Source organism: Serinus canaria, chromosome 1A (genome assembly GCF_022539315.1).
Source record: "Serinus canaria isolate serCan28SL12 chromosome 1A, serCan2020, whole genome shotgun sequence".
NCBI lineage: Eukaryota > Metazoa > Chordata > Aves > Passeriformes > Fringillidae > Serinus > Serinus canaria.
This window is the reverse complement of record NC_066314.1, coordinates 62,322,529-62,466,707: the sequence shown is the minus strand read 5'-3', so window position 1 is coordinate 62,466,707 and position 144,179 is coordinate 62,322,529. Positions and strand designations below refer to the sequence as shown.

At 43.4% G+C, this 144,179-nt stretch overlaps 3 protein-coding genes across 3 annotated transcripts; 2 read left to right on the top strand and 1 right to left on the bottom strand.

Annotated features, from left to right (window-relative positions):
• Nucleotides 1-51,638: 51,638 nt before the first annotated feature.
• Nucleotides 51,639-52,519, bottom strand: ASCL1 (achaete-scute family bHLH transcription factor 1). The gene has a single exon (XM_050987220.1). It carries the CDS (start codon nt 52,338-52,340, stop codon nt 51,684-51,686), a length of 657 nt encoding a protein of 218 aa, XP_050843177.1. The 5' UTR covers nt 52,341-52,519; the 3' UTR covers nt 51,639-51,683.
• An 8,682-nt stretch (nt 52,520-61,201) lies between these two features.
• On the top strand, nt 61,202-96,459 carry PAH (phenylalanine hydroxylase). Its single transcript, XM_009094197.4, has 13 exons — nt 61,202-61,367; nt 65,286-65,393; nt 75,941-76,124; nt 81,481-81,569; nt 83,731-83,798; nt 86,133-86,329; nt 87,239-87,374; nt 88,334-88,403; nt 89,908-89,964; nt 90,969-91,064; nt 91,385-91,518; nt 93,650-93,765; nt 94,349-96,459. The coding sequence occupies exons 1-13, from the start codon at nt 61,326-61,328 to the stop codon at nt 94,390-94,392; spliced, it is 1,341 nt and encodes a 446-aa protein (XP_009092445.1). The 5' UTR covers nt 61,202-61,325; the 3' UTR covers nt 94,393-96,459.
• A 2,393-nt stretch (nt 96,460-98,852) lies between these two features.
• On the top strand, nt 98,853-127,703 carry LOC103819711 (tyrosine 3-monooxygenase-like). The gene is made up of 12 exons (XM_009094253.3): nt 98,853-99,020; nt 99,890-100,064; nt 101,983-102,071; nt 104,193-104,260; nt 105,425-105,475; nt 109,038-109,183; nt 114,147-114,282; nt 114,928-114,997; nt 116,680-116,736; nt 119,713-119,808; nt 125,303-125,436; nt 127,140-127,703. The coding sequence occupies exons 1-12, from the start codon at nt 98,853-98,855 to the stop codon at nt 127,297-127,299; spliced, it is 1,350 nt and encodes a 449-aa protein (XP_009092501.2). The 3' UTR covers nt 127,300-127,703.
• Nucleotides 127,704-144,179: the final 16,476 nt, after the last annotated feature.

Here is a 144,179-nt window from a genome sequence, read left to right as displayed (position 1 = left end):
TTTCAGCAGAGGGGAAAATCCAGGAGTGGTAAGCCAACAAATGTTGCCCATTTCCTCTCTTAGATGTGCTCTGACACCTCTACAGATGAGGAATGGGCTTTCCTTACAAGCTCCTGTAGTTTGGGAATACTTGTCCCATTGGAAGTCAGTGGAAAAGTTTAATTCCAGCCTGCAAAGACTGCAAAGAGTAGTTACAGCACATATCACTCAGCAAGATGTGTGCTCAGCCACAGTGTGCATTGGATCCTCATCCAGGGCTAGGCCACAGCCCCAAACACTGGCAAATGGTGTAGGGATTTTGTCCCTATTTGTAGGGACAAAATTCTCTTTGAAGGGCTTGATTACCCCTTTTCCACTGCCCCTACCTGTATGCAGGTGCACACATACAGACAAACCCCTCTTCCCTGAGCACATCTCCAACCCTGGGTAAGTGCTGTAATACAGGGAGGCCCAAGAGACCTTCCCCTGCACCTTTGGGACACAGAAAACCACCCCTCTCCATGCCAAATCTCTGGCTCTGGGCAAGTGCTGAGTTTCCCAAGGATGGTGTATAGAGGGAAGGATGCACACAGAGGTCTGCCAGAGGCTCAACCTCAGAAAGAGGTAACAATCTACCTAAATTATATGAGCTCTAGTAATGTCATTTAGCAGCAATAAGTCTCTGTTTTAATTAGAGTGACACTGTCCCAAATGGCCATTCTAACAAGGTTTAGAGATTCTGGACACAGAGCTTTCCTGCTTTTTCAGGCCATAATAACTAGTTAGTTGTGCACAAGGTCAAACAACATCTGGTCAGCAAAGTCTTCATTTTACAAAACAACTTAGAATGGGATGAGCAAATGATATAATTGTAAAACTGGCTTCTCCATCTCTGCCTATTTTTTATCCAAGAGGCACAGCTAAGAAATAACTCTCCTAAAAGGAGCATTAGCATCCAGTTCTGGGGAAGAAGAAACCTTGGTAAATATTCCAGCTGTTTGGAGGTGCCAAGCAGTGACATGATCCCCACTGCTGCAAGCACAGGGAAACCTGCATCTAGCAAGAGCAGTGGTCCCTCATGCTCGTGGCTGAGGTCCCTCCTTCAGCAGCAGGGACAAGGATGGCTGGGATTTGGGGGCCCAGAATCCAGGAGGTCAGGAACTCTGCACCCACCATGGGGCAGATGCTGAGCTCTCCCCTGGTGAGGTCTCTTAGATGCAAAGTTGAGAGTAGTGGTACTTAGTCCTTCTGGAAGGCATCAGCTGGGAGCTGTAAGAGGTTTGAGAGGAAAAGCCATAAAATCCAACAGAGATAAGCTAAAGAGTGAAACCTGCAGTGTTACTGCCCTTAATGGGTCCATTCTGCATCTCAGGTGAAATATTTGGCATCTTTGAATCATAACCAGAAATAGATGACTTCTGTCTCCAATTTTTCTATGCAAGTAGTTTTCATGCAATTTTGTACTTTTTTTTCTTGGGTTTTTTTTCTTGCTTTAATTCCTCCAAAAATCTTTCCATATAATGTTCAGGTAACTGTGCCTTGAACTTCCATAATTTGGGGAACTTTTCTTATTGCTAATACTTGGCAGCTCACTGAAAAACACAGTAAGATAGAATTCTCCTGCTGAAATCAGATCAGACATCCCAGAATTTCTCTGACAGTACCCATGCTATTCTGCTTTATTTTTGCTGGGCTGATCATGTAACAGCAATAATAATAATAATTTTTTTAATTTTTTTGCATTATTTATTGTTGACTTTGTCTTGTTTAGACAAGCAAACTTCTGAACTTTAGTCAAGCAAACAGATAGAGATAGCTGGCATCTAGAATCAATAAAAGACAAGTGGAGTGCAATTCACGGCTTCTTTGTGAGTCAAATGTTCCAGCCCCAAAATAAACATCTGCAAAAAAAAAAGGTCATTTTCATTGGGCATCACATGTGAAAAATACCTGAGGGCAAATAAATGTGGGGATCACGTTCTTATCAACTCTTTCTGTTAATAATAGCCTGGTCACTGGGGACAGTCTGTTAGTGTTGGCCCACTGGGTCAGATAAACAATCCTGAGTCTCTCCCTCTCTTCCCCTGCTGTGACCTGGCCCATCTGCTTCTCTCTGGCCATATGGTACAGAACTATGTGGGACTGGAGGCATTATAGTTTTATGCATCTCAATGCTCTTGCTTTCATTGAAGTTTTGCTGACATGACATTCCTTTGAATATTCCTTGACAAAAGTGGGGTTTGTTTTGGTGTTGGTTTTCATCTCTGAGTATAAATGAACACAGAGATTTAAATCAACAGATGACATTTGTAACAGACACATCAGGTGGGTAGGAAGGCTGGCTACATATTTCCTCCTGTTTACCTTTAATGAAATGATATTTTTCCTGATCTTAACAACTAAAACAGAGTCCAGCATATGCAAAAGAGCACAGTTTGCTTGTTTTTGTCATAAATAAGCTCAGTCTGACAGACTGCCTGAGTGACATGGAGGAAGTACAGTCTGACCTGAAAGCTGTAAGACTGCTTTAAGAAAAGTGAAGAAATTAAACCCACTGGGACAAACTGTGCCTAGATCAAACATCTCTCTCCTTCTCCAGATGAGGCAAGAGGGTTTCTGGGATGCTGCAGTTCTCTGCCTTGCTGTTGCTGAGGTCTCAACCCCAACCACTGCTCATAGGGCCTGTCAGCCATGCTCTGGCAGTGCTGCCCCTCAGAGATCATCTGGCCAGCAGAACAAGGCTCAGAGCCTCCCTGAAGGAGCCATCCCATTTTCCAGTCAGTCCTTGTGTATGGAGAACACACAGGTAAATCCTCCACTGAGGGCACTTTGCAAATGTCCAATTAGGCCTAATGAGAGCTCAGCCCAGGCATCAAAGGAGGGAGAGACAATAGCAAATGCACAATCCTCCTCAATGATCCCTTTACCAAGAGGAGGATGTAACTATTGTGTGGGTTTTAACATAATAAAGCCTATGTGTTCATCCTGCATCCAGCATCCTGGGGCCCCTCTCTGCTGGGACCTCTGGACATTGCAGCCACCACATGCATGACACAGGCCTGAATTAGAAAAGTAAAATGGGGATTGTTGAACAAACATTACTACAACAAGCTGGTTTACAAATTCTCTATGGCAAATACTCAATAACACAGTTGTCTCTCAGTTTCTGTAAAACTCTAAATAGAAATAAACCCCTAAACACTTAAGTGCATATCCATGTCACTCCCTCCCCTTCTATTTCTCACAGTGTCCCCTCATCTTTTCACCTGCTTTGTGTATAGTCCCACAGAATATGTCATGCTAAACTCCAGAGAATTATAGAATCAGTGAGTGTCTTCAGAAGAATACAAGGTTTTAGGCTCTGTTTTCACTTTGCCAATCAATCTTGTTATTTCACAGTTCTAGGGAGGTGCCTAAAATTCATTCATTAAAAAATAAAAACATCATGACAGGCTCTGCAAATCAAGAGATTTACTGTCTGAGGCTGTGTTTAATGCCTAGAAGTCAGAAATTAAAGAACAGATTTTTGTGGAACATCTGAAAACTCAGATGTGGTTGAGAGTCTCAGTGCTGGAATTTGATGTAGATAGGCTGCCTTTCCTGCCAGACAAAGAGCTCGACCACCTGCTGCCTCTGTCAAATAGACCCCCAACCTCATGATGTCAGAGTGAGTTTTGCCATGTCCTGGCCCAGCATTTAATGGATCAAAATGTGTAAGTCCATCACCCTCTGCTGCTGAGGCTGTATGTGCTATAAGGATGCCAGCAGCACTGTGGAGGGAGAAAGGGGAAATAAAGAGGGAGGAAGACAGGCAGCCTCATCCTCCTCTCCATTTGCCCTGTTGATCAGTGAAGCAAGACTCCCACTACCTGAAAAGCAGTGCTATTCTCTTCATTAATATCTTTCTGATTCCTCTTTAGCTGGAAAAATTTTACACTTAGAAATCAGGGTTTAGAACCTTCGAAGCAGAATGTCATTTCACAAGTTGTTTTGCGCCTCACTAGTTATTGAAGAGCAATGCTTGTTGCCCTGCTGCTAAAAGGAAAACCTATTCCTTCCACAATCCCAGGCTTGACTGTCACTTACCCCTTTTCCCTTTGGAGAAACTAATATTTTGGACCTAGATTGCATGTTCTAGGGAAGGCTTTCGGAGCCTGATTTGCAAAGGAACAGAACAACAAAACCCCTTCCTGAAAATCTCCCATGACAAAAATTAAAAGCAGATAAGAATATGACACCTCTCTTGGGTGATGTCATTTACCATGACATTGTTATTTCTTTTAAACAGGCTATTCCTTTCAGCAGAGGTGAGGAGGGAAGAGATGAAAGAAATAAATTGTTTACTTGGCAGCTGCATCCAGTACTGCCTCAGAAATCCTCTGAACCAGGGACTTATTGTATTAGGAGCTATGTGGAGGTGTTCTAAGATTCATAGAATGTACTCATGGTATATTTTATGCATCCTATCACAGAATTCCATAAGAAATATGAATAATTGCATAAGTGAGTTGCTCAACAATCTGCAAAAATTTTGTCATAGCCATGATCTACCTCTCTCTACAGCACCTTTGTTAGAATGTGCAATAGAGTGATAAAAAGTTTCAGAATAATGTGCCATTAAGAGTTTATGTAATCTTATGTTTCAATCAAGAAACTTCTTAGTTTGCACTATGTCATGTGTACAGGTGGTCCTACATAACCTATTGGGGAACTAAAGTGGCTATTGCAACACACTTTTCACAATTTAAGAAAACATTCTAACAAAACCCATAATGACAAATGAAAGTACAAATGCCAAATACTGATCTTCACTATTCTAATCCCAAATGCACATTGCTTGTCTCACCACTTCACTCCCTGGTGGGAGAACTTTCACAAGTGCCCTAGGCCTGTAAGCCTTTAGGAGCCACACTGTGTATTTTTGAACCAGTTAATATTTTACTGTATTCTGTACTGTATATAGCCTATAATAACCTTCAGTGAACAGGGTTTCTTGTGGGAAATCAGACTTGTGCTAATCCAGTATCCTGATGCAAGGAGGGACCATATATGTTGTTCCACTGAATGATGCAGGCAGCCCAGGAGCTGCTGACTGGGATATAATGTGCTCTTGGGGAAAGGCTCTTCCCAAATCCATGGAAGGGGATGATGCCCTCAAGGCAGAGCTCATGTCTCATTGTGAATTTTTGCTTCTAATGCTCGATAGTTTAATTCTGTGTTCTCATCCCAAATTAGTATTGAGTGACCAACCAAACAAACCAGGGGTTTGAGCAAGATTGGAGTTGGAATAATAGATAGTGTTAAGTACAGTGGAGAGAGGCTGATGAAGGAGCATAGAAAGTGGGTGAGTGATGGCTTCCTTCCAGATTCATTTACAAACATCTTAATAGAAGAGTGATTCTTTTAATTGTTCTCTTTTTCATTTTCTAATGTGCACTTCTCTACACAAAATCTATTCTTAACACTGGTTTATTTTCATCCTTACATATAAAAATCTCTATTACTGCCTCAACACACAGTCAGAATTTCTTATGGTTGGTGAATATAGGAATGAAACCAAAATCGATTTGACACCCATCATGTACAGTACAAAGACCAAGATGGGGTCCGAGCTTGAACTTGTGCAAAGCTGAGTAATACAAGACTGTTATCTTGTCATTAAGAATTGCTTTGAGTCCCTATCTGTCCAGCAACTCTAATTAATGATCATTTAACTGTACTGTCAGCCCCGTTTAAATCTGAGTGTTGCCAGTTGCTTCCTTCATGCGAGCAGCCAATAGGTGCTGGGGGAGTCGTTCATGCATGGCATTGTCCCAGTGGCCTGGGCCTATAGCATCCCAGTTTAATAGGGCATTCAGGGCTCATTAGAGAGGAAACACATCAGGAGTGACCGCTCCACTGCCACACGTTGCAGCTAATAGCCTCGCCGAACAGAATCGTTTCTGTTTCTGCTCACTTGTTTTTGAATCCTTTCAATGTCAACAAGTGGTCATGTCGGCAGGAGCCTGCCATTCTCCCCAACAGTTTTATCCGTTGCTCTCCTGAGCCAGACTTGTGTCCTCCTCCATTGTTCAAGCCACAATGGAGCCTGAGCAATCACAAAGGCTTCACAGCCATTCATCATCAGCTCACGAATTCTGGGGTTGAGATTACCCGCCAAACTTTTGGGCCATCGTTTTGGCACAATGTGTGAATGCCCATGAAATACAAATAGTTTCTGAAGTTTACACTTTTGTTGCAAATGCATAGGATGGCGGGGGGGGGGGCTGTGGTGAGGGGACTAGATGGAGGGAAAGAAGAGGAAATAAAATCCAGCGTTGCTCTGGCTAAAAATAGACAAGATCCTGTAGAGGGAAGATAAGAGACAATGAGATTTCTGCTGGAACGAGAGGTGTAGAAAGGAGCAACCAGGGAAATGGAGGTGTGTCCAAAAAAAGTCTGATCACACTTTTGGCTCACAGATTTGGAAACAATCCCTTGGCTTTGGCAAGGAGGCCTGGGCAGCTCTTGCGTTGCTTGGGATCCAAGAAGTATGGGGAGAGGGTGCCCCTGGGTGAGCTCCCCTCCTTCCATTCATGAGAATAACCAGCATTTTTCCTGGTTGCTGGAAACACAACTGGCAAAATGCTCCCTGGAAGCACACACCTGATGCTTATTATTTGAATTAGGTTAGCATTTAGACCTTGTTGTGCTAAATGGAGAATGAATGGATGTTTCATACCTGGAAACATGAGATTTGAAAATGTAGTGGCTTTACCAGCATCATAATGTTAAAGTCAGAGATGAGAATCAAACCTAAAACGTACGTGTGTGTGTGTGTGTTTGTCAGTTTATGTATTACTTCCATGGTGTCATGTTCTTCCCTACATCAGCAGTGGCTGGGCTGATTCCCACCTGCTTGACTGCTCGGCAAATCAGACATTCATTTATTGTGTACTGACTGCTGCCCAGACATACTGCATACACCCCAAGCATCCTCCAGAGGATCCACTTGGGATGATGCGGAAAGAGTGCACTGTGTCCATGGTGTTTTACAGTGCCATTGGATGTTGGCTGGGCACATGGCACAGAGCTTGCTGCACCCTTCCAGCTCTTCCTTACCACACTCTCAAGCAGTTCATATTGTGTTGATTTTTCCTGAGTCAGGGCTAATGGCTACATTCCAGTCAAAAGAATTTGATTTGAAATTTTTGGAATCATTTGGAAATCCTTGTGAGTGTCCTACAGTCTATTCCTCATTTTAACATGCCAGGAATTTACAAGTTGAAAAGAGTTCATAAGAAAATTGAAGGTGATTTTTTGTCTGGGTGATGTTTTTCAGTGCAAGCACTAAGAAATAGTCTCCTATTTTTTACTGTATATCAACTAGAGGATTCTCTCTTTAGCTGTTGCTATAAACAGAATGGGAAAAAAAATTGACTGCCTTTGCCCTTTTTTCCTAACAGGTCAGTATCCACTTTATGGCCCAGATAATTATAAAAGTACCAAGAAGCATTGCATGTGTATCAAGCACATTTCCTGACAAAAGTTTGGGGTGTAAAGCTGAAGTGGTCTCCAACATCAAAGGTAATGGAAAGCACTGTGAGCATTTTTAGGCCATGTTTTATGTGATCACTGCCATTCAAAAACAGTCACAAACCACCACTTGTGTAAGTATTGTGTTTCCTGTTCTCACATTAAGATCTGCAATCACAAAGGACTGGCTTTGGAAAGTGGGCTGTATATGAGATTCATAGTCATCTATTGGAGAGTTACACCCAACCAATACTGCAGCAGAGCAGGGGATTCTTTTTGCCTTGCTGCATTTTGCATGCTGCTGGTGGGCACAGGGATCACTGATTGTCATGTCTTTCAGACAAGATGAGCAGGAGAACATCACAACAAGGAATCTCAGCAGGTCCAGGTGTGGTCTAAGTGCATTCCAGACATCAGGACTTTAATGGGCATACTCATGTCAGCACAACATCTTTAGGGATCCTCAGAAATACTAGAACAGGGACCCCACCTGTCCATGGGGTTAGGCAGCAGCTTTGCAGAATTTATGCATGGATGTTTGTAGTGGAGCAATGGAGTAAAACCCTGACTGTGGTAAATCAGAGGGGGTTTTGGCCTCAGTGTGTTTTCAGGTACTTGTCCCAGTCAATCCTACCAGACTCATAATGGTATGCATCTATTCAAGCTTTTCAAAGACAGAATTTTTCTTTTTTCCTTTCTTTCTTTCCTTTTTTTTTTTTTTATTTTCCCTCACTAAAGCTGCTTAGGAAAGAGGTAACTGCTCCTTTTCACAGTCAAAGCAGGATATTCTGAACAGAATGTTAACTAGACTTGGGGCCAGACTGAAGAAATGTTTAAACAGTTTTCAGATCTGGGTTTTTGGCTTCAGGATCATAAGTAATAATATAGAAGGGAAAATGTATCTGGAATATTTATAGATATCATACTTTGAAGTTTCTTTAGTTATCCTAAGAGTTGGAAGTTTTCTCTGAGAAAGGAAATCGAGCTGTGTAAAATAATTACTTCTTTTTTTCTTGTTGCTGTTGAATTTTGCAGCAATTTTAAGAGATTGTTGATTATTTGAATGAACTTGAATGCTTTAGAATGGAAAATGTTTCAGGCTGGGTAGGTAAAGCATGCTGGTGCTCTTCACAAAGCTCCTCTCTGAGATGCACATAGCCCTCTACTGCTAGATAGCAGACTCTCAAGTCCTAGTCCTGCAAACACTTAATTGAATGAATCTGCCTAAACATAAACTAGTCCTTTGCTTAAAAACCTTTGTTTTGATGAGGTTTTGTTATTCTGAAAGAGAAATTCAGTGAAATTTATGTGAATGCCTAAATTTGTGGATTTGGAGAATGCATGTGGACAGAGCAGTAAACTGAAATATATGCCTGCCTCAAAATATTGAGGTTTCTCATTTAAAAAATGCCTTTATTCAGAGCTTCTAAAATCACATCTAAACACATAATGTTTCACCACATAAAGAGATGATTATTGGAAGTTGGTTTTTTTTAAGTATAATTTCAAATGAAAATAGCTTGGAGGGAAATATTCTGAACTATACTGAGCAACTGACTAGGAGCAAGCTTTGTTCCTGATACCAACCACATCAGTGAATGATATTGATTTCTTGTAGCAGATACCACGCTGGTATTTCAAAATGCCACATCTGAACTGTGGCTTCTTATCATCAGCATTTCTTATCATCACTATTTCTTATCACATTTTTCAGTGGTGAGTAAGAGAATTGAGCACCTGATATATGACATAGGTAAGTAAGAACCCAAGTCCAGTGTTGCTCAGTCTTACTTTGCATTCTGCATTTGCCTCCATGTGTTATTTTTAGGCCAAAAAGTTATATCTAGTTTGAGTCAAATCTCCCTTAGCTCTGTAATGATGTAGAAGTTCCTAATATGTTCTTTTGTTTCTTTGCTTCATGTCTGAAACTCCTGGGTTTAAATAGTAACATTTATGCAGTGGGGTAACCTTACCTATAACAATAGTTCAAGATAGCTTAAGAGAGAGGGAAAGTTGTGAGAGGGAAAGCTTAGGGTTCAGTAACAGCCCCAGGGAACTGATGAAAGGGTTAATATCATGATCAAGCATTAGGCAATCCACTTTTCACTGCTGCATGCTCCCTGAACATGGGGGATTGTCATTGGTGAAGAGTTCTATGGCTTCAAAAGTGAAAATCCTTTCCCACTTCCTAGGCATGTGATTTTGTGACTTGAGAATAGTTCTGATTATCTGGTGAAAAACCAAGTGAGCAAAACCAAACCCGAAGTTCTAGTGCAAACTTTGTGCTTTACTTGTTAGTTTCTCTTTTTTCTTTCTTTTTTCTTAGGGCAAGTAACTTAAAGAATAGCCTTTCCTTGTTGATTGCTCTACCATTCATCGGACAGCATATGGTTTTTGTCTTGGGAATCATCCAACATGTCACAAAGGCAGTGATACTGGACAGTTACTAGGCAGCTTTTGTGTACTTTGGGGATAGGGGAAGATGGTATTTTAATAGATTTCCTTGGGGATCTCTTAGAAGGGTAATTTAATTGTTGAAATCAAATTTTGGGCTCCTGTCACAAATCATTACCTTATCTTTCATCCATCTATTCCCTTGTTGTTCAAACTAATAAAACATGCACACTGCTCTCCATTCATGTGACCCCCTTCATTCGTTTTTAACTGGTAACCCCAGCTAATAATGGGTAGGTGGTCTGTTTCTGGGGGAGGATTTTTTTGAAGGAATGGATAGTTTCTCTAGCTACCACATCAACAAGGGTGGCAACACTCATTCACTTAAGATTAAAAGGTACAGAACCGTGTGAGTGTTGGTGAAATTCAAGCATAAAATGCCTCAAAGAGCAGGATGCAATCTGGGGCACCACCTCAAATACTTGCATTCTGGACTCTGGCAGGCACATTCTGGTCAACTGAGTCATTGATGAAGTGATCCTGAGGCCCTTCTTGGTGAAACATTTGTCACCATTGCTATGGCAGCATTTAATCAGTTCCAGCTTTCACTCAGTAATGCTCTCAGAACCCAGATTGGTGAATTTTCTTGCAGCTGTTTGATTGAAGCCTCTAAGATGAGGTGCATTAAGATGGTGGGAAACAGCCTGTGGTCCCACTGCTCCTCACCTGATCCAAGCAATGTGCCACCTGCAGAAACATATTCAGGCAACACCTGCATCTATCCTGTCCCAGTCTCTCCATTCTCCATAGTATCTCTCATTCCTTCCAGAACTTGCAGCTCCCTGCTATCACTTCGAGTGCTGCAGCTCTCCTGAGCTTGCAAAAGTGAGGATCTTCCTACCAGCAGTTCAGACAGCAAAGAGTCAGGGATGGGGAATGAGGAGCTCTGAGCTGGCAGAGGCCAGTTAAGTTAAGAAAAAGCAGAGTTGGGGCAAAAAATGGTATGAGGTTAGTGGTGTAGTCTCAGGGCATCCTTATCCCTTTGCTAAAGCTCAGCTGACCTTCAAACTTCTTAAATTTGATGCTGCAGCCTTCTGGTCATCCCTTGCACTTAGGAGTGGAGAATGGAAATGGAAATCACTCACTCTGATTGTGTGAGTGATTGGGTTAAGTGATTGTGATTATTTATAGACAGGATTTCTGAGTTTGGCCCAGCTCTACTTGCATGGAGATAACTGGGGTTTTAAAGAAAGGAATCACTGCATAATTCCAAAGTCCTCTTTAAGGCCCAGTGTTCCCTTTGCAGGCAGTAAACAAGCAGCATCCATCCCTACTGTTAAGTATTTACCATCCAAAAGAGCAGAAAACAGAATATTGAGGAGCATCAGATCCAAAAATAAAAATGTGTGTATGTTCAGACCAAGGAGGTAATAGGCAGCAGCTGCATGCTGTTTGCTTACTCATTTATTTGCTACAATTCTATGGTTACTTCTTGCTTTTCACAACAACATCCTTCTAATTCTGTTCCTTTTCTTCTTAAAAATATTCTTTTTGGCTTTGTGAACTCAGAAAAATTGTATTTAGAGACATGATGAATCACTTAAATAACATTTTGATACAACCCTTATCATCCTAGAATGGGAATCCTTGCAAGTTTATATGTGGGCTTCTAAAATAAAAGGTTTTTTTCCTAGTTACTTCTGTGAAAACAGGGGTGAATCTAGTGTTTTATGCACTCAGGAGCTGTTGGTGCTAAGTGTAGTTCTTACACATTTCTTTATTCCCAGTGCTAAAACCCTAGCTTTTTTTTTTCCATGCTTCATCAAAAATGTTTTTCTGGAACAAACCAAAACAAACAAAACCCAACCAGTCTTTTGTTGGTTGCTCCACTTCCCTAAAGGGTCCAGGGCACTCAGTGACACAGCATCTGTCTTAGATGCTATTGAAGGCATTCAGCCTCTAAATGCTCTTCCACTGACGTTCTTTTATGCTGTGGTATTTGAAAAACTCATACAACAGGGCTGGAGGAAAGGAAAAAGACATCTTTTGAATAGGGTGGAAAATATTTAATTTTCTCTCTACATGATTTATCTCCTAAATTCTCAGAAATTTGTCTGGAAAAGCCAAGTGTACATATATATTTATTAAAATTAATGTTGTTTTTGCTATTAACAACAGGTTATCGGAATAATCCCTATAAGATTTTAAATTTAAAACTGGATGAGGTCTGCAAGCCCCAGTGTCCTTTTACTAAATGTGTTCAGGATTAGACCCTAGGTTTGTGCTGCTTATTTCTAATTCTATGTTCACTACTTTTAAAGGAGAAAATGAATTAATGCAATATCTTCCTTAGGAAAGCCTGTGCACTAATGCTGGTCTTTTCAGCACTGTCCCTTTAAACCATGCAAGGTGTTTATTTTGTGCATGAAGAAAGACTTTACTGCTCTGAGTAACATAATCCTGGCTGTGTGCAGAAATGGGCTGGGTGTGTGCATGTGTGGAAAGAGGAAGGCCAATTGTTCATTTTGTTTATAAAAACCAGTGTTCCTTTTTATAAAGAGATTTTACTGTAGCCCTCTGTGTTCTTCCTCATCATAGAGAAATCCAGTGAAATTGTATCTATTTCCTCAGACTGCTGTCCTAGATACCTTAACACCACATGGATAGTAGATGTGCTAAATTAGAGGGGATTTTTTGGTGTTTTTATCACCTCTGTGGAAGTGTTTGTTCTCGTATCTTTTATTTTACTTCATAAAAAGGGAAAGAAAAAACCATAAAGAAAAAAAGAAAAAGAAAAACTTCACAGAACAGTAAACCTGAGACACAGATTCGAATGCCAGACAGTTGAATGAACAGGATAATCGGGGTATTTTTTTTGACAGGTGCGACAGCCTGCCTATGACTGGCATTATAATCATTACCATTTTAATAAGGCTCTAATAGGGGGGCCGATAATTCAATGGGGTGTGAGGATCCTAATTCAACTCCCAATCCCACATGAATGTGCTAGAATTTGTGGGCTTTGTTTTCCTCTTTTGTACCCCTGAATGCAAATAATTACTGGCTATAGATTCAAAAATTCTTAGAACTGGAAGCTAAATTAGCTCTCCTAATACTGCACAAGAATGTCAATACTCAGGGGGGAAAAAAAGGAAGTAAGTGGTTTTTGGTTGTTTTTTTGTATTACACTTGTGGTACTGCAAAGGTTCTTTAGCTTAAGTGGTTTGGTTGGCAGTGTGAATAATACCAGCACTGTTTGTAAAGGACGTGCAGCTCTCTTTTCCCCTGCTCTCCCCAAAAGGAAAAGTAAATGTATTTGTCTGAAAATCAGTTCTGGAAAATCATATTCTGCTTTCTACCTGCCTTTTTTGGTGATGTTGCCTCGCTCTGCTCCAGATGTGTCCGTCCTCTCTGTATTTTTTCAGCGGTGGCAAGTGGCATGTTCGGGATCTGTGGCTGTGCTTTCACAGCAGCCTTGTGGGCACTGAAACACTCAGTTTATCCCTTTCAGATGATCCTACAAAACAATTTCAAATCCCAAGGCAGCACCCCACACTGTGGGTTGAGGCTGAGTGTTAAAGGTACACTGTAGGTGCAGGAGCTGCTCAACACCTGAGTATTTCCAAATGTAAGAGAATGTACCCATCTCTGCTTTGGACACCACTTGCATTTGTGTTTAATAGAATTTGAGTCGTTTTTTTAAAACCAGGAGGTTAAGGGGTCAGCAGCCCTCCTTCCTTGCTCCTACCAACTCCTACCATGTGTCTGACTGGGGACACAGGACCAGGTAAGGAGGAATGGACTCCTCTCTCTGTTAACAGAACAAAAAACCTTTTTGGTTTTTTTTTTTTTTTTGTCCCTGCTGACCTACACAATGAATTTCTCTATTCATTTGTGATCAATAAGATAAATATTATTATTTCTATCTAATGACCAACAGTGCTACATGGGACAAGCCTTTGAAAAATTGACAGGGATATTTCCATATAACCCCTTGCAGCTGGAATCAGCTTTTCCACCCACTTTTCTGATCCTAAATTAGCTGTGGAGTCTTGCCATGCTTTCAGTCCTCTTCTCTTTCTGCACATGCATTGCCTGATGTGTAAGTAATATGACCAGCACTTGGTGTATAAGGGAGTAAAAGATAAACAAAGGCACTTTATATCATGTAAGAGTGGGAAATAACTGAGGTGGACAAGCCGATCTGTGAAAACCAGCCTGAACCTTTGCCCCAAACTGAAATGCAGAGTTTTGGAGCTTGGCCAAAATCTGGTTAATCTTTCTCCCTCTCTGTCTTTTAATGGTATTTATGGTTTTGCAGCACTTCCTGGTTTTATCTGGGTCCAAAAGCAGGAGACTGAAATATCATTGAAGAGGCTATTCACAGTGTTTCCAGCTGGCTAGGACCATGGAATGAAAGATCTCTCACAATCAGGTCTGTTCTAGAAGGGATTCTGCCCAGTTTCAATCCTGATGAGGTCCTGTTGAACAGCCAAACTGTTAGAAAATTATCCTAATTAAATTGAAACTTTAAAAACATGCCCATCCACAAAATAACTGGCATCCTTCACATGGTGAGCCTGTGTACAGAAAATTACCTCACTAGCTTTCTTTTTTGCCTTTTTGTGCAGAAGATGTTATTTTTTCTTGGCATTGGAAGGCTCCTCATGGACTTGATATGTACACAGGCTATTTGTGCTCTTTTTGGGATAATGTTCTTTAGGGATTTCAAGTTTTCATGGACACTAAGATGCAAACCCAGATAGTTTCTTGAAACAACTTCTCCATCCCGTGGTTTCTTTGAGCGGAAAATGACAGGATTTGGAAATAATCACTGCCTTTATGCAGGTGCTAAAAAGAATATATGGAGGTCTGTACCCCATTGCATATGGTTTGATTTAGGCTGGATGTTGTTACAGAGCAAATGCTGGGACAGGCTGTGAGGAGCAAAACCTGTAGATGGAGAGGATACTCCTTCTCTCTGGTTTAGCTTACTTTTTGCTGCCATTGTGGCTAATTATTGTTCCTGTGTGAAAATTTTCCTAGTTGTGCTGAAAAGGTTGTTGAGAAATTTGTGAAGAAGCAACTGAAGATGTCTCTCTTATCCTTAGGCCATATTCAGTTTTCTGGGGGCAAGGTAAAATCCAGTAGTTTGGAGACAACCTTGAGAGTACCCAAAGCTCTCCCTGCTGACTTGGACCACATAACATGGTTGACTTTCTTTAGGCACTGATCAATAACTTTATTCTTCTCTCTTAGACATCACGGAGGTGGTGCTAGACTGGCTTCTGTCTGGCAAGCACTGTCCTTGGGGAATCTCTCTGGCTGTGCAAGGTTCCAGAAAAAAAAAAAATCACAAATATTTTAAAGATTCATGGTGGATGTGTGCTTACCTGCCAGTCCTTTTATCTGTCAAATTTGCTACTGTTATCATCACTGTATCATCACCATACCCAGAGGAAGGCTCAGAGCTGAGCATGGCTCTGGAGCAACTGTCCTGGCCCAAAGAGCTCAGCAGTGTGTAAAAAATACAGCATGCCTGAGGAGCATAAGGGAACAACATTTTTCTATTCTGTGGTGGAGAGAAACTGTTTCTAAACTTAGATTATTTGTTTAGGCTACCAAAAAGAGAGTACAGGGTAATTTATCTTGTTTTATAGTTCCCCACGTGCTCCCTGTTGCCCATCTGTTTGAGTGAGGTTTCTTCATGGGTCGTGTTTCAGCCTTTGCACCTACAAAGACATTCAGGAAAATGCTGCTGTGGGTTTAACAGGAGTGGCTATCAGTTTGATATCCATGTGGAGAGACCTGAGCCACCAGGACTTTTCCCACTTGATTCCAGCCCAAATTAGTCCAAACCTGCCAAGAAACATAGAAAAAAGAAAAGCTTTGCCTTCCCTGTTGAGGGACAAAGCATGAGGGAAAAAGGCAGGTGAAGATGCTGAATTCCCTTTCCCTAACAGGAACTAGGGAAGTAGGCAAGATTTAATTGTGTTGTTGAACTTTCCTTTGGGTAGCAAACTTTCTTGCAGGTGGAAGATAAGGTAGTTAAAGTTGTCCCAAAAAACCAAAAGAAAGCAAACACCATCCAGCTGATAACTTTTAGTGATGTTACTCAAAAGGGTTATGATGCAGCAGCCAAAGGAATTGTTTCTGCCTATGTCACTGGTCTGCTGCCTGGTTCCAGCACTTCACTTCCCTCTGCAGTAGCTTGCCCTTGTCAAATCAAAATCTAATACTGAACTGTCCCTCAGCAGGTCTGTTCGGGGTTGATTAAGTGTTTTGGAGAAGGGGCTGCTGCTAAAAAAGCTGCTGCAAAAGGTTTGACCACTAGCATTCACTTTGATGTATCATAAGTAACCATTTTTCCCTGAAGTGCTGGAAGTTCATTGTGCAGAGAATTTAGATTAACATTAAATACAGAAGGTTTTAGAAATCATTCACCTTGAAGACTGGCAAAACTGGCATATTCACAGCAGAGGTGAAAGACATGTTTTATCTGTGTTGTCCTTTGTAATTGTGCTGCTGAATAACAGGAGTATTATCACACCAGGGTTAGTGCCAGAGGATTACCCAAAGTTTTTCAAATGGGATGGTAAAGTGGTGCAAACAGGTGCATAGACAAAGAGCAAAAAGAGGGGAGGAAAGTGAGAGAAAGAAAGCTGAAGCCTCCTAGTTTCAGCCACATAGCAAAATTAATGGTTTCTCTATGTGAATAGCATAGCTAGATTACTATTGAGCCTGTAAAATTAGAGGAATGGGTCAGATTCTTCATTTCACTTCTGTTTTAATTTAAACAAAGGAGCTTAATTGTGCTTTACCTGAGGAAAAAAAAAATCTTTTCATTGCAATAATTTTGCAGTGGATAAAGTGACTCATAAGAAGAATATGGACTCTGAAATTTGCTTCCCAAGAACTCCCTTTGCAAACTGGGTGCTGCAAACTGGGATTTTTTTTTGAACATTCCACATGTGTGTATCCACAAAGAGAGAGGAAAAACTTTCTAAATGAAGTTAAAATATCTTTACAAGCAAAACAGTCAACATAAGCACATGGTCCTTATATTTTGGTGTCACTCTTTTGGTAAATATTTGTGTGTTGGTTTTTTTGTGTACATTAGAGCAAAATGGATATTTCTTAACTTCTTCAGAAAATAATGAAGTACTTTTGCACAGTTCCTTTGCAAGACAACTTGGAGAAAGTTTTTGGTGCCAATTTTGAGTATGAAATGTATCAAGAGATGCATTTCAGTATTTACTGTTAATTACCACAAACAAAGCTGGAAAGGTTTTGAATAAGGATGTCTAAAATAACCTGGGGAAGGAGAGGGCAGAAAATTGGGGTATTTTGCCCTCTTTCTTGAATGGTAGCTTTGGGAACATTTTGTGGTGGAAGGAAGCAATACTTCAGGAATTTAGGTCACTGGGGAAAGTAGCCCATCTCAGATTTCTGTGTTACCTCTGCTGGCTGTCACTGAGAACAGGGGAATATTTTAGCTTACTGATTGCCCTGCTTTTGAGGTAAACCTCCAGGTAACTCTAGGCTGGTAACTACCCCTTTGGTCCCCACAAAGATCTTCAAGAGTAATAGGGGGGTAGGATGGATCTGAGATGACACATTTATGTTCCCCCTGACTAATGCCTACAGTGAGATCTCTATGATTCTGAGCAAGACATTGAAGGCATCTATGGCTTTGTTTTGTAATTAGAATGTGGCAGTCTCTGAAAGGAGCTCTCCTTGGAATATTTTCTATAAAGAATTATCAGTATAAATATCTGTAATTGCTGCTCCCTGAATCACGTGGTGGGGGCAAATCATGAGCTTCACAGCTATGCAAATACACAGCAGCCTCACGATGCCCTGTCCCCTCTGTTTTCCTGTCGGCTGTGTTCTTGTGCATCACTAAAGGGCATTGAAATTGCACAAGTCAGCCCTCTCAGCAGGCTTGGTGCCCCGCTGGCTCACAAGAAAAGGGCCAGCAGGGAGTTTAGGGGCAACAGAGTACACATGTATGTGCTCACTCCACATGCACGCCCTGCCTGTCAGCCCAGCAAGACCTGTCACCCTCGTGATTGTCGTTTTGATCCCGCTCCTTCAGCTGACATGCTCCGAGTCCTCCAGCCAGAGCTGTGCAGGACTGACACTTTCCTGTCCCAGAAAGAGCCCTGAGATAACAGTAGACTTTGTGGTCTTTAAGATTCAGTTTCTATCTGAATTTAAAATGGTGATGTTGTCTTGGGGACAGTAACTAAACATCCTTATCTTACTTTGTGTCATAACATAGCCAAGAGGGGACATCTGAGATCATGCCTAGGTTTACAGGAATTCACAAATCAGAAATTCATTCCCTTTGAGTTACTCTTTCATTTCTCTGTATACATGTGAAAAAATAGCACTTTTTTATGTTTTGGAACAACCTTACTGAAACTAAATATTTTGGCATTACCAAAATGATTTGTTTCCCTGTTCTTAGTAAAACCAACAAAAAAAATCAGTAAACTCAGTTTTTTTGATAGGGTCTGTATTGCCTAATAAGAAAGTATTTAATTTGAAAATGCAAGGTAAGTCTAGTTACTGTCCTGTTCTCAGGACAGTTTCTAGTGGATGAATATTTAATGATCCTGAAGGTCAAGCTCTGCCTGAAAATTTGTGCCTCCTGTGTGATAATGCAGTAGCTGGGATCAGCAGAAGTGTACAAGACAAGACATTCTTGCAATAGATATGGCTGATGGCAAAGCTTGCCAAGCAAAGTATTTCTGCCTTGATGGTTTGCCTGAAGTTTCATCCATGGATATGGAGATGGTGAGGTTCTTTTGTATTCCTCCTTTTTAGCCCTTCTTCCTAGAAAGCAATGCATGATTAACCTGGCTCTAGGTCTCAATTCTTTGAACCTGTCTGCTTGACTAGAAGAGAAACAGTCAGATGAATCTTTCTTACTGGAATAAAGTCTGAAACCTAATCTCAACTATACTATTACCTGCAGAGGATCTAAAGAGTGAGGAAAATGCAGATGCAAGTCTTCTGCTGGCCTGCTGAGACAGCACCAGGTTCTTTTGACCTCTTGTGGGGCATCATGTCTTTCAAGAATGTTCCACTAAGAAGGATGAGAGAAAAATGGAGTTTGTTGCAGCCTGAGAAATTCACACTTAGTGTTTTCTGCAATAGCTTCAAAAGTCACTATTTCATCTCATTTCATACAAGTCAGACTGCTAGGGGACACTAATCAGTGGTTCTCCATGGATGGATTTCAGTTTTCTGTTAGCAATGGAGTCTGGCCACAGAACTTGCCTAGATTTTGGATTAGTGTGTTCATAGGACTCATCAAACAAAACTGGGAGAGTAAAGACTCTGTAGAGAAGATTTCCAGAGGCAACCCCCTTGCAGCTGTTAAACATTTAAGTTGCAATTGAAGTTCAGACACACTGACTACAAAATGACCCATTTAGAGCATGGAGATTTTTTCTTAAATAAATAAAGATGACTTAGTCAAGTGGGCTGGGATGTAGCCCTTATATAGCTAGTAAAAAAATTCAGGTCAATTCTACTTTATAAAAGAGATGCATGAGAGGAGTAAGTAAGGGGCACAGAGCACTGCACTTGTCACAACAGTGAGCAAAATTATGTCCAGAAGTAATGTGAGAGCCCAGAGAAATATGGCTAATGGAGAAATGGATCCCTGCAAAAGAGAAACAGTGGCTTATTTTCCAGTTGCAAGAGAATAATCAGAATGAGAAAAGTGCTGGCTGTCAGGCTGACTTGTGTGGCACAAGAAGTCAGATGTTTCAGCCCCTGGAAGTGATGGAGGTGTTGTTGTGTAACATTGCTGGGACAGGGTATCAGCCTTGCTGACAGACCAAACCCTGGCTATCATTTCTGTGATCTGCTCAGAACCACAGCCTGCTCTTTGGTCACTGTGTACAGGGAATAAGCTGCAAACCCACAGAGATCTGGTTTTCAAGCAAAACTTTCCTCCTTCCATAGCAAGGGAGGAAGGTTACAAAGGAGGCAGGCTGACTTTAGCTTTGTTTTGTTGGATTCTTTTGTTTGTTGATTTGGTTTTGGTTTTTTTTTAATATGTTCTCCTCACTGGGAAGTTTTCTGATTCTTTTTCCTGGAGCCATTTTAAAGAATTCTAACATTTCTTGCCAATTTGTTTTTTTTGGGTTTTTTTGGTTTTTTTTGGTTTTTTTTTTGAAAGGGACAAAATCTAGAAAAAGTAATATTCTCACCTTTACCTCTCACAGCTGTCTGGAGCAGAGTTCAACACATCTGTGGGGACACTCAAAAGAGAGGACATTTGTACAAGATTATGGAGATTTCCAAAAGAGCTTAATAGGCACCATTTTTCTTTGTCTGGATATTTTATTTACATGAATTTATTGAAATGTCCTAAGCTCTGGGGAAAATAAAGTATTTTCTGCCATTATCAGATATATATTCAAACAAACAAACAAAATGCTATTGTACAGGAGGATGATAATGCCAGGAACTGACATCTTCTTCTACTCCATTTATCTCAGCAATGCACTCTTAGTCTGGAAACTGTGATATTGAATATTGTCAGGTTGGGTTTCCACTAATTAATGAAAAACAGGCTGCAAGCACAAAGGATTAATTTGGCCTATTCAATCTGATCACAAACAGTTTGAGAATCTGTTTAGCTTTTTTGAATGGTGTGAGGTAAACCAAGAGAAGAAGCATCTTTTTTTAGCTAGTCAGCCAGAAAAAAAAAAATCCACATGGATTTACCTAATGGGGTCAAAGCTGAGAAAAGCAGAACATTTTTCCTGGGAGCCAGACAAGGCAGTTATCTTATGGAGAGGAATGGTTCTGAGGCTTTAAAAACTTTAGAAGTCCAACTACCTCTGTGAATTTAAGCAGGCAGCTTTGCTCTGCCTTCAGAGGGAGTTGGCACTCCTGGTATCAGGTGGACTAACAGCTCCTGTGCTTTCTGGGAGCCATGGGCCCATTTACAGGGATTTTGCAATGAGTGTAGCATGTGAGTCAGGTTCTCATCTGGTGAAATCAATGCACTTGGTCAATGAAGAGCCTGGCAGTCTATATTCAGGTCCTGCCTGCACGGTGTGCAATGTCTTTGATTAAACTGTAATCAGAAACCAGCAAAGAGATAACTGGCATGTGTATTACTGCAAAACATGCATAAACCAATTCTGCTAGGCTTAGGCTGTAAATATGTACCCAGGCTGATGTGCTAGCAGTGAGCTGCTCTCTTGCTCCTAGGACTTAATTGCATGTTACACCAATCGATGAAAGGTTAAAACAGTTGAATCAATATTTTATTGCTCTGCTGTAAACTGTGGTTATAGCATATTAGACTATGAGTGGCTGGCAAGTTTAAAAGCATGTAACTGAATCAAAGTCTGAGTAACTGTTGTGTGTGCAATTTAGAAACAGTTAATACATTCCAATTGAGAGGATTTGTTTCTAATTAATATAAAAGCTGTTTATTTAAATCCTAGGCAGGCAGTATTTAAATACACAACAAGTCACCTGGGAATCCCATCTAAACCACTTTGTGGAAAGCTGTTATGTTGTGCTGAAATAAATCTAGCACAAAGTAACTGTACTTCATTCAGAGTTCTCTGCATGCTGTTTTCTATTTTCTTCTTCTTCCTGAATACCCTAAAATATTCTTGGCCTTGTTCCACATTAAGGAGTGATGGAAGTTGCAGTGTTGCTGCAGTTTCCTGTCCTCTCATTGCCTATATATCCTCAGTCAGCCATTGGCAGTGTTTGTTTTGAGAACAAAATGAAAGACAAGCCCTGACAAGAGGAACACACAAAGTCAATAAGCTGAAGACACACAGAAGGATGAACAACAACATTTAGAGAGTTTACAAATTATAGTCTCTAGAGTTCCTAGAATACATGAGACCATGACTCTGTTTTCTTGATGGGGCTTCTCAAGTGGGCTTGTTAAGTTGCTGATTTTTTTGGCTTTAATTTTAAAATTTATTTTACTTTTTTCCCTTGATTGGAAGAATGGAATAAGTAATGCTTTTATTTAAGGAAAAACACCCAAAATATTTCAAAGTTAAGAATATTTCTGCATAATCTGGAGTGAAAGAGCTTTTAAAATCTTCATAATTTTGTGATAGTCCATCTTTCACCAGCAGTACATACCTGTCATTTTCTCCAGGTATCTTCATTTTTTCCCCTCCATTTTTTCCCCATTTCATCCAAACTCTCCATTTCCTATCTGTGTGCACTGTGGTGACATTGACACCTGCAGCTCATCCCAGACCATATCAAAGAAGAAGCCAACAGCACTGCGAAAGGTGTTACTGGTAACTCCCAGCTTCATCTGCAGTTCAGAGAGCAGGCTGTGAATTTTAGCAGTTTGCTAAAGTGGGGGAGTGTGTGAGGGAAAATTGGATGCTTTGGGCTAGTATTTTACTGTGGGTTTGTTGATCTGGCTCCATGAGAGGAGTCAGCAATGACCAGTTCCTTTATTGTCTCATTTTTATCATGCTCGTCACATGATGGATGAGTTTGTCCCTTGCAAACTTAGAGAAGCCAATGCCTTTATTTAATTTTCCCCTGGCATAGTTGTAAAATCAGCCTCAAATAACTTTCTCTGCTCCCTAATTATGCGCTAATGAGGTTTTTAGTGAGCATTTATTCCTTCACACATCTTCCTCCAATCCTCTCAGGAGCTCAGACTCCAGCAAGGCTTAGCCATTACTACCTCCACATAGCCCAGGGATGTCTGCCCTGCAGGAAAGCAGGAGTGATGTAAATTTTTAGCTGACAGGCCTTCCAATGGCATAAAGTGTATTTCTTTGAAAGGAATAAACAAATCAGCTGGTTAAGCTCTATTTCTGCAGGGCTTCCCTGCTGATGATGGTTTCTTAGGTGTGTTTTGAGGCACCTCCAAAATGTGCAGCTTTAAAATCTCTCAGGAGAGTAAAACTTCATAGTTCAATCAGTGGGAAGGAACGTCGTTGTATCAGGACTGGGGAGCAAGGAATGCTTGCCATGCAGACAGTTGTAATTTACAGGCTATAAATGAATCTATTTAGATAACAGAAAAATGAAGCCAAGCCTCATCTGTCTTTTCTTTCTTTTTTTTTACCCTACATAAGAGAAGTTGCATTACCCATGAACAGACTTGCTTCTGCACACCTCTGCTTTTTCCTGTCTGCTGCACCTCTTAGCAGCCACCTCACAGTGTTTTAGGATGGATGTGCCACTAAGCAGGGGAAAGTAATTTCCCACAACAATGATAAATCCAAATGTAAACGTAGGGTCAATCCCTGCATGCAAAGCTTATGGATTGTAACCACTGACTGAAAGACAAGCACAGCATTCAGTAGCTTTGAGGGTACCTTGGCTCTAATAACAAGCTGGGTGACTGGTGGCATGAGGGTTATCAGGAAGTTAGATGCCATCTTCAGCAAGGCTTTGAACAGGCTCTCCATAAAGCACAGGTGCATGATGTTGGGTTAAGCCATTTCAGATGGGGCTGCATGCCTCGGGGTGAATCCGGAAGAAATCACTGTCAGTGATCAAATATTGATATACTGTCCTAGCCACTGATGTTAACGTAATTTCAGACTTTTATGGGTCTTTACTTGGCGAAGGCTTTGAGGTGCACTGACTTAGAGCGGGGTTATCTCTGGGCCTGGAGAGCAGGTGGCCAGGCAGTGCTCAGGTGGGGATTATTGCTGCCGACGGCGCTCGAACACTTGCCTTGCACCTGCCTCCTCCTCATAACAAGCACGCTAAAGATAAAAAGAGTCCGATTCCCTGGCACTGGCAACTCCTCCAATCTTTCAAAAACAAATACTCAACCTTGACTGTAAAATTAAATAGAAAATAAGAGTTGCCACTACCTTCTATTGCATGTTGATTGACCTGAGCACTCTCCAATGGCAAACATAAAAGATTAGATATCACTTTCCATCCAGGTGTATGCAAACCATTTTTCGTCTAACTGGGAGAACAAATTGTTCAAAGTTCTGGAAAATGTCCGTGTGCACTTTTACAAGTGTACTCAGCAAAAGGAAGGCATTGACTTATGCCTTCAAAGGTGGTGATTTACAATGTCCTGTCTGGTGTTTCCAAAATCAAGAATTTTGTTTAAGCTTAGCAGAGTGTTCTGAAAAGAGGTTTCTGATGCAGTGTGTGTGTTTGCAGTGCAAATACAGGCACAGGCTTTTTAGAGATTAATTACTCAAAGTGATCTCACACAGGAAAGAGCCAGCACTACAGAGGATGGGGGAGAAAGGATCTTCTCCTTCTCAGAGACAAGAGAAACTTCAAAAAGGGAAGGATTCATGTGGTAAAGTCAGTCCTGAGAGGGATGAGGGCAACAAAGTGAAGACACAATTTCTGTTTAGAGGAGATTGACAGCCTCCTTGACTGTCACAATTGTTTTGAATTCAAAATTCACTGATTATCTTTACTTAAAAATCTATGGATTTTTTTGGATTTTAAAAAAAGGAGAGACAGAGAGAAAAGGAGTCTACATTTCTGAGAAAAGAAAATAGCATACCTTGGTAACAGTGCTGAAAACAGCTAATGAAAATTTTAAGATAAATTTTCAGCAAGCACTGGTTATTTATTTCACTAAAGACTGTTCTAGATGCTTCATAAACTAAATTGGAACAATGATTTCCTACTTGTTTCTTGAATGGTTCCCTATTCTCCAAAAAATGTGAGTCCTCAATTTCTCTTTCAGTGCTAGTGAAATGAGTATTTTTCAAGAATTAGAGATGGAATTTTTGCCCCCCACAAGAAAGGGCCTACCTTTGCAGCAGTTACCTCAGCAGAGAGAAAGTCTGTCCCTCTTCTCCCTTCAAGGATTAGCTATTTCAGAGGCTAATTGTCCTAGTCTGAAAGGATTTATTGATACAACAGCTGAAAGTCAAAAAACAAGTTGACATTTCTGCCTGGGCAAAGACATCTTTTTTCCTAGTTGAGAGAGACTGTTAGCTGGCTGCTGCTGCTGTGATCTATATCCTTGTGGCTATTTAAAATCAAGGACAAGATTTTCCTTTTCTTTACTGGTGTGTTCATGACACAGAGCAGCCACTGAAGGGATGCTGTGCTTTGGTTGCTGGGGTGTTTCAGGGCATGGCCCAGCAATGGTCAGAATCATTGGGAAGCTCTGGAATGTGCTGTGGTGGACACAAGGTTAGGTCCACGCTGCTTCCTGAAGGTTTCCACATGAACACTCTCCAGGTCTGACAGACCACATATCTGGGCAGATGTGTGGCAGGTCTTGGCCAGGGGAAGGTTCATCCTGGCACTCTCACATTTGCCTGGCTCTGTGCAGGCACCATGAATCCCTGTGTGAATAAGGCAAGTGGGATCACACACCACCATCACAGCTAAGAGTGGAGAACACCTTCTCATAGAATACAAACAAGCAATTTTACCTTTTCCTCTTGTCAAAATAATTTCAGGCAGCTCTACCTAAAATTACATTTCCTCTCTTTTATGCAGTCACTTTGTGTATTACTTTGGAGAATATTCCTAATACATTACTGGACATTTGCCTTTTTTCTAAAATTCTTTTGAAAATGCTTTTCCATGCTTATTCCTTTTGTGGAAAGTCTCTTGACTAATGCTTTGGGCTGGGAGATGTTAATTTCTCTTTTAAGGCCTTCAAACTTCTTCATCTCACCATTCCTTTCAACGGGCTCTACAAATCACAACTGCCCACCCTTACTTAAGAGGGTTTTTTATTATGTTTTAATTGCTAGAGGATTATCTAGGTAGTAATAGATTGAGTCACATCATTGAAGGCTTTTTCCACTCTTCAGGCTGTAATATTAATTCTATTCATTCTGGGGCATGTCAGAGTCTGCATCACAAAGCAGCAACTCCCCAGAGTAAAGTGATGCTTACCTCCAGCTAGGCTCAAAAATCTGGTCCTCTGCCTTTGGAAGATGTGTGTTCAATTCTCCTCTCTGAGAATGCAGATCAGAGATCTTCCTCTTCATTTTCTTAGGATTCTGCTGAACATCCTAACTTGCACAAAGTGTCTCTGCAGCAGCAGGCAGGGGCAGGAGTGCTTTCTGCACCACTGCCCCCTGTGCTGCAGCAGGGAGCAGATAAGCTGTTTAAGGGATTGGGCTACTGCAAACTTCTGAGCAAAGGCCAGCTTGGGCTTTTCAAGCACATGCTCCATTTCTTGCTGCCCAGATCTGTATTGCCTGCATATCAGCCTCTCTGGTTGATGCCATGAATTAGACCCAAATGCTGTTTGACAGCCACAAGGCTGAAAATAAAAGTGCAGTAATAAAGCCAAGCACTATACACAGAATCTGGTACTGTGTTTGTCATTAGGATGATTGCAAAGAAATCTAAGAAGTTAGGATTGGTAATAAATGACAGGAGTGCCTTCCCCTGTCCCACATCATGCCTCACAAAGCAGCCAGAAAGCACAAAGGGGAGTGACAGTGGAGGGTCTTTTACTCTGCATGCTTGGCTGAGCCTCAGACAGGGTGAGAGAGATCATGGCTGCACTGTCAGGGAGTTCAGTGAGAACACACACACCCTGTTGGCTCTGAATTTGCTAGTTCAAGGCCATGCATGTGTTGACAGAGTGCTGAGCTGAGCACAAGTGTATACTCCTGGCTGAGAGGGAAAGCCCGTGTGTGTGTCAGGCTGATAAAGCTGCTCATCCTGCTGCAAGTGTGCCTGCATGGCAGCATGCTCTCCCACAGAGGGACAGTCCCCCAAGCACTGGGCTCTGCTGGGCTCTGCTCCCACTCCAAACTGATTTGGGAAATGGACAATTTGCTTCCTGTAAAAGAGTGGCTGCAAAGCTTTCTTTGCCACACCTGGTGCCCATTTGAGCTGTCAGATCTATTACAGCTGTGAAGGGGTTGTATCTAGCACATCTGCACCCTTATTTCACACAAGTATTGCTAATTCGTGAGATTCTGGAGGTGTTTATGGGTGGCTGAACACCACAGAGCACTCTGAAGGGTCTCATGGTCATTGGACAAAATCCTTGCTCTGCCCAGCATATTCACCCTTTTTATTAGATGTGTTTTGAAAATCCTGGAGGAAGGACCCCACATGGTATCTGGGAATCACAGTTTAACTGTTCCTTTAGTCCCACATCCCCAATTCCATAAAGGTGAAGGCTTGGCTGGGTGAATACTGCTGTGTAGCACCCAAAATCTGTTTCTTCTGGTATCAGGAAAGGGGGTGTTCCTACAGCACAGAGTGTATGTATAGTTGATCAAAAAAGGCATTGAGTGAGTACTTGATGCTGAAGATGTTAGATTACATCTGGCATTGTCTGAGCTCTGTGAACCTTGCAGTACATCTAGACCAATGCAGTATGAGCAGAGCCTACAGCCACTTCTCCAAGGGTGCTGATGTCTCTCAGACCTGCCTGCCAGTCATTAGCTTCTACACGTACACTTATGTCATCCATCTGTGAACCTGCTTTTCTAACCACCACCAGCAGGCTCAGCCCTTTCAATCTTGCTGCTGAAGCAGCCTTTTTAGTGCCTAAGTGGTGAGCACTAAGCCTGGTGAACTCCAGCTGTTGTGTCCCAGTAACACCCAGAGTGCTTTAACCATTGCATGTTCAGCAAGAACCACAACAACATTCACCTCAAAGAACCACAACCACATTCACCTGGCTGAGATGAGTGTCTGAAGTCTTCACTGGCTAAAGGAGAAGCTGTTTTGTGGGTTCATGATGGAGCATGGGGATGTGCAGTGTTGTTATGGCTTGTATCACCATGCTGCATACAAAGTATTAGAAACATACCTGAGAACACATAGTGATCTCAGGCAAAATGTCTGTGCCTTTGCTGTCCTGAGATGCAGCATGGAAATAAAGCTTTTCTTGACGTGCTCAGCCATAGGAATATTTTCCAAGTAGGCATGATTCCCTAGTGTTTAAACCAGGTGATTTTAAAACTATTCCCTTTGAAGCCAAAGGGACTTTGGCTCCTGCGTTCTGCAGAAACTGGAAGCGTTTCCAGCATTCTTTAGCCTGTCTCTCTTAGAGGAATTTCCACGCTTTCCAAGCCCGGCTGCCAGCCCACCAGCCAGCGGGCCGGGCCGGGCCGGGCGCGGGCCGGGCGCTGTCCGTGGTGCTGCCCGGCGGGGCGCGGGGGTGCCCGTGCGGGTCTGTGCCCGCAGGTGTGAGCGTGAGTGAGGGTACAGGTGTGTGCAGACGTGTCCTGAGGGGTGGGGGGGTTATGTGTTAGGTGCATCGTGGAATCACAGAATGGGTTGGGCTGGAAGGGACATGAAAGGTCACTTAGTTCCCTCTTCCCTCCTATGGGCAGGTATCCGTCCTGGCTTTGGACACTGCCAGGGATGGAGCATCCCCAACTTCTTTAGGAAACTTGGTCCTGTGCCTCACCAGTCTCTTTCTATGATAAAATTTTAAAATTGTATCATTTTGATATAATTGCACATAGTCAGGATCTCAGTGCAACTCCCACAAGCTCCTTAGAGGCCTGTAATTTTCAAACCTTTCCAAGGTACATAAATCAGTATGGACTAGGGAAAACTGTATGAATTAGTATTGTCTTCATATCCCTTTACTTCCCCTGTTAAAAATACCAAACAGAAACTCTTTAAAAAGAGATTGAAATATTTCAGAAACCTTTGAGTGATTCTGATGCTTATTTTTTTCTCTGCTTGGTTCTGGTAGATAGCAGGACATGTCCTGTTTGTTATTGTAGTATTTCTGTCATATAATAGTAATGCTGCTGGTTATTTTAAATCTTGCTGAAGAAAACCACCCTTTTTGCTACAGTGTACCAAGCTTGATTCATTCATGTGATTATGGGCACAGACACCTCTGCCAGTTGCAGCCCAGGTATGGGAATTGATATTTAATATTTCTGGGGTACCAGAGAAATCAGTAAAATTGCTGGGCAAGAGCTGTCTTGCAGATGATGAGATGTGTCCCACTGTTTCATTTCTGAGCAGCATTTCTTTTGCTGTTCATCAGCTAGAAAACTGTTCTGGATCTACTCAGGAGGCATGACCTGCTCACTCTGTCATGTTCTGCTGGTGGCAAGTACCCCTTGATACTCATGCTCTCTTACAAATAGGTAACCTGTGAAGAATAACATGTAGTCCAGCAGGCTTTTCACTGGAAGCAGAATAATGCTCCCCACTGTTTGAATATACAAATGTAGGTCTGAAATTCCATCCATCCATGGGGTGGTGGGATAGTTCTTTGTGGAGACCTCATGATTCACAATGTTCCTTTGCAACTCACCCCAGGTAGCACAGTTACCCAAATGCAATCACAGTTAAACCTCAGTGGAGAAGCCCAAAGCTTTTCCTGTGTGTCTCTCCATGTGTTTTGATGGTGTCCTAAGGGGTACCAAATCCTTTCCCAGGATCTTAGCACAGGGGATGTGACAGAGCCACTGGGAGCTATTTTGGCTCACAGGATACCCACAGCAGTTGCTCCAGCTCTGGAGCTTCTCAGAAACAGCTGCTTTGCACTCACTGAGGATCTGGGGATGTTGTTTCCATTGCCTCGTGCTCTTGGTTTGAACCTTTCAGTGTCTGTATGCTGACCTTTGTGTACTTACCCTCCTCTTACTGGAGTGAAAGGGACGAGTAGTTCTTGCCCCTTTGTTTCAGAGAGCAGTTCATTGTCCACTCTGTTTTCTAACACAAAATAAATAAGGAAATAATTTCATCATGACTTGTTAGTTTGGCTGTTTTTTAATAGGGATGTAGGGCAGCTGCATGGAGCTTTGAGAGTTTCCTTAGAAAACCCCAGGCCTTAAATACAAGAAGTGAACTGTTGGAGAGGGTACAGAATGACAATGTACTTTGCTCTCTCTGTTTGGCAGGACTGGCAAATGGATATATAATATGTTGCCTAATCACAAGGAAATCTGCCATGTGATCAATTATTCTTTAATTTCATCACTTCAATAATATGTCATCTCGGATTTGTGACACTGTTGGACAACACAAATGACCAGTGAGGGGGATTTGGCCTGTGTCAGGGAACAGCATCTGCTCAGCCCCATGCCTGCAGAAATGCCTGAGGGAAGGTGGGAGTTCAACTTTTCTCCCTTCCTCAGCAGATTCATGTGTCTAGGCTGAAAACAAATATAGGATGTAAGGAAAATCATACACAACCAAAAAATCCATTCTGATTTACAATTTAATTCAGTTGGGTTTTGTTTCTGTTAGAAACCAGGAAAAAAAGAAAAGAACGATAAAAAATAATCCCAGCTCTTCTAGGATCCCTGAATACAGGAAAGGTATTAATTTAGCTACTTATCTAGCCCATTTCCTAGAAACCTCACACTCCAGTGTTTTCTTCTCCACCACCACTAGAACACGAAACGGGTGATTATCCTCACTTTACTGGTGGAATCTGAGATACAAGGAAGCAAACTGTAGGGTCAAATTTGTAGGCCAAGCCCCCATCTACTTGGCTTTTGCAGTTTGCCTTTCACTATAACACACCTCAGTTTATGCCATCAGAAGTCTCTTATCTTCCCCCTTTTCCCCTTCCATCTGCAACTTCTGTCAAAGGTTAGTAATCAGGGTATGAAAGGTAAATAACGCTTTCCACCAAAGATCTCTGTCGAGATAAATGCCTCTCCATGAATCAGACTGACATCAGGAAAACAGCTGAAGACACATTCTGAAGCCTCAGCCCCACAGGATCGTTAGGAATATTACTGTCCCGACCTAATGAGCTACCACTGATCCTAAACAATGTCTAGGACAAAAGACTAGAGGGGGATTGGCTCCCCTCACCCTGCTGCCTGCAGACTTCTGACAACCCATTAAGGTTATAGCTATTCAGTTCTGTTCAGACAGCCCTTTTTTCCTTCCTTTTTTTTCCCCCTAACAACTCCCAGCTAATGAGCAGACAGCGTTAGTTTTATTTTGTGCGGGGAATGTATGGCTAAATAGGTGTCTGTGCATGGTTCTGGAAATTGGAATGAGGGAAGCAGAGGAAGGGAGGCTGGAGGTCTTTTAGAAATGCCCCCATTGCCTTCATCTGCCAGGCAGAGAGCCTTGGCTGAGGAATCCTCCTCGCAGGGATGGGTGAGGATTTGAGGCTGAGCCTGTGACACATCGGGCTAGCAGGGAGACAGCAGCCCAGTCCTGCTGATCCCTGGTTTTGAAGAAATGAGCAGGGGAGGCAAAGCCAAAAGGCATCTTGGCATGTGCCGTCGGCTCTAGACACTCCTTGGACGCTGCCCTTGCCGTGTGCCTCCATCTACTTTTACTATAAAAATTCCCGAAGGCGCCAGTCCCTCTCTCTCCCTGTGCCTGCCCCCCCTTTCCCTCGTGCTTTACTAAGTGATTGGAGTTGCCCTCTTCCTTTTGCGCCTTCCCACCTCCTTCAAGCTCCCTCTTCAGCGACAAGCAGCATCACTAATTGCTTTTTAGGGTCTCTTTTCTGCTCTCTGTTCAAAATTCATGGGGCATTCCCTGGCCCCATTATGTTCCTTTCTGAACCTTTTCAGCTTCTTTTACAAACTTAGCACTTTCTGTGCTTCTCTTAGCCTTCGCAAAAAAAAAAAAAAAAAGTTTGGAATTTTTTTGGCAAGCAGGCCCCCTCCCTCTGCGGCCCCCCCTCCCTGCCAGAAAAGCACACGCACGGGCCCACCTCCCATTGAATGGCGGGCTTTGTGCAGGGAATTTCCGGAACACAGCCCAGGGCTGGAGGCGCAGTGTGAGTGGAGGGGCTTTGGGCAAGGAGCCTCCCTTAAGCCCACCCCATTACCACGGTCACTGTTTGCCCTGGGCTCTCTAAAAGGACTATTGTTGCCTGTTGCCAGGTATTCCCTAGCAACACTTAAGCCAAGCTGCCTCCTCTATTTATGGCAGAAACTTTTCAATGGTCTCCAAAACACGTGCTTGTCAACTTCAGAGAATACCTTCAAACAGACACAGAGGGGGAAAAAGTAATCCCAAGCACTTGCTTTAGTTGAAATATGTGTGTTGGGGGTGTTTTTCGATTTCTTGTCATTTACCTTGGATCAGAAACCCAAACAATCACAATTTGAAAAAAAAAAAAAAAAAGATCCCTCCCCATCACCTTCTCACAGCCTCTGTCCCCTGCACTGCTGAGCCTTTCCACTGGCAGGTGGGTGGGGGTCATTTATTAGATGGATGAGCTTTTGCTACACTTTGAATCTTTTTGCACAAAAGATTGCTTCATTATTTTAAGACAGATTTTGATTTCTTTGTGTGTGTCAGAGCCCTTACAAGAACCACCATACTTCTTGTGTTGTCCACCAGCCAATGACCAATTACCAAGGGGGATGGAGGGTGGGAAGGAGGTCACTAAAATAACTGTACAGCGTAGACATGGCATCAGCAAGTCACATCATGGAATGGTCAAGGTAATCCCGTGTGCTGGATGCACACACCTGTGGATTTATTTCAGGAATTACATATTCCTATGCTTGCATTTCTGCAGTCATTTTGTCAACTGCAGACTGTCAGTGGTTCAGTCAAGTTCAAAGAGGAACCAAGCTGTTGCATCCCCAAAAAATTGCATACATATTTTGGTAATCAAATGTAATGATGTGAGAGAAAGCTTTTTACAGCAAGTCTCACTTGATAGAAATAGTCTTTGTTCTTTGTGTGATGTCATACAAAGAGTTCCAGCATAAATTGATGTCTTTGCTTCTATCATATTACTTGCAGATTTTTACTGTTAAAAAGCACTGAAGTCATTGTCACTTTTGGGGAAATTTTATCAGATAACCAGATAAGACCAAGTAAGTAAGCAAGTACTTAAGTAAATAAGTAAGTAAGTAAGACCAAGTAGGTAAGACCAAGATTTACAAAGACAGGTGTAGCAATGTGGCACCCAACCCATCATGAATTTCAGTGGACTGTGAGCACCTCTGAGCTGCCCACCCACATATCCATGATAGCAGTGGGTGTATTCCCAGTGCCCTGGAGGACATCACACTGGTACAGTGTCAGCACCATGTCTGGAGAAATAATCTGAATTTTTCCCATCTGCAAATTCCCACTGTGTTTCCTGGCATGTCCTTTAAAGCTTCAGTACATTAATGTGACATCCTGCAGTGGGACTTTTTTCTCAGCTGTACCCTCCTAGCTGCTGTGGTGGTCCCAAGAGCTGGGCTCCTCAGTGCCATGCAGGAGGCCAGTCTGAGGCAACTGCCTGTGGTGGGAGCACCATGGAGGCCTTCAGAACTGAGGCAAAGCCCCAGGAGTAAAACAGGACTGACTGACTGACTGACTGACTGACTGACTGACTGACTGACTGACTGACTGACTGAAAGGGAAATGCTGTGCTGCTGTTTGTTGCTCTCTCTCTCCCCAGCAGATAGCTAAGATCAAAGTTGCCTTTCTTGTTCTGAGCAAGAATCTGAAAATATTGCATAGATGCAACTCATTCTGTAAATGATTTTGGGTTGTGACTTTCTGATGAGCTGTGTCAGGCTTTTAGAAAGATTAGAGCATATAACTATGTGTTAGTTCTCCTTTATGACCTATAACTACAGAAGCAACTCAGTCAATGACAATGTGTTCTTATCCCAAAATTACATGCAGGTTTTATGATTATACATCTTTTCCCAGACGTGTGTGCCAGTACTTCCACTGAGAAGTGAAATAAGTATGGTATACTCATCTATCTGTCCTGGTGCTTCTGCATTCCCATCTGCCATGGAATAGTTCTTCCTCTCAGCTCAACCTTCAAAACTCTGTTTTGTTTCTGTTTTATAGAAGTACTGTAATTAGAAGATGCTAGATTTCCTCTGTTAACATATTCCCCTGCAGAGCTTGACATTACAGTGAATGCAAATGGTTTCATGAAGTGCAAGATTAGGGCTGTTTAAATAATTGTTGTAATTGGAAATATGTGTATTATTATCTCTCAAGATGTTTTAGAATAAATTTATGAAGTTCACATCTGGAAGAGCAGATATTAACCCTTTATGTGTTTCTGATCCTTTATCAAGGTAATCTGAAGCTCAGATTTCTGGTCCAGCCCCTATAACAAAACTGTTCTTAGCTTTGAAAAATACTGTGTTGTAGCCCTTGGTATTTATTCTATTGATCTCTGGATTACACTTCTTGTCTTAGAAAAAATACATCAAAACCTACCAGCTTGGTCTGTGGAAAGTCTGTCCCATGGTTCCTACTAAAACCAGTGGAGTACACAAGACATAATAGAGATTTCTGCCTTGCCCTGCATTTAGTCAGCAACTATATAGCAAAATTTTTCAGAAGGCCAAGATTTTTATTTCTGGAACATTCACTTCTGTCCTTCTGCATGACCAGAGACAGTGTAGGAAAGAGGCATTCATCTTCCTTTTCCAAGTCTCTCCAAAGTTCTTAGCTATTTTAGCCCTATGACCCCATTTAACCCATCTTTAGCACATAAAGGTGCTCAAATAACTTTAAAAAAAGGCATGGAGAAAGGGATTCTCTATGGAGGGACTGATCACTCAATACTTTCTGTTTAGTTAAAAGGGTTAACTTCTAGCTCCTGCCTTTGCAACTGGCTGACATGCATCCTAAATGTGATTCTGTAAGCTGGGCAAAAATGATGGTTCCTGAGTGAACAGAGGGATACAGCGACTCTGGGCAAGCTGTTCTTCTGTGGACAGGCTTACCTAGGAATAGCTGGGGTCATCCCTGTTTGCCTGTTTCAAATTACACAATTTTCACTTTATAAACAACCCATAAAAATGGTGTTTGCCATTTTCAGCCACTGTTTGCCAGTGGCCAGCACAATTGTCTGTTACACCCATTTTGAATAAATGATCTACTAGCTGAGATAGTCACTGTGTATTAGTTTGGCAACTACTCATTGGTATATATGCCAGTGCTTGAATTGATTCTGGGTGAATCTGGGGCAGATTTTTCAGCTTCTGATGAAATTCAGTTTTCTTGTTTCATTGCCATGTGTAAAATTATACACTTGCCCACATTCTTAAGGGTATAAAATTTACTTTCATCAAAGTATGCCTTAAGTCATTCTCAGATACTAAAACACACTAGTTTGCAGATACCTGTAAAAGTCTCTAACTTCCTTAAGAGTTGAATCCCAGTGCTTGAACTCTGGCCCTCCAGGAATACTGAGCCATCACTGAAGACCACCCTCTTTTCTCCTGAAACACCTGGACTACAAAAATGTGCCATGAGCAAAGCTGTAGTGATTCTTTTTCTCCTGTGTCCATATACAAGTCATTCTTGGAATATAAAGTGTGTCTCTTGCATACCCAGACACCATGGTCTCCAGCCACCCAAGATCTCTGGAAATCTCCATCCAGTTCACCTTTAAGCAGCAGTTCAAGCTAAGATAACTAAAGAAACAGAGAAGGTGAGAGATGTGAAATAAGGTTGAGCTCATCACACTGCCCAGCAGGCAGTTGACTGTCTCACAGGAAGCACATCCCACATCTGTAACAGCTGGTTCCAGTAGAACAGCCAAGGACATGGCTGTAGTGGAGACTCTGTGTCCCTCTCAGTGCCATCTTCTACAGAAGATGGGGGAGGTCTGATGCCACTGGGGACCCTTGCCTTTTTCCCAACCAAGTTATTATCCATATGGATGCAAACGTGCCAAGGAACTTTCACACACGGGAAGCAACTCAAGATGCTTTTAAATTAACATTAATTTTTTCTTGACTTTTCCATCTTTCTCAGACTCGCCTGTGGGCTCCCAGACAAAATATTTCCTCTGTATAGGCCTGCTCTGATCCTATCTTTGCTGTGTGTAAAGTGCATACTTTGTTGCTTCTTGACTTCACTTAAGTTAAAGGAGTCCCAAACAGACTTGGAGACTCCACCTGCCTGCAAGAACAGTCACTGATTTTCAGAGGCACAGGCAAGGTTGGGAGCCAGAGGCCATGGCATGCTGAGAGTGAAAGGTCTCTCTGCTGCTGCCTTTGCTTCCTTCTCTCTGCTGCTGCCTTTGCATCCCCTGAGTCAGGAGAGTGGTTGTCTCACACAGACCAATGATCCCACTGCAGCAGCAGGTTTTTGCCTCTCTGAGGCACTGTCTTCCAGCTACCAATGGTCTCTGTCTGTCCTGCCTAACCACAGGCTAGAAGAGCACTGAAAGGTTGTTGACCCTCATCTGTCCCAATCCTTTGCCCTGAAGGCAGTGTCAGCTACACAACCATTCAGAGATTAATAGACTTATATGCACAGCAACACTATCATGGCTGTACAGCAGTCTGCTCACAGCTGATTTTATTTATTTATGTACATATTTGAGGCAAAGATTAGTTTAAATTTATAAAACAGTAGGATATCCACACTGCATAGCTGTGGGTTGACTCTTAGCATAAGGATGAAAGCCTGGATAAAGAGAGGGCAAATGCTGCTTTGCTTGCTTGTGTTCATAGCTGGGTGTTTCTTACTCCTTCCCCCTACCAGTAGGAAAGGAGTAGGAAACTCGAAGTGTTCTGAGTCTTCAAGCTGCATATTGTATTTTTCCTGTTTGTGCTATAGTGTTAAAAATGTTTCTTTAAACAGGTGTTCTCTAACACATTGATCTCTGAGGCTTGTTGTTGCCTACAGTGGAATCAGAAAGGCTTCTTCCCAAAGGCTTGGAGATATCTCTGTCTTCACTTTGGACATTAACCAAACTGTGATTTACTTGCTTAAGCCTGGATGCAGAGAATCACTTACACTTGTACTTAAATCTGGAACCATGAATCCTCTCTGCAGCCAGGGTCTCAGGGCATTATGAACCAGACTGGGAGACAGCATTCTTCATGGAACTCAATGTTGTTATGAGGCTTCAATATTAGCACAGTGTTTAAAGCTCCCAGGCATTTAATAATAATAATAAAAATGACAACAACAATGGCAATAAAAGGAACACAGATGGACATGGGTGCATGGATATGCTATATTATCCCTCTAGTTCACAATCCCTCTTGCCTACAAAAAAGACAGAAGCTAAAACTAGATGAATTATTAAACTGAATGTGACTGTTAGCCAGCCAGTACGAGAAATCTTTTCAGTTGTGGTGGAATAATTTGGGCATAATGTAATAATTACCAATGGAAACAGGAACATTTGTCTTATCCTAAAATTATTTTTTGGAAGATAATTTATGTCTGAAAGACAGACTCCATCAGTAGCTATCTTCACTTTTCCTTTTTACACTTACTTTTATTTAAAACAACTTTATAAACAGAAACTGGATTTTCCACAATCACTCTTACCAAGGCCTATGCTTTAAAAAAAAATGTTTGTAAAGCAGTTTTTAAATGGATACAGATCCAGTTGAAATCTATAAATAAATCCCATAGCCTATTTCTGTATAGAAACTGAAATGAAGACAAAGCTTTCACTTCAAAATCTGCTTGGATTTTCAGATTTCATTTATAGCATGGGTTTCCAAAGATTAACTTTTTTCTTTCAAACTGCATTAATAGCATTCGGCATCAATTAATCAGATTCAAAATTTGGAAACAAAGAAAGTATTTTGTCTGTATAATCACTGAGAGGCCATATACCAGGATCTTTTCTTACCAGCATTTTTAATGATTATTTCAGTCCAGATTTTTTTTTTTAAAGGAACTGCTAAAATCTAGGCTTTGAATTTTGTAAATGAGCCTGCTGCCCAATGCACTTCTCAGCAAGATAAGGGCAGAATGGCATTTGCAGAAATGTTTAGCTATCTCTCTAACAATCCTGCTTGGTTGTGGGCCCCTTGGTAACAGCTTGGCAAATCTGCAAAAGGAATGCGACTATATAGTTTGTGTGTGGATTGTTGAGTCATTATAGCCTCCAAATTGCACAGCAGATCATTAATCATAGGCCAAGATAGGCAATCACTGCAGAAACCTGATGAAAAGGCTCCAGAATAATGCCTGCTAAATCATGTTTAACATGCAGACCTTGCCTGTGCAGATATGGAAAGGGGGAGGTAAGGAAAAAAAATTATTCCCCTTTTAGGAAAGAAAACTTCTACTTATCTTTGATTTGCATTCAGCCCTCCCTCAATAGTCCTTAAGCCTGTTATTTAATTCATTTTGGTGCCAGGTCCCATCACAAAGCGAAAACCCTAACCAGGACCTATGCAGTCTATGACCTCCAAACCCCCTGTCTTTTCTTGTCAGTTCTATGTCATTTGTGCAGTTGAACTCCACCAATTTGAAATGCTGACCTCTTCCATAGACAACCTTATTCTCCTTGAGTGAAAGAAAGGGCCAAGGCCTACAAACCACTCAAGCGAGAGATGGCAAGAAAAGAGAAAAGTGGTTGACTCGTAAATCAATTTCCACAGCCCACCCAAAACCCACATGAACAATAACAATGGTATTTTTTAAAAGTTGTGCTGTTGTGGTTTTCTTAATTGAGCTTATTCTTTTTAGAAAAAAGTTTTGAGCAAAGCAAAATTGTTTGTTCAGGAAGGAAAATTAGGCCAGGTCTTGCTTCTGATCCACTTCAGACCAGGGTATATTTATATCAAACCTTCATTCCCACCTGTCATCTGCACAGAAAAGGAGCAGAGCCCCACAACAGGTCTTTGTCTGCACTGGAAGAGGTGGCAATATCTAAAGAAAGGGAAACGTTTGGGGCATAAATACATCTGTGCAGTACCAGTGTGCAAGCAGAGTAATGGTACCTGCCTTTGTGCAGCACAGCCTGCCCACATGCAGGTACATGTGCAGCTCTGCCTTTGGGCCCTGCCAGCCCCACGTGTGACTGTCCCAAGCCCCTGGTGTCCTGTGAGCAGAGGAAGAACACGCACACGTAAGGGCTGCATCAAACCAAACGCACACGCACCGCGCAGTACAGACGTGCGGGTGGGCGTGCAGGCAGAGAAGGCAGAGAGAAACCTGCCACCACACAGTGAGACAAATTTTTAAAGACCTATATTACACTCCCTGGGGGTTTGATTCTGCCTGTGTTGCTCTCTCAGGAAGGTTTCCTACTCCTCAGGTGGTCTCATTGAATTCAATGGCTGTGTCTTTGAAGAGCAGATGCAGAAATTGCCTGGAGCACACCATGCCCCAGGCCCCCATTCCCATTAGCATCTTTACACTTTTCAGAGCTTGAATCTGGCTGTGCCATTTCTTACTGCATAGTCACATCTCTGGGTTTAAGTCTGGGACATCCTTAAAGAGCATTACCCATCTTCTCATTGGGAAATAGCCCCTCTTCCCTGCCAGACCTGCATTTCTCAGTCCTGCTCTTCCAAGACCATAATCTTCTGGAGCATGGGATGACTTTTTAGTCTCTCAGCAGTGGCAGGTCCAGCCCTTAGGTTGAACATAACAAATGAATCTTTTAAGTTTTCTCATTGGCTGAGTTTAGTTTTATATACACACAAAGGTTAGAGTCACTTACAACATATTTATGGCATGGCAGAAAAAATCCCAGGGAGAAATTAAATACAATATCACTGCCTTGGTTCGTCACATCCTTGAACTGTACAGCACTGAAGGTAGTACCCCCATGTGCTCCCCTTTTTTTCATTTTTTTCCTTCTATCTCTGGAATTAGCCCTTTCTAGGCTATTCAAACTTTCCCTCCAGCCTTGCTTTCTTGAAACAGAATGATGGTACTTTATGATCTGAAAATTCTTGATACCTTGCAAAAAATACAGTGTGATGTCTTGTTATGAAGGTAGGAAAGTTACTCTATCAGAAAAGAAATACCTACAATGGCAGACAAACTCCACCAAGGAACCTGGCCTATTGCATTGGATTTTCTCAAAATTTCTGTGAAAATGCTGGTGGGATATGGTCAATGAGAGGGATTTCTCATCTGGGAGAACAGATGCTCCAAAGGAATCTGCCTGTGGAGCCTGCTCAGCCAACATGCCCCCATCAGGTCTGTGCCTGCTTGCCCTGGGCCTTACCAGCTCTGAGCCCTTGGGCAGAAGGGAGATTTGGAGCTGTTTATCCCACTTGACCCTCCATACAGATGACCTTCCATCATCTGGGGCCAGCTGATGCTAAGCAGTAAATTAAATTCAGCGGCATGCTGTCTCAGCTCTCAATGGCGTTTCAGAGCGAGTGTCGGAGCCCATAGAGCAGGGCTCATTACACGCTGCTGCAGCAGCTGGAGCTGGAGGGGGTGTCAAGCTCATTACCTTTTATAATATGCCCACCGATGGAGCTAGGTGTGCTCTAGATGGATTTGTCAGAGGCCAGCACTTTTGTCTGGGGGTGAAGCATTGCGTTAATCTGACAGGCAAGACTCCACATTATGCAAAAGGAAGAATTCAACAGGAAACAGATGCGTGGGGATAAAAATTAATCAAAGTTTTTGCGACCTGCACCTCTGAATGCAGCATCTGTAGCACTAAAAAGAATACATTCTCTCCTCTCTCGTATCTTTCCTCAGCAAATCAAAACTTATAGTACTCACTTTGCAAAGCTTGACTGAAGTTCTGTGAAATCCTTATGTGTTACTGAAGTTTTCAACAATAATTTTGTGATTTTCTTGGTCAGCTTTGTGTACATCATTGTCAAGCCAAACAATTGAGAAATTATTTTGCTCCTGAAGTTCAGAAGTAATGCACCAAAATCTTTATTTTACTGCTCTTCTCACTATTCTAGAATACACTTCCATACCAAGCTCTTTCCAAGGCTGTTTTGTTTGGAATGCATTGCAGCATGTTTCAGTAGTCAATGTGCATTCACCTTATTTGTTGTACTCCAGAAAAAAAATGTGATATGCCTGTAAGGAAGAGAAAATGGCAAAATCAGAGAAGAAAACTGGTGGTGCCGAGTCTCCCTGGATAGGTAAGGCATATCTTGAATCCATTCATTAAAATCTAGATCTCTGGGGGAAAAGAACCTCAGATGTATCACAATGAAGTCAGAAGAATGGGGCCTGCAGAGGGTCCCTTGTTGGCTACTGTCTGTACAGCACAGCAGTGGAGAGCTGAACTGGAAAATCTGAATATAACAATTGTCATTGCAGATTGTCTTCCTGGGAGCTTTGTTTCTTAAGATTTCTTTCTGAAATTCTGAGGTCATTAGTACTTATTGATTATGGCCACTGGGTTACTGATGGTGTACAGTGTCTCTGCTAGAGGAATGAGAAAAGTTTCCAGAGCTAGGAGGAGGTGATCTCAAGGGAATGCACTGACATCGTACATTTTGTCCTTCCAGTGCCCCCGATTCACATTTCTCACATCCCTGTTAGAAGAAATAGGCTGCTGTATCACAGGTGGGAACCTTACACAGGCCCAGCACTGGGGCAGACAATTTTAATTTCCTGTTTTCTTAGAAAGGGAGATGGCAAGGATATCTGTGAGTGGTCTCAATTACAGCAGCAGCAGCTAGCAAGCATGCATTTAACAGTGGTGTTAATAAGGCACATGCTCCTGGTTGTGTCTCACAGAAGTAGTTGCTCAGCCCCTGCTTCTTTTCATGCTGTGGTGTCATCTGGCACAGCTAGATCCTTGTTTGGGTTATTTAATTGCTTCTTTGCCTGCCTTATGCAAACTCCATTTGTAGCTGGGCTTTTGGGCACTCGGACCCATGACTGCACTGCATTTAGTAAGCACTCTGCTCTGTCTGTAGGCAGTATTTCACACAGTCACCCAGTGACTTTATTCAGTTTGCTTGTCCCCAGTGTTATTGTCACTCTGCATCATTTACCAATACAATTTTCACAAACAAAATTAGTCATTGCAATGTAGGTGTATGGAAGCTGTCCCACTCTAGAAGAATTCATTAAAATTCCCATAATAGTCTCCTTGTCAGGACTCTTGCCTGCTGTCTGGGAAGTATTTCAACAAGTCTGTCCTACTGTTGTGTTAATTAAACATTGTTCTATTTATAAATGGTCAGTGGCAGTTCCCCACACAGAGAGAGAGGAGTAGTGGTAACTAAAAGTGAAGTGCCAAGAAGATGGGGGTTGGCCATGCAGAGAAGCCAAGGGACAGCCCAGACTGAGCAAAGGGCCCCTCTTGGATGTGCCATTGTCCTCCTCACCTGCCCTGGGGCTGCAGTGGTCCTCTGACATTTAACTTGGTGCAAGGGAGGAGGGAAGGAGGTTTGCTCTCTGCTTTCTCCAGCAGCTGTTTTGTTTCTGTTTCTCTGTACATTGTAATTTCTTCAGAGTGATTGCCACAGGGCCTTGGAGGAGGTGAAAATACATCTGAAAACACATCTGCCTTCAGATAGGGACCAAGTAGCTGAAGTAAGGATAAAACCATCATCCTCCTGTGTTTGTTTCACACTCCTGACAGCTTTCTCTAAAAGCATCTCTACTTGCACAAACACATCTCTTCTGACAAATGCATGAACTCAAAAAGAGGGACCTGTGGGAGCCCTGGGGTGCTGCTGGCTGCTAAGGAATAGTCTCCCGGGGCTGGGAGCCAGGAGAATCTGACACCCACTTCCTGGGTATCAGGAGGATCTGCTCAGTGTAGCTCTTCCTATATGCTCCCATTTAACTCAGAACCCTACTGTTTGCTGTACACAGCACTGCTGTTCACTAGGGCCCCCTCTCCCTGTCATGATTTCTGCCACAGCATCTTGCACTGCATCCTCTGACGCTGCAGGTCCATGCCATCCTCCTTTCTGCACGTGTAGAGACAATTGCCAACATTTTTACCCAGCAATATTTTCTGCAGGCTTGCTGGATTCAGAGGCTGGAGAAATTGGCCACCATCCTCACCAGAGAGTCCCTAAGAGGCAGAACCCAAACATTTGGTGAAGACCAGGAGGATTTGGGACTAAGGTGTGTAGTACCTGCTAGCAGACTCTTCTGAAGGCTTCATCTGTGCTCTCTTCATGGTTTGCTGGTTTCCCTCCAACCCACACTTGTTCTCAATATCCTGTGCTAGGGAGAGGTCTGAGAATTTCTGCCTGAAGATGTTTGCAGGAGAATGAGTATTTACCCTGTAAGTTGGTTCAGGCATAACTCTCAAGCTGGTGCAGCCCCAGATATAAGAAGTGGGAGGCTAAAGAGGTAGAAGAGGAAGAAGCAAAAAATTGATAGTAGAAAGTATAAAATGCTGACGGGCCTGTCCATGGAGATATATCTGTCTAGAACCTTAATTGGCTGCTGAACTCCAACTTCAAATCATTGAGCATGCAAAATCTGTGAGAACCACTTGAAGCTCTGGAGTTTGTCTGAGCAGCAACACAATCAGGAATAGATGAAAGTATGGAAGTTGTGCCTCTTTTTTTGTTTGCTTTTAGACAGTACCTCCTGTTTGACAGGATAGCACTGTAAGTGTCCTTGCTAAGTCAGGGCTCATAACTAGGCAGACCCACGTGATGTACATGAGGTTTGCTATGAAAAATAAAACAAGATGAAGCAAAATGTGTCCCACTGCCTGTTTTTCACAATTTTGAGTCAGCTGATCTGAATGGAGTCTGTATAGCATGGAGGAATATATGTACATGTATATACATGCAAGTAAAAGAAACTGCAAGTAAAATTTGGGTCTTTAAAGAACAACTTTCATCTGAAAGTCTCAAAGGGCTGGTTATTAGTGGGCAAAGTGACCCTTTGCTTGTAAACCAACAGTGTGATACTGTTCCATTTATTCTATTAAAGCTACTGCTATTCCACAAAGACACAGTAGTGGGTGTAGACAGGACTGTGGGTTTTGTGTCAGCTAGTTCTGCCATCAGTTGTTGCTGTATCCCCTGAGATGCAAAAGCAAAGGTCTCCAGTACAGAGAGACACTAAAGTATGTGCTTAAATGTGACTGCCATTTAAGAGGTGGGCTGGCTTCCTGCCCTGCTCAGGTAAACCTCCATCACCTTCTTCAAAGCCTTGGCAAAGCAGGGTGGGAAGCCTTTCTGTGCTGTTGCCCATGCTGTGCTTGTCCTGGATGTGATGCAGGGCTTTGCTCTCCTGCACTGTCAGTCAGGTGCCTTTCAGGAGCACTGTGTTCACATCTACAAGTGCACACATGAATTATTGTTTACTCAATAACAAATCAAACAAATTCTCTTCTATTCAGACCAAACCACAGTAATAAAAGGAAGCTGATTTCCACTATTATGAGCACCAATTGATGTCTTCCCTTCTCTTGACTGTCTTTATTTCACCTACAAGTAGCTTTTCTTTTTCTTTTTTTCTTTTTCCTTTAGAAATGTCATCACCACTTAATTAGCAATGTGTTGTTACCTGAAAGTAAGAACAAATCTATCTTAGGCCATATGGCAGGGTTTTAATCTGCACTGTCACGGTATAATCATGTCAAAATGGCTTCCCTTTTCAGTCAAAACTGCATTTCACACCTTACTAATATGGGGCTTTTCCTTTCCTCTTCCAGAGTAATATAGCCCTGACAGTCCAGCAAGTGCAAATTAAAATAGCTCCAAGCTGTGGCCAGCAGCAGGAGGGGAGAGTGAGCAAGACAGTGGTGTGACTGGTGGGGAGGGAGGAGAACCTCATCCCAAAACTGGAACATCTGCTCTTTCAGTGATCTGCTTCTGCGAAATTGAACCAGATGAGTTTGGGCTCCATTTAGGAAGACAATTCCCCTCCCCTATAGCAAAGGCCTGGGTTATGCCACTGGAGCTGATTATAGAGAATCTTTGTGAAGTTTATCTTTCTTCCCCAGTGCTATTGGGAATATATAGAAGCAGAAAGCAAGAAAGCTGCATGTTTGTGCAAAGCAGCAGTGACCAGCAGAAAACTTTGCAATTGACTGCTGTAGTTATTTACAGGGTCTAAGGGAAGATTGAAATACATGGTTTGTTGGGTAACATTTTCAAAGGAGTTTTACTCCTAAGCAATTTACAGGTCACATATTGTACAACATACAGATGTTTAGTCTGATGTTTTAGGTTACATAACTGTCCTTTTCTGGGTGGTAGGTAAGGACCAAAAACTGGATTGAATCTTGTTTGCAGTGGGATAAAAGGAGGCATGGATTGACTGTCCCCCAGAAAAATAAAGCAGACTCTTAGTATGCGCTGGCTCTTCCCACAGCACCTTGCACAAAGCTGAGTCTGGATCACAGACCCCCTCTCTCTTGCCAGTTTCCTCCTGTTGTCCCAATGGTGCATATCCCCAGGCACCTGTGAGGAACTACTTATGGTCTCTGCTTAGCACTTGTGGATTTCAGGCTAAAATGGATTGAGTCAGGGCAAAGTGATAGCCAGCAATGAATCTAGATAGCTTCAGTCCATGATCTGATCCTTTAGCTTCCCACGCCTGCATTTTTAGCCATCTTACCCCTCTGTAATTAGGATAGTAAGTACTAGGTAGCCAGGTAGAGGGAGAAAAAGTGTCTCTTGGAACTTCTCCCCTCTCCTACCACTTGCTTGTGTTTCTCCAGGATAGAAGTATCAGAGCCAATGAAAGTCCCAGTGCTCTGTGAGGCTTTTCTTTTGCATACATCCTTCAAGGGATATATCTGGCTCCAAAGCCACAGGAGATCCCTGCCTTCTCTGAAGGGGAGCAGCGAGTACCATTTTGCCTGGATGTACTGCGCTGCTCCAGAGTGTGTATGGATGGAGGGCTGGGGTTCCTGTCCCCAAGGTTAGAGTCTTCTCCCCACAGGATGTATAGAAATCACACAGCTCTCTAACCATAAGCAGTATGATGTCTGTCACATGCTGTCTGAGCGGTGTTGCTTGTATCCCTTCACAGATATAACCCCTGGAACACCTCAGATTGGGCAATTGGAGGTACTCCTTCCCTTCAGTTATTTTGTATTTTGCTGGAATTTCATTTTTTTAACCCCTATATCAATACTACAATGCACAGGAGTAATCTCCCTCACTCTTTCTCACCCAGCAGAAGGCTGAATGTAGAAGCTGCTCAGTGCTGATCTGCTCCTTATCAGTTATTAACATATACATGTCTTTGCAATGAGACAACAAAGGCAACAAGGGCAAAAGAATAAAAAGAGTGGTGGTCTGAGGTTTTGCTCACAGTCAGAGAAGAACCAGAGCTCTCTAGTTATTTAAATTACTGGTAAAACTTTCCTGCTTTGGCCAGGAAAGTCAAAGTCTAGATGTTCACTTACAGAAATCAACATCAGTGCAGAGGAAGCTTTAAATATTTTAGTGTCCTTGTCAGTAGGTATTTCACTAGGGAAAATGACTCGAGCATACAGGTAGTTGATCTTGCTAGTTAAAGCTGTACATTTGAAACACATTTTCCTAAAAAAATTCTAAAGAGTAAGATAGCTCTGGTGCTATACATAAGCACAGCTTCTCTGACATGACATCCTTCAGCCCAGCTGCAGGTTGGCATCTTGGACATCTGCATGGTTACAGACATGGAAACTTAGACATGAGACTGGCGGGAGAAGAAAGGAGAAAGCAGTAACAGCTCTGCCGGGCTGCTGTTTCACCAGGTACCTCGTGTGCTTTGCAGGGCTGATGCAGGAATGGGCAGAAGGTGTAAAGGGACAGTCTGAGTGCATGCACGTGTGTTTGTGTTTGTGTCTGTGTGTGTGTGTGTGTATTCAATGGTCCTGAGAACAAATTTAGTTCTGGGGCATGAAACAGAAGGATGAATATCAAGCGAGAACATCCAGCTGCAGGTCCTTTCCCCTTCTTTTTCCAGCTTTTGGATGAACTGCAAAGCTGAGGGGGACTGTTAACTGCCTGGGCCTGTCCATTTGTCTCTCTCTCTTTACTTCTCTGTCCCTAACTCCCCCTCCCTCTCCCTCCTGCAGCTCTGGAGGGTGGAGGTGCGATTCGCTATGCCCGTTTTTTATTTCCAGCACGCTTGACAGGCTGGGCGAGGAAGGCGTTAATGTTTTCTGACAGGCCCCCTCTAATTGTTGGAGCTTTTCTTCTCTGCCTTTTCTGTGAAATTCTGACTTAGGCGAGCAGCATAACAAAATGCTCTGGCATTGAAATGTGCGCTTGCACTACACTGGGCTCGGGGAAACAGCATTATTCATGAAGATTTTCAGCTGTTTTTGTCTTTTAACTAACCTTTGAGTTTGATCAGAGGCTAGCCGGGCTCCCTTTCTCAAAAGGCGGTCTTGGCAACCCGACAATGGAGCCAAACTGTTTTCCCTGTTAAAGAGATAACTATGCCGTTGAGTTGGTACATGGGGGAAATTAATCTTCAGGCGCATACAAATGATAGCTTTACCTCGGTCTGCAATCGCCTGCATGGGATTATTGATAGGACGGGGGTAAGGAGCGGGAGAAATTCAGACTGGGGTAGGGAACTTAAAAAAAAAAAAAATTTGCAACCCCAAGCCCATCATCGCTTTTGATTCTATAAAGCCTGCGATTGATTCTTCACCACTTGCCTTTTGCAGCAGGAATTAGCCCCGCATTGTGCGGTCTGACACGCTAAGAGCTCGCTCGCTTGGGAGCTGAAGTTGCTGCGCGCTGGGACGAACCGGGGGGGGGCAACCGGGGTGGGGGGGAGCTTCTCCCCTCTCCCCTTTCCAAGAGGCGAGGCAAGGAGGCGCAGAATCTCCCCACACTTCAAGTCGAGCTAATCCCTGAATGCACTGAGTAATACGCGCTGCATTATGGAGCGGCCAGCCAGGGCGTCCCGTGTGTGCCCCCCCCCGCGTGTGTGCCCGGCCGCGCCCGCCTCTCCTTGGGCAGGTGCCCGCTCCCCTCGCGTGCTGCCGGTCCCGACCGCCGCTCGGCCCGGGCAGCGCGGAGCGGAGCGGGGTGGGCGCGGGGCGGGGAGAGCGGGCGGCAGCTGCGGCGGGCGCACGCCGCCCCCGAGCCCGGCGGGCCCCCGCCGCGCCGCCGCCGCCGCGATAAAGGCTGAGGCACGACACGCGCGGGGACAGCGCTGCCCGCTGCCTGCCCGGCCCCCGCCGCCCCCCCGCCTGCCCCGGCGAGCCCGCACACAAAAGGCAGGACCTGCTCCGCGGGGAGGGCCAGGAGAGAAAAAGGAAGAAGGAGGGGGAACAAACAAACAAATTAATAATTAAAAAAAAAAAAAAAAAAAAAAGGAAAAAGAACTGGGGGAGAAAATATTTTTAGAACAGGGGATGAACCCTCGGGCTCCCCAAAAGCCAGTGCTAGCGGGGCTGGGTGCGGGTCGGCGCCTCTCTGAGGGGAAGGTGAGAGCCGGGCCAACTCTTCCCGGGACAGGGCCTGGGGGGCTTCCCCCTCATCCTTACCTGTGCGGGAGGGGCGGAGGGCGCTGAGGCTCCGCGGGGCCGGCGCTGCTCCCGCGTACGGAGCCAAGTTTGTGCATAAGATAGCATCACGGGGGCCTGTGGGGAGGGGGCAGCGGCAGAGCAGGAATGGGGAGTGAGGGTAAACCCCACGGCGCGGAGAGGCTCCCCCCGGCTCCGGCCCAGCTACGTGGGCGCGGATCCTGCGGGCCGTGGTGTGGGGAGGCAGGGGCAGCGCTGCCCACCGCCGCTGGCCTCGCCGGGCTACCCCGCTGCCCGAGGGTCTTGGCTTGGGGGAGGGCACTCACTCTGGGAGAGGCAATTGTTGACGGGACAGTTTTCGTGCATTACAATAAATAAACACGCAGGCAGATAAATTAATAATTCCGTGGCCAAGCAGCCTTCATCTGCAAGCATATCCCCTCTCCGCTCCTCTTCATCCACCCCCAACCAAATCCTGAGTAGTTTTAAAACTTATACTGCGCCCAAAGAAGTCCCTGATTTATGGAGTTTACTAATGCTAACTGAATACTGTCTGTCAGGCAGCGCTGAAAGGCTCTCCGCGCTAATACAAGAAAAGGCTTTGTGTTGCTAAGCGATTAGAGCAGATGTAATGAGATTTACCCCAATCCTGCTTTGCCCTTTCCCTATCTTCAGTAAAATTGTGTGTGTGTGTTTTCTTTCTTTCTTTCTTTCTTTCTGGAGGGGGCTGAGGGGAAAAGGGAGGGAGGAGGTGGTGAATTTCTGAGCCGGTCTTATACATTGTAGCGAACAACAGCGTAACTTTGCCTTTAGTTTAATGAGTCTGGATATTTACTATTCAGAAGTGAGCAAAAAAGAACACCTGTCTACACAAGGAAGAGAAATTTCGCCTTTGTAACAGAATGAAACATTATCCTAATGTTATATTCATAGCTATAAATTACTCGCTACACTTTCTTTGCATACCTTATCTGTACACTTGCAAAAGTGGGTAAATAAAAAGGGAGATGCTGTAAAGGGAGAGCGGATGGCGGCATATAACGGTTATTATTTTCATAACTAAACATTAGTTCCACGAGCGGTTAAAACAATGAGTGTTTGTGCTAAAGTAATGAGGGATTTCGTGACCCCACCGTGTCCCGTGCTGCCGTCCCGTCCTCCCCCTCCTCTGCCCTCCCCCCCCGCGATTAAATCACGTATTGATCATTTCTGGGCGTGGGGGGAGGAGGCGAAGGGGCAAACGTGTGTATACTTTAAAAGCAAAGCAGGAATACACACGTGTAAGCGTCCATGTGTGCATATGCGTCCGTGCATATATATATATATATATGTATTTATTTATTTATTTATTTATTTATATCTATATCTATATTTACACATACACACACAGAAAGGGAAAATTCCGGGCTCCTCCACCAAAGTTTTTCCCTCCTCTTTTTTAAAAATAGCGCATCCCTCGCAACTCGACAGCACACTATTTTTTTTTCTTTTTAACTCCGTACAACACACTGGCTCTCCCCAGTCTTTGTTGGATTTTTTTTTCTTTTTTTCTTTTCTTTTTTTTTTTTTTTTTTTTTTTTTTGTAAGATGCGTTTTGAGCTTTGCTTTCCGCTTGGCTTGGTGCACGCAAACTGAATTTGCAAGTGATGCAGGAGCCAGGCGAAAAGAAGGCGAATTCTGGTCACGTCCTTGCTAACTGACAACAAGCAGGCTAGCCAAAAAAAAAAAAAGCAGGGAATGGGGGGAAGAGTCCAATTTCTTTTTGAGTCTTGGTAATTGGGTACTTTTACAGGCAGATCACGCTATTTGGGAAGAATAACAACTTTGGAAAGACCAATACCTCTACACTGCCACCGATTTCTACTACTTTATTTATTTATTTAATTTTATCTCCCTTCTCCTCTCACTTCCCGTCTTCCCCGCCACGGTTTTATTTACCCAGCCAGTCTTCGCAGAGGCAACACAGCGCCCCGTGTTTTGGGTGGCGGCGGCTGTGCCATCCCCCGTGTTTTCCTGCCCCGTTGGGTCAGAGCCGCGGAGGAGGACAGGGTCACAGCGCATCCCGAAACGCGGGATGGAGCGCCCTCTTTTTTTAAGACTTGGGCTTTAGGAGGAATTCTGTAATGTGCAGTGATTTCAGGAAGAACAATGCAATCATTAATCATCCCCTCTCCTTTTGATTTGGATACACATTTGCAACACAGAAGGGCAAGGAAACAATAGTGATAGCGCTAGATCTTTGCATATTTATATAGAGATAGATAAAGATATATATGTTACATCCGTCAGGTACAAACACTTCATATGCAACTTAGCTCCGGTATAACATCGATTAACATTCTGTCCTTACATTCATCGTTGTCAATGGCAGAAAGAAAAAAAAATTGCATGCGCTAGGCAGCTGATCATTTTAATTAAAAAAATTTTTATTACGAAACTAGTTTGTATAAAATAGGGTTATACAGGACCTTTGTCAGTTTGTAATAAAACAGTAAGAAAAGGCAGTGGTGGTGGTGGGGTTGTTTGTTTGCTTGTCTGGTTTTTCTTTTTTTTTCCTTTTCCCAAAAGGCAGCATATGAGAACAAATGGCTACCGTTTGGTGTTTGGACAATAGCTGCATAAACTTTGTTCACTTTGAACATTGTTTAATGACATTATTAATACATTAACAAAATTTCTATAAAGTAAGACACATTGGTGCTAAAGTACATCTGGAGGAAATCCAAGTCCTTTTACAAAACCACATACAAAAATGGCAGTTGTAAGGTAACGTTGACTACGAGTCTAAACATGAAGAGGTAATAAGCATTACATATTAAAAAAAGTATCAAGATATACACATTTTAAACCATTTGTACAAAACCTCTATAAATCTCTCTCTCTCTTATGTACAAAAATAGCTTAATATATCCCCAACCGGGTTAGGATAGATACAAATAGATTTTCTTATCATAAAAAAATTCACAAAAAAAAAAAAAAAAAAGATTGGAAGCATTCTATGATGGAAACGAGGGGAAAAGCTTGGATCAAGGGGAAGGAGAAGCACGGGGAGACGGAAGGTAGATGGGGCTCCAGGGACTTCTTTGAGTACAGCATAGCTTAACTTCAGCATCTCCACAAACATCGGGAAACTAACAGTCCACAGGTGATGAACGCCAGTCTCTGAAGGGCCGCGGCGGCGGCGAGGTGCGGAGATGGGCCGCCTTTCTGCTGAGGAGGAGGAAAAGCTCCTCCGCCGGCCGAGGAGCGCAGCGCCCTTTCCCGCGGCCCAGGGCTCCCCCGCCGGACAGCCGCTCCGCCGGGGCGCAGTCCGTGACTCAGTCCGTGTGCGACGGAGTGCAAAGGCCGGCCAGTCTCCGGGGCCGGGGGCGACCGCCCCGACCGCCCCCGCGGCGCGCAGCGCTGTGCCCGCCCGCCGAGAGACGTGCCCGCACCGCCCTCCGACGGCAGGGGAACTGGAAACGCAACAGGTTCTTTTTCTGCGTGGATTTTTGTCTCTCTGTGTGTGATCTGGTTTTGTGTCGTTTTTTTGGTTTTTGTTGGTTTTGTTTGTTTTTTTTTTCCCTTTTGCGACTGTCCTGTAACAATAAAAGAAAGAGGAGATCAGAGCCACGCCGCGACCAGCGCAGCGTCGGGCCGCAGAGCCCCCTGTAAGTACCGCGGGACACGCGGCGACCGCCCGAGGAGCATCCCCGGCTGCGTCCCCTCCCCCGGCGGCTGCGGCCCCGCCGCCCCGCATCCGTCCTCCCGCAATCCCCTCCCGCCTCCCAGGGCCCTCCGCCGGCTCCTACCCACCTGCCGGGAGGGCGGCCGGCGCTCAGAACCAGCTTGTGAAGTCGAGAAGCTCCTGCTCCTCGGGGCTGAGCGGGTCGTAGGAGCCCTCGTCGGAGGAGTAGGAGGAGACGGGGGAGCCCGCCATGGAGTTCATGTCGTGGGAGTAGCTGGGCGAGATGGTGGGCGAGAGGACGCCGGCTTGGAAAGCGGCGCTGACGGCGTCATGCTCGTCGAGCAGCTGCTGCAGGGCGCGGATGTACTCGACGGCGGAGCGGAGCGTCTCCACCTTGCTCATCTTCTTGTTGGCAGCGCCGTTGGGGACGTGCTCCCTCAGCGTGGCGAAGCCCAGGTTCACCAGCTTCACCCGGTTGCGCTCCCGCTCGTTGCGCCGCGCCACGGCCGCCGGCTGCTGCTGCGGCAGGCTGTACCCGAACCCGCTGAAGTTGAGCCTCCTCTTGCAGCGCATCAGCTCCGGCGAGGCCGAGCGCTGCCTCTTGGCCGCCCGCGGCGCCGAGGGCTTGCCGCCCGGGGAGGGCTGCCCGCCCGCCGGGCTGAGCTGCGGCGGCGGCGCCCCCGGGGGCGGCCCCGGAGGAGCGGCTGCGGCGGCGGCGGCCACCGCCGCGGCGAAGAAGCACGCCGGCTGCAGGAAGGGCGGCTGCCCGGCGGCGCTGGACATCCTGGCGGGGCTGCCACTGGCCATAGGCGAGGGGGCGTCCTGCGAGGCGGGGGCGCCCAACTGACGGCCGGTCCCCGTCCCCCCACCACCACCACAAAAAAAAAGGAAAAAAAATAAAAAAGAGATAAAGGAAAAACTTGCGACGTTCAATTTCAAATTAAAAAAAAAAAAAAAAAAGAAGAAAAAGAGCAAGGCGACAGACGGCAGGGGAGAGGGACAGCGGCGACCGACGGGAGCGGACGGCGGAGCCGGGCGGGCGGCGGGGACGGCGGGCGGCTTTGCCCGCCCCCCTCCCTCTCGCCCTCCGTGCGGCGGCCGCGGGGAGGCTCGTGGCGCTCGCGTGTGCGCAGGCTGCTTTGCAAAGCCCCTTTTGCAAAAAAGTGGCTGAGGATTGTGTCTCTTATAAGGGGCGGACGGGGCTCGCCCCCCCCTCTTCTCCTACACACACACACACGCACACACACACACACAGAGACAAGCCTCCCCCCGCCACCCCCCGCGCTCACACACACGCACACCCTGCACCTTGCGCCTTCCACGCTCCGCGGCTTTGCCGGCCACGATGCACGGAGCGCTGCCGCCTTTTCAGCGCGGGACACACGCGCGCACACACCCACACACACACACACATACACATACACAGAAGACACACAGACACACAGACAGACACACGCACACACACACACGAGCCCCCGCGCCCCCCGCCGCACACGCGCTGGCGGCCGCGCGGCCCCGCCTCCCCCCGCCGCCCCGCGCGCCGCCCCCGCCGCTCGCGGGTTTGTTGTCGCAAGTGCGTGCGCCCGGCGCGTGCCGCGCTCCCGGCCCTGAGCAAACACCCGCGCCGGGGCGCCGCGCGGGCCGGGGGCGGGGCGGGGGCGGCGCGCGTGGGCGCCGCGGGGGGGGGTGGGGCGGCACGGGGGCGGGAAAGCGTGAGGGGGAAAGGAAGGGGAAAGGAAGGGGAAAGGGGGGAGCCCTGCCCGCCGAGGGGCGTCTGAGACAGGGTGCGGATCGCGCTGAGGGACGGGCAGCGGGTGACTCCCAGGGTGTGGGGGCATCCCCTGCTGGGGCCACCTCAGCGGCACCTGCCGGGGTTTGGAGGGGGCAGAGCCGCAGTGCGGGATGTGTAGGCACGGAGCCGTCCCGCTGCGCTGCCAGGCAAAGCGGTGCGCGCCCGCGGGAGAAGCGACCTTGCCATTGCGGGACGCGGCGCGTTCAGGGAAACTTTGTGTGCGGGATCTCGGCTTCACCTTGTCCTTAGAGAGCACCGGGAGCCTGGTATCGCTCCCTTTGCTCACTGAGCGCTGCCATGCGGAGCTCCATGAGTGTCCGAGCCCCACCGCCGGGGGCTGCTGTACCCCCCCACTTCCAGCGGCCGGAGCCGCGTGCGCCCGGCACCGCACACGCCCCGCGGGCCGCCTGATGGCTCTATTAGCCAGCGACAACCGCGGGTGAGCCGGGCTGGGTAGTAGGAGGAGGGCGGCTGAGAACAGAGCAGGGTGGAGGCTTCTGGGGAGAAGCCACCTCGAATTACCCCTCTGGAATGCTGATCATCGCAGGGTCAGCCTGTCAGGAGAGAAAGAACAAACCACTCCTGGGCACGTCCCACGCGAGCGGTCCGGCGCGGGAAGGGAGAAGGTTTGCCTCATAAAGTAAGGGTGTATTGGGCAGAGCTGGCAGGTGTGGAGTCAGCCCACCCTTCACTGCCAGATCCCATTTCCCAGGCCACACTGTCTGCTCCCTGGGCCCGGGGAAGCCACTGACCCCCTGCTCCTCCCATGGCACGCTGCAAAGTGGAAATGGGGCTCCAGCTTTCCAAGCAGGCAATGGCACTGGCTTGTAACTGGGGAGTCAGGAAGGACCTGGCCTATGCAGGGGGAATTATCACTGCTCTCAGGTGAAGTCTCACTTGTGGTTCAGGAGCACATGAGGCAAAGCAGCACTGAGGTGCTCAGAGTTTGAGCCTTGTGGGCTTTGGGGTCACGCTGACCCTTGAGGCTGCAGTGGTGTAGGCAGCCTGGGAGGCATGACTAGTTCAGCACTGGAGAAAGAGAATGCTGATCTTAGCATTCTCCCCCTGCCCTCTTGCCTTTCACATATTTCTGAAATTTTTAGCACATTTTCTACCTTCTACTCTGTCTCATTTCCATTTCTCTCTGCACCTTTCCATTCTGTAAACTCAGATGTGCGCGCTCTCTAACCCACTAAAAAGAGCAGAGCCATGGTGTGACAGCCTTGCCATGGTGATATTATGGCACTAGGAAGTCCCTGGTAGGTGGCTTTAATCCCTGGTACTCACACCAGCTCCAAAGCTTGGAAGGAGGGGACCTGCACAGTCCATGTTAAGGTTTCAGTGGAAATGTCTACAAAAACATGCCCTGTACTGTTGTTGACCTCAGTTACAGCAGTCTGGAGCTGTAGAAATCAGTTCTCATCTGCCACTGGATCTCTGACCCTGGCTGTGTGTGTGAGTTAAAAAAGGGCTAACCAGAAACATAGCACAGGAGAACCTCAATGTGCACCTGCTAGCTAGTAATTGAATAATTTTTTAAAATGTCAACTTTTAATGTTGTGTCCTGTTAATCATGTCAGCTTTTTAGCATGCATGATGAAAAATGTGAAGTAGTTCTGTGTGGTCATATTTATTTTGGGACATCTTCACTGATCACTGACCAGTTTCTGACTTGTAGCTTACTGTCTCATCTCTTGGGAAACATTTTAACTTATTTTATCCACTCCTGGGGTCCCTTAGCAGGACAAAATGCTTGTATTTCCTGTTTGGGGAGCTCTCCATCTTCAGTTCCTGGTCTCCTGGACGGTTTGTTCAACATCCCTTGTCTGATGTCAGAACAGACTGCACTGGAGGCAGTTGTTGCATCATCAGCTCTGCATTATGACTTTGGGAAGTGCTAACAGAAATATCAAAGGAATTGCAGCCTTGTAAACTATATATATGTATATTTAAACAGACTAATTCTTCTGGATCAGCCTGCTTCCAGAACTGGTGTAGAAACACCACTTAGGGACATTCCTGCCCTTCCTGGAAGTGGCAGAATAAGACTGGAGTTTCTGGGTCCCTTCTTCTCCCGTCTCAGAGGGCTCTTAAAAAGGCAAAAAACTGTGAGTCCCAGAGGTCACCAAGTGTAACTCATGTAATTGTGCCTCTGTGGCCCTGCACCCATTTGGCTACCCTGGGTCATGGCGTGTGTTTGTGTGGGGGGTGGATGAGGGGGGCAGAGTCTTTTCCTCCCTTTTCTCTTTCCTCCCACTGCCACTGGGGAAGGAACTCACCCCTTATGTCTGAGGTAATTCCAATCTCACCAGCTCCTCTGTGTGCTCACTGTGCCAAGTAAGGGACCAGATTCCTAGATAATAAATGCTGTTCCAAGGTCCCTCGCCTCCACCCACTCCTATGCACAGTCCTGCACCTGCGCCTTAAAATTCTTAATTCTAATATAATGATTAATAGCCCTTGCCTTTTCATTTGGAACCTTTATTTCAGTCTTTATTTATTTATTTATTTTTTGAGCTGTCATTATTTTCTAGTGACTTTTTTGTGTGTCTAAATTGTAGCCATACTCATGAGGCCTTTTGAAGTCCTTCCTTATTTTTTTTTTTTTTTCAAAAAAAACCCCAGCTCTGGTATGCTTTTTTTTTTCCTTGCCACTTCTTTTCTTTTTTAAAGGCCATTTACGTTATGATTAAATGCTGTCTTGGAAAAGCAGAACGAAAGTCGTTAATCTATATAGATCTTCAAAGAATCGATACATTCGGGACTTCTGTAGGATTTGTTACACTCCATTTTGTTACAGTAGGCAGCTCGTCTGGATTTGGGCACATGTGTTTCTCTCCCTCCCCCCGCCCTCCCCCTCGCCTTTCCAGCTTCCCCCCCAAGAGTGAAAATAAAGTAAAAGGTCTTTCATGGTAAACAAAACCAGCTTATTCTCCACATAGAACACATGAATAGCTGGAAAAAAAACTTACAATAAATGGTGCATTTTTTTCTCTGCTGGGTATAGCATTCAAGATCAGTCCAGTATTCAAGAAGCAGTCCATTTTTTGCTCAGCAAGAGAGTTTAGAAAAGAAGCGTGGGGTCTATTCAAGGATCTTTTCCCCCTTCACAATTGCTGGGCTTTATGAAACCTATCTTCCATGCCTTGTCAGAGTATTTCTGGGGACCAATTAGTGCTTTGTTGCAAGGCTTCTTTGCTGAATCTTTGAGCAGCAAGAAAAAGCTCTCTTGAGTCTCCCCTTATTTTGACTATTTCAGTCATTACTCAGTGTAATAATTAATATGACAACTGGACGCTGAAGTTTGTATAGAAACACCTCGGCTGCAGGAGAGAGCGTGCAGTGGGTGGTAACAAGCTACAGATCAGACCGAGAAGCCACACACACAAGGAAGAGGGGGAAAAAGAGTGGGAGAGAGAATAATGAATGAAAAGAAAGAGAGAGAGAATAAAGATAAATAAATAGTTGGTGTGGCCTGAAGAAACATAATACAGACTTGGAAGGAAAAAAAAAAGGCACTTTGAGTGGAGTGTGGGGGGGGGGGTCAACCCCAGAGAGTTAAACTTATTTTGAAACAGTTTCCATATGAATATAATTTTCAACATTTGCTACTTTCATAAGTGAGAAAAGAGATTTTTTCCTAAAAAGGCAAAATGGTCCCTCACGTAAGTAATTTTTAAGGACTGTGTGTTTGCACTTTTGCATATTTGATAAAGTTTAATGCCTCTTCCTAAGCATCCCTTTATGGAAATAAGAACTTAACCATGAAACTTTATTCTTGATTAATTGTTGACCGTCCTGCCCAGGGTGGAGAAGGTGGGTTATCGGGGTAGCAAGTTTAAGTTTTCCTGGTGTTGTATCTCTACAAGAGAAATAAAGCCTGTGCCTCAATGAAGAATTAAAAATTGTGTTTGACCAGGGACATTGCTGAATCCTCCTTGGAAGGCATCTTGGGATGAACACTCATCACTTTGCAGACATTTCTTGGGCTGCCAATTAGGGCATAATAAATAATTAGAGGTTTTAAGCGTATTAGATACAGCTCATGCTAATGAGCTACATCAGGTCTTGTGCTAACCTGAAGTGACAGTTTGCATATAGGGCTGCAAAAAAAAAAAAAAAAACCACCACCAAAAAAACCTCCAACACACACACACACAAAAACCCAACCAAAACCAACAAAACACCAAATAAAACCAGGAAAAAAACCCCAACAAACCAAACAAATAAAACCACAAACCCAACCGAGCCGCCGAAGCAGCTTTTTCCCCCGCGGCCCCGTCCCGCTCGCCGCTCCGCAGCTCCCCGGGTCCCGCCGGGCGGTGCCGCCCCCTGCTCCCCTGCCCTCCGCGCCCGCGGAGCGGAGCCCTTCTCTGCCGGCTCTGCCGGGTGGCCCCATTGTGCGGCCACGAGTTGTGCGTCTGTCAGAGCCCCGAGGGATATATCACACCGGGCTGCCCTCCCGCGTACCCCCAGAGCCACTTTTTGGAGAGCTGAATATTTTGGGTGGGGAGTGGGTTGTTCCCGGCTCCTCCGAAGCGGGAGTCCCCTGCAGAAGGGGTAGGAGAGGGTTTGGGTGATGCCTGCGTAGTCTGGGAAGCGGATCCCCCGCTATTCCCGGGGAGGGCAGGCAGCGGGGATAGCCGGGGTCCCCGCTGCCTCCAGCCGCCTCTGCCGTGAGGACACAGTGCCACCTCCCGGCCTCCCGCGTCCAGGAGGGAAGGAGCCGGGGAAATCCGGGTGGAGCGGGATGGGGTGCAGCCTTGAGGTCTCGGGGAGCCCGGCTCTGCAGTGAGAGGGGGTACAGCTTTGCCAGCACGATGCAGAGGGACGTGCGAGGAAGTGCTGTCTGTGAGGGGTGTAAGGGAGAGCTACAGCACCCTGAGATCTCTGGTAAATGCATACATGATGTTGATAAGGGGGATGCCCCCCTCCCATGCACACACACAAACCACCTAAGATACTCTTGGAATCCTCATTTGGGATTTTTTTACACCAGTTTCTGTATTCATTGCAAAATTCCCTTCCACTGCTTACTGCACCCTCACATGCACTGGGACACCCTGAACCAGCAGGGAAGCAGGGAGCTGCAGGCTAAGGATAGGCCCAGTGTCCTGGCACAGGAAGGGACATCCTTGCCCAGACACAAGGACTCACAGCTCCAGGGAAGCTGCCACTCTGCAAACGGGTGGCAAAGAGCAGTCTGAAAAGCAGCCAAAGTCCATGGTCCCTTGAACTTGCATCGTGCTGTCCAAGGGAACTTGCCAACTTCAGTTCAAACAGCCCTGTGAGCTGTGGCTGAGAGCACAGGCAGGAAGGACAACATGTGGTATGTGCATGTGTGTGTGTGCCCATAGAAAGTGTGTTTTGGAGGGAGAACATGTGTTTTTAGGCAAAGGCAAGGTGGGACATCAGTGCATATCTGCATATCGTTGAAAGGAGAGGGGGTGCTCAGTGCAGCAGCAAAAACCCAGAGCAGGACTAACAGACTGAAAGCCCAGCTGCTCCCACTGGCCGGGGAATCAGGCACATCAGGAAGCTTGAAACCCAAGTGGGAAAACCTGGCTGGCAGTGTCACTGCAGGGGGATGAACCCATGCTTGGTACACTGAAGTAGTACTTCAAAGAGGACAGGGAAGCTCCTGCAGTTTGGACTCTGAAGTGGCCCAAGGTAACAGATGCTGATGCAACTGCATATTCCTGAGAGTAACATCACAGGGCACACACATACTCACACACCCCCACACACCACTTTGCTCCAAAACAGGAGACATTGGGAATTCCTCCTAGCAAGATGGAACTTTGTTTCCTTCAGCCAGTGCCTTCTGCTACCAGGCAACCTCTGACAGTGCAGACTGACCAAACTGGGAACTGGTGGTAATACATTGGTGATATTATTATGATTGTGTAACAACAAGGGTGAGAGATAATCTTGCAAAATAAATACAAAAAAGAAGGGGTTAGGAGGCACAATAGATGATTACAAAGATTTGGCATGAGCAGTATTTTAGGTATTTGATATTTTACTTTGTCTTGCCATTACCATTGGGTAGAGTGGACAAATGTAAGAAAAGAGATGGAGAAAAGGAAGGAACAAAGACCAAAAGCATTTAAAAGCCATAAAGAAGTAAAAGAGAGAATAAAGATTAGTGAGAAGAGAAGGAGTAAGGAAAGAAAGAGGAAGGGACAAACAGAGGAAAGAATAGTTTATGTCACTGAAAAATACACCAGGTGGCAAGGCATGGTGTGTGGGGAAAGTAAACAAGACTAGTTTCTGGAGTGTGCCTTGTCCTGCACAGGGGCTATAATCAGAGTTGTCACCACCTTCATCTCACTGTTATTTTTTTCCAAGGTGGCCTTCAGTCTCCCTGTCATGGATAGGGCTGTGCCTTGTGCTACACAAACACAGAGCACAAAATACTGGCTACCATAATGAATTTACTGGCTGAGTAAAAAAAAAAAAAAAAACAGTAGTTTTTCTACTGCTGGCAATTATTTGGGATACTTTCCCCCACTGCTCTGCCTTTCCTTGCCCCATCCTACTGCCATGTGAGCAGGATCCAGTGTGTTTAGTGTGCATCACATTTGGCTATCTTGATCTGCCAGTCAATACCACAGGCTTGCTGATCACTTCAGAAATAACTTTCTGCCCTACAGGCAGTTTCAGGATGCACAAAGAAGCAGCTCTTCTGAAAAAGGTGTGTATTTGCACCCAAAGCATGGAGTCACTTCAGATGCATGTTATATAATTGATAATTTCAGTGGGATGGATTCTGACTCAGCAGTAAGAACTAAGAAAATGGTTCTATTCAGTTTCTCCACTGTAGAGCTGCTGGGTTTTGTAGGTATGAAGAATTTACAGTAAGTCTTTTCTAGTGTTCACCAATATGAGTTTGCACAGGTGTGTATAGTAGAGCTTCCTCCAAGGACAAAATAACTGTAAAGAGACTTTGTCTTCATCATGAAAATATAGCAAGATTACCTGCCTTGGCACAATTTATCTTTTTAAGACTTCATTTTCCCAAATAACAAGATAGATACTTGTCAAGCTCCTTCATTTTTTCACCTGCCCTCTGATATTGGGCTACAGCTTTCCAAACTCCTTTACCCCCTTGGATGACTCTTATTTGGACTCTTTCATATCAATAAACTAACCTTTCCTAAATCATTGATGTGTCCAACCTTGTTTCCTTTTGTGCTTTCAATGGCTGACACCACATGCAAGCACATGTACATCATCTGCAGTTCTACATCTTCCTGCCCTGGAGCTCTAACCTACTCTTTCCTGCTCCTTTTCTTCTTTACCTTCTTCCCTTTCCCATGCTCTGGCTCATATCCCAGTGTGAGGTTCATGCTGCTAACTCCTGTCTCAAGCTTCCCCTGGACTGGGTGCCTCTCTCTGGTGTCTGGTGAGCAGAGTGGTATCTCCTGCTCTCTGAGCTCTTTGGAAGCAGCCTCAGAGGTCCTACTAAAGGACAAATCCCTCAGCTGCTGTGCCTTTCCAGAGCCTTCTGTGCCTGGCTTTTGACATCCAAAGAACACATCCTGCAGAACATCTGATATCTGTCCAAGGGGAGTGACCCCGAGGTGGAACCCACCTGAGGCTGAACACTCAGCTACAGTGGGAAGGAACGGGCTGGTGGCTGAACTGAAAACCATGTGTTGACTTGAGAAAAAATGAAAGCAGCTGATGTTGATCAGGAGGAGGAAGGCTGTTAATTCAGAGCATGCTGCTCCTCCACGTTGGGTGCAGACAGAAACAATCTGCTGGAGAGCTGCAGCAGCTGCTTGGTGTGCCAGCGGTGGGTGGGGTGGGCGTGCAGGGAGAACGCCCCCTTGGCGTGCTGTCCAGGGGAGGGAGCTGGGGAAGGGAATGGCTTTGCCTTGGCTGCTCCACTTTAAATACCTTTGCACAGATCTCTGTACACTGCAGTTAAGTCAGAAGGCTTCACCTGCTGTAGTGGAGGGGCCTCCCTCTGTGGGTATTGCTGCCTTTGCAACATGGACTCACAGCACTGCAAAATGAATGGGGACTCTTTCCAGGTAAGTGATGGGGTCTATGCCTGCTTTTTGCAGAGGTGGAGGGGTGTCCTGCCTCACTCCTGCATTCTTATGCTTGTTCTTCCCTCTCTGAGAGGCAGTGTGACCCCAGAGGAGAAGAATCAAGGTGTCCTGTCCTATCGCTTTGCAGTACCTGAGCAATTTTGGCAGCTCCTGTATTTGTCTGCTGTTAATTGTGCTCACAAAACCACAGTGAGAATACAAACATTGCAACAGTATCCTTATGTACATGCTGAAAAGACAAAGAATCAGGAAAGACCAGAAGCTTATTTGAGGTCTTAAATGTGTGTGATGAAAAAAAGCTGTCTTCTTTTGTTAAAGGAAAACAGATGAAATTGTGAGCTCTTCTGGTGCAGATTTTTGTTAAATTTGGGGCTCTCTTTTTTAATGTTTACTGACTGATTGACTTTGAACTCTTTGCTTTGGGAAGTACAGGAAGAACCTGAAGTTCATGCCTTTTAAATACAGGCACTGATGTTACTGCAGGGGCAAGTGATGTAACCTGAGGCCAGCATGGTTAATTATTAGGACAAAATTCTGCACTTATCTGTCCTATGCAATGCTGCTGCAGCCAGGGCCAAGCTGCATCAGATGTGCAAAGAAAGAGCTTCTATTTCTTATAAGAGCAGAGGTGCCAATTAAGCCTCTCTTCCTATTTTGTGTGCTGAGGCTGAGCTCCCACAGTATTTCTCTAGAGTCTCACCTTGCTGCTTATCCATTGCTTGGTTCCAATGACAACTGCCATGATGAGCATTTAAATGCTGTAAGAAATCTGACTTGGAAACTAATTCCATTTTCACAAGTAACTGTGAAGGGCTTTAGCTAAATATCTCAACAATGCATTAGAAGGCTGACAGGATTGTGTTATTGACTCCCAATGCTGCCACCTGTGTCAGAATGGCAATACCAATATACGTGCAATGTGGCTAACTAAAAATGCAGATCTGTGCTCAGGTAAACCTATCTTGCATCTACATAACACTTTGTTTGAGATTGTCATAGGTCCAGGGGTGGTTGTTCATGCTCTTCAACTGGTTCTCATTTTATTTCCTGGAAAAGAAACAGAGCTGGAAGGAAATTAGGACTGAATTTATGCACACTATAAATCACATAGACATATCACAGAGACAATATTTCATATCACAGAGACAATATCACATAATATCATATCACAGAGACAATATTTCAACACAATAAACTTGTTTCTTTGACTCTGAATCATAATCACAATAGTAACAAAACAGTAGAACAACACAAAGCTGCAATTCCTCCATGTATGTTGGAGGGACTAGAAGTTAAATTCCAAAATGAGAAGGGAAAAACTGATCAACAGTTAAAGCTATGCATAAGTACTACCAAAAGCTCAACAATAATGTGTGCCTCTGTTTTTGCTGCTATCACCTCCAGTGCATGTGTTGAGGTTTATTATCTGCAGTGTGTACTGATGCAGGCTGCCTCCACATACCCTGATAAGAACTGGGTACCAGGAAAACAATCATTTCAGTCTTCTCCCCGGTTGCAATTAAAGATGTCACCTCTGTGACAAGCTCAGGCATGGACTGATGCTTGCTAAAAGACCTTCCAGGGAACTAAGTGCATCTGCAGATGTGCAAGAAGTTAAGCAAGTATGAGGCTGTTCACAGCATTAGTGCCTACTCCCTACTGCAGTGTCTTTCTCTCAAGCACCAATATAAATCAACTTACAAGAGTGGGAAAATGACTGAGGACAGATTGAAAGCAGCTGATCTCAACAAATCAAAGCTAGTGACCAATGAGTTTGGAAAGATTTTTTAAGGCTTTTTTGTCTAATCTCATTGTACAAAGAGATCAATTATTATCATCAGGATTGCCTTGCAGGACTTCAACTTTGCATTATATCCCCTGCAAGTGTGCAAACCATGAATTCTTTATTTGTCACACACATTCAAGTCAATCTGTCATATAAGTGGGTTCCACAGCATGACTTGGCAAGAATATTTTAAATATATAGCTGCATGTCTTTTACAGCAGTTTCATTGCAGACAGTGAAAACCAAAATCTCAATACATTGGACAGGCAATGGTGGAGCCAGTTCTGTCCTTGAGATCAGTTTTGGCTGTGGTGGGTGAAAACAGAAGGAAAAAAGCAATGCATGGACAGTATTTGAGATGACACTTTTGGTCACACTACCATAAAATTTCAGAACTTCAGACATTTGTTTTGGCTTTTGCCAGACTCCTGTCATCATTTTCCCTTGTGGTTGTTTGAGGTGTAAATGGGTTTCATTAGCCAGCTGACACATCACTTCCAGCTGCTTTTCCTCTTGGTCCTCCCCATGTAAGAGCTGGGCTGACTCCCTGGCTGCATGGGGACTCAGGAGACACAGAGATGCTGCAGAAAGTGTCACAGCTGAACAGGTGGCAGTCTTCCTTCTGGTGCAGCACTTCTAGTACATTTTGCACCAGAGGTCCCTCATAAAGCTGTAAGATATTTGGAAAACCTTTTCAGCCTCTGGAAAAAAAGCCAGATAGAAAAATGTGTGGCCAGTCTGCTAGCAGCAGCCTTGGAGGCAGCCTTGGAGATGGCTTGAAGAATCAGCAATTATTTATTTTACAAAAGAAGACAGCTCTTCATAGCTCTGCCTCAGGAAATGTAGGCCCACCAAGAGCTTTATGGCTTCAGGGCAGCTGGCTTTGATTGTTAATTTGTCTTCTACAAAGGCTATCTTCACTGAGTACAATATTTTGGAACTGGGACTCTTTTTACCCTGATTTATATGTTCAATTGAGCAATAGCCATAATGAGAGCAAGCTCTGCCCAAAATACAGATCTTTATAAGTAATATTTGAATGGGTACCTTGAATCAAGCTTTAGCCCAAGAGTTGTCTGGTGTGATCTTTGAAATAACCACAGGCAATTTGTCCAAAGCCATTAGATGTTAAAAAAAAAAAATGAAATAAACACGCAAAAAAGACATTAATGGGGCCTCCAAAAGTTTGTGATGGTTGTACATCAAATTTACTTTGATATCAGAAAAATTAGGTGATTGAAATGTCAGCAGGCATTTACCTGCCATGCCAAGTGCCCAGCTTTCAAGATCTGCCTCCACTCCAGGGCTCAGTTTCCTCTTTCAGAAGTGATGAAATAGCTCTTCCCTTCTTAACAAGGCTTTTGTGAAAAGAAACACATGTAGAGACATGCAAAGACATTCTAGTAATGAGGACTGCGAAAATAATGAAAATAAACCTTTGAGAGTACTGGAAATTGCCTTTTGGAATTTGCAGAGTAGAAAATCAATAAGAGAAAGGGAAAAAACATAAATGAAAACCACATCTTGCCCTGAGTCTTTACTCATTATGGGATTTAGGGAAGATCTAAATGTTTGCTCCAACATTCTTCTTTTTTTTTTTCTCTGATTTTCTTTGCTTGATGTTGTTGTTTTGTTTTAAAATCACCTTCCACATCCTTCCTGTGAGTACTACCTCTCTCCTGGTGATACCTGGAAGGGTCAAGCAGAACTGAAGGGAAACACACATCATGGTTTGCATCTCTGCACCGAGCTCATCCACATTGCTCTGCTTAACCCTGAGTGCTGCTGAAAAGGAAGCCTGAGGAAAGGACTTTGCACTGCAGCTGAAACCAAAGTGCAGAAATGTTTCCAGTCATCCCTGAGGGGTGAGGGGAGGCAAGGATGGTGTTAGGTTTATTTGCATGTCCTTTTTGACTACTGTGCTCTCACAACGGCTCTAGTTTGAGAGAAGGGATTTGTGTCTCTACAAATAAATCAGAGCAGCCCCAGAGCTGTTTTATTCCTCCTTTACATCGCTGGTGCTGTGCAAAAGGGACATGGAGAAAGGCAAAACTAACCTCTAGGGTGAATGGTAGTAATTTTTGGTTTTGTATTTTTTTCTTTCCTTTCAGGAATCTAGCTACATTGAAGACTCCCCCAGTAAGAATGGTGTGATTTCTTTGATTTTCTCTCTGAAAGAAGAAGTCGGGGCATTGGCTAAAGTCCTGCGCACATTTGAGGTAAATATTTTCCTTCAGGTCTTCACAATTTTGTCTTGCAGCCACATTTTATCAGGGTCTTGGAGGCTGTGTTTGTGATTCTATTTCATTGCTATTATAGGGGAGAGTAGTCTCTAATTCTTTTCTGGGCTTAAAATCCCCTAAAGTCTTGGGGCAGAAGTAGCTTTTTTTAAACTAAAGCCTCTAACTTCAACTGACACGAGGGTGGGAAAAATGCCCACTTAAGAGGGAAAAGAAAAATTTTCCACTTAAGAGGGAAATATTTAATCATAACTGCTGTAGTAAGAGGTAAGGGTGAGTTGGGCTGTGACCTAAGATTGACTTATAACCAAATAATTTGCCTTTTTACTTGTAAGGCAAATATAACCAGCATGTGAGCCATGTGACTCACAATGCACATTGCATGAGGGGTTTCTGCTGGGGGCAACTCTTAGCTCTTGTCCACCCAAAAAAATCTGATATAAAATATTCAACCATCTCCCACCTGCAGTACTTCTGCAGAGTGGGTAGAGGGTGCCTACAGAACAGCATAAAAATGACAGCACTTTTTTGTACACCAAAGGGACTCAGTAACTTATGCTGAGTGATTTGGAAAATTTTGGGGAAAACAAGGAGCCATTTACCTTTCAGAACATTGTGTGCCTATTTATTCTTGCAGAAATATTTCCCAGATGTCATGAATGTTGTTTGAAAAGCACGAAATCCTTGCGGTTCAGGATGGTTGTGTTGCAACACACAGCTGTGTACTCTGTGCTCCCAAGTAAATACACTTTTATATTGGTTCTGTGGCTTTTTTTTCTTTTTTTAATGCAATAGTTGTGCCTGAAAACAGCAATTTCTTTAGAACACTCTAAGAAGTTGTGGCCTGCATATTTTCCGTTCATAAATTGAATTTACTAGGAAATGAGAGGTTGTGTGTTATGGGTACAAAAGAAAAATAATTATGAGTTTTAGGACACATTTGATTCATTAAGACAAAAGGAAATTCACCAACAACAGAAGAGCAAGTCTAAGTCTGTGAATTGACTAGTAAAATGCTGCAAAATGTCCATATGTCAGTGATGTGCATGTCTGTAAATGAATTTATGAGACTGTTGATATCCTCTTAATAAATGCATTGATGTCTACTAATTAAATTGCTGTCAGCTCTAAAGAAAAGTTTGTAGAGGAGCTAATATAGGAAAGAGAGGAGTAACCATTTCTTGGATGTGACTTTTCTTGTCCCAAAGCAGATACCTAAACTAGACCAACAGAGCCCCTTTTTCCCAGTGGCCCTGACTGCAACTGAGAAGTTGGGACTCAGTTGGTTTTCTACCCAACAAAGCCAATTCTTTCTGTGCTGACTCTCAGCCTCCTCCAGCACCAAGGCTTGACAAGAGACCTGGCATAGGTGCTCTTATAGCAGTTTTACATCTGGCATTGTACTGGGGGGATGGATGGATGGATGGATGGATGGATGGATGGATGGATGGATGGATGGATGGATGGATGGATGGATGGATGGATGGATGGATGGATGGATGGATGGGATTTAATAGTACAAGGACAGCTCCTCAGGACTGTTAGTGAATTCCTGGTGTAAACCAGAACAGTCTTTGGGCTGTTGTAACTCCATTCCAAGAACTGTACAGAGGTGTAAGTTTTAAATACATGCCCAGCTGGGAAAACCTTCCCCCTTTTCCATCTGAGCCATAGCTCTGGTGCCTCAGAGAAAGACTTTGTGCTCACTGACATCACAGCACAGACAGGGAGAGTGGTGATAGGCAGGTAAAGAATGGAAACCAACAGGAAGAACTTGAGAGAATGTTTTTGTCTTGTACTCCTTCACTGCCTAATAGCATTAGCTGAGAGATGCTACTGGAGTTAGCTCAGACTCTCTGTGGGTGGGCTCCCTGGGCAGGGAGACACCCAGCCTTGTCCCCTGGTTTGTGTCACCAGCTTGTTGCTGGCTTGTGGAAATGTGGTGGATTTGTCTCAGAGGGGCCTCCCAAGAGGAGATGTGAGGATGGCTGCCCCAGCTGTCATTGCCTCATGCAGCCACATGCAGTAGGAAAAGAGAAAACTGACAAGCCACAAACAGGATCAGGCTGTTTCCAGGAGCAGATGTGGTGCTGCAATTGTTCCCTTCGTGGAGGGGGTCCACATCTTGTGCAGCTGCTGTGCTGATGGCCACATGTTTCATGTCTGTAAACCTCGTGCTCCTTGCTGAGGTGGGGGTGCCCAGACTGCTGTCTCCTCTCTGGGCACTCCTGCAGGGGAATGCAGGCAGAGGGCACAGCTCAACCCCCTCCTCCCAGCTCGGATTTGGGAGTGATTAAGGGACAGTGCCTCCAGCACTGGCTTTGAGGATTTTGCCTCTTTTCTAGACAGTCTGTAAAACTAATGTGGGACATGAAAGGGAAAGGAGGAGGGTTGAATGAGCTGTAAATATGAAAGACTTGAAAATTTGCCCTCTCTCCCAGGGAAAGAAGCATGGAAGCATGATCCAGACTGAGTCACAGGGAATTGAGGAGATACCTAAAGAAAGGAGAAATCTTGAGGAGTTATTAGAACACAGGGTGTCTTTCTGTAGAGGAGGTTTCTGTATGGACCTGGGAAGGCTCATCCTCTCCTTGGTTTAAGAACTGGAAACATTTTGTTTTTACTCTGTGGGAGCATTATTCAGCCACACTTGAGTCCCTTCCCGGGATGCACTCCCAGGTTCACACCCTGCCCATGTCCCACTCCTTTGCTGGGGTGAAACTGTCCAGACTTTAGCTCCTGTCACAGCTTGTTCTCCATGGGCAGCAAGACAAAGGGACATCAAAGGGTGTGCTCTAGCCTGGGCCTGCCCCTGGATACCATGAGGTCCAAGACTTCTGGCTCATCAAGCATCATGGCAGGTAGAATCTCTAGTCAATCACAGTGCAAACCACCCAGGAAAGGAATTAGTGTCCAAACACAGCCCAGATGGAAGGGGTAAGCTCCCACTGTGGGAGCCAGGATGGACTGAAGGTAGGGGAGCCTCCTCCAGGCAGGGGGAACCTCAAGGCTAAGGGCTACAGAGGGCTCATGACACAGAATTTTGCCTTCTGACTGAGACCCCAAGTTTAAGAGGAATTTCAGTGTGTTTTGTGGAAAGAGAAATGTTTGTCCTACTCAAACATGCCTCAGGGTTTCTCATGCAGTTGGCAGACTACTGCATGCTCACATTTGGGTTTTTTTTGCTCAAAGACCCAAACTCTAGCTTTCTCTTCAGGTCCCAGTTGCACACAAGTTTGTAGCTACTGTGAAAACTCTTGTTTTTCCTATGTAGCTTGAATGGTTTTTTCCTGAGGAATCCCCTCAATGAACTTGTCTTTTTGTCTGCTGGCTTTAGCTCCAAAGCATACTTGATTATTTCCACTTTTTTTCGTATGTTTGCTCAGGAAGACTCATCTAAACACCTGACCTTAGCAGGGTTCTAAGCTTTTCTGATCTCTGGCTCTTGTGCCTTCTCTCTGGTTTGCAAATCCTTGCCAGACTGCATGAATCTATTCCTCCTGGACTGGCATAGCATAGAGCAATGCCACTGCTGGCAGTACAGCCCCTGCAGCCCCTTCTTCACTTGTCCTGTGGAGAGACATGTCTGCAGGGCCAGACTCACACTCTGGTGTGCTGTGAGTGTTAGCAGCTTGGTCATGCTCAGCAATCAGCAGATTGCTAAAGCTGAATCCACTTTGCTTCCACACTAGCTGCTCTGTTTGTGTGTTGGGATGTGGCAGACATTCACTTTTTGCTTGTCAAACCCAATTGTTTTGCACTTGAAAAGCCCCTTTGTCACCTCTGCCCTCATTGCAGGCTTGAGGGTGGCTGTAGGGACAGCACAAATCCACCAGCAGGGTCTTTACACCGACTTAATTTTAATGGGATCTGCTGTACACTGAAGTGCTCCTTGGTGCAGCCCTGTGCTGTTTATTTGTGCTGTAGAAGATGACAGCTAGGCAGCCAAAACTTGAATAATTATCTTCATCTGAAACAGAACAGCACACATGACTAAATATCATCCTTAAAATCAGGAAGACAGAACAGTCATCATGAAATTGTGTTTCTTTTTTGATTCACTGGATACATCAAAAATGTTCAGAGTATAAGTTGAGGCCAAAAAAAAAAAAAGAGAAATCTTCCATTTTTCTTATCAAAACTGAAAAAGAAAAACTTTGGGTTGACCCAAGGGTTACACTTGGTAGAAATATTTGTTTCTCTGTAGTGATAAAAACCTATTAAAATTGAGGAAGTTTTTTTAAACAACAAAGTTCATTCTGGGGAAAAAAAAAAAGTGAAGAAAAACCCACATTGTTCCCCCTCAAAGATTACCTTTCTGTAGTTAAATTCATCATTAAAAAGATCAGAAATAAGAATTTCCATATACAAAAAGGACTGCTTCAGTTTTAATTGCAGATTTTCCACATGAATTTGTGAACACACTAATCTTCTCTGAAGTTCTTTTCCTGATGCATTCACAAGTAGGAGATCATCAGCTGTTTTAAGTGGCAAACGTTGGAATACATCACAAGTTTGCTCAACCCATTGTGAGAGAGGAACCTTCTATCTTTTCCTCAGTGATGGGACATTCTCAGATACAGAGCAGGACTTCAGTGCAAGGTGCAGCCATCAGTGAGTAGGGCTCTAGCTCAAAAGCAAAAAAAAAAGTTGATTTGCACCAAGTACCCCTGCTCCCACCATAAGTTACTGTCCCATGGAGGTAAGTTACTGTTCCATAGAAGGATGGGGTGGGAGCAACAAGCTGTACTAAATAAGACCTGCCACTTTCAGACAGAGTCAGCAGAGCCAACTCTGTTTCTGTTCAGGAACTTAATTCCACAGAAAATCCTACATGACTGTTATCTCTTTGTGCCCTGGGAAGGCACTGCTGTGGTTGGGACTGTTTCCAAACCAGGGGAAGAAAACAGTCACTTTGGCCAGGGGGTGTGCTGAAAGTGTCTGCACTGATAGGTGAACTGGCTTGTCTCTACCACGAGATTGTTTTTTCATTACACTGTACATATGCACAGCAGTGATCATTTCATTACACTGCTCCAAATCCACATCTCTGGGGGTCCCAATTGTGGGTTTCTCTGAGTCTGGATTGAAGGCACTTGAGATGGTAGTTCATGTTCAGGCTCAAGATTTATCATTTCTTATCAGTAAAACAGTTTCACTGCTGTGAGTTTGGCAGCTTTTCATTAGAAGGCACAAAATGGCCAACAATCTCTTGTTACAAGGTCTTTTAAGACTAAACTATCTAATTAAGAACTGAAACCTAGATTATTTTCTCTTTTAACCCAATAACTGATCCCAAAGAGCTGCAATGCAGACTTCTCTGCCCACTTAAAAAATGCCACCCAAACCCATGGAGAAGAAGGAAGAAGAAGCATGAAGAAGAAACCCAGGATGACACCCGGTGCTCTCCATCTTGTTTCCATCCACAGCATACTAAAAATCCCAAACCCTAAATTTCTCACCAAGTCATACACCTACACTGCTCTCTATAATCTATTTCACACTTTAGTGGATTCCAGTCTATCTTGAAGTCTAGGAAACTTTCTCCATGAATGATGGTCAAAGTCAGTGCTCCCCTGGGAGGTCAGGGTACCCCAGAGCAGACAGAGAAATATTCCCAGTGCCCTGGGCTTCCACACACATCCTTGATCTTATCCCTCCTCTTCCTGTGGCCACAGGAGCAGGACTTGTGGATCTAATTGATCACCATGGATTTAAAGAGAGGAGTGCTCTCTTCACAGGGGCTTATGCAATGCCACATGCTGTCACATTTTTGGTTTGTCCTGCTCCATGTGTTTTGTAACCAGATTCTGCTGCAAGCCTTGTGCCAAATTTCAAGGTTGGAGCAGAGTGATGGACAGCAGGGGCTGCTCCAGGGCCAGCTGCCCTCTGGCACTCTTTGTTGACAGGGACCTGCCCTGAGACACTTGTCCTCCATAAGCTTGGAAAGAAAACCCTAGCAGCTGGGAAGGAGAAGATTCTCTCTGTCTCCAGCTGAGAACAGGCCCTTGGACAGTAGAGCTGAATCAGATGGCTGCCTTGGCCTTTGCTTTGGGAATTCATGGCTGAAAGCATTTCTGTAGCTTCCCAAGTCCTCTGATCTATGAAAATTAAACACTGAGCTTATACTTGTGCTTCTGAAAGTGTCTTCTTTCAGGAAACACTGAACTATACCATGGCAAGGGTTAAAAGAACATCTCATCTTTTTGTTGTTGTTGTTTTGGTTTTGTGCCAGAAAGTGCAAGTAAAATCCTTTTTTGGGGAGATTTTACCCAAATTCTCACTTAGTGTTGATTAGTGGCACCATAGTGTTGTTGAAAGTTCTCCATCTGGTAACAATGTGGGGTCTCCTGATGAAGCCAAACTTCATTAATGACAACAGTCATGATAACAAGCTGCAGCTGGATTTCACAGCTGTACTTAGTTTTAGAACCATATATAGGAGCATTTAGTGATTAGTGAACAGAAGGAGTGTGTGTCATGGGAAGTAGTAACTCATAACATTTTCAGAAAGGATCCATCCCTACTAAAAGCTTCCCTGTGAACACACAACTTTCCTTTTCCAGTGACCAGGCCATTAAACAGAAGGTGGGACTGAATTCTCTTGGTAGTGACCTCAGCAAGACTGCTGGTGTAGTGCAACACCAGTCTGGTTTTCCCCTGATGGTCTGGGGCATCTGCAGCATAGGTGGTGCTCAGTTAGGATGGAAAACCTGGAATAAGCTGAGCAAGGGGCTGGAGCTGCTTCACAGACTCTGAGAGGGAGCCAAGGCTGAGATCCAGCACTGTGAGGTAAGGCAGGGAGGGACATGGGCAATCTCCTCCCTGCATCCACCATTGTCTCTGTTTTAAATTGATGTTTGTATTGCTACCCCCTTCAAACTCTCCTAGAAGTAATTATGGTTTGATCTTTGAGCTTGAAATGTGTCTTGAAACTTCCTTCTCTAATGGGCAGTGACAGAGGTACCATTGGCTAGGATATTAAAATAACAAAAGCTGAGTTTTTCCAACCCTTGGAGTGGGGGTTTTAAGAAAGGTTTAAGAAAAAAAAAAAAAAAACCTACAGCAGGCACCTGGTTTTATGACAGGATGTGTCTATTGGGGAGGGACTCAGCCTCTCCCCTGTTCATAAATCTGAAGAGAAGGAGAGAAGTACCAACCTGCTCTCTAAGTTCCTTGCAGCTGCACTGGGTGGTGGGGTGAGCTCAGCAAAGAAACTCTGATCTCACTCCATGGGCTCATCTGATCCCTACCAGCTCTAAAATAGGAAAGGCAGAAGAGATCCATGTTAATAGCTCAGATGGGAATCCAGCCACAACCATGTGACAGTTGAGATATTCCAAAGGTGTTAGGTTAGGAGTTAGGTTGCATCAACAAAAAGTAGCTCAGAAAACTGGAATAACTTTTATTAGTTTACTTTTGAAGGCATATATTGTCAAGATGTTAATCTCTACTAAAAAACAAATATAAATTGAAAGCTGTTAAAAATGTACAACTAAAAAAAAAAAAAAATGCCCCCATTCTCCTTTCTCAGGCAACTATTTGTCTCCAGAAGTTGGAGCTTTAAAGAAAATATCATCTACTGGGAGAAATGTGATGCAATAGCAAGATTTGGCAACATCCAGGGTACAAAAAGGTTCTGAACAATGTGAAACTGTGAAGATTAAACACTAGATGGAGTAGTTGGACTAGAATGAAATTGAGATTTATAAAACAACTCAGTAACAGAGCCACTGTAAATATTTTGAAATCAAAGGCTTAGTAGCAAGGCACAGCACATGGGAACACACTTCTCCAGGAGAGCCAGTTCAGGGAGTTGGACACATGCTGCTGGATTCTTGCTCTAAAACCAGCCACCAGAAGGGTTATCACTTCAGTTTGTCTGTTGTGGGGTCCTGAAATCTCAGCAGAAAGAGGTTACAGGTTGGCTCTGGACATTGCTGAGCAGCAGATATCCCTTAAATAAACAGCAAAGCAGCTTGACACTCTGTGGGAAGGTGTTCTGCTGCTCTCAGGTGTAAGAAAGGAGGTGACTCTCTCCATGGGCCCCTTCCTCCATCTTCTTTTTTCCCCTCTTTTATCTCACTGTGTTAGGTTGTGATAGTTTGAGGGGTATTGATACTCCAGCTGCCTTAAGTGTGTTGTGCTCACCCTGTAGCTCCTCTCTTCATTCCCAACCCGTGCATCATTCCATGTATTTTGGGGGCATTGCTGTCTGTCCAGCTGCTCCCTGAGCCTGACTGGAGAGCTCAGAGTAGAGTAGAAGAGTCACCTGATCAAAACCCAAAGGGAATGCAGTTTAAGGAGCCTTCAGCACAGAGAAGAGAAAGTGCTGGGGTGATCTTTGTGTCCTTCCAGCACTCAGAGGGGTCCTATAAGAAAGAAAGACAGGGACAGAATTTTCAGCAAGGCTGTTTGTGATGGCACATGGGGTGATGGTTTTAAGCTAAAAGAGTGTAGATATGTAGATGCCAGAGTAGGCATAAGGAAGAAAACTTTTAGGATGAGGATGGTGAGACAGCGAAGGCACAGCAGCTCCCTGTGCCTGCTCTCTGTCAGGAGCTCCCAGTGCCTCGCCACAGGGACGGGACAATGGGCAGCCTGTGTGGGAAGCAGGGCTTTGGAGGCCTAAAACAAACTGTCCCCAGGGCCAAGGACAGTGCTGGCCATTCTCTCCCTGGGCAGACAGCCCTGTGATATGGCATCTCTTGAGAGCAGCAGTTGGTGAATGAGCTTTTGACCTTTTCAACTTATTGTATTGGTATCTAGCCAAACAATTTGAGTTCATCTGTAGTGTGCAATGCTCAGGAAACAGAGCAATGACATATATGTTTCCTACCAAGGAATAAACTGCCTTTTGTGGAGGAGTAAATCAGGCCTTTCTGCTGATGGCCAGATGCCCTCCTGCGCTATGCAAGCACTGAGAGGAGCAAAGAAAACCCTAAAGAGGCTCAGAAAGAGGGATGTACCATCAAAAAGTCTTCAATTTTTCTTTCTTGTAGGTCAAAAGTAGATCCTAGCAGCATTACTGCATGGATGAAATCCTTACCCCAGTCACAGGGGTTTGACATTGACACCAGCAGGGACAGTGTTTCACCCCATGTAGCTTGGAGTCTTCAGCTTGAAAGACAAAACCCAAAAGTTTCTCCAGCAATGCTGATCACCATGTGTCAGCTCCTCAGACTCTTCTGAGGGTAATGGTTCTATGGTTCTGTGGTCTTCAGGCCCAGATTTCCTCCAGGGGTTTTTAAATTCCTCCCAGGGGGCAGAAGCCCAGACCTGGCCATGGCATGCTGTGTCTGCAGCACCAGTGTGAGCCTAACAAATGGTCAGGGGGCAAAGTCAATGTCCATGGAAACCTGTTTAAAAGATTTCTCAAAAAATAAAAAAAAGGAAAGAAAGCAGTATTTTCATATTCAAGTTATAGTGCTCAGGAAAACATTTGAGTTTAGTTAACAGGGGTAGATGTTCCTGGACTTTTCTTTTGGACCTTCTGGGTGTTTTTTTCCTAAACATTTTTTGTTTTCCTAGCCTTTTTATTTGCTTTTTGTTGGAAAAATAGGATTTTTAGCTGTTTGTTCCTTACATATCAACATGGCAGCCTGTCTGAGGTCAGGTTTCCACTGGCTTTAGTCTTCAATGCTACAGCTGCCAATGATCTCTTTCTTCAGAGCTAGGAGACACTGCTGATGGTCAGCAAAGATATTTGGTGAGACAGAGCTTGAATTTCTGTGCTAAAGAAAATAATCTTTCTCTGTGAGGGTGACTAGACTTAGGAACAGTTGCCCAGAGAAACAGTCTCCAAACTTGAGTGGACATAGCCCTGGGCAATGTGTTCAGGCAACCTGAGCAGATTATTGTACTTGCTGATCTCCAGAAGTCCCACTCAACCTCACCAACTCTGTGATCCTGTGATTTAAAACACCCATCTTTTTATTTGCACAAACCTGGGCTGCCTTTTTTACTGCAGATCCATGTTTCCCTTTGGATCTTTGCCCAACAGCTGCTCACAGCCCTGGAAAATGCACAGGTGGCTTTGCAGGTGACTGAGCAGAGGTTTGGCAGAAGCTCATCTCACAGGGTGCCCAGCTGCCTGCTCATCCAATCTTCTCTCAAGATGCTCATCAAGACAGCATTCAGTTTCCCAGGAGAGGGTACTCTACAGGTGGAATGCCTTCTTCCTGTGTTGATGCTGGGCAAATATCTCTGTCAACAAAGATGAGCTCTCATTATGTGCTTGAGGGACTGGGGTTGCCATTTACAATACAAAGCCTGTTAACAGCTTGAATCCTGCTTCCACCTTTCTCTAAGCCTTCAGGAGTGCCAAGTCCTCGTGATGGAGCTCTGTACAAGGGTGAATCCAACATATTTCTTTCTGTTTCTCTCTCTCCTGTGTAAGTCCTCAAGTCCAGTGGCTGCTTGTGAGTTATTTGGTATGGTTTGTTGACTGACACATGTATTTATCCAGTCTTTATGTCATATTCCTTCCCCCAAACCTGTGGGACCAAATTTTCTCTTTCTCATAGGAAAAAGGTATTAACTTGACCCACATTGAGTCCCGACCTTCCCGTCTCAACAAAGATGAGTATGAATTCTTCATTAACTTGGAAGGCAAGAATGTCCCAGCACTGGACAAGATCATCAAGTCCTTGAGAAGTGATATTGGAGCAACAGTCCATGAGCTCTCACGAACAAAGGAGAAGGACACTGGTAAGGATATGCTGACAAGGTTAACATTGACCTGGACTGTTTATGTCACATACTGAAATTACTTATTTTTCCTGTAGTAAAGGAGATCCTCTTGGATCTTTATGGCTGCATTTCCCTCTCTCTGTCTCTATTTTTCCTGTACTGTAAACTTTTACATTTGGAGATTTTCTGTAGTGAAAATTTTTGCGATGATCCTGACTAGGTTTCCTGGGAAACTTGGGAGGCTCTGCCCCCCACTTTGGTGGGAACAGGACTAACTCTCCATCCCTGTAAGAAATCCCAGGGAGGTCAATTGCAGATCTGCCTTCCGAGGGAAATAAGGAAAGATTTTTTGAGTTGTTTCTACTCCTAATTCTCAGGGATTTGCTGGAGTTGAGGCTGCTTGGTGCAGTGGTGGCTGCCTAGCAGATAGTCTGAGACAGACTTAAATGCTTCTTCAGATAACAGATGTGATTTTAATAGGATTTCAGACTTTAAATACTTTAGGCCTGGATCTTCCTCTTCCTTCCTAGGAACAACATGAAAGGACATTAATACCTTCTTGAGATCAGTACTGGTAATCCTTTTACCATTTCCTTTGTGTCCTACCCATGACATTACATTTGAAGATGAAAAAGAAGAAGGCAGATTCTCTTTGGAGTCCGTTTTCTCCGTTCATAGACAAAGGGACAAAAGGTTGATTAGGTGATTTATGATCATGTCAGATTGAAGGGGTTCACTTTTGTGGGCTTTCTTATTTCCAGAAGAAAACTACAGGACCTACCAGGGCTTAACATTCATTTTTCCAGTTACTATGAAGAAGGTAATAAAGAAGTTTATGAAATAATAAAGTTGTCTATAAGCATATAACAGAGTCAGACAGAGATAGAGCTCTAAATATCATCCAGAAAAGTCTTGCATGTGAAATTCTGACCCCACAGAAATCAAAACTCCTGTGGTCAGCTGTAGGATTAGGATTTCACTGCATGGTACTGTGTTGATCAAAGGAGTTTTTGAGCTAGATTATCCTGTCAGCTTCAAAAAGGGACTTGATCCTCTTCTCTCTGAGAGGATAACTTGTGTTTGTTAGTTTCAGCAATTCAGAAATATTATAAAATGGAAAAATTTATTGCTGGGGAGAGAGAGAGGAAGATTGATATTTCTTCTTGCCCTTTCTCATTTTTTTTCAATTTCAACTCCTCTCATGAGCAATAAGGGTCCAGTCAAACTGAAATCCTCCAAGGACCATATTTTGAAAGGTCAAATGAGCCCTGCTTAGGGGATGAACTGTGGGTGGCAAATCCTGGGCAGAGGCACTGCAAGGGCAGTGAGATGGGAACAGCCTGAGCTGTAGAAAGTGTGGTGGGATGCTGTCCTTTATCAGGGATGGCACTAACAAATAACAGGCCTTGTGGTGCCTCTTAGGCCAGCTTGTCTTTCAAATGAATCCTCCTGGCAAATCTGGTCATAGTCCACAGATGTGCCTGTGTGAAATCTTATTCCCAAAACACAGAGCAAGAGCACTGTGCCTCCAGGGAGCACAATCTCAGACAGATGGTTTATGGAGATGTTGCCACACTTGTCTCAGTGGGCAGGTAAAGGCTGGGAAGGTTTTCTTCCAGAGGCAATCTGGGATCCCATGGGACTGATTCTTTTGCTGCAGCCTAGGATGCTGTCATTTCTTCCCTGCAAAGGATTCATTTTGTTCCTGCTCATGATTTGAGCAAGAAAAACCTTATTTTTCCATTTCCTGTGGAAAGCACACAGTCCCTTTTTTGGGGTACTGCTTTGTTGGCACTCAGAGGAAATTTCTGTATCCTGTCCCTTCTGTACAGCTCAGGGTTAAACGCTGTGTGTATGTGATTTATTGGACAAGGGATTTATTGGACAAATGGCTTTTTTTTGTTTGTTTGTTTTTTATTTTTTGGGGGGGGGTCCCACTAACTGCTTTTAGTATCTTTTCTTAACTAAATGGAACATTTAATTGACACATTGCAGTACTTACAAATATCAGATTTGGATCAACAGTGTAATTTTAGGTGAGAGCAGGCCAGAAAAGTGTCTAAATCCAAATGTAGCTTTGGAGTTTCAGATGAGAAGGGCTGGCAGCTGCTGAGCCAAAAGCACTTAGTGTATGTAGAAAGATTTGTTGTGAAAACACAGTGCATCTCCTAGTGGCTCTTTTTGGAAACAAGATGGTAGCTGCAGTCCACTTGGAGCCCATGAATAAAAATAATTAAATATTATTCTGTTGCAGCATTAGGGAAATGCAGACAATTTATTGCATTTCTGAAACAAGCTGGGAGCTGAGGATCTGTAGGGCCCTTGTTTGCTAGACCCTGAGGCTAGCCAGAGCATTTGAGTGTTTAAAAAAGGGCTAAACCTGGGCCTTGAACTGCTATAAATTGCATAGACCTGTCTTTGACCCTCCTCACAATGGTCCAAGTGGAGGATTCTGCAGAAGTCCTCACTGCCCCTGCTCTGCTGCCTCTCATATAAATGGCTTATTAGCATTAGCTTATTAGCATTCTGCTCAGTGTTTGACCCCACGGTAATTTGGTCACCACTTGGGTGTCCAGCACCATCCCATAAATGCTGCTGTTTCACTTACAGACAAATCAATATTTATTGCTGCTCAGCCCACGTTTGCTCCTCAGACCTTCACAGAGGCCCAGTGTTGCAGGAGCTGGCCCTGGCAGTTCATTAATGGCTGTGCAGACAGACAGAGAGTCTGGCTGCAGGAGGATGCTGCAAACAAAATATGGGATAGATTCAGCCAGGGGCTAATTTGATTTGATCTTTTGAATAGTTTCTGGGAGATCTGGGGACAGTGTCCTGGCACATCACATCTAGGCAGAAGACCCACCAGTAGCCTTTTTTCACCCTGGGCCTTGATGTGAGGGGTGTATGCCCTTGATGCACTGTTTGCCTTAGAAATGTGCTGGGAGTCTTTGATTCTTGTTTCCATGAGAGCTGAGAAAGCTCAGCACTTTCTAGGACCCAACTTAACAACTTAGGCTGGTGCAAGCAGCACTAATTCTCCTTAGGAATTCCCCTTTCACAGCCTGCCATGTCCGTCCAGCTCTGCAAGCTCAGAGCTGCTCTCATTTAGCTACTGCTGGTGTTTGGGTAGGCAGGATCAGGGCTAGGTACCAGGAAGAAAAGTTGCTTCTCCTGTTTAAGGGAAAAGGCAAATCACCCATCTCCACAGCCAGGACTGACAGCACATAAGCCTGGAGTCAGTTTTTCCTCTAGTCTTTAATGAGGTCTGCACCAAGTACTAACACAATCTCGAGAATAAGACATTTAATGAAAATAAGTCTGTATGGAAAGTAAGTCAGCAGTGGTTCAAACCCTGCCCAGTGAGACCTTTTTGATTCAGGCCAGCAAAGCCCTACAGACATCACTGCCAAAATCCAGACTTCAGCCCCCACCAATTTTTCTTGGACACTGCTTGGACCCTCCAGGCCATGGTGTATCTCTAAGAGTGGTTTTCTCTCCAACACTGACAAATCCTTTGCTGTGGCGTTGCCAGACAGCCTTTTTTCCCCAGTGCCTAACACAAAACCATTCATCACTGTGCCTCAACCCAGGCTGGTATTGGGGAGTGTGAAGCACAAAACAGTGAAGCAATTCCCCACCATCCCACAAAGCTCAGTGATGCAGCCAGGAGACAAACCCAGATAGAAAATGGTGTAAGTAGTGACCACTCTCTACAGATCCAACACACCTTTTTCCATCCCCCTCCTTGACTAGTTTAAGTGAAGGGGTTGGGGGTGCAGGAAACTTTCTGACAGCGAGGGGAGAGAGTGTTTCAGGAGCGAGGATAACCAGCGGGGCACCCAGCGGCACAGAAACCCATCTGGGGACCTTCCTGGGTCTGCTGCTGCCATCTAGTGACTTGCTCAGCTCCAGTTTTTAGGGCAAGGAGAAGCGTGCGCATCCTGGAGATGGGCGGACCAAATCCCCCTTCTGCCGGGCGGGGGAAGGGGAGGCACCGCAGGGGTCCCGCTGAGCGGGTTCCTGCATCCCGGGATGCTCAGGCATCCCGGCATCTTCCTGGCCGGCAGCCACCTGCTGCAAACAAATGTGCAGGCTCCCAGCACGGAGCCAGGCTGGGATGGGACAGCAGTCCGGGCTGTGAGCTCTCTCTCTCTCTCTCTCTCTCTCTTCCCGGGGCCCCAAATCGAGCCCTGTAAAGCTGCTTTTGCTGCTCCAGCGCCTCTGTGCAGGTGCCTCGTAGAAACCCAGTGCCAGAAGCGCCCACCGTGCTGTGAGGCTCTGCACAAAGCTGAATAGTCCTGGGGACAGAGATCCTCTTATCCTGCAGGTGGTTCATCAGGTCTGGGATGAGCCCCATCACCAAGGCACTGCAGGGAACTCATTCAGCTGCTGCTGGCCGAGGATCAGGTTCACTTGGCACAGCCCCCAAAATAAGATGGGGAGGTATGGTCCAGCAGCAGAGCTACCAGCTGAGCAGAGAGCCACAGAGGGGAATCAGCTGTTTTCCAAGCACTAGCTGAGCAAGCAACACCCATTTGCACAAGAAAGTCTCTCGATGAATTGCTAACTTTTTACTGATAGAGGCTGCCCCTGTTCAGTCCCCTGTATTGAATTGCCATGAAGAAGTTTGGCTTACTCTTTTTTTTTTTATCTTAGCACATCACATCTGGAAACCCCTGAGATTCTTTGCTGTCTCTCACCTTATATCCTTCTGTAATGAGGTCACACAGGCATTACACTCTGTGTGGTCAACACGGTCCCTTCTCACATGCTGGCTGTGCCTGGGACAGTGTGTATAGCCTGTGAGTTACAAGGCAACAGAGAACCAGACCAGGAAGGTTAATGAAGTTAATGCATTATTGTGTAATGACTAGCACAGTGATACAGTGCTAGTCTGAAGTACTAGGATGCCATTTGTCATTTTGTTTCAGAATCCTAGCTCAAGTGGGGCCACCAAGTAGGTCTTAGAGTGTTTCAGAGAGTCCAAAAATTCTCTGTCCTTGTTGTGGAACTTCTTGTGATTCCTTTGAAGGGCTTGATTCTGGCTTATTGTGAAAATTTTCTGCATTTTGCTAAGCCAAGACACCAGAAGTAATAAACAGAAAATCATAAACATTGCAAGCCAGCTCTACACCAAGGTTCAGATGCTCTTGATGTTCTGTATTCTTCCAAGAGTGTGAAACAATCAATCACAAATTCAAGACAACTTGCTTGGTTTGTTCTTGTTCCCTACCATGGGGAAAATGATTGAAAGAATTTAGCCCCTTGCCTATATTTCTTTATATATATGATGAAAAGATGAAAATGTCAGAAGGTGGCAAAAAATCAAGTAACAAAGAAGAATACTAGTCTCTATTTCTTTTCTGTTTTGCAGTACCGTGGTTCCCAAGAAGTATCCAGGAGCTGGACAGGTTTGCCAATCAGATCCTAAGCTATGGAGCAGAATTGGATGCTGATCATCCTGTAAGAATTATTTTTAGCAATTTTTCTAGTTATTGGCACTGCTGTTTCTCTCATTTAAATTTGCTCTTTTTTAGTACAGATCTTGTAGACCAAATTTCTTATGGTACAGGACAAGAAGGCTACCACATTTTTGGGGTTATAATCAGCCTAATCCCTGGCTATGGAGTAAATCAAACCAAAGGTTGATATAATTGAGCAAATTCCAGGAGATCTTAAAAGTTGTAGTGTTTTTCAGAGCACAAGGCCACCACAAGGACTCATCCAGTCTTCCCAGGAGGCTCTGATGTAGTGATTTCAGGCTCACTTTGTGTATCACGAACAAGAAAAAGAAGCAACATGGCATAGCCCAGAGAATGAAAGACTTTTTTCATCCTTGATTACATACACATGATTTAGCTCAGTGTTTTGTTATGTGGATACTAAATCTGACATGGTACTTTTATGGTGAGACATAACAAAAGAAAATGTTCTTGGTTCGAAAAGTTTATGGTTTAAATGGTAACATCAGAAAGTTTTGTTCATTGACTTAGCTGATAAAAAAAACTGTTTTGTGGTTTTTCAGTTTTGTTCAGATAGAAGAATATTTTCTGCCTCTATTCCCTCTCCAAGCAAACAACAACTTACTTTCATTTGTCAAAACACACTGAGTTCCATGCAGTGCACCAGAAATTGCTGCTATTAGTTTAATTGAGATAGGGTGATTATAAATAAATTACATGCCGTGCACCAAAAATTGCTGCTATTAGTTTAATTGAGATGGGGTGATTAGTCATTCACTACCTATTGCTTAATTCAAGACGTGTTGTGTCCCATGTACAATGATTCATGATGTTCACTGTGGTCATATGAGAGGCAGAATGAAAGGAGGTACACCGAGCCAATGGCCCCCTTGTGTGTCGTGTGGGAATAGACCAAGATTGTATTTGAAAAAAAGAACTAAGAAAAAAAAAAAAAAAGGAAAGAAAAATATATAAAAAGGAATGAGACGTCTCCTCTCCAGTTCCTCGAATTAGTTAGTGAGCACTTGTGCCTTTCAAAAGAAAGCCAGCTGCTGGGGTAAATAGGTGATAGTCTATAGTGTGAAAAAGAGAAATTAAAGGAGCCTGTGTTTTTAGTAAAGTGATGCATGGAATTTAATCACAATGACCTCCACGACAGGTTAACCTTGGACAGTGCATTTTTTTGGCCATTGGCTACCCCTTTTTGACTCACACCTGAGAATTTACATTCCACTTCAGCTGCCTCCTGTACTTGGCTGTGTTTTGTGGCCCCAGTCCAGTTGTGCCACTAACCATGAGGAGATGCATTTATTGACTGCTGCAGTACCCAAGGAGCTGTTCCTGTTTGCCCTGCAGAAGGGCATCCTAGCTTGGAAGGAGGATGTTTCTGCAATCCAGGTGGTGAAGGCACTCCTGGTCCTGAGGATCTTTTAGTCTAAACAGCAGGCACACTGGGGTGGGAGAATGGTTATCCCAGATGAAGATTTAGAGGTTTTATTTCTTGTCCTTGGTTTTATTGTTAATTAGCTGCAAAGGTCAAGCTCCCAGCCACAAGGTTTATTAGAGATTCTTTGTAGTCATTAATTGCCTTCAAATGCTTCAATTTGTAGTACAAATAAGGGGTTTTGGTCTGCTAAGTAGCTACTGATCCTCCAGCAGTTTGAAAATGAGCACTTTTAAGGGTGGTTCATGCTGGCTGAAAATCTGCCTAAAAAGTCCTATTGAATTGATGAATATGTTTCTAATGTGTTTTGATTCTGCTTCTCTGGAGCAGCTCGGCTGTGCCAGGGACAGCAAGAAGCTTCAAGGGAAGCCAGAAGAGCATGGTTATCCAAGTACTGATAATTCTGGGCTGCTCTTGCCAGGGGCACCTTGTTGTTGCTGTAAAGGAACAAGTTTCCCTATCTTAAGGGAAGTGGAAATGAGAAAAAGAAAGGACTTGGGGGCAGGGGTGTTGAGAGACTGTGGCTGCTCAGAGGCTCTGCAGCCCAGGAAGGAGCGCTGCCCTGGCTGAGTGGAGCCTGGCAGAACGGAGGCAGCTTTCCCACCGACCTTGCTGCACTTCTTGGATGCACCAGCCATGCCTGAGGGTGCTCACTAGAAGGAAGGCTCTTCACCTTTTGCACTTGTTGCATGGACTGACCATCACTGTTTCTCTGCAGGGGTTCAAAGATCCCGTGTACCGGGCCCGGAGGAAGGAGTTTGCGGATATCGCCTACAGCTACAGACAGTGAGTACCCATGGCATGGGAGCACAGCAAGACCTCATCTCCTGCCCTCTCCCAGGCTGCTCACCCTGCTGCCTACCCCTGCTTTTCCACAAGCATCCTCCTGCTGTTGGCTTTTCTCTATCATGTGTTTAAATCTTCCTCTTCATGCATTTATCCCCAAATCACAGCAAAACAAAGGTAAATTGCTCCAGGCACATGGTCAGAAGAGACATCATCTCCCTTCTCTCCCTACAACACCCCTCTTCTCAGCTTTGTTGTCTAATTGAGCAGCAGACTGTTGCTGCTACAAAGACCTGAGCATTGAATAAATCTGATATTCCCCATTAATCCAGGGCTGGGGGAGGAGTGCCTATCATTAACATTAAAGCAGGATCTGCATACACTATTAAAGTAATGAATAACATATGGTTTTGATGCTAATCCAGTGTCTGTTACCCTACTTTTATCATGTCTAATCCAGCTGCAATCAGCAATTTAGGCTTTCATTTCCCAAGAAAAATAAATTAATAGAGATGATAAATTCAGTTAGAACAGGCTTCTTTGATTGCTTTCAATGATCAGATCTGGAGGAGAAAAAATTCTGTTCCCAGAGACACTCACATGTATAGATGGGTACTACTGAGACTGATTCTTGATAGGACTGGTAAAAACTGTGTTTGCAAAGAAAAAAATAACATATATTGTAAATTTTGGGCTACCATTTGCACAGGATCAAAAGTTAGCCCTTGAGCCAAAGATCTAATCATGTGATCACAAAATGAGAGACAAAATTGGACTGGTTGATGCAAAGTATAAAATGTCAGGTGAAAAAAGTCAGAAACCCAGTTTATAGCTAGGAAATTTGGATAAGATTTTTGTGTCCAGATGTGAACAGGTCTAATGTCCATTCTTAGATATCCCACAGAAGATACAGAGAAGTGGTCAGGAGGAGAGGCACAACCAAAGTTCTCAGGCTTCACTGAAAAGGAAAGGGTTCTTAAGTTGTGAAGGTGCCTCACATCTGCTACTGTGAGATGGTTCAGTGGCTGCTTGCCTTGTATTCTTCCTAACATTAATTTAATCCTCTCCTTTATCCCTTCTTTTGCATCTGTTCTGTCCTCTTTCTTTGTGCTGTTTGCCCCTACTTTGCCTTTGCTTTTTTCCCTCCTCTCATGATAGATTTACCCACTGTTTTTGTTGAATGCTCAATTTCCCCGATTTATCTTTTCTTTGCTTTTAGCTTTTCTTTTCCCTCTGCCTTACTTTGCTTCTGGCCCCACTGATCCCTAGAATTTTTTTTAATTGAAATTTGAAAGGTTTTAAAGCCATAGCTTCCCCCAGTAGCCCTGCAAGGTGGTTGAGGATTATTTAGGAGTGCTATAGGAACAAAATTCACCCAGCAATCCTCATAATTCAACATGATGTTTAAAGCTCCACAGATCAAGGAGAGCTGATACAGAGAGACAGAAGGTGATGGTTCTCCAGAGGAGCTGCCCTGAGGCTCAAAAAAAAAAAAAAAAGAGAAAGTGGGAGATGGTGGGGTGTCATCAAAAGTTTAACAATGGGTCTCTGGGGTTTGGAAAGCTTCAGCATTGTTCCAGCAGTGTTGTTAAACCTATTAAGTTACTTAAACCCCTTTGATTTTTTTCTAAGCTGCTGGATTCACCTATGGCCTTAACATTATTGCTGAGGAATTGGTTATTCACAGGAGGCCAAACTGCATTGCTTGTGATTATTACTCCTGTTAGCTTCAACATGAGCTAAGCACGTGGAGGCCTGAGGGTGGGATTTAACTCATAATTGATCCTTACAATTATAAAAAGTCAAACTGGCTGGAGTCTGCATCTGTTACAGCACAGAGCACAGATCAGAACTTCTCTGCCACTGCAACAGTTTTATGGAGCTGATGGTTTCATGTTGTTACAAAAAACCATTAATATAATGCTCACTAGAGCAAGAAGTAAAACAGCTCCTTCATATCAAGAAAGAAAAAACAAATTGAGACCAACAGCAAGCAAGCATTTTTAGAAGAACACCTTTAAAAGACAAATAAGCACTGATTTATTTTTAACACAATAATGCAAGGAGGTGTCTAAAGGCCATTATCTTAGCCAAGGTCAGTAGAGTCCTTTCCAGACACTGCCTAGAGACAAGTGAGGCTCCTTTTGCACTTGCATGTCAGCCCAAAAAGATCTCCTCTACTGCACCAGCAGCTCCTGGCCAGTCCTAGTAAAGCTGCAACATGGAGCAGACTAAGAAAACTGTTTTGAAAATGGCAAGGGGGGAAAGACAAAGATCATGATGGCATAGGACATTTTCTGTGGCTGGTTTTGAGCACATCCATTTTCTTTCTAGTGGCCAACCTATTCCTCGTGTCACCTACACGGAAGAAGAAAAGAAAACTTGGGGCACTGTCTTCAGGGAGCTGAAGAGTCTGTATCCAACTCATGCTTGCTATGAACACAACCATGTGTTCCCACTGCTGGAGAAGTACTGTGGCTACAGGGAGGACAATATTCCCCAGCTTGAAGATATTTCAAATTTCTTGCAGAGTAAGTTTGAAGCACCTAAAAGCACCAAATGAAATGAAAGGCCTCAGCTATCAATGGGGGTGGTGCTTCCAGAGAAGGAAAAAACAATCCCTGGTTTATCAAAGGTTCCCTATGATGTTTAGGCACATCACTTAGCCTGTGTACCAGGTCTTTAATGCTTCTGGGGATACAATGGGACAAATACTCAGATGCTGTGCTGGTTGTATTCCTGGGCAGAAAATTGCCTGCAATTAAACTCTATTTAACATAAGGATGTGAGAAACAACTGCTCACTTTGAAAATTTAAAAAGGTTTATTAAACCTTCACTAAAATACAACAAAAGGACTACATAAGGAAAAAGCTGAAGTGCTGGGAACCGCTTGTGTGCATAACATGTGGCTGGTTCATCTTCAAGATGGATGCTCAGGCTTTTATACCCCTGGGGTTGCATCAGCCAGCCCTGACCTCTCCCAAAGTCTGTCAGTCAGCTCTTCTTTGCCATTTATCAGTGGAGACTGCTTGCTTGTCACTGGATTGGAGGTCAGGTGTTGCCATGCTGCACCCCCTGAGCTTTTCCATCCCCCCTGCCCCATGCAAGGGACACAGGTACAGCCTTCTTTTACCTGTCCTAGACAGCCCTGGCTGTCTGATGGCAACCATACAGGGAGGGAAAAGGAAACCATGGGGAGAACAGAGGACATCTAAACTACAATAACATAACTGTACATCATTGAAGTTTTCTTAATATTCATGCAATAGTTATCTTTTAATTGCGAGAGCCAATCATCTCCTTATCCATCTATGACAAGGACATTAAAGAAAAAACCAAAACAACACCATCAACAAACTTTTCCCACTCTAAGATATCTGGATGAGGATAAATCAAACACACCAGCTGTTTTTAAGGTGCTGTCTTTCTGTCCCTTCAGGCTGCACTGGGTTTCGGCTGCGTCCCGTGGCAGGCTTGCTCTCCTCCCGGGATTTCCTGGCCGGGCTGGCGTTCCGCGTGTTCCACTCCACGCAGTACATCCGCCACTCCTCCAAGCCCATGTACACCCCGGAGCCGTGAGTACCCTGCCACACACAGGGTGTCAGGCTGCACCAGCCACCAGCAGGCTCAGACCAGCTGGGAATAACTGCCTGGGACTCTGCAGCACTCCTGGGAACAGGGCTAAGGGAGAGCAGCCAAGGATCAGCTCTCTTCTGGAAACGTTTAGGGAGCCTTTCTAGTGTGTTTAACAGTCTGCATCCACTTCTGCAAGTGGGTGGATGAGATAGTTTTGCTACTGAAGGCCTGCTTGTGTGGTGGCTGGGATGCAAAGGAGCAGTGTACAAGGGCACTTAGCTAAGCTTTCAGCACCCAAGTAGTGCAGCAAGGTCATAACCTGCTGCAACAAGCTTCTGGCAGTAAGACAGGAGAAGCCTAGACTCCCCAGATGCCTAGAACCTTTCTCTTTTTAATTTTGGAGTGTTTCTCTCTGTCCCTGTCCAGTGTTCTTTTCTACTTGCCATTTTAAAAACACATTTCTTATTCTGCTTCATGTTGTTGCAATTCTTCCTTGTTTTTTTTTTAGCTTCCTACTTTCCACAAACTCTTTTTCCTTTCTTTTATCTTTTTTTTTTTTTGATTATTCTGATTTTCTTTCCTGCTTTTGTTTACCCCATTGTCATCATGCCAGGCTGAAATGTCTTTTTTCTTCATTTTTTTCTTCAAAAAAGGTCTTCCAGGTCTTTTTTTGACATGTTGTACCCTTCCCCTTTCCATCTCACTAAATCACTTCTCTGTATTTGAAAAATCCAACAGTCCCTGCTGCTGAGGGATGTGTAATGCAAAAGCACAGAAAACCCTGGGGTTTGCAAGTATTTCCACCACAAGAATAATTTCAGAGCAAAATGTTTTCCTGTGAAAAATATCTGCTGGTAGGAGCAAATGCACTGTGCTCTTGACTGTGTGCTGGCTCTAGGGCATTCTTCCAGCATTGCTGGACTTTTCCTGAATCACAGTTATTCATGTTTTCCTGCAGTGATATTTGTCATGAGCTGCTAGGACACGTGCCTCTTTTTGCTGATCCCAGTTTTGCTCAGTTTTCCCAGGTAAGTTATTCAGGGTTATATTATGTATATAATTAAACACACAGAAATTCAGAGGATGATCCAAGAGCTGTGAAGGATGGGGCAGATTCACCTTTAAGCATACTGTGTAAGAGCACCTGAGGTGGTTTATTTATTGCCTGAAATCTGGACACAATTCATGTAGGTGAAAACATAAAGTCCAACTCCAAACATGATCTTGTGTGAGTTGCTTTTTGACAGACCCTGTGAAGCCATCATTTTAAAACCTTCCTTCAGATGTTGATCCTTCTGAGTGAAATCACATAACTCATGAGTCAGATGGATTATTACCTCATGATGATATTCAAATGTTAGGGAAAATGGAGATTTTGTTTTGTTTTCTGTTAAAGCGACATTGGAGGCTGAGTAAAGTGAGGAACTGTCTCAGCTGTAGGCATAGGAGAAGGCTGGAGAGGAGATTTCTTTTTAGTAGTGTTAATGTCTCTGGAAAAGAAGCCAAACCCTGGTGAAGCAGTAAACTTTTGGCTGCATTCTACCATAAAGCATGGAAATACAGAAAGAAAGAAAGGAAAGCATAAAGACAGAAAACTTGGAAATACACAAAGAGAGAAAGGCATAAAGACAGAAGGACTGATAGCCGAAGGAAGGAGGGAAGGTTGGTTAAAAGAAAGAAGGAAAGAAAAGGAAGGAAGGAAGGAATGAGAAGGAGAGAGAAAGAAAGGGAGGAAGGAAGGAAGGCAGGAAGCCTTGATGGAACATCTTGAAATACAAAAATCAGTGTGATCTCATAAGTTTTCAGTATTGCCTTTAGGCTTTGCCCTTTCCCAGAAGTGGTGTTTCCTTCCACATGAGCCCTCCTGAGCCTTGGCTTGCTAGGATCTGACATGGTGATAGGCTGCTCTAATGCCTTTGCCATGTGTGGGAAGAGCCCTCTGATTTTTGCACCATGCAGTTGTCACTAGAGCAAATCAAGAAAGGAACCTGGCTATATGTAGTCTCATGTATCTGTATTTGAATCCAACTATTGCATGCCTGCTGGAAAAATCTCCATTAGCTCCCAAGGTATGAATAAGCTCTTTCAAATCATGCCCTGTCATTCAGGAAAAAATAGCTCATTCAAGGCTCCAGGAAACCTTTAATCAGGACCCGTCAAAACAAAGAGAAATACATAAGGTGTGTAGGTGTGAGTGATTTGCCTCCTTTTGTCCCTATCATTCTCTCAGATGTTCATTGTAGACTTGATCAAAAGCCTGTCAAAGCAAGAGGAAAATTTTATTTGACCTCAATGGGCTTTGTACCAGGCACAAAGGATCATGCCTTGTAAATGACATTTGGACAAGACCCTTTGTTCATTTTTGGAGAGATTTCTGGTTTAAAATTGATCTTGCATGATAGGAACATGTCCTGTAAACATTTGTGTGTGGTAGTAAGCAATGGTAACATTTAAAATGTGAGCAATTACATAAGATGGGCAGGAAGAATGTTTGCAATAAACAGCTTGAAGAATAATGGTTTATTGTTACAGGAAATTGGACTGGCATCTCTGGGAGCTCCAGATGATTTCATCGAGAAACTTGCTACGGTAATTTAATAAATGAGGGCTCAATTTTCCAAAGCGCCCTGTGTTGTCTTAATTCTGCTGCCACTGAAGTCACTGATAGAACTCCCATAGAGCTGAATGGGATCAGAGTGAAGACCATGATTGGAAAACCCTACCCTGAAACAGTTGCACTAAAGGAAAATAGCTTTGGCACCCCTTATTCAAAGTGACAGTTGTGATTAAACACAGAAGCCCAAACGAGATTTCCTCCAGCACAAACAGATTGGGCAAGAAAAGATTATATGTTGCTACATCCCCACAGGAAATTTCAAGAGGCAGCTTCTGTAGTTATTTCACCTTCAAGAATCTCTTCCACTTTTCCAGGCAGGCACTATCGTCTGTAGTCAACATAGAGCACCTGGAAAGCTACTCTGACACTACTGAGACTCAGGGGTGCAAACTTTGAATAAAAGTGGGGGTATTGCTCTGAGAGTAGTGTCCCCACTGCCAAATGGGGAGCACCTGGGCAAAGAATTCCACCAGCTCTGACACTTCTGATAGATGGGGTAGTTTTTGAAGGCCCTGAGTCAGGGCAGGTATCCCTTCAAAAGGACAGACCCAGGAGTCAAATTAGGCCACTCACCATCTTCCTTCCCTATTGCACCAACAGCCTGATCACACTGCTGCTGCAGTCAGATGCCCTTGTGTGAAACAGGACTCAAACTTTTCTAGAATAAGGTTCAAACTTCCACTGGATTGGCCAGCCAAAATAAAGCTTTATTGCTGTACTTTCATTGTTCCTGCTGACAAAGATAAGCACAGTAAAACAGAACTTTGTTTATCATGGAACTGAACTGATTCTCAGGCACAGAGAATCTAGTACTGTGCTTCTCCTAGGAGAAGCATTTCAGTCTGAAGGGACATTTATATACTTGAATTTGACATACAACATCATCTTACATAGAAATGAAAACTCTAAATGTATTCAAATAAATGGTGTACTTTTTATCTAGTAATAATAAGTTTCTGTCTCATTTTCTTTCCAGGTTTATTGGTTTACAGTTGAGTATGGACTTTGTAAGGAAGGAGATTCCCTCAAGGCATATGGGGCAGGGCTGCTGTCTTCATTTGGGGAGCTGCAGGTGTGTTCTAGAAAATATTTCAGATATATTTATAATTGTACAAATTCCTTTTCTGAATATCTTCAGATCTTTGGTTTTGCTTTGTACTTTGTGCATAGAAGTAGGATGAAATGCAGCATTTCATTGTAGAGCTCTGATAAATGTGTAGGTGTATGGATACACAGGGAACTCATACCTCCTTCCTTCCCAGTAAGTGAAATTGTCACTGTATCTTACAGGAGAAACTCTTCCCTCTCTGAAATGGAGTTGGTCTTGATTTCTTTCACAGCATGTTCAAGCACTCTTACACTGAAATTAATTTCTTATCTTTTTGTTCATAGTATTGTTTATCAAGTAAGCCTGAGATTCGGCCTCTTGTCCTGGAGAAGACTTCTGTGCAGAAGTACTGTGTTACTGAGTTCCAGCCTCTCTACTATGTTGCTGAAAGTTTTCAAGATGCAAAAGAAAAGCTAAGGTACTCCAGTCATTCCAGAGAAGAACTCATTCTTGTCTGCTGCAAATACAGTGGATCTCATTGCCATAACAGGTCGTGGGTTGACAATTATGTTTTGAGAGGCATTAGAAAAATCTGTGGAATGCTTAAAGATAATAAAAATTTTATATCCTCAGAATCTTGGGCAAAAATGAGTAGTAAGAGGAATATACCTTAAGCATGAAACCAAGAATTTGTGCTTTGTTTACACTAAGAGCTTCATCTGTCTAACCAAAATGCAACAAAAAAAGCTATTTATTCAATTGCAGTGATACTAACATTTAAAGCCAAATTTGGCTAATTAATGCAAACCAAGTAACTTTGCCATTACTAGAATTACCAGTTCTTGTAAAAAACCCTCATAATATCTACTCCATTTCCTCTGAAGTTATGTCCAGGTTCAGTTCTGGTTCTTGGAACAGGAATGGCTCAGCCTGTGTTGGGGTTCAGCTTGGTTTTCACATTGACAATATTTCTATTCCTTTTAAAACACCAATACACTACCAAATTTCTGGGTGTTAGTCAAGCCACTGGGGGCTTGCCTTGGTTCACACAAAACTTATTTCTCACCTGGAGATGCCACACACAGGCTTGTCCCAGACCTGCAGTCCCTTATCTTTCTACTATTCAAAGATAAATTGTTCTGCATCCCAAGATATTCTGCTACCTCAGGTTCCCCAGCCCTGAGGTCTCCCTAGCTCTCTGCCCTGATGCTTCCTTAGTTGTCATAAGTCTGCAGCTTTTCCTTGTGCCTTTTTCTCTGGGGAAACACCTGGGAAAGATGGCCTTCTCTTCTGGGCTGTGCTAATGCTATCCTGCACAGAGCTTCTGTCTTTGTATGTATCCCTGAGCATCAGGCTCCTTGAGGAAGTGGAAAATGCTGCCTCTCTAAGCTGCAAGAAAATACCTTGGAGCTTTTTTTAATTGCTTCAATGACCAAGTTGAAAAAAAACAGTTAAATTGAAGGTTTGGTCCAGTGCCTGTGTTAGAGGCTTGCACCTGGACATGTGTGTTGGTGGGTAACAGAATACCTTTCTGAGACTGACCTAAAAGATCTCAGCTTAAGGCATTCATCTTCTAATTGGGATCTTACCCTCACCTGAGATTAAGGAAAGCCATCTTCTAATGTGATCTCTCCTCTTGGAAAAACTAGACCAATGCAGCTAAATTCTTCATAACCAACACTAATTTTTTTAATTGTCCTACCTTGTGGCCTGTTCATACTGAGTTCTGTTTGAGACAATGTCCTTAATAAGGTTTAAACTGAAGAAGCTTGGTGAGGGTGGCATCCAGCACATTCCACTGGTGTGGGTGTATGGGATTTACCCTGCTGAGTCACAGTCTGTGTAGTGGCGCTCCATAATCAACTCCTGCGTGCTTCCCTTCCTCTTTCAGCAATAACTTCAGTAATACAAAGCAGATATATAAGCCAATATCCTGCTGGGGTCTACAAGGAGCCTGGAACAATAGCTCTGACAGTCTCATCCCATTCAGAACCCTTCTTTCTGCAGTTCTGTGGTTATGCAAATTAATATTTTCCCAAGACACCCAAATCTTAATGCTTTTGACATGGGATTGACTGTTTTGCAGAAGAGAATGCTGCTTTACTCGTTTAACTATATCCTAGCTCTCAAACTACCAGGTAATTTAAGAGCTGCAAACTACCAGGTAATTTAAGAGCTAAGTGCTAGACAATGACAAAAGTTAGGTGCCTGCTTGCTCCTTGCCATACCAGTATAATGTAGATCCTTGACCCTAATTCCCCAGAAACTCAGACTTGGATTAGAATTCCTACCTTTTGCACTAATGACAGGAAAATGAGGTTTTCAAGCTTGGCAGATCCCAGTTGCTACATGATTGGCCTACCAGGAGTAGTGTTGCCATGCCAATAGCTTAGTTCTGTTCAGAAAAAAGCCAGAGGTGATAAGGACAAATACAGTTTCAAGTGTGTTGCAGAACTTTGTAGGTCTCAGATCAGTCAGTAGGAATTCCAGTTATTCCCGTGTAATTTCTTATCCCCACAACCAACAAATGCACACACCCAGAAAATAGTTAGTGAAAAAAAAAAGAAAAAATTAAACTGTACATTTTTTGATGTTTTTTTTTCCCTCAGGAAATTTGCTCAAACAATCCCTCGTCCTTTCTCTGTCCGGTACAATCCCTACACACAGAGGATTGAAGTCTTGGACAATGCAAAGCAGCTGAAGAACTTAGCTGACACCATCAATAGTAAGGAATTGCACATTTGTTACCTTGAATTCCTCAAAACTTGGGTCAGAAATAGGAACCACAAGGCAGACTCCATCTGGTTGCAGATTCCATCTGGTTGCATATTATGCTCTGAGCCTTATCCAAGATAAGGCAGCACATATCTCCTTCCTCATGAAAAATTACTTCCCAATTCTAGCCAAGCTTTAACAAGCATTTCCATTTGACTCTAACTTGCTAAATCTGAAAAACCCAGTTTTGGGGGAGATGCAAGGAAATGGCAGATGGCCTTGAGGTGGATCCTAGCTGTTTTCAGTAAGGAAGAGAAGCAGAAGCATGGCTTTGATCACATTTTCCCCCTCACACTGGCTATCCTGCTGAGAGCCAGCTCCTCTGATCCTGTGAGCCAGCCTGCTATGGCTGATGAAGGCAAAGGGATGACTCTGCAGACCCAGCTCCAGTAAGATCCCAATAAATGTGTCCAGTTCAGCACTTCTGTGCTCACCTTGTCTTTAAGAGAATGGGTATAAAGGGCAAAAAACATACAGGAGTGTTAGAAATGGGCTAGTTCTGGAATTAACTGCTCTGATTATTTCCTTTGCAGGTGAGATTGGGATCCTTTGCAATGCCCTCCAGAAGATCAAATGAAGATTTGCTGTAACTTGCTAGTGACTAGAAGCAGTCATGTGCAAGTGCCAGTCTTGATCTAGTCTCAGTCTATTATCTTCCAGTGAACTTCATCAATAATTATGTTATATATCTTAATCAGTAGAGATTAGCAGAGAAACAGACATCTATAGGTGACCCTCAACTCTTCTGGCCTTCAGACACTAATCCATTTTTTTCTCACTAATGTATAAAAAATTACATTATTCCTGGGAACTGGGGGAAGTCTGTGTGTGTTTTGTGCCAAAGGTTAGCAGAAGGAGATCTTCACCATGCAGAGCATAATCTGCTGCACCTGTGAGCTCTGGGAGCAGGGATGGGATGTCAATGATGACCAGAGTGATCCACCTTGCCTTCTCTCACAGTCTCTCTCCACTCAGTGCCTCCCATTTGTCCAAGGTTCCCATGGATCTGGAAGTCCACACCTTTCAGGAGATACAGGGAGAACTGTCAGGGTACAAGGGGAGATTTCTCTTAACAGGCACACTCAGCTACTCACAGTGGATGGCTGATGTGTGAAGGTTACATTTTTTTGGTGTGTGTCCTTCCCTGAGAGGTGTCTCTTTCTAGTCTCACAACCTAGGAGGTGGATACCAGCACCTTGGCAATGCAGAGTGCCTATTACAATGCACCTGAAGACCCCAGAGCCTTCCAACTCTTAACTCACTGTGTCTGTGCCTAGAGACCCCACCAAAGCCAGGGAAGGCCTGGCTCAGCTGTGCCCCAGTCTAACTGTATTCAAACCCAAACATGTTATCTTCCAAGGCAGGTCCTAAGTAATGACACCTTTTTGTATCTCCACTGCCCATCTGAGCTTTAATCTCCTTTTGGTGTTTTTGTTTGGGTCTTTTTGGTGTTGTTTCGTTGTTTTTGGTTTATTGGCTTTTTTTTTGGGGTTGGTTTGGTTTGGTTTTTTTGTTGAAAGCAGTTTTATTTTTCCTGGAGTATATCTCATCTGTGTCAGCAAATGGAACCAAAGGTGGCTCCAGCTCAACGCAATGGCAGAGTGTGGAGAGAGAAGAGTTTTGCTCTTCAGGAAGCTCTTTCTGTATTTATCCAATAAATTTCACTCAATCAGCTAAGTGTCCTCTTGGACTGGTCCACATTGCACATCCTCCCTGTAGCTCCCTGGTTGAAGGAGGGAACTTAGACTTGGAACATTGGAGCAGAACGGAGCAAAGAAAAGCTGACCTGCATTTCCAGCTTGAAGCAATTGTGCATCATGACACTAACATGGCTCAGGGGTCACATTTCTGTCAGAAGATTGAAAGATGGAGAGGGATTTGAAAGCCCAAGAGTCTCATACCTGTGATAGTACTAATTTTGTACTTATAGTTTAAAAATCAATATGGCTTTAATGTAAGCATCCTCCTTTAGGAAGATAGAAAGTACAGTTCTTTTCATTACATATATGGTAGGTAATGACATTAATTTAAGGAAACCAGCTGGAATCCTTTTCAATAGACATATATTTATGCAAAATGGTATCATTTTGGTGCTTTGATGTAACCTTTTTAATCTCAGTATCTTTTTATTCCTTTTTTTCTCATCACAATGTCTCTCTAGATCTTTCAATCCCACTTGACATGTATTTTCAGTGTGAAAGTAGCTCATATTCTTCTCTCTTAATATAATAGGACCCATGAGGTAACTGTATACTACAAAGAGGCAATTTCATCCCAAGGGTGAAGTCTTTCAAACTAATCCTCAGACAGCTTTCCAAGCTCCTCTGCTTCTGGCTTGAACGACAGCAGCAGTAGTTCTATAGTGATATTGAGAGCTCAGGATTTTCTTTCATGTGCAAGTGGAATAGTTAGAGAATATTGATGCCACATGTCTGATTCTCTGTTCCTTAATGAAGGTTTAAATGAGCAATAGCTCCAGCCAAAGCAGCATAACATGGCTGCTCAGCTAGACAGATGAGGAAAAATTCAATGTTCAGCATTTTAAAAGCAGAGGAAATGTATGGAAAGCAGATTTTCTTGCAGAACAAATAATCTTGTACCTAAATACTTTAAATACTACAAATAAATCACATTTTAAATAGTACTCTTTAATGGGTGACTTCTTATTTCCATGCCTAAAGAAAGATCCAGCTGTGTTGGAAAATGCTTTTTGCATTATCAGACCAGCGTAAATCGTCCTTGTATGGTAAGCATCCAAGTCAACCAGAATTAAATACTCAGGTAGGAGGTAATGCCCATCTGAGGTGCTCCCCAGAACAGAAAAAGGCTCTCTTGGGCTGGTTGACTGCCACTCATCCAGCCAAGATTATGAGACTTCCTGATGTGTGCCATTAGAAATGCACAACCACACCCTGCTTCCTCTCCATTTGCATACCGCAAAGTCTTTGGGTGATACTCTGACTAACCTACCCCAAGCTAATATTTTAGGTAATCTTCCTCACTTCTATCCCACTGTGATCACATTTTTGGTGTCCTCATCTCCAGCTCAGTTTCAGGTCATCAAAGAAACTTTTTGTGAGGCCCTTTCCTTTACAGTGACCTTGGCCCGAGTCAGTGACTGGGATGGAGGGACACCAGTCCACACTGGGTGTCTTAAGATGCTACACCTGACAGCAGTCTTGGAGAAGGGACATTTTAATCCCCAAAGAATGCAGAAATTGTTGAAAAAGGGATTAAGCATAGGAGCAGTCCACAGGAATGCATCATTTTTGAACCTCCCTCTGCTGCTTCAGACCATGCTGGCAGCTGTCAGAGAAGACATTTTGGTGCTTAGATGTAACCATCTAAATTAACCTAAATAAAGTAAAAATATTAATGCTGCATCCATCTCAAAGGAGTGGCCCTCTGCTCATACTTCAGGATAAAGATACCTGAAGTGGTACCAGACAGAAAAAGGGCAGGTTGTGTGTGGTGATCAGATGTGGCCTTCTTTTCCTGTGCCAAACCTTGCCACCCCTGCTGGGGGAACGTGGGACTGGGAAAAAGCCCATTAAAGCCCATTTCTCCACCGAACTAATTCAGTTGCAGCTGCCCTTCAAACACCTCTGAGGTGCCCCCTTGCCCTCCTGGAGTCACCTGGGACAGAGGCCAGGCCTGGAGGGTGCTGCAGGGTGCATGAGGGATGGGTTCTGCATCAGGGACAGGTTGGCATGGCAGACACTGGCCTGCCCCATGGCCCCTGGGTCCAGGCTGGGCATGGCTGGACACCCCTCTTCCCAGGCTGGCACTCACCACACCCTGCAAATCCCACTGTGCCTGAGGTCTGGAGGAGCCAACATTCCCCAGGACGCTGACTCCTCCCTCCTGGGCACAGAGCTGCGAAATCCCCCTTGGGTTTGTCTGTCAGCAGGGAAAGAGATGAGGAAGTCAAGACCTTCCCAGTGCTCTGTCTTGACCCAAGGGAAGATGTGGTGCTGTCATGATCTCTAGAGAACAAAATTTTGTTTATCTTTCTTGGCCAGGGAAGAGGTAAGAGCACAATAACACTAAGGGGTGTGGCCGAGCCAGGATAAACCAAGGGGCACATAAAAAATGGCTCTATCTGCAAAGAGAGGCCAGAGGGGTGGTCTTATCTCTGGATCTGCAGGATGACCTTCACAGGGGCTCTGGCACACTGTAACTTGAGGGTGCTCATATCCAGAAATAATTGTTTTGATGTCAAGTGTAAGGGAAAGGAAGATGTTCCTGCCCTGCAGGAGCAGAGCTAAATCCCCCTGGAACTTATCTTGCCACCCACAAGAAAGATGTGACCCTGGTCTTTTTGAGAGTCTATTTCACTGGAGATATGAATTGCAAGGGAAGAATGTAGCCTGGGGCAGCACTCCACTGCAAGGTAGGATAAAGTTCAGATTCCGTGGGTAGGAAAAGCTCAGAAGTAGACAATGGATTCTGACTCTGGCTGAAATCTCTCTGGCACTCCCAGAATTGTGTCTGTGTAGAGGAGACCACAGCCAGAATGGGCTATGATTTGGGAGAAGAGCCCCTTGGTTCACTGGGGATACAGACAATACAGAGAGAGTCCCAGTGGGGTGAGACAAGAGTGGGGATGAAGGGCAGTCTCAGACCCTGTGCAGGTCAGTCCAGACTGGGAGATGTAAATGGACCTCAGGCTAATTGATTGCCTCTCCACAAAGGAACCCCATCCAGGGCTGAACAGCTTGCAGACACCTTCAAACAGGGCAGGAGGACTGCACTTTGAAGTCCCCTGGGGGAGGAGGGCGATCTTGGCTCTTGCGCACATCCTACGCCGGCGGCTTCCCTTGATGTGTCAGGCACGGCCAACATAAATGTCCCCACAGCCTACACACAGCAGCCAGCTTGTGTCCCTGCTCCTGGCAGCTCTGAGCTCACCACACTGCATCTCCAGTCCCACCAATCCCCCTGGCCATTGCCCCCACGCCCTCAGGCAGTTTCCACTCAATATCTGGCTGTTGCAATCCACTCCCCTGTCTCCCAATGAAGACTGATTTGGTGGGGATGTCAGGCCCAAAAGAAGAGGCCAACAAGGAGAAGGAGATGTGTGCCATGCAGTCACTGAACAGCCTGGACTCCAACAGGGAGGATGACAGAGAGCGTCTCATCCTGACCCTCATGCTCTACAACGTGAGGAAGACTGAGCTCTCTAAGGCAGCCAAAGTCTTTGAGGTACAGACCTCAATATCCCCTCTCTTCTGTCTCTACTGCCTTCATGTCTCGCTGTCTGCATCTCTTCCCCCCTCACCCTTCTTGGCTCCCTGCCTGACTTACACCTCATGCTGCCTTCCCCCTTTCCCCCTGCCCTGGTTCTGCTCCAGCTGTCAGAGAGGTGGGGCTGCTCTGATGGTGAAGAGGGAGAGGGCTCTGGAGGGAGGAAGCATCTGGGCACAGTCCTTTAGAAGAATCACCATTCCATGCAAGGGCTGTTTAGAGCAGATACCAATCAGCTGTTTCTTTCTAGCAGTTGTGGTGGCCAGCATTTCAAGCACTCAGACTGAGGGGATGTTAGAAGCCTGTGAAATTTCTCTGCATATTTGGCAGGAGATACAAAGACTATAAGAGCTGTGAACCACACAGGCATTATGTAGTCTGGACACTTGAAGTACCCCCACCAGGTGCTCACTCTTATCTGGGAAAATGAATAACTCTAAAGAAAAGTATTGTGCTTGTTACTTATTTCTCACAATTATTTAATGATTATGGTGCTATTATACATCAATAGATCTGCTTTCATTCTGGCAGGGTTTTAACTTACCCAGCCACTCATTTGCTATTTCTGCAGAGATGAAATTCTACAGTCACCAGTATCTCATCTTTCATCTCCTTCTTTCTCTCCCCAGTGCTATAGTGTTTAATCTTTAGCTCTGTCTGTATTTTAGCTCTTTGTAAACCAGATGTTATTGGACTTCATTGCTTAGCATGTACTTCTAATCAATACCTCTTTTAGTCACCTTTTAAAGCCATTGTAGAAATGTATCTAGACTTACCTGGATTTTCAGTCTGGAGAAGCTTCATCATATGAACATTGGCTCTTGCAGATGTTTGAAACTCAAATCCATCACTTTGAAACCCGTCAAGCCAAAAAGCCCAAGAACTCTGTGGATGATCTTGACATTTTTGTTGAATGTGAAGTTCACAGTGCTGATGTTGGTGTCCTTGTCACCTCCTTAAAGAGAGTAGCAAAGGATGTGGAAACCAGCAGAGAAGACAAAGGTAAGAAATGTATGCATCTCTTAGGGCAGTTTTTTTGGAGTAACTCTTTTAGTTTTGGCTTCAGCTTCATAATAGTAATTCAATTTGTCTGGAAAAGCCAGTGAGAGTGCATTCATTATTTGTCTGTGCATGGCTGCTGTCCATTGCCATTGGTGCAGAAAGAGAGGCACTTCATCACAGCCAGTGGAACTGAGGTGAGAAATGTTCCAGCAAAGAGGGAGAAGGGAAGGATAGAACAGCAGAACAAAAAAGCTGAGGAGAAACTAGAAACTCCTCAATGACAGGAAGATTTTGTGCTGAAAGCTGTGCAGAGAACTGATTGCTTCTAGACAAACACAGAGGCAGATGGGTATTTTTCCTGTTTGCAAGCAGGATTGGGTGAATACAGCTGTTAGAGACCTTTAAAACAATCCTGAGGATGACAGCTGGGAAGGCTGAGGGTCCAGCTCACAGACTGAGCTCTCTGAGTACAGAATTGCAGTGGGGTTCCCCTCTCTGGACAAGGCCAGACAGATATTCCCAGAGCACTTTTAACTTACACAGTCCTGTTTGGGCACCTTTGGGTGTTGTTTGAAGTTCTCTGTCAGGCTAACATGAGAGGCAGTCCTCATCAAGCTGCTCTCAGGATCTCTGGGCACATGAAAAGGGCACCACTGATTTCAGGGAAACTGGAAAGCCAAAGAGGTTTTGGAGCTGGATAAGAATTTCTGTAGGATTTCCTTGGATTTGAGAGGTTTCAGAGGTGCCAGGACTCAGAATTACAATAAAAACTAGGGATTGTTAAAAGAGGGTGTGTTTATGGTTTTTTCTGGAGGGAACAGGCAAGATGTGTATGGAAACACACTGGGACAGCTGACATCAGGTACAGGTTTTGAGGGGATATGGAAATAGATGGCAGGAAAGGTGCCTTGCATGCAGAACCACTGGTACAGCCACAGAAAGAGATCAGAAAAAAGTTCTGGGTGCACATAGGGCATCTGTCAGACTGGTATTTCTTCCTACTTATCACAGAATTTGTTGTAATGTATGAAAATGACATAATTTCCCCAACATCCCTGGGTATTTTTAGATTTGTACTTCTCTAAATTTGATGTTCTTGGATCTAAGATAATACAGCAAAAGTTAAATTTACCATTCAATAGAGAGATGCTTGAAGTCTTGTCCACTATGAGATTAAGGTGACCCCAAATGGACCTCTCTGAGTTGTAACACAGAAAGTCTGATTACAGCATCAGTCTGAGCTCAGAAAGAAATATCAACTTTGTGTTTTTCCAGCAATTCTTTTTTTAAATTAATTTCTCATAAATGCTGGCATTTAAAATAAAATGATCACATTTTATTTTTATTTTAGTCACTGGAAAACCTTCCCACTTCATGAGAAGGAAGCTGTTTGGAAATATAGCTAAAGAATAATGTTGCTGGAAAAAATAATGAGCCAGAAGGAAAAAAACTTAAAGATCCTTCTTCACCTCTTTGGTTTCTAGAAATTTTATAAATATCATGTTTTCTTTTTAAAATATTGCCTAACTTCTGAAGGCATGAAAATGTAAGACTGCTTTTTAGACAAGATCAAAATATATTCTTAAATCCAGAATGCAGAGATAAATTTGTTGTCCTGTGTAAAACAAAAATCACATTTGATCTAAAAAATATTTTTGCCTTTAAAAATTGTTTCTACTAATTAAAACTAAAAGAGATTATCACAGCAAGTTAATTTCAGATAAGTTTTCATCCAATCTGCCAGTTTGGTCAGGAAGCAAGTCAACTACTGAGATGTATGACAATTATGGTAACATGTAGATATGAAAAGTCTTAGATATTGATGAAAAAAAAGTTTGTAATCTTCAGCACAGCTTTTATTTTTGCCCTAAAATTTCTTTGATTCTCTCTCATTTAACTCTTTCTGCTTTCTCTCCAGTGCCCTGGTTCCCCAGAAGAATCCAAGATCTGGACAAGTGTCACCATCTGATCACTAAATATGACCCCAGCTTGGACCATGGTCACCCTGTGAGTTTAACATTACTGTTATTTCATTTTTAAAAGAGAAGCTCTCTGTAGGGAGATTGTTATAAGGCGAACTTCAGGAGCAAAGAAATACTCATGAAAGAAGGGAAAAAACCACAGGGGCAGGTAAAAGTTCAACTTCAGTGGAATTAGGGACTGCTTGTGTCCCTGCAGGAATGGACCACAAAAAGGGTTTTGCTGTAGCAGCTTTATGTGTGCCCTCTCAGCCACACCCTAAGCACAAACCCTGGGAGAGGGAAAGAAAAATGCACTGCAGAGTCCTGCTCTAGTGATGACAGTAAGGCAAAGTACTGGGAACAAACAAACAAACAATCTAACACTGATTTCTCATCAGAGGCTCCCAGCTTTAGTGCAGATGAGATGTGAGTTAGGCACAGACACAAAGGGGACTCCAAAAGGCCATTTTGTCACTTGACAAGTCAGGTCACAGAAGCATTTTATTCTGTCAAGTATCACACAGAAGCAATCCATGGAAAGGACAAAAAGAAGAGTTACTTTGCACTGAGAAATGTAGTGAAGATGTAGGTGTGTGTCAACAGAATCTACCAGGAAGTTTTTGTCATTCCCTTCTCTGCATGTCTGAATTCTGTTTAGTCCCTTTCATTAACCTGCAGCAGGTTTTGTTGTGAGCTGTGTACAGTCCTGTGTAATTTGAAATGGACTTTTCCAAGTCCAAGAGTCCATCTTCTATTTTTGAGAATCACACATTCACTATAATGCTCTAGGAGAGCTTCATGTCCTCCTTAACCAGGGCATCTTTCATTCTTCCTTATTTCTTTCTGGATGTCCAAGTGTTTGTAATTTTCCTGAGCTAACTCTTAGGCTGCTTCTCATTAGATAAATGAACACACATAGGGAATTCTTTGAACTGGACTAAGCTCCCCTCATCCTTTGCCAAATAGAAGGTGTGAGCACTGAAGAGGCTGAGAGAAAGCAGCAGTGGTGTTTCTAAATTGCTCTACATTCTGTAATTTAGATTTATTCCCACTCAATACTTCTTACTGAAGTATTGAGTGGGGATAAATCTAAATTACAGAATGTAGAGCAATTTAGAAACACCTAACCAGCTGAAAACAAGTTACCTCAGGCACTGAACATCACTTGTCTGTGGCAGGAGAGAGCACAGTGTGGGCTGATTTACCAGGGCTCAAAAGTGGAGAGGCTGGAGGAAAACACAAAAGAAGCTGATGTACAGGGAGCTCAGCAAAGATTTTGCTTGTACATTTCCTACCAAGCGCACAGTTTGGGTTGTTTCACTCCACACCCTCAGTTTGATCTTTACTGGCCAAAACCATCAAACTGACACCACTGTGACACCAATTTCTGGGCTGCCCTGTCACTGGCTGCAGGTCCCCCAGGGAGGCTCCTGCTGCCCAGAGGGTGGGGACAGGGACACAGGGACAAAGCTGGGATGGAACAGCATCTGTGTGAGTCTGGCCCAACAGCTCTCTGTGTGCTTTGCATGGACTTGTTACAGCCTCTGACAAGCACCTGAGTGAACATATTATCCACAAGACAAGACAAAATAAATGTGCTCTCAGGATCCAGCCCTTTCCTCAGGTTCATGCATCCAACACTCATTAACTGCAGGGTTACTGGTATTATTGCTACACTAAAAATTATGTGAATAAACCTAAGGGACAGGTTTGGCTTGCAGTGCACAAAGTGGTTCCAGTAAATGCTGAATATTTTAGAATAATAAACATTTGTACAGAGATGCTGGTCAACACTGTTTTATGAATTATATTAGCACACAGTCCCAGATTTAAGTTTTAATTCCTACTATGGATGATGTAAAATTAAAAGGAATGTGGTTCCATGTCTGCATGCATATTCAGTATCTGGCAAAGACTGCTTGAAGTTTTATTTCTAGTAAACACAGAAGGAGCAGAAAGCAAATGCTGGTATTCAGCAGGTAAACTTCCCCTTTAAACAGATACCACAGAGTCTGTCTTTATCAGAACACAGCAATAAATGGGCAGTGAGAACTGGGCGGGGAGCCTGCACTTCCCACAGATCCAGTGGTGGTTCTGATGATTTCTACTTATGCCCACAGATCTCTCATGATGTAAACCTGTTTTTCCTAATGATTGTCTATCCCAGGGATGCTCTGACCTGGAGTACAGCAAGAGGAGGGCGTTCTTTGCTGACCTGGCCCTGAACTACAGAGAGTAAGTACAAAGCTGCTGAGGGAAAGTGCAGTGGCCCACACCGTCAGACTGCATGTCCAAGACATGTCAGAGATGTCTCCTTTGTCCATGGATCAGTGGGGACACTTTTGAGACAGCAAAATTCACCCACCAAAGCTTTCACTCCATATGAAATAGACTCTTGTGATGACACAGCAAATATATTTTAAGACAAAAATCTTAAGATTGCATTCACATATCCCAATCCAGTGCTGGATTTTGTTTTAGCAGAAGTGATTGCAATATGACCCTTTATTTCAATTTTCAAGTTCCTTTTAGGACTTGGTCCTGAGCTGGGACTAAAGTTTTTGAAGGAAATTTGAGAAACAATATTTACAAACATATTTTTGGTGGTGGAAAGTGATTTACTAATTTTGTTATTTGCTTTTTAAAATGTCTCTGTCTATGCACACTAACTACCCAAAAACATGAAAAGCTCTCAGTTCTCATGAAAGTGATGGAAAATGTTTCTCGTTTTTGTGAAGAGCTTCAGCAGAGCTACACTGCTTTCTGACAGGGTTAATCAAAGCTATAAGTACAACTGGTTGTGGATTATCAGCCTCATGGTGTCCAAGAACTGGTGAAGTCCTGTGAGACCTTTGAGTACAGTTTTCTCTCTTCCACCAAGTGTCAGAGCAGCCCAAAAGCAGCATTGAACTGACTCAGAGCTGCAGAAGAAGCAGCAGTGAGGAAGAGGAGAAAAGACCACCCATCAGAGGATCAGTGCTAACCCCACAGTGGGTTAGCTGTCTGAGCAGCTCTCTGCTCATGGGTTTCTGAAAGCTTCTCTGTGGTGGTGCTGAGCTGGTCCCATCCTCCAGGGAGAGCCCCTCCAGGCACACACTCTTTGTTCTGCTTGCTAGATTGCCTTCAGCAGAGGTGATGGCAAGCCTGCAGGTCTCCAGTTCCATCTGTGAACCAGACACAGCTCCCTTTCTCACATATCCCTCTGTTTCCTCCCCACATTGTAACAGAAGAGAGAACACCCACATTAGAGCTGCCCAAGACAAATAGATGGTTCATTATTTACTATTTCGCTGTTTCTGTTTTCATTATGGCAAAAATTCATGGTGCAGGCAGAAAAAAAATTCTTGGAAACTGAACTTGAAATCTTAAAACGTGTCATATTTCTTCTCTTCTTTACAGAGGAGACCCCTTACCTCACGTTGAGTACACTGCACAGGAAACAGCAACTTGGTGAGTTTGGTACTTGTGCTCCCACTGCTGGGCCATTCCTTAGCAGTTCCAGGAAAGACTGGCAATGGGACACAGCTGAAACCTTTTTAAAGTGTTCTTCATCCACCTCACATTTTACTCTTTGGTTAAATGTCACCTTTGGTCATTTGCTTTGCAGAAAGCCATTTTTAGGGCTGGTCACTTTCTAGAGCAAAAGGCATTTTCCTGGCTATCTCCCTGCCTGCAGATCCCATCAGGATTTCAGAAGCCAGAAAACATCTGGACCCTGTAAAATAACTTCTTCTGACAGACCTCCAACTCACCATAGCTATGGTGCTGGCAGAAATATCACATTTTCAAACTTGTTACCAGGAGAAAATGCCCACTCACAGGACAGAAATTCACTCAGAAGACATGGCTAATTCAATATTCACAGGACAGAGGAGCCTTGCTTGTTCTCCTTCAAGTATTCATTGCTTTTAACATGAATATGCATCATTTTCCAAAAGGAAGGTAGAGGAAATTTTGAAATACCTTTCCAATACATAGTATTTACACTGTAAAAGGGCCTTAGATAGCATATAGACATCATATGAAATTATAGTAAGTTACTGTTACAAGGGTGCAGCATTTCTTCACTGGGGCTTTGTTTCTCCTAAAGGTCTGCCACTCAAAAAAAAAAAAAAAAAAAGAGCCCAAAACATAACCAATGAATTACCCAAAATATTCAATTAAAAGAACATTTTTAAACACTATGTGAAATATGTAGCAAATTTGAAAGGGAGCAGAGCTCTTATTTCAAAACCCTCTATTTCCACTTGCTGCCACTAACTTTGAGATATTTCAGTAAGCAGCAGTAATTCCACATTTGTATGATACTACAAAGCATTAATTGTCCAAGAGTCTCAAGTAAGAGCAGAGTCCTGGGATTGTGCAAGGTGCCACATGTGCACATAAGAGAGATTCTTTGTTCAGAAATTTAAATGGAAAGAAGGACTAAAGGTGGGGGTAAGAAGAATGAAGACCACATTTTCTAACTGTGCAACTGAAAACCCTAAAACTTGAGTAATTTTCCCTAAATCACATGCAAAGTTTATTCCAATGCCAGGACTTAAATCCATAGAACCAGATGTCTCATGCCAGAACCTCTCTGGCATCCCATCTCTTTCAATACTTTATTTTAAGTAAAACCTACTTTGCCACAGAAATCCACAACCACATAAAAACCTTGCATCCAGCTCATCCAGGAGGACATGCTTTTATTAAGCTCAATTAGGTTTTTATAGCATCTTTCAATAGTCAAAGATTGATGGTCAGTGTCATGCTCATGATTACTACCACCAGCCAACAATCTTGGCATGGGATGGCGTGTGGGAATGTCGTATTTAAGAAAATTTAATTTTGTGTTCTTTCCTGTTTTTCTCTTTTATTGCCAACCTTCGTCATTCCAGCTCTTCTCCACCTCGAATTAGACCCATTGTGGCAACAGAATAAACTTTTAAAGGAGTATCTGCCCATTTCCTTAAACAGCCAACCCCAGCAACCCAGGTTGTCCTGTTATGTAAAGCTGTTTTCCAAAATTAGCCTTCCCAGTTGTTATCACAGCCCCCTGAGGCTGTGCCCTGAGGTCAGCTGCATTACAGCACAGCTTAATTGGGCTGTGCAATTGCAGGGGAAATTTGTAGCACAAACTAAACTCCCTTGGTGTCCCTCTGAGGAGCTGCTGGATGCCTTCAGTTTGTAGCAACGTGGTTGTAAAAATGAAAACCAAGCCAGCAAAGAAATAGAGCTTTCAGAAAACAGAGGGTACAGATGATCTGGGCTTTGGTTTTCAAAGCAGCTTCTTGGAAGGCCCTGAAACTAAGCAGTCAGAGATGCCATATGGGTGAAAGCTGAGTAAGAAAAATGGAGAATTCAGGAGAAAATTATGGGGATGCACCTGTCACATCTTCATAATGAAGCTGAATAGTGCCACTTTTATTTCCTCTGAAAAATAAGGAAATTTATGTAAAATTAGGTTTTATCTTTAGTCTTTCAAGCATCTGGCTCCATCTTTCGCTAGGATGCCCCTTTCTAGAGAGTTTCATAAAGTTTGCTTCCAGCAGTTCTTTCATACATGCTCCTCTCTTGACTTTGGGGAGTTTACTTGGATTATTGTCTTAGAGGAGCACTCAGCTTTGGGTAATTCATCCCTGGTCCCTGGGACTGCCTGCATTTCTGTGGTAGCCAATGTTTGGACACACAGCAGAATGACACTTTGATAAAAGAGACCATATGTGCATAAGTGTAAACAAGGCTGCTCTCTCTAAACTCCAGTCTGGGCATGAACCCTGCACTGGTTCAAATCCCACACAGCCCCACTGCAGCCAGTAATATTCTATGAGGAAATAAGCCAGGGCAACACTTGAACTCTAGTCCTCCTCATTTTTTCCTAATTCCTCCATGGAAATGGCCCAGTCTCCTGTGGCTTTTGCAATAGTGACAGCAGCCACTGTTTCCCTCTGTTCTTTTAACTTTTTTTCCTCCTAAGGTTTTCCTCCCCTGCTTCATTCTGGTTCATTATGACTCCCACACTGCGTAAGACATTTGTGCAAATAAAGAGCCATTACCAGGGACTGGCTCTCACCTCCATAGCAACAATAGCATCACAAAAAGGAGAATAATAATAATAATAACAATAATAATAATGGTTTAAAAAAAAATTACAAAGCCTATGAAAGGTCATTTCCCATACCCAGCATTTCCAAGAATGATCTCAATTTTCATAAAACAATGTTTATAAAGTTGTGGAGACCCTAGGGCCATGTCTGAACAAAAATAACCATTTCTATAAGGTTCTTTGCCATCCTATTACTACTTGCTTATTTTGCAACAGCTAAATATAATCCAAACCACAACTCCAAATCCAAGTACCATCAAGTTTGTGAGAAGCTTAAAGCCTGTGCCCAAATCAGGTTACATATATTATTTTCAGCTGGTCTCTTTTTGTATAGTGGGATAAATGCTTCAAGAACCTGGCATATCTTTCAAATACATAGCCCATGACAGGCACTTTGAACTGCAAAAACACAGACCTCTTCACCTGTGCAGATATTACCCTTCAATATCAGAAAAGGTGCTTTTCCCAGAGGCTTTTAAAAGCAAATCTAGGCTGGGCTTCAGGGTGGGAAAGGAGGACCAGCATTTCAAGTTGTACCCAAACACAGAAAGGAGGGGAATACCTGATTCATTCCTTTCCTAAACTGGGTGACAGAGTATCCCAGAGTCAGCTCTCTTCCTGGGATTTCCCTGGTGCCTCCAACACACTCAGCAAGAAGGTGCCTAATCAAGAAACACTTCTGCATCATTATTAGAGTCCTGTAATATTAAAGGACAGCTTCTGAAGGTTAAGTGAAACAAAAAGCCCTTATGGTTTGCTGCATATAACCAGGATCAGCTTTCAAGCACGAGATGTCCTGAGCTCAGATTTTTAGACCATGACCCCTCTGCTGGGGATTTACATCTCTCTCTGTGGATCTGTGGATGGCACAGGTAAGTACTGCTTTATTGAGGTGTCTCACTCTGGCCAGTTTTTGATTTTCAGGAGAGAAGTCTACAGGAAGCTGAGGAGCCTTTACCCTACTCATGCCTGTACCCAGTACCTGGATGCTTTCCAGCAGCTGGAGAAGCACTGTGGCTACAGAGAGGATAACATCCCTCAGCTTCAGGATGTCTCCAGATTTTTAAAAGGTCAGCCATTATAAACCATGGTTTATTCTAGGGTTCCCTGCACCACAAACCATTTCCTAGGAAACAAGCTGGTGAGCAGAGCTGAGGAGCTCTAGCACAGGGCACTCATTCCAGGCACGTGGAGGGACCCAGCTGGAAGTTTGTGTGTGTTCTGGGAGTGGCAGCAGCTGGTGAGGCACTACCCAGCTAATCCCTGCACGAGCAGTGCTCCAGTCACAGCAGACACTGCTCAGTGCGACTTCCACACTGCCTTTTTGTGATTTTGGCTGTTTTATGTTCTATAGCCATGCTGATAGTAAGACCCAAACACATGCACAGGTACATACCTCTCAAGTACACTTTTTTTCCTGATCCTCCAGGCAGGATGGGGATGTGTGCTAGAGAAGATGATTCCAGGAGATCCAGCCAGCAGCTGCCTTGAAACAACTCTGCTTCCTTCTGCCTCCGCAGCACCACTTGTCACACTGAACTGATTGGTGCCTGCCCTGGGGCTGACAGGAGAGCACAAAGGCTGTAGTGCTGGCCCAAAAAGGCATGAAGAGGTCACCTTAGGAAAGGGACACACAGGTTAGCCAGGCTGACCTGTTAGCAAGGAGCAGGAGAGTAAGGGGGCCTGCATTGTGAGGCCACAGGCTGCATGGATTCCAAGGCCAGGTGCTTTGTGTAAACCACCTGATTACCAAGAATTACCAAAGAAAGGGGGTCTTTAAAGCCTCCTCCTCAGTGAAAAGATGTGACAGAGAGAGGACAGCTTCTCACCATGATGTAATACACAATAAAAAATATGGCTTAACTTGAAATAAATTGTACTTAAATACAATACTCAGAAACTCGAGTGACCTGCTCCATATAAGAGTAGGGGGTACCAGTTAGCTTGAAAAAGCTTTCTGTGTCTGAAGAGTTTTCTAAGACTTTGGCATTTCTCATGAAGATTAAGCTGTTTGATGACAAGGTTTTTATTGCATGTTTAGTGTGAGGGAAGGGAGGGTTGCCATGTGAAAAGCATCTTCCATGACCACCCTTGCACCCAGCTGTAGGAATTTTTCTGTGTAGGCATTATGTATTTTCTCATGCATTCTCACTTCTATTTAAGTACACATCTTACTTCCCTCTTTATAATAACTGGGCTGATAAATATTTTTTTCTCTTAAAGTAGTTGATCTCATTTAATTTACACAATAGCTGACAGCAGGGAACTCCAGGAATTGTGATTCTGACTTGATTATCACAGATATTCATATCTTTCAAGTATATCAGGTGATTTCAAAGTGGGAGAATTTAGGATAGTGTGAGACTATGCTGCCATAATCCTATTTGCATTGCTCATGTTAATTGACAGGATTTGATTGCCTGGAGTCTGCTCATTTCCTTTACAGGCTCTGCTTCTAAATATTCTCTGTGCCATAAACAAAACAAACTAAACAGCAACTCCAAAAAACCTGCCAGTAATGTTTGGAAAGCTGTTCTCAATGAGTTTCAACTCATTTACTATAAACAGAAGGTGTCTACAATAAGCTAATTGTATGAACTTCCTAGGAATGAGTATCAAGCATTCCAGATGCATTTTATTCCATTCTGAAATGGACAGCTAAGGAAAATGTAGAACTGTTCATAGTTCTTGAGACCACTGGTCCTACCCTCATTAAACTGTAGATTAAAATTAGATTACTTTAGCCATCAGATTATGCATAAATGAAACAAATATTTTTAGAAGAGCTGTGTTAACAGCTAGGCACTGTTAAGATTAAGACTCTTAATTAAGAGTGAGGAAACTATTTTAATCACGTTATGTGAGGCTTTGAATGGATATCTTGGCTCTCTTTCCTCTAACAAGGTCATTTCACTATGCAGAATGCTTTTTAGAATAGCATGAAGATTGACATTATTGCAAGGCCCAAACTCAGGCTGAGTCAGAGGCATCTGCAAGGTTTAAAATCTGACCAAAAGTTAAAGCATATTGTTCTGGGCATTGACCAAACTCCTCTTAAATGCTGTCAGGCTTGGGGCAGTGACCAGTTCTCTAGGGAGCCTGTTCCAGTGTTTGACCACTCCCTCAGAAAAGAAAAGCTTCTGAATGTCCATTCTGAACCTCCCATTGTACAGCTTTGAAAATAATAAATGGGAGGCAGAGAAAGACAGAGAGAGGGGGATAACCTGGAAAGAAAGTCATCATGTGAAAACCAGCCCACACAGCCAGATAAACTTCCATCTTCTCTTTAACTTAGCAGTATCTGTGAACATAAGAGAACAACTCCTTTTGATTTGGTATGAGATCTGTCTGTTATTACCTATTAGTAAGGCTTGAAGAGACCTGAACTGTACTTCATGAGTATTTCACAATTAAAGGGAATTGAGTAGTTAACAGTGTGAAGGCTTACACATGGCGAGCGTTTTCCTAAAGGGTTAACTGGATGAACCTAGGCACATCTTTCTTTCTAGGAAAGATGTTTGGATTTAGGCAGTCATTGTGCTCCACAGCTGGAAGAAATTACAGCCAGTGAACTCGAGCAAGCTCACACTGCAATGCACAGGCTGCCTGTATACACCAGTTTTTAGGCCAAGAATTGAGCCTTGCAGATCACTTTAGGTCAGCTGCTCAAGACCTTCTCTGCAAGGCACTTTGATTTCCCAGATCTTTGGGCAGCAGGTCCAACCAGCCACACCCCCAATTCTCTGCTGATTGCTGGTTTTATTGTGCAGTCATGAACTAGGAGTTCAGGTTTGCAGATATTACCTTCTGCAGATGACTTTTTCCTAGGGCTCTTCAAGGCAGCTGGCCAAGTCTGTTCCATCAGCAAACTGTCTGATTCACTGGCCTCCAGTTAAAAGGACATCTCAGGGAACACAAGCTGCAATTTTCATTTTCCCTCCTTCTCCTCCAACATGGATGCTAAAGCTATATAAATTTCTCTAGACTCTTTCATAGTCTTTCCAAAATTGAGTTACTAAGGTATTGGTTTTCATATAATATATTTTTCAGTTAATGTAATTTTCACTCTGAATTCAGCCCAAAGATTACCAGATTCTGAAATTTTCATATTCCTCTGGATTGGACCAGCAAATAAACAAAGGTAGATACATAATCTCCACAGTTTTTTTGTTTTTGTTTTTGTTTTTGTTTTTGTTTTTTTTTGTAATTGTTCATTTCTGAGGCAGTTCTGTACTAATTACTTTTGAATTGAGTGGAGCAATAGAGGATATCTGTGGCAAATGCCCACCACCTAGTCCATTACAATGTCAGGAAAAAGCACTTCTTGCTGTCCTCTCATTCCTCTATTTCTTCATGTATTCTGTCACTTTGATTTTTTTTTTTCCTTTTTTTCTTTCTCTGGGTGTTTTGTTTTGTTTTGTAATGGGAGAAGTACTAATAGCCTGACAGAGTAAGACAAGAAATTCTGGAAGAAACACGAAAAAACAAATCAAAACAAATCTTGTAAATGGCTTGGTTTCTGGGTGGGATTTTTTTGTTTGTTTTAAAAAGGAAAAAAAAAAGGTTATAGGCTTCATGACACAATAGAATATGGAAGAAGAATTGAGAATAAAGTAATATCTGATTTTTTTTAAAATGCAGTTTTATGCTTTAAAGAAGACGAGATGTCATTTACAGGAGCTGAAAATGAAACACAGATTTTGACTATAGGACTTCAAAAAGATTATCATTGGCTCACTTTGAAAGCGGTGATTTTCAATTTTCTTAGCTTTGCAGACCACCAGCATGTTTCCCATGGAAATGCAGAGTGTGTGTTCTACTGGCCACCAGACTGGTTATTTTTTTGGTTATCTCTCTCAGTCCTTTCAAACTAAGGCAGGATGCTATGGGGTAACACTGGGTGTACCAGCTGAAATCACAATGCAAAAGTGCAGCATCCTTCTGTGTCCTGTTCTGTGGACATGAGCAAGGCAAAACACCTATGGTCACATCACTGGGAGGCTGTGCAGTGGGTTCTAGACAAACATAATGGTAAAAAAAAGCAAAGAAAGAAAAAAAAAAAGAAAAAACACCAGTGTTGGAATTTCAGGCTCTTTCTTGTTCCAAGAGCAGGGGGGATAATACTCAGGAAATGTTGTTTTTGAAGTCTCACTCTGAAGTTCATTATCCTCACCTATTACAATCTCACAAGGTGTGAGTTCTCCCTAGCAAGTCGAGAAAGTGCCCTAAAATGGTGCCTGTTCAAGGCTATTTAAGTCCTAATCACCCAATAAACAGTTGACATCTACATTATTTATGCTTCTAACCTAACTATGATCACCCAAAACTCTCAATGAGGGCACCTTTCATCTAATTGGAAAAAATCACCCAGATCTGTGAAAAAGAAGGAAGAAGAAGGTGAAGAACAACAACTTGCCTCTGTCCTAAAACCTCCATCTTGCTTCATATTTATTTCTATATTCTAAACGACTAAACTCTAAGTTTTCCACCCCGTGATATTACACACTTCTTACCAGCTACACATCCATCATCCCAGTGCCATTAACCAATTTTGGAAGTCTTCTCCACAGCCCCAGGTCAAATGCAGTGTTCTCTTGTGGTCCTGTGCCTTTCAGCACAGAAAGTTTAAAATTCTCAGCATCCAGGCTTCCAACACACCAGGTGCAGGTTCTGTTCCCTGTTTGATTGTAAGGACTGTGTGTGACCTCAGATGCATCCCTGCAGTGTGGAAAGTAGAGAATTGTGTGTATATGTGCAAAAACGTGCACTGGGGTGGGCAGTACTCCCACCCCTCGTGACTCTGCTCTGTGACTGCACACAGGATGGATGGACATGGTCACACAGGTGATCCCATGTTGCAGGAACTGGTCCTGTACCAGCACAGGGGCACATCCATCATGATAAGCCATGGTGTGCCTGCTATGCTTGGTGGAGGAAACTATTCCAACAGAGCAGGAAGGATCCCTGATAAAGTGAACCTACTGTGTAGTTAACCCTAGAAACAGCTGAATTTGGTGTCCCTTCCCTTTGCAGAGAGAACAGGTTTCCAGCTGAGACCAGCAGCAGGACAGCTGTCTGCTCGTGACTTCCTTGCCAGCCTGGCATTTCGGGTCTTTCAGTGCACACAGTACACAAGGCATTTCTCCTCTCCTATGCATTCCCCAGAACCGTAAGTTTGATGCCCTGACATAATTCCATCCTTCTGAATGTGTTGGGGATCATTCTCCTGGGACTGGCTCTGGAGTTCCATCCAGTAGTCTACAGAACAAAACAATTTGAGAGACTGGTAGCTGGAGAGTTAGAAGGGGAAGTCATGCATGAGAGGGTGTGGTTCTCTGTCCCTTTTGCAAAGTTGTCCGGGGAAGGAAAAGACTAAAGAATATCTGGTTTAATCTTTTCATCCTGCCTTCAGTTACCATCTGCTGGGGTTTGATTTCCTGCTGTGAAATTCTCCCAGTAAGTGCTGGCCAGACAACAGCAATTACATTTCATGAGAAATTACAAGTTCACACAGAGGCTTTTGTTGTACGCTGGGACAAAACAGGGACCTTTCAAAGATGTTGTGACATAGGAGGTTAGTGCCCATGCCACCCCAAGGAGACAATAGTCAAAGGGGCAGGGGGCAGCTGGCTGCCTGTGGCAGGAGGGAATGCTCTGATCCTTGCAGAGCCAGGCCAGGTGTGGAGGCAGGCACCGTGGAGCAGCACTCACACCAGCTCCCCTTGGGGTCTGTTGGCCAAAGTCCTTCACAGGGAGTTCAATGGAGGGCAGGAAAGGAAGCCTTTGATAAGCAAGAAGGTCACTTATTTTTCAGAGACTGCTGCCATGAGTTGTTGGGTCATGTTCCCATGCTGGCTGACAAGGAGTTTGCCCAGTTCTCACAGGTAAGAACATTTCCTGCTGGCCCTTTAACCAGCTGCTCTGGATAGCAGGCCAGAGTGCCTTAAATACACTCAGCTCACCATGCAATGCAGCTCTAAGACTGGATTGAGCCTGAGTCACGACCTCCAGGCGTGGTGGGCTAGCAGCCACCTGGGAGAAGTTTCCTCCAAGGGAGTGGTAGCAGTGCTCCCTACAGACCCAGTGTGAGAGGAAGGGCAGGCAGAGCTCCTGGGGCTTCTCCGTGGGAGGGCTGTGTCAGTCTGGAGAAGGATGTCTCTGTGGGGCTGGAGGCTGAGCTCTGCTGACCTGGCTTCCTGTCCTCTCCACCACATGAACCTACACAGCTGAGCCTCCAAGCTGGTTCTGTCTCTGGATGTACATTCTTGTCTCACAAGAGACTTTAATTGTGTCCATCACCATGTCATTCATCAGAGTTGTTTTTCCCTTTACAACTCACCAGATTCTCACAGCATTGCTCACACTGGTGAGGAGGCTCCAAAAGGCAAACAGAGCTTCTTTGTACAATCAGGGGCTATTTAGTACCAGCAGCCAATGTCAGACCCAACTGAACTCAATGACCTCTCATAATTAAAGACTTCAGAACTTTGAGTGTTCCTCAAAACCATAGCAGAGGGAAGAAGACATCTCTTTGTCCAGGCTTATCAATCAGTGGCCAGTGTGGAAACTGGGGATAAGATCAGAGGGGTAACATGATGCAGGTCCCAGCATGACCTAGGTCCCTGAAGAAATATCTTTAAAAGTAAATCAGTTCGCTTCATATGATGTGGTTTCCAGTTGTATCAACTTAAATACATGCCAGTTACCATTTTGATCATAAATATTGGTTATTACCAGAATCAAAAGAGTAGTACCTTAAGCATCCTAGTCATCTATAATTTATTCTGGAAGAAACCTTTTTGGTTCAGTTCAATACTGGAACTTCAGACACATTAAAAATAAAAGACTTCAGCAATTTCACATCTTTCCATTTTCTTCTTTTCCTATCAATAGTAGACTATACAACATGAGATCACATTCAGTGAATTTTCACATTTCACTTTTTTGTCCCCACAAAGTATTTTCACAGTCAAAATTCACCCCATGAAAATTCTTTTTTTGCTCCATTCAATATGAGACAATGAATGGTGAAAATACCCTTGTTTTGTTTGTTTGTTGCATGATATGGCTCCTGGGATAGCAAAAAAAGAGACATCTACGATTTCCTATTGTGAGAATAACATTTAACAAGGAGCACAGATGAAAGTAAACAGAATCATCCCTGCACAGATCTGGCCTGCTCATAAGGGCTGTCAGAAAGAGTGAGGGACAGAAAGGTAATGGCAAAGATAAAACCCACCTTTGCTGTCCTTCCTTCTCATGCCTCCCTGTAAATTTTTGCCTGGTGCAGATAGTCCAGCGTTAAGACAAGAGATGGTTAATTTTTACACAGAGAACACTGAGGATTAATCACTCATCTAATGTGGCTCCCAGTGGTATGTAGCTGGGGGCCAGGGAGAGGTAGGCATCCTGGAAGCCATGGAAGGTCATTTTGGGTGACAAAAACAATGACTAGTTCATGCTATTCATGCTAGAAATGATGTGGCCCTCCCCCTTCCCCTCTTTCTCTCCCTTGGGCTGAATAATCACACTAGTGTAACACTGTCTGCTTGCTTACTTGCTTTAGGATATTGGACTGGCTTCTCTTGGATCATCTGAAGAGGAGATTGAGAAACTGGCCACAGTAAGTACAGATGGCAGTTTAATATTAGAGGCAAACCCCAAACGATTCACTGCGTATCCCTTGCTGTGCAGGGAAGGCTTTTTGTGCCTCAGATTGGCTACAGAAATGGGAGCAGCAGCAGGATTGTCTCCTCTCCTCCACAGGTTAGGAAGGTGCTGGAGCAGGGACTGGAATCCCTCTGGGAGAGCCCAGAATGCTGTGATTCCACCTGAGGAAATGTTTACACTTCTTCACTTTATAAGAATATAAGCTAAGTTAAGTTTCTTAAGCTAAGTTTTTACAATTTCAGATACAGGATGGTCCCAACTCACATTCCAGACTCACCTAAAACATTGGACACCCAGTATGATACCTGTATTTTCTCCTACACGAGGTGCAGAGAACCATCACAGTTTGGTTCACCCCACGTTCATTGACCTCACCAAATAGGTGAGCACTTAAAAGCAATTTGGGAGCAGGTACTGCCATTCAGTTCTGAGTCACTAGGCTCTCTACAACCATCCAAACTATTTGTACAGCCCCTTACTGCCATCTTAACTTGTTCTGAAAGTTGTCTGGAGGCCAGGTGATTTTTTTTCTGATAATGGCACCCATTTACCAGTCTTGATGATTTTTCCAGAGGAGGAGAGGAGCCTTACCCTCCCTGAGCTGTATGAGACTCATTTAGTACAGGTAGTGAATGAGAGGAGAATGTCACTCCTGAAGTTCCTTACCCAGTGCACAATCCCACTCAGGAAGGAGGTTGTGGCTCACCTAAAATCCATCTGCACTTATCCATCCTTGGGTTAGGACTAGGTAAAACCACCATTATTTTTGAAGATTGCTACAAGTGCTGAATCCTTTGTGATTTCATCCAGGTCCTGGACTGGTGATGTGAGGAGACAATGACAGTCCACATTTCCTCTTCCACTACCTGAGTCTGGAGAGGCTAGAGTGAGATTAAGATCCATGCCTCTGCTAGGGGTGAAAAATTCCAAGTCCCAGAGAGGCATTTTGCATCATTCCCCAGGAGCTGGTGAGATTGGGTTAAGGCCTGTGGTTTATAAAGTATTCCTCTGCAAGCACCTCTTCCTGATCCTGAACTAAATAGGCCTAGACAAGAGATAGGGTAAAGATCAGAAGAATAAAGGGTCTCATCAAGGTTAGCATCATCTAGGGTTTGGGGAGGTAGAATAGGGGCACCTTTTTAAAGGACTCCCTGCAGTTCAGGGTCTGTGAGAATACAATTTTGAAAGTGCCATTCAAGTATTCTGAACAGTAAACCTATTCTGGATTAACTATTATCCCAATAGTCAAATGTTTAAAATTCATATACCTAATCTGGGCTTACAGTTAGAGTTCCTTTTCTAAAAAGGGAAGACAGAGGAGAACCTGAAGTGCATTCATTATCCTGACATGAAATCGATCATGAATTCTAAGATTATCTCTCAAAGTCCCTGTCATTCCCTGTTCTTCATAAAGAGAATTTTGGTAACTAGCTTAGAAACTTCTTTAAAGAATCTCAAAATCTTTGCTATGGTCTAAAACATTTGTAAGACAACTTTTGAAATGCCATTATTTCATTCAGCCCTGTGACTTCTCCAAGCAGGTGGATCCATGCACCAGAGCTGAGAAACTGCCAGCGTCCTTCTCATCCAGAGTACCACTAATGCATTTTTAAACTCTCTTAAAACAGTGAGAGCTTGAAAGAACCTCACTATCCAAAATCCAAATGCAGGATATCTTAAGGAACACCAAAAAGAATTCCTCCTCCTCCCGTGTCCCATTTTGCAGTCAAAAAAGCCTCCTGCAAAATGAAGATCTCTTCATTTTCACTAAAAAGACTTTTCATTGTGAAATAATAAGAATAAAGATTATTAACAGAATATAAACACATAATTATTTGCTGAACTGTAAAGAAAGCAACTCAGGATCCTGCAAAAGGAAAGATCCTGGCATGTTTTTTTCTTCAGTGATAAATTTGAAGGCTAAAACTAACTCACCAAAATGAAAAGGTGTGTAAGGGGGGGTGAGAGAAAGAGACACAATGTATGGAAAAGGCAAAATAGACAGAATAATATGGAGCTTTACATAGTTTTACAAATTGCCTGTGGTTCTTTAAGCAGAGTCCTGAGAATGCCATACCCATGAAGCCAAGGTCTGTCCCTGTGTATGAGGCAGCAAAGTGCTCTGTCTCTAAAGGAACCTTGAAGAGTGTGAGACAAAGCCATATCCTTGAAGTGCCTCATTTTCCACGTTTTCCCTTTGCACAATGCCTATCCAGCTTCTCAGGACATCAGGCTGTGTCCAGGACTTTGTCCCCCACTGCCATTTTCCTCAGATTTTATAATAAGGGAAGCATTAAAAGTTTGGCAGGGCCAAGAGTTGCTTTCATCCCGCTGTTGTCCAGCAGGAAAGGGAAGTATGGTCCTAAGGATGCTTTTATCACAAGAAAAGTCCTGAGAAATGTATCTTTGTTTTCTGCTGGGGCATGACTAAGATATAATTGGCACAATAAGGAAAAAAGCATTCTTCAGTTCTTCTGAATGAGCTCACACAAAGAAGGAAGGAGACTCTCCTTACAAGTACCTTTGCAAAGGTGCTGAACCCTCTGTCAGGATCTTCCTGTCCTTCTGGGGACTGTGAGTGGAAATCTGACAGCTTCCACTGACTACAGGAGGCTCTGGGCTAAGAGGTTGCGGGGTAATTAGTAACATCTTCCAAAGGAAGAAAAGGATATAACTTTATTTACCCATGTATATTCACTTAAAATTTAATTTTTTTTATAAGTGGGACAACAAGTTTTGAAAAATTCCATGTTACATTTAGTGTGGGTTATATGCAGAGGGGAAAAAAGTATTTTCTTAAAATATGCAACTATAACATTTGAAGACACAATGGTATTAAGAAATGAGGATAAAAAATTAAAGGAAACATGAGAAGCTTAAAAATTCCTGCCTTTTCAGATTCTTTTTCACAAGTTGTTCTTATTCCCAGCTTTACTGGTTCACTGTGGAGTTTGGCCTCTGCAAGCAAAATGGATTGATCAGAGCTTACGGGGCAGGACTGCTTTCATCTTATGGGGAGCTGATGGTATGTGCCAAGTGTTGGAAACATTGAAAGATTTCTATAATCCACTTTCCTGAACTCTAGTAAAAGCAAACTACATTTTTCTACAAAAATCAGTATGATTTAAAATTCAGATTTTTCTTCTGCAAAGAAATAATTCTTCCTTCACAGAAGCTGCTGCACAGGGGAAAAGCTGCTGTGGTATGGTACCTGTCTTTAATCTAAAGAGATGAAATGCAATGAAAGCAACCATCCCATAAAATATTAGATTTGTTTCTTCCTGCTTCTGCCAGCAGTGATGCAGCTGACTTTGACACAAAACTCAGGCTCCTTTCTGAGTTACTCACTAGAGGGCAATATTATCCTATTATGAGCTTGGCTGTTTTTTCCATGCCATTGACATTCACACACATATGAACCAAAAAGGCACCGATTGATTGGACCAAATGAAGTGCAAAGAAACAGGAAGTAGCATGGACACTGATAAAAAGAAATTGTTTTATCATTTGTCATTCCTAAATACATTTCAAAACTAATGTCAGCTCTAGTTTTACACAGATCAAAATCTGCAAGCACAGGTTTTGTACTGCCTTGCTTAGGTAGATTTACTGTAGAAAGAGGACTTGTACACTTTTACAGAAAGTGGGTTTCCCCTCCTTTGACCAAACAGCTGATAGGAGAGATATTAATTTCTCCTTAATTTTGAAGAGCACTGATGCAAGTGATCACTTTTTAATTGCAGAAGCCCTAAACTGGTATCAGCAGGGCTCAAATGCTTCAAGCGATGCAGATATTGGATGATATTTTTTAAATGGGTAAGAGCCAAAGGAAAATAAATACCACTCTTTTCAAGCATTTTTATGAACCAGGAACCATTTTTGATTTTCATAGGAAATATATTTTAAGCTTAACACATAAACTCAGCAGCCTAACAGCCAGATGCATGATACATTCACATGGAATTGTGGCTGAATTAGCAGAGCTTGGACTCCCTGAACTGGAGATAGTTGGGTTGTCATGACAATAAACATTTTACAAAACTCTCCCAGTTTGGTACAGGTCAGCCCACTTCCCAGTCAATTGACACGAGGGAAAAACAACATTTTGATGTCTCTCAAGGCATTTCAAGCACTAGTCCCAACAGAATGGCAGCTGAAATTAACACAGGGAAAGGGGAACCTTCCCAGACATCAACCTTCACTTTTACCACTTGGTGAGTTTAGCTTTGTTTTTCCTCACAACACTTGCAATTTGGAGATGTTTGTGGGGTAACTCTGTGGAGAGGTTTCTCTCTTGATAAGCTGAAAGATCTGCATGTTCATTAGCCCTCTAGAGGAATAAATGTTATTTATTGGTTATTTATTTCATTAGCCCTCTAGAGGAATAAATGTTGTTTATTGGTTATTTATTTCATTAGCCCTCTAGAGGAATAAATGTTATTTATTCCTTTCTACATAGCAACCTGATCCTGGCCTGATTGCTCATCAACTTCACACTATGTGCTGCTGAAGCTACTGTTTTTCTGGGAATCCTTCAGTACTCCTTATATTCACTGAAAACAAATAGGAAACATAAACCTGCTTTCATTTACCTGGTGAAACCAGAAGTGTCCAATCAAAGCATAATTCAAGGCCATATTTATTCTACTCTGCCTGGCTTAATACTTTATGGCTCTAAATCAAGTTCATTTACATGTTAAACAGGATACTAAAGGGCAGAGGTAATATTATTGGTGATATTTATGTAGCTTCCATTGCAGCATGCATGACAAAATCCATCTGATGTGATCACTTCCTTTTTCTGTTTAAGCTTTCCTCAAATGAAGGTAAAAATCACATCAGAAATGCTCACTTTTGGTGTCTGGAGTCAAGCTTAGCAAACTTGTACTCTGTCTTCTCTATTTGCACCCTTTTCCTCCTCAGGCACCAACAAGCTCTTCTGCTTTTGGTTAAAACCATAGGCAAGGACTGCTTGTGCACAAAACTGTGCTATGTAGAACCAAAAAGCACAAAAAACCTGTGCTATATAGAACCAAAAAGCACAAAAACCTGTGCTATATAGAACCAAAAAGCACAAAAACCTGTGCTATATAGAACCAAAAAGTACAACAAAACTGTGCTATATAGAACCAAAAAGTACAATCTCAAACTCCCTGCATCTGAGGCTGAGAGGGAAGTCCTAACTGAGCTGATAAATGGCAGGGCTTTGTCACTGCTTTTATCACTGGTGATTGTTGGATAAAGTTACTGGATAAATTTTTGATAAGGCAGGGTCTACCTCTGTGTTCATTCATCATATTAGTGAAAATACAAGCAGGAGTGGTAGCCTCTATATTCAACAGGTAATGAATAGGATTATCCCCTTTCAGCATGTTCATCTTGTGTACAACACCTAAATCAGAAGATGGGCAAGCAGTTAACCAGCAGCTCTGCCATGCACCCTGCAGAATCCCTTTGGGAGCTCTGCAAGTTCCTCACTGTGCATCTTCTTGGACAATGGCACAGTGGTTCTGTGCAAGTCACCTTGAGCTCCTGAAATTTGTTGTACACAAGTTAATTACATCCATGAACTCAAGTGCTGAAGTTTCCTTCTTTAGCTGATTGATTCAATCTCATTGATTTTTATTAAGAACAAAGCCAAAATACAGAAATATTTCCACTTATTCGTTCTAGTCTGCCTGTTCTGATTCTAACTTCAGTGCAGGCACTGGCAGTGTGGGTGAAGTGGTGAGGTCCAGTGCCTGAGCACCTCTTAGCAAATTGCAAACCTGTACCAGCTGCTTCTTTTACAGCTGGAGAGAGAAAATCTTTAGTGCAGTGCCTGTTTCATAGAAAAGATATTTTTTTTAGAAATAAAGCAGTGTCTAGACACATCTGTCAGAGAAGATGAAGATTGAAAGATAGTGAGGCTCATGATAGACTTGAGTTTATTGCTCTAGATAAGTTTTGTTGCTGCTCAGCAGAAAGTAATTATCCAACCTAATAATTATCTGCCAGTCTTCTCAGTGGGACCAGACACAGACTTCTGCATGGAGGTCCCAGACTTGACTCCCCATCTCTTTGCTGATCAACACATTTGGCACAGGCAGTGAAGTTTTGGCACTTTGCTGGCAGTGAACATAGCAAATCCTGTAGGAATCTCACTGCAGCTCCTGTGTTGAAGGAGCACCCTGCAGCAGCCTGGGCAAGGGAGGGCTTTCCTTGGACCTGAAGGCTTTTAGGCCAGGAGCAGCAGAGTGATTCAGTCACCAAGGAGGGAATAAGGACATGAGTTAAGGTTAGATGGCTGGCTACAAGAAGATAACAGCTAACCAGTGGCAGAGGGCAAGCAGCAGTCATCCAGCTTTTGTTATATGAGAACTTAGCATCAGCAAGAAGCCTGGGAACATCCCTGAGCTGCAGCCTGGACAGAGTGGCTGTGGGTGTGTGACTGTAACCAAGGGAACCACATCCTGACTATGAAATCCCTAAAACATTTCCCTTTTCTCCACAGCACCCACTCTTACCAGTTTGAAGTCAGCTTCAGGTAGAGATTTTCTGTGCATGAGTTGATCCTGCCCAAACTCAGGGCATAATTTGGGGGTAAGGCAGAGGATGAGAGGAAGAGCTAGGCACTCCCTGCACTTGAATCCCTGTTATATAACAAAGCATTTAGTAACAGCAGCTAGGTATCAGAAGGATAACCATCCCCAAGTCTAAACTGAGCAGTTGTAATGTGTCTGACTGCTGGCCAAACTTGCCTCCTCTGAACTGTAAGAATTCCTCCCCAAAAGCTCTCAGTATTGCACTGTTTATTTCACTATATTCTGTCAGCTGTTCTACATTATCCCAAATGCTTCTTCTGCTAATACTCAGCTGGACTCTGTCCTACATACTGTAAAATCTTATGGCTCATACCACAATTCTGGCAACACTCAGTGCTACATATGCTTTTCTTGCAGCACACCCAGTACTTAACTTGTAGAGGCCTTTAAGGCCATCCGGTTTCAAGCTGAACTTCCACTGAAATCAATGGGATTTCAGTTCTGCTTTAACACTGACAGTATAGTGGGACCCCTGTCAGGTTTTGAGTTACTGAAATCTTTTCCCATTAGTTCCCCAGAGCTTCTAAGATTCTAAGAGCAGCCTCATGTTTGTGTCCACCAACCATCTTCGATTGTATGAGTGCTATCCAAGGTTTACTCTTCAATTACACGCTGCAAATGAAGAGCAAGAAAAACACCACCTTTTATATATTCTTGGGAGTTTGGGGGAGTTTGGTTTTTTGGGTTTGGTTTTTTGTTTTTTTTTTTAAGCCTGGTATTTATTTCTGCACCAGTTCATTGAAATGTCTAAATATGTGCTTAGGAGTACTGTCTGAATTTTTCCAGCTAGCAGATTGAAAGTCTTGAGCAGCAGCACCCACTCTTACCAGTTATTTACAAGTAGCACCCCGAGAGTAGACATTTGGATTATAAAATGGTGAAGGGAGTCTCCTGAAGACTGGGGAAGAAGAGAGAAAGGGAAAGAGACAGATCTCAGAGAAGAGTGGGTACTAAAAGAATGTCCCTAGGTGAATGGGGCCCACTGCCCAGTCTGAAGGTGGAAATAAATGTCTCAGCATTGATGGGATGAGTTCCTTTCTCCTTTGGTTTTGTACTCAGGGCACTTCACCAACCTGGCCAGCTCGAGGCACAACCAGGCACATCTGTGCAGTTCAAATGTCACTGGGGCTGAGCTAGGTTTAAAGTGCCTCACTTGGGTTTCAGGAGCAGACAAAATATTTGGGAACTCACTTTAAGTCTAAGCAGAGCTGTCTTCCCAGGACTCTGTGCAAGTGCCAAGCTGGTGGCTGGTTTAAAAGGCTTTTCCTGTACATGTAAACAAACTCTGTGATGTACCTCTGACTCCAGTGTGCACAGAAGTGGCTTCTATAAACCTCCTGTTTGCCTAGGGGGGAGCAATGTAAGAGAACTGGAGAAAATCATATAGGAGGACCTCTATGGGTTCAAAAGTACAAATGTGCACATGCAGTATTGTATTTATTTATGTATTGGATTTCAGGAAGATTTTAGGTTGCTATACTGGCCTGGGAGCTGTGTATAAAGTACCAGAAGCACTCTGTCTTCTGATCTTCATTGCAGCAGGAAACATGAAATTTGTGACAAGGGCTAGGGGACTCTAAGTGATGCTAGACAGGACTGTGAAACTTCTGTGATGCAATCTGAAAGCAGCATATATTTTTTTCTCCTGGATATTTATATTTCGGGGGGTGGCATAGACTTTGCCCTCCCTGTGGACCTGGCTGTGATATTCAGTTGTACATCACTGTAATACAGGAAATATATATTTCTTTTATCTTAAAAAATCTTTATTATTTGGTTTATTAAATGCTAATTATGAAAATCAGCTCTGACATATGAAAGAACAGGACTTTATATGATGCCTAACTACTCTCCAAAGAGAATTTTCTGTCCAGCAGGGACTAATTCTTTCTCTGTTCATTCACCTGCTCTAACCGGTGCTGCTCCTGCTACAAGTATGCTTTGTCAAACAAGCCAGAGTACAAGCCCTTTGATCCAGAAGTGACTGCAGTTCACCCCTATCAGGATCAAGCCTTCCAGCCTGTCTATTTCATAGCAGAAAACCTGGAAGATGCTAAGGTCAAGCTTAGGTAAGTAAAGTGTTTGTGGGTATTTTCATTGAGGGGTGCACACTGGGTTGATTCTTAATCTCAAATACATCTATTTACAAATTATTGCAACAACCATGCCAGGCTATCTTGCTGCACCTGCATAGTGGCTTTTGTACCACAAGGTTAAGCTTAGTCTCAGAAAAGGTTAACAGAAAGTCAGAATTTATTTTTGCTCTGCCCCGTCCCCTTCTTCATCTTTGCAATGCTTCATTTTAGCACCTTCTGAAGTAAATTCTGTAACTGAACTGTGAGAGTGCAATCCCACCCTATGTGCTAGTCCATACATACAGGTCCTGAAGAACTGATTTACCCAAGGTCACATGGAAATTTCATAGCAGTCTCTGGAATTAACAAGGATCAGCAGGGGGCTTAAAAACAAGATTGCCTTTCTCCTCTGATTATATCTGCACAAGAATCCAGAATCAGCATTCTAATTTCTACAAAGTAGCTGTCTGCCACCTAAATAACATTATTTAAAATTAGCTTGAGGTGTTTCTAAACACATTTCCTTAACTGTGTGAAGTTGTGCAGTAAGGATGTTTTTTTTCTTTTTCCCTTTTTTATTTTTTTTTTAAAGTAAGTAAGGTTTAAATTCTGGCCTTCATCTCCAACAGTTAGAACAACATGACCAATTCTGGCTGGAGGCAGGATGTTGGTTGTGGAGCTACTGGGGAGCATGCAGGAGCTGAAATGAGGAATTTATTAGAGGAAGAGAGCCTGAGCCAGACTTCTTCCCTACTCTCCTCGCCTCTTCCCCAGAAGCACTGTCTGCTGGGGCTATAGCCATGGCTAATTAGGCTCATCATCTTAAATCTAAATGCTCACATTATAATTTTAATACGTGTAAAAACGTGGGTGAGAGCTCACTGGCAGAAGAGAGAGGACTTGCAAAGCATTTGACTCAGGCAAACCTGCAAAGAACGTACGAGGACAAGGAATACACCACTCTCAGGCATGGAGCTTTTTCATACATTTTTTCAAGACAGTTGCACAGCCAAGGCTGCTCAAAATAACTGAAAGCACAAGAATCTGTCAGCACCAAAAACATAAGGCAACATCAGTACAGGGGGTTCCTACCAGCGTGCACTTAATGGAAATATTGTAGAAAATGGCAAGCAATCATGTTTTTTCTTTTAATAGAGACAGAAAAGTAGCCCAGGATGCCTAGTATCAACAGGTTTTTAGAATATTACACAGAAAGAGCTGCTCCAGGTTATTTCTTGGAAGTGAAGGCGGCAGACATGCTGTGCTCCTGCATTCCTCAGCTTGTGGTTGTAATAACTCGGAATTGTGTGAAGGCAGAGCACTGAGAGCACAGACGGGACCCAGCCAGCCAGGCTGACACCAGGCACTGCAGATCTCTGGGGCTGCAAGAGGCTCAGCCTCAGCCAGCCAGGCTGACACCAGGCACTGCAGATCTCTCTCTGGGGCTGCAAGAGGCTCAGCCTCAGCCAGCCAGGCTGACACCAGGCACTGCAGATCTCTCTCTGGGGCTGCAGGAGGCTCAGCCGTGGGCAGGATGTGCTGCACCAGGCAAAGCTCAGGAGAAGCAGTGAGGAGGTGTCACAGCAGCCTCTGGTCCCCAGGAAGGCCATGAGTGCACCCTGAGAAATGAGGTCCTGCAGGTTTTGCACTTAAGGAAACGCGTTTTGAACCAGAAGCTCTGTCCTGTCTCCCCACAGGAGCTACGCCATGAAGATCAAGAAGCCTTTTGCTCTGCACTATGACCCCTTCACCAGCAGCATAGAGGTCTTGAACACACCACGGAAAGTCAAGAGAGCACTACACCAGATAAAAGAAGAACTGGAAAACTTCTGCCTGGCCCTTGAAAACCTCTCTTAAAACCACAGCAGTACATCTCACCTGTCACTGAGATACTTGTAGGTGGTGCTTAGTGATGAAGTTGTACTCACAGGCAGAAATCTTAAATGCACAAACCAGGTAATGTTTTCACTATAATTTGAGCTGTTGACTTAGATGAAGTAATGAGCTCCTGCTTAGAATGTTTCAATCACAAACAAGCCTTACTCCAATTTTTGGTAGGTGATATGAGCATACTTATGTGTTATGGGACCCTCAAAGGTTTATTCCTTCCCCTGCCACCTTTTCAAGTTATCTGTCACAAAACAGCATGGTAACTTTTCATCCACACAGCCTTGTGCTTGCTGCCTTAATGATGAGATCACAACCTCTTAGGCTGGCTAGCTGCCCACAGTCAGCAGTCCTTGCAGCTAACTCCTTGCTGCTAGCAATTAGCAACACCTATTGCCCACAAAGTATGAATGGTCCCCTAAAAATATGCAAATACAAGAGTTTGTTAGAGGAGCACTTCTGCTCACTATTTAAAGTACACATCCAGTAGCCTTGAAATACATCAAGATAATTTCTTGTCACATTTAAGATCACAGAATATTTGTACCGTCATTGAAAGAAAAGGAAGAAAATAAAATGTCCAAGGTACTCTGGCTCTGTCACATATAAAGATGCTTAAATTGAATGGGAAATCTCATTTCTAGGAAGGAAATTCTTGTGTAAGGAAAGATTTGTAAAAAGCCCTTTAACAAATAGGCTTCCATTGCTTTTTTTTTTTTTTTTTTTTTTCATGGAATTCAGATTCCCTTGGATTCCATTAGGAATCTTTGCCTCTTGTTGATGTCATGATGATTGGAGTAATGATCAAAAGGTCAAATCTGTGGAACACCTGGTGGAAAACCTAAGATCAACCACTAGCAGCCGTATAGCCTTGCTACAGAAAAAATATCTGGTATGTTCTGCAACTCATCTCATCTCCCTCTCCAGCTCCTGAGATGTGCCTGAGATGAAATTTATTTACATTCCACAGGTCCCATTTCCCAGAATCAGTCTTATTATTGCCTATTCCAGACTTCCATGTTGTTTGTGTCCCCTTCCTCCCTCTACAATGCACAAAGAGAGGGTAGCTCAGAGAAAGATGATGCTCCAGACCAGAAGGGTTCCCTCTCCTCTCAGCAGCAGTGCAAGCAGATGGGGTTGATGCAGTTTACATGCATGGCATAAGAAGGGAAAATGTGGATCTCAGGGCTCAAGCTGGGTGATAGTTATCTACAAATGTAAAGGTAGATTTATCTCATGCCACTTAGAAGCTCTACTTATTTATTCAAAATTGTGTTTAGCATGTGGCTGCCTCATCCACTGCTACCCACCAGCTGCCCACTACCCAGTGTACAGAGCTCTGAGGAAAATGTGAAGTGGTTTGGCTCTTGATGGAAAAGGAGTTATCAGAAAACGAGTTACCATCTCTGCCTGAGCTGCTTGCCGTGGGATAGGAACAGGTACACAGGCAGCTGCCACAGAGCAATCCACAGGCTGCTATTTCATACAGACCTTATCTCACTTTATGTCATTTTTTTCCACTTGTCAGGCTCTATAGAAACTGTCTTATTGAAAGTTAATAGAATGCTGGTTCTTAAAGCTTCATGTCTACAGCACTTCCAAACATTTTCCCATGAGCAGCAATATTCAGGGTCTGTGGATCTGCTGCAACTGCTCCATTTTATTAAAATGTGGTGATGCCTGAAAAATTTTGAAGTATCTTGGCAGAAATGGCTATGAGACCCCCTTCCTCTTAACAGCAGGAACATCCCAATCTCCTATTTTATTTTAATTTGTTTAAAAATTCTACTCCAGGAGAACACTTGCATATCATAAACCCTGTTTTGCTAGAAATTCAGCCAGGGACAGAGCTGAAGTGGGTTCCTTTGCTTCCAGTATATTTCTGCTGTGATGGAAGACGATCTCTCAGCGTGCTTTTATAGGTTTAATTCTACTTATCCTGCTCGTAAACACACACACACAAATACCATTCCTCCTCGGAGCAATTTGTTTTCTTACATATTGTAATAATTTCTCTGTCTGCTTCCTGCCAATTGGTGCATAGGCAAAAATATTTGATAGCTCACAACAGATTGTTTTCAGAAGTATTATTTTCATCAATCGGTCCTTTTACAGTGAAAATTAAATCATGTGCTCCAGTTCTGTGTGTTTTCCTTTTCTTTCTTTTTAAGTGGAAGATAATGCCAGAGCGGAAGAGCTATCAAAATATTTTCTATAGACGGACTCTCTGGGCCATAGGGTCTTTTTCATGTATTCCCTCTGAAACGGCTGAACGTGGAATTCAGACTTGAGTTTGGCTATTATTCAGAACAGACCTATATTTGGAAGAAATGAGAGACCTGATGGATTTGTTTTGCCCAAGGCCTCACACTTTCTTTGGAGGGACTCCAGGCTCGCCCACACATCCTTGTCTTTTCCAGGTCCTGTAGCAAGGAGAGAAAAAGAAACCATTTTGGAGCCAGCTTCTCCCACCCTTACACATGCTGAGTAGTACCCAGCCTCTCAAGCAATCCCAGTGACAGCACTGAGCCTGTTTAAGGTGCTGCACACAGGCAATTTTATCAGCAAGATTATCAAAACCACTGTGGGTGTGCTTGCTTTTTCCTTGCCTTAGTGGTGGTCAGCTGGCATACAGGGCTAGGGTAGGCTGCAGTGAAACTTGGTGAAGCTGCACAACTAATGGGTTTGGCTACCTGAACTTTTAAGATGAGTAAATATTTTTCCAAAGGATGTAAATCTTTCCCTCCTACCCCAGGCTAGCCATGTTTGACACTCCCCTCCGAGAAGGTCCAAATTCTTTTCTTTTGATTCAGTGTAGTGACAAAACAAAAGCCTTCAGGGTTACATCCTTAGGAGTTACACTGGTCATTCTGCTCTTCCAAAAATCATTCTTTCATTTCCTCACAGAAGCCAACAAGTACCTCATCCTCCTGTCAGTCTAAGGCAGCAGTGATGGGAAAGGCAGCGATGGGGCCTCCCGATGAAAATAATGGCACAGAGGAAAAAGCACCAACCAGTAAAAATATGTCTTTTTGTCAGTTTGCATTTCAGCAGTTTCATATTAATCTTGCACAAAAAGGTTCCATAGCCAAGTAAAACACATCTTGTGACTTGAAACTGAACTGATGAACTCCCTGTGGGCCCTTTGCTTATCCCGATAAACTTATTTTTCCTAGATGGAGTGCATTTAGAAGCAAAGAGTGTATGTTATTAAATCTGTATTGTGCTCTTCAGTTATACATGGGAGAGTTAGTAAATTCAGTTTGTGGGTTTGGGTTTATTTTGTTTTTTGGCTAACCAAGTCTGTCCTCTACCAATTTTGGTCCACCTTCAAGCCTCCAGCTGCTTCACTGCTTCCCTGCAGATTTGCTAGTGATGCCAAGGGTACCACTGTGTTAGGAGAATACACAGTTATGCAATTTGGGGAATTTGGCAGGACAGCAAGGGGAAATTTAGGCTGGCCTCCCACCCACTCCCATGAGAAATAGTATTGTATTACAAGGCAGAGCTGTCATCCTCAGAAAGACCTTCTCAATCACTCCCCTCTGGTTCCCTTAACATTTTGATCTGTGTACTACCTGGTGAATATAAACCTTTCTTAACCACTTCAAGAAAGGCTGGGGTGGGGGGCTGAGGTGAAAGAGGGGTGAGTAGAGATAAAAATGAAAAGAAATAAAAAAGAAAAAGACCTTCCAAGAAAGGAAACCTCATTGCCCTCAGTCTTCTTTGTCTCTGCTGAGCCGTGAAGAAAGAAGAAAACAAATCAAGCTTCCATGGAAATGGTAGTGTGTTCCCAAAGACACCTACATCATTAAATCCTTCCATGTACAACTTCAGGCCTGAAGATCTCCTTCCACCCATCCCTGGAATGCCATAACTCCCCCAGTAAATCATGGCCACCAATTAACCGTGAACAGAAGTGTTACACGACTTCTCGAGTCAGGAAATGAAGCTACCAGGAAAAACCCTGCAGCAGCTTTGCCTTACACACCTACTGAAAAACAGAAGGCCCTCTAGATATCCTTCTGCTAAGGCTTCCATAGATATCCTACAGTATGGAGAAATTCCAGTTGGCACAGAAACAGAGGGGTACATACACACAGCCCCAGTAATCTCAGCCACCACTAATCAGGAGTTTGTACGTGGGCTTCGAGATGTAGTCAGAAGACCTTACTTTGCAGCATTCTTCAGCTGGCACATGATCAGAGGTTGGCAGAAAGGGTTATTGGCTGTATCATATTAAATATACATTAGGTTTGGGTAAAGCTGGTGGCTGAGGCCCAAAGTGAAAGCGAATCTCTGGCACCCTCTCCTGCCACACAAACTCCCCAGGGGAAAGAAAGGCAGACTAGAAAAGAAGCAGAAAGGCTGACAGCTGGCAGAGTAAAGGCATGAGGAACAGAAAGGACCCATAGATATGCCTGAAACATGTTTGCTTTGCATAGGCTGTTTCATTTTATTTGAGAAACATTTCTGTCTGAACAGGAGCTCTTTAGCATAAAGGACAGAATTTTGTACCTGTTAGAGGGTGGAGGAGTCAAGGTCACTTAGGATTTTTTTAACCCTGCCTGAGGAATGCTAGACTTATCTGAGGCATTTAACTTTGAACAGAGGATATAAAAGATAGAGAACAGAAAAAGAGATCTTTAGAAAAGAGGTTTTTATGTGGTGTGTGGAAAACAACACAAACAAGGACAAGTCTTGTGAAGGGTCCCAAAAACATATGTGGGACAGCTAAGGTAGATGGTTTTGTTCAGTATCAGGAAGAGGAGGCTTGGGGGGACCTCACTGCTCCCTACCACTCCCTGAAAAGAGGCTGTAGGGACGTGGGGGTCAGTCCCTTCTGCTGGGCCTGCAGTGAGAGCACAAGAGGAAATGCCCTTCAGCTGAGACAGGAGACATTCAGACTAGATCTCTAAAAGATTTGTTCCCTGATAGGGTGGTCAGGCATGGAAACAGGATGCTCAGGAAGGTGATGGAGTCACTGTCCCTGGAGGTGTTCAGGGAGTGTCTGGATCTGGCACTGGGGGATGTGTTTAATCATTCAGGAGTTACAATGGCAGTGCTGGTGGACAGTGGGACTGGATGACCTTGAAGGTATCTTCCAACCTGAACAATTCTATGATTCTACAATTCTGTGAAAGCTGAAGTTGTCAAGGCCTTGCTGCCTTGAAAGACACAGGAATCCTAAATTTTGAGTGAAGGCTGCCTTAGGAAGGAAAAGGGAGCAGCTGGCCAAGCACTGCCCTCTCAGCAGAAGATGGTAAAATTATTGTAGCTGTAACTGAATGCAAGGTGCTGTCTTTTACCCTGTTTAACCATTTTGTCAAGAGTTTTTTAATTTCCATTAGTTTAAAATGTTATTTATTGATGCCTTTCATTTGTGCTTGCAAACGGGGAAAATTAGCTCATTAAACTTGAGAAAGTCCAAGATTATTTTCCCAAGGTTTTGGGTGGAACTTGAGCAACACATGGACATTCTTAAGCATACACCTGGCCTCTGATGAAGGGAATTAAGACCTGGTAAAATGGCTACACTTGGGTAAAGAAGGTGACAGCTACTATCTGATGTATCCAAAACAAATCTCTACTCCCATCCACAACCAGTGGTGTTCATCTGCAAGGAATGTCTTTCACAGCATTAACTGTGATAGATGTAGCACAAACACCTAAATATAAAACATAGCACCTAGCACTTGTCAGGTATAGTTACTAGAAGAATCCTGCCTTAAAACAATTTTGGATGCCATTTACAATGGTGTGTTCTCTTTCAGCTGTTGATGAAGCTGTGGAGTTTGGGCATGGCATGCAATAAACCAGATTGTACTGCTGACTTTAATGATGCCAGTTTGACTGATCTCACTTGCAGACTCAGATTCAACAGCTAAATTTCTGTTGAGCTGGCTAATAGCTAAAATGTGGAAGTAAAAATAGAGGATGCATTTACAGTCATATCACTGTGCAGATTTAGTAGTTTCCTATTATATTTACTGAGAAAAAAACCCCAACTGTCAGTATTATGAAATATTTCTTGAAGTGGTAGACTGCGGACTTTAGATACTGTGCTATAAACAGACAATTAATTTTATTTAATTGAAGGAAAATATCTATTAATCTGTTAATTAACAAATGCTGTATTTCAATAGTATCTCACAAGATGACACAGATGATCAACGTGTTTTGTACAAGGCTGTTAGGAACAGTCTCAATAGAACCTGTAAAATTTAAAAAAAAGTAAAAAGAAAAAAGAAAAAAAGAAAAAAGGCCTGTTTTTAAGTATTTCCTGAATGAATCCCAAAACTGATGGGTTAGAAATGGAATGTGTGTTGGATGATGATATGAATTTTGTACAGTGTTTAATTCTTCTAGTTCAGACTATTTCAATTTGGTTCTGACTTTTGAATTAGTTCATATTTCTTGGTTTAAATCTGAGTAAACAAAATTATTTAACTTGATTCCTGTGTTTCTAGTGTCTTACAAAGGCAGGCTTTGCAACTGAATCTGAAGTTTAGCCCCTTTGTGAAATGCTGTGTGAGCTGCAGGGAGGTTGGGGAGGAAGGAGTGGTGCAAATGAAACTTGCTAGCCACTGTTGCTTAGTAACTTTCCTCCAATTATAATCCTTATCCTTGGGCAGAGAACAAATTAAAGGTCACCAGAGTAGGTTTTCTGTCACAAATGTGTCATCCAATATTGCTATCATGTGCATACACAGTTTGGGAATAATTCCAGCCCATCCCTAATGTGGTACTGGCTTTCTGGTGATATTGGTGTCTGGGCAATTTCGCTGTACTTTGTGATACATCATTAATTTCTGTACTGCTATATTACTCTGATAAATAGAGCAAAAGATAGATTAAGAAAAAAAAGCATGCAGAAAATTGACTTCCTATTGCCTTGACATCTCTATTTGTCCAAGAGCTAGGCTGAAACCATGAAGCAAAGAAGCAATGATGTCATTGCACAGAAAGCTAGAGAACACATCACTCTTCAGTACTTAAATAGAAAAGATGGGCTCTACAAAGAACTTCCTGATGAACTTCTACAAATTCTTCCTCACATTCTAGAAGTTTACCAAAGCCTTAGAGTGTTGACTAACAGTTGAAGACACTTACATTATTACAGAGGACTGTGGGGCCCTGTGTGATTCATACCAGTGCTTAGTTCTGTATTGAGCTGATAAAAAGTGGTGTTACAACAGAATTTCAGAAGAGCTGTCTTAGGCTATGCTAATGGTGGGCTATGCTGCCTGAGAATTTAGGCAAGGAAGTTTTGCTTTCATATATAACAGATTTGATATTGTGAAATCCTGTTTATATTTGTGTGTAACACAGAGCAGGATAAATTGTATCATTTAGGAAACATGGAGCAAGAGGAAATATTTTTTACATAAGGAGCAGCAGTCATATAAGTGAGGAAGAAGGTACTCATGTAGCTGAGGGCACCAACAAAAACCATCAAGAGCTGTTTTACTCTGAATTTCTCCTACAACACCATCACAGTCTTCTGCTAGCAACTTCTCTCCAGAGAAACAGGTTCAGCATTTGTCACATTAACAGACTTCCACCCTCAGCAAAGGAGTTATTTTGAGCATGACATGAAAATCTTTCACTAACAAGATCTCGGTAGATGAAATTAGCACATCCTCAAGATATGTCCTACACAACCTGTTACTCCACAGCAGCTCTGCCATTTCACACCATTGGTCAGTGGAAGAGAGAAGCAAAAAGCACAGCAGGTGGGGAAAAAATGGGAGAGAGTCCTGGATGCATGGTAGTTGTGAGCAGCAATTTTGCTGTGCTTGAAGCAGAGTGAGGGGTGTGTGATCTGTTCCTGAATTACAGGACCACTCTCACACACAGCTGGAGTGGAGGAGTGCCTGCAGTGCATATTCTGTTCTTCATGCCTCAGGAGTATCCTGTGCTTATGGCACACAAAAAGATAATACATACTTTGGTCTTTTCCATGTCCTTGCTAGACAAGCTGGGGACAGAGATGAGCTCTGATGCTTCAATAAGTTTTCTTGGGCAACAGGAGAAGTAGAGCACAGAAAATTGCTGGAGAGAGCATGAGGACTCGGTCATGTCCCACAATAACTATGGGCTGAATGTTATCCTGAAAGCAGAATCAAAAAGATAGAAGTGGTTTTTGTCTCTGCCAAAAAGGGAAAATGAAGTTGTACATAGAAAAGCCTTGGTCCTATCAGAACTGTGCCTGGAATAATAAATGTGTTTCTGTACAGAATCACAGAGTTTGGAAGGGACCTCTGGAGATTGTCTACTCCAACACCCTACACAGAGAGGTCAGCTAGAGCAGTTCCTCAGTATTGTGTCTAGCTAGGCATTGCATGGCTCCAAGGATAGACACTACACAAACTCTCAGGGAAGCCTGTTTCAGCATTTGACCATTCACAATAATAATAATAATAAAAAGCTTTCAAAATTTGAAAGGAATATCAGGTATTTGATTTTTTGAGCCCATTGTCTTGGCTCTTTTCACAGGATACTGCTGAGAAGAGTATCTACCCTTTTTACAGTCTCCATCAGGTATTTATACAGATTGTTCAGATCCCACTGAGCCTTCTCTTTCCCAGGCTCAAAACAGTTCCTTCTTTCTCAGTGTCTTCCTCCATGTCACATGCTCCAATCCATGGATAATCTTCCTGTTCCTTCATTAGCCTTGCCCCTGTATGTTTTTGTCCTCATCCTCGTGGCTGCAGCACTCCAGACATTGTTTCAACACTGGTGAGCGCAACGGAGAGTTCACCTGGCTCCTTGTGCCTGCATCTTCATTCAATCCAGGATGCTGGTGCCCATCTTTGCTTTGAGGGCAGGTTCCTGGCTCGTAGTCAGTTTGCTGTGCCCCAGCACCCACAGGCCATCAGGTTCTTTCTGCCAAGCCACTTTGCAGCTGGTGGATCTCCCTGGTCTGTACTGGTGCCCATCCTCAGGTGCACTGTTTCACCAAGATTCTGGTTGTCCCACATCTCCAGCCAAAAAGTCATCAGTCATTCCCTGGTCTCATTCAGCAGCAAGCCTACATCCCACTCCCCCACCCCTTTCATTTTATTTTCCTGTAAATACACTCGTAGAAGCCCTTCCTGTTTTTCTTTACATCCCTTACCAGACTCTGCTCCAGCTGGGCTTTCATTTTCCTAACCTCATCCTTGCATGATATAATGTGTCTGTATTCCTTATGGGAGATCTGAAACTAATTCCACCTCTTGCATGTTTCTTTTTTTGTGTTTGAGGTTTGTCTGGAGCTCCTGTTTCATCCATGCAGGCTTCATGGCATTTTTCCTTGGCTTCCTGTCTGCCAGGATGGATCATTCTTGAGCTTGGAAGTGGCAATTCTGGACTAAATGCTCAAGGTGTCTTATGAAAATGTAGAGGATAGGGAGGTAAAAGAGAAGGAAAGCAGAAAGGATTTTACTGCCTTCCACTAAGGCAACCTATAGTCACGTCAGAGACCCAAGTTCACATGCTTACTCCAGCAGACACCCAATTTTCCATGTGAAGGGTAAATGAAAAGCAAATGAAGAGCAGTTGAGAAAGGCTTGTTCTGTAACACCAAATGAACTGGGCTTATTGGACAGATTCTTTGGATGTGGAAACCCTCAGTAAGATTTTGCATCTCACCCCGCCCCAGAATGTGGCATTGGTATAAATCTGGAACTCTGGCCTGTTGACTAACAGGAGGCTCAGTTCCCAAAAGCTTTTACCTTGTGCCAATCATAGAGTCATAGAATCATCAAGGTTGGTAAAGACCTCCAAGGTTGAGCCTTTGACCAGCTGTGACCGTATCAACTAAAGCACAGCACTAAGTGCCAGGTCAAGATGCTCCTTGGACAATTCCAGGGAAGTCTTTGGCATGTAACAGATGTCAGAGAAACACTTGTTTTTCAAATCCCTCTGCAGTTAGGTGTGAGGAGGCACATCAGACAGTACATCTGATTGTGCAAAGCCTCAGATGTTCAGGGAGACTCCTTCAGTTTCAGTGGAAAGGAAGATGATGTTTTGAATAGATCTTCTCTTGGAATCCGTTAAGTACCACAGGGTACGAAATCCTGAAGGGATGAAGGAGATAGTATTCTTATAATAACATTAATAATATTCTTATTAATAACTTATTCAATAACTTGACTTTTAGGTGGCTTTCTTATTTCTGTCCTTCCCTGAAGCACGGCACTGAAATTCTAGAGAGCTGCAGCAATCCTGGAATGTGGAGAGAAGACCATGGAGGTGTTGGTACTCCAAGGCAACACACTGCCAAGGGACTTGTCAGTGCAGTTAGCAGGTGGAAGCCAGTCAAGAAACTTGTAAGGAGTTCTGAGGATTGTGGTTAGGAGCAGGCAGATCAGAAGAGTTACTTTATATAAAGGCATTGGTACTCTAGTATAACAGGAACATGATTTCATCCTGCTTGCTTCTCTTTATATCCCACAGGAATACCATACTGCCACATCCCTTTGCAGGGCACCCTTCACTTCAGAGCTCCAGCAGATTTCCACAATCTGCTCGGCTTCTCTTGGCTGCCCAGCTCCCGAAGTGTCTCAGCCTGGAGGATGCAGGTTGAGGATGCCGTCCGTGGGCAGCAGGGTGCCCGGGGCGCGGTGTTTGTCCCCGTGTCGGTCACTCCGCGCTATTTACCTTCTGCCCACAAGGTGGTAGCGCAGCATCAGATTAATGATGTAAACACGGGCTTGGCTGAGCTCCTGCCCTCCTACCTGACACCTTCCTACTGCTGCAGAAACCTGGGCAATTTTCTAATTAAAGAACAGCGCGATACATCTTTAAGAATAAATATTTAAGGATAAAGAAGAGATATCTCTTCCATGCCCCAAAGGGCTGTGTGGAAAGAATGAGTGATAGGGATAAAATCATGTAACCCAGCCTGGAGATTTTGACTTGTTTCCAGAGCTGGGGAGGCCAGATATTATCGAATGCTGCTCCGGGGTGATGAACCAGTCTGGGCTGCAGTGGTCCCTATCATCACACTCCAGTGGTTGCAGAGTGTGACAGATTGTCCTTTCAAGGCCCACCAGAATCCATGTCCAGCAGCTTGTAGGACAATAAGCTGGGCATCTCTCTAGTGAAATATTTGAGGTCTTTTCTAAAACTAGTTTAAGTGACAGTTTTGTCCTTGGCACTACTACTACTGCTACTGGTTTCAGACAGTCCCATCTAAAACCTTCTTTGACTTTCCACCACTTGCTGCTACACACCACACCTGGCAGCATAACTATGACAGATCAGGAAACTACTTTGCCATTATTATTCCCTCCATTATACAAACTGCTTTTTCTCAAACAAATTCCAGCAGTGCAATGGTGGTTCAGGAGCTGCTGTGCCATCACAAACAAGCAGATATTCTACTTACAGCAGAGGGTTACAAGAGGGGAGAAACACATTAAACCAGAGCTAAGGCCATTAATACATTTTATCATAGACTTATTCTTAGTTTCTGATGGTGAACAAGCTCTCCTGCCAGGATCTGTGTCTTATTTTTCAGTCTGTTGTACTACATGAGGTACATTTCCCTTTAAAACATGTAACTCCCCTTAATGTTACAGAGATAACTACATAGAAAGTTATGTAATAACAAAATACCTATTCATTTTCATACCATTATTAAAATATAGCCAAGCCAATGAACACCTCATGAGGATTCATACACCCTCTTCATAGAATTTGGTCACCAAATAAAAATAAATTTTAATAATGTTTTTTGTAGAATCAGTCTCTTGTTCAATAGAAAATCAAAGTAAACCCTTTGAGGTGACTTCCTACCCCAGCAACTTGTGCTCAATTCTGGGATATATAACCTAAGTAAGTAGTGATTTTTGCTGGAGACAAAGAGATAGGAAGAGAGCTTTATCTCCTAATTAGTGTGGTCTCTATCATCATGTCACATAATAGTTAGGGCTGATTAGTAAGGCCCTCTCTAGACTGCCTAAATTGCTCTTTCTTTCAGCAGGTCACCAAACAAAGAGTCTCTGGCCTCAAAGCCAGGCTGCTGGGCTTCCTACACAGGGTTGGGAGGACGTGGTGTCTCAGTACCAAAGAAATCAAAAGAAAGTTTTCAACCTGGCTGGTACCAAAACCTAGTCCTGAAACAAAATTCCCTCGTTTGAGTTTATTTACCAGTATTTCTAGGTGGTCTCCCATCAAAGTGCTGGAAAGTCCTCCTCAGTGTCATAGGGACTGCCCACAGCCCTTACAACCAAGACAAAGTGTTGCACAAACTACGCAGGCTCTTTGTTCCCTGGGGCATCACTTCATACCATGGGGCTGACTACAATCCTTCATCTCTTACTGTAACTGTAGCAGGAGGCCTTTATTTATGTCAGAGTACCCTTACAGTGTGCTGATAAAGTATTACAGAGTATTCCAAGGAATGGACATAGCTGTCTCCAAGAAATGGAACTGCTGTTCCAGTCTGGTGAAACTATCCAGTTGAGTGAAAATACTTGCACTGATAAAAACAGTTTTGCCAGTATGCTCATGCCACTGTTGGGGATCTCACACTCCTGACAGACAGAGCCTGGCAGGAATTTGGAGCATAGATGGGACCTAGATCAAATGAACAATTTGGAGTTAGAATCATATAGCAATGATCCTTTCAAAATGCTTTTATTTACAGAAAACCTCAACTGAAATAAAGTCTCTTAACAGGAGGTCTTGATTACTTTTCCATTTCCAAACCACACATCATAATGGGGATGGAATGTGGTTACCATAAATTGTTGGTTTACAAATCATCACTGACTTGTTAGCAACAGCTAGGATGTTAGAGTTAGAGCAACAGTTTGGATGTGATAAAATAGCAAGGGCCCATTTTTCATGGCATTGTTGGAATGAATATAAATGAATTCTTCCCAGAGATTCATTGTGGTGGTTGTGGTAAATAACAAACTGCATATTTCCTGCTGATGTTGAAATCAATGGGAGTTTTATTATTGGCATCAGGAGAAGCAGGATTTGACCTTAATAGAAAAGAGAAGAGGAAAAGAGAAAAAGATGAGGAAAAGAGAAGAATGAGATTGAGAGTTCTAAAATGACTAGTGCTTCAGTTGCCTGGGTGGAGGCACTTCAAAAGAGGAGTCTGAAAAGCAGAAAACTGGAGCCCCTTTTCATTTGGATTTTCTTCCAAATTTTCTTTTGAATTCTCTGTTTGTGAACATTGAAACTGAGGAAAAACGAGTAATAATCACTGCTGAAAATGCAGATTTTTGAATTTTCCTTTTTCTTGGAAAAGTTTCTGCCTCTCTAATGGCACTGAAGGGTTCTTTTATTGAGTTTTGGATGAATCCTGTAAAAATCAGCACAGGCATTTTTTCAGGGAAGGCCGCACACACTTCCTTCCATACTTGTATTTGTGTCATGACACAGATCACTATCAGTCATTTAACCTTGCTCAAGTAAAATAGATATTTGTTAATAGGAAGAATTAACAACCTTGCCTCTGTCACAGAGGTAAATCTTTACGAGAGAAATTCTGCATTAGAAATACAGAGACTGAGACCTAGCCCAAAAGAGGTCACTACTCTCATTTAACTTAAAGACTAAGCTATACAATAGGCTAAGACTAAGCTATACAAATTTATGTATTTCTCCTCAAGTACTCTATACAAATAGAATAAACCAAACACAATAACAATGTATGCATTCTCACCATGTGGAACAGCACATTACAAACTTTCATTATCATGTGAATTCAAAGCACTCACCAGAATCACAATTCCTAAATGTAGTTGTTTGAACATTTAAAAGAGCAAAACCTGGTCCTCTGAAGTTGACAGAAGAACTCCCAAATACTTCACAGAGACCAGAAGAGATAAGTGGCTGAGTAAATTTAATATCAGTGGTGTTATGTTAGTCTATATTAGCTGAACAATTAGTACTTGCCCACTTAGATTTTAACACAACAAACATATAAGCATCCTATCCAAACCGTAGCTGTCCTTAAAAATAGCTAGTGGGGGTTGCCAATAAATATACAAAGAGCAAAATCAAAGAGTAATTCTTCGTCCAGAAGAAGTATCTGTCCATTTGATTGATGTTTTGTCCTTCAATACCCATCTCCTGAAATACAAGTCTGTATCCAAGGACTCTGCTCTTTAAAGTTCACTAAACTACTTCTCACGAAGTTATGCAAGGCAAGATGAATTTAACCTTTGCTAAAACCCCCAGAATTTGCAGTATAAATTAAATGGACTCTAGCAAGTAGAAAGGGAGAAACCAAGCCCAAAAACACCCTTTCTGGTTTTTTTTTTTTCTAAAGGGCTAATGGAGTTCATTATTTCCCATCTGACTTTTTTTTTTTTTTAATCTATGCAAAATTCTCATTAGTTGCAAGACAGCCCTTTAAATAGCATATGTTGTCCCAGTCAGATGAGGAAGGTTTGCAAAAGAAAGTTGTGCCTAATAAATGTAATTTTTCCTTAACAGATTCAGACACTGTTGAACTTTAGCATGTAGGAGCAGATGATCCAACTGAGATTATCACAGGAAATCCAAGAGGAATTTAATCCAATCCTTTGAACTTTCAGTAAGATTACTTAACTGTGAAGTACACAAGGAACTATTTTGACTATTGTCGTATTTGGCTAAAGACCCCTCATTTTACCAAAGCCTTCTCTAGAAAATGATCCTTTATCCCCAGAGTGTTTCTGCTGTTGCTTGAAACAGACAGCAAACACAGTTGAGACTGATATTGAAGGAATTACTCTTTTTAAAGGAAATACAGTGTTCTAGAAAATCCTAACCAGTCAAAATTTCCCCCTCCCGGAGCAATAGGTAGTTCGTGCTTCTCAGAAGATGCACTTAAATTTATTAGCTCCATTTAGCTTTTGCCTGGACAGCTTATCCCTAATCTAATCACTGGAGTACACAAGGTCTCTACTGAAGAGGCAGTCATTGCCCATTTCACTAATGCAATAAATTTGTTTCTCATTCCTCCAGAGTGGAACAGAGGTTTTGGGTCCAAAATAGCAAAATGCGTGAATTCCACAACAGGATGACTTTTCCTCGTCAGTGCACTGCTCTACTGAGGATTTCAGAAAGAAGCATTTCAGCTTCACTGCTTTCCCCTGACCACTGGGATGTTCAAAAGAGAAGCACTCAAGCTGGTATCTTGGAGGTGTGTGGTCTTATTTTTTTAGAAATGGATTTGATTGCACTAGATTGAGTTAATTACTGTGACTATTTACACACTGAATAAGTCTGGACTATGGTTTTACTAGGTGGTACAATTTCCCAGACTCATAATGAATAAAGGTACTGCTATTAAAGGAATTTCTAAATGTTTCAACATTTCTCTACGTGGCAGATGGAATGGTTTTGCAATGTAAACTTATCTAACCTAAGCTGCCTTGCTTGCACACCGGTAGCTGACTCACTGTGCCAGCAAGGAGCTTAGTCAGGGCTAATTTGCCCATCTTGGGAGAGTTTTGCAGCCTCTGCTGAATTTCCTGCTCCCATGACCAGAATTGCCCTGCTGGCACTCATCTGCAGCTGCAGGCCAAGTCTGCCACCTCCACGTTTCAGTGGAATCACAGCTCACTCAAAACTCACTCCTAAGATGTCCCAGTATGTGCCATACTAATACCAGTTAATAAAGTACTTGCCAGACCTACATCAGTTTTATTAAGAGCAGAACAGCACAAAAAAACAGGCTTGGGACTCCAGGAAATATGGACCAGAATATCTAGTCTGTGCAGACCTTCCATGTCAGAGCAAGTTGTCTTTAAGTGTACTAAAATTCAGGTGTAACAAAGTCATTTTCCCTAACAAGGTGTTTAGGTCCAGTTTGCCTTAATTTTGTACTTTTCATATGTTTATTTGCCAGTACTTGAGCAGTTCAGATAATTACATTATTTCAGGATTATCCTTCTATCCACAAGCACTTCCACATCCCCTTTCAACTACGCTTTTCTCCTTGGTCTCAATTCTTGCTTAGAGAATGCCCATATTTCAGCATTCTGGGGCTTAAGAGAAATGTGAGTGCTTCTTAAAAGCCACAGTTAATGCAGGGAGCTACTCCCAGTCAAGCAGTGGGCTGGAGGAGGGTTCATTGAGACCTCACGTTTGGGAGGCACTGAGGGAGGCAGCCAGCACAAGCCTAAGGATGCCCAAGAAGTTGACAGACTCTGTAGAAACTCCTGTGGAGATCAGAAGATGCTTCAAACTGAGTGCTTCTCACATCCTGCTCGATGGATATAATAGCAACTGCTCAGGCATCTGGTAGCCTTTGGCTATGTGCTTCCAAAGGAGTGTGTAGTGTTGCACACTGGTCAAACAGCACAAAGGCTCTTGGGTCTGTGGTTTATAAACAATGCACAAGCCAGAATGTGGTATTTGGAAAGCTGATGTGTTTCTAATGTATGTAGACGTTGTTGTAAGTAATATCTAAATTATAAACACTCCCCCCTCCTCCACCTTCCAAACTGAGTCCAAAGTACCAATCCTTGCCAGCGACAATAAAGTAACCCAAGTTTGGAGCTTCTCGGTCGAGATAGTTTTGAGTCATGACATCTCTTTAAAATAAACATCAGGAAATTATCCAAAAAGTGAGATCACCCCACTTTGTAAAATATCTTTTATCTCCCAAATATTTTGCCTAGTATCAGTCACGTTTTCCTGGAAAACTGTAGTCTGACATAGAAGTTTCCCTGTGCAATTTCAGGTGGATTAATTTCAGCTTGACAAAGTCAGGGTGGGGCTCAAAATCAACCTTAAAATGGAAGATCTTGCAGAAAGCTAAATTATGGAAGAGCTTCTCCATCTCGTATTTTCTCTCAGCCAGCTCACAACAACTGTGCCTCTACTACTGAACATTCGAGCCAAAAAAC

Coding starts and splice junctions, on each gene's coding strand:
- ASCL1 (XM_050987220.1), bottom strand. CDS start 52,340: ATGGCCAGTGGCAGCCCCGCCAGGATGTCCAGCGCCGCCGGGCAGCCG.
- PAH (XM_009094197.4), top strand. CDS start 61,326: ATGGACTCACAGCACTGCAAAATGAATGGGGACTCTTTCCAG. Junction 86,330..87,238: donor TATTTCAAATTTCTTGCAGA/GTAAGTTTGAAG, acceptor CTGTCCCTTCAG/GCTGCACTGGGTTTCGGCTG. Junction 89,965..90,968: donor TCATCGAGAAACTTGCTACG/GTAATTTAATAA, acceptor TTTTCTTTCCAG/GTTTATTGGTTTACAGTTGA.
- LOC103819711 (XM_009094253.3), top strand. CDS start 98,853: ATGTCAGGCCCAAAAGAAGAGGCCAACAAGGAGAAGGAGATGTGTGCC. Junction 102,072..104,192: donor GCTTGGACCATGGTCACCCT/GTGAGTTTAACA, acceptor TGTCTATCCCAG/GGATGCTCTGACCTGGAGTA. Junction 119,809..125,302: donor CATCTTATGGGGAGCTGATG/GTATGTGCCAAG, acceptor TCCTGCTACAAG/TATGCTTTGTCAAACAAGCC.